Below are 144179 nucleotides of genomic sequence, written 5' to 3' on the forward strand. Positions count from 1 at the left end.
GCTCATGCTCTTATACTGAACTGGTTCAAATGAAGAAAAGTGAAAATTACTGTAAATGATATTAAAACCATAAGAATAATGAAAAATTACGCATATTAAACACGAGTAAAACTCACATTATGGCCCCTCCAGTTGGTGCTCTGAATTTATAATCATCTGTGTGAAATCGTTGGCCTTTGTTGGATAAATCCAAACTGAAGGTATAGCTCCGTGTGGAAGCTGTTTTTACTCCCAACTGCATTTCTATTGTAAAGATTTCCTGGGATAACAGCTCTGAGGATGAATTTCTCTGAGAATGCTTTGCTCACCATTGTGCTGCAAAAATATTTTCTGAATAAACTACAGTGGTAAATGTATTAGTATTTGTCCCCCACAGCTGTATTTAATATAGGGACAAAACAAAGCTATTCTGGCTCACATAGCATCCTGTTAATCCTTGTGAGTAAGATTGTGTTCACATCTCATATCTAGAGTCTAGAAGGCACAACAGTGACATGTTGCAGTGTGCACTTGGATGATTTTTGCACAAGCATTTGAATATGTGTTGTCCCCAGAAGATGAATCCATGTGATTTTTGGTTACCCCTTGACCTTTTGTTTGACAGCAGGGGCGTGCCAAGAAGGGTGACCAGGATGGCATGGGCCCCCCTTGATGTCTGATTGGCCACCCCTTGTGCCATCCTAAAGGCTGATTTAGACTTCTGCGTCGCCACTACGCAGCAGGGGCTGACGCGGACGAGCCCCACATACTTGTGCGTCAATGTGTCCGTGTCGCGCAGCAACAGTGTGGTCTCTCTGATAGCCGGTCGCCTGCTTCCGGCCCCGCTACGATCTCTGTTTACTTTTCCACAGCGATTCAGAGCGTGTTATGTTAATCTACAGCTGATACATGTTGCTGTTTATAGTACAGACATGATTACATGAAGAATAGAGAGGAGGAGATGAAATACACGGGATCCCGGAGGTGATATAAATGCGGGAAACACAATGCCGTCGAGCAGACCAATCACAGGGCTTGCGGCCCCCGTCGATTCTACGCTTAGTTACATTTTGGAGGAGGTGCACATCAGCTACGTGCGTAAGCCTCTGGAGCTACGTGGACCCCCAGCGTTGGCCACGCTGTCGATTCAAAGCAGAAGTATAAATCAGGCTTAAATTCTAAACTATGACAGAAAATTTGTTGAATTGAAATGTTGCACATTTTCTTCTGTTGGTACTTATACTGTGACAAAAAATATGTCATGATAGGCTTCACTTTGGTCCTCTGCAAGACTTTCCTCCTCTTCATCACCCTCACATCCGACATCCACAAGATCCACTGTGGTCCGGCTCTGTACTCTCTCATCCATCAACACCTATCGGCCTTATTTTCAGAACGTAGTGAAAAATGATCTGGTGATAACACAGAGGGCCTGATCTACTAAGATCCCAAATAACAAGCGCTAATTTGCGTGTGCAAATAATAATTTTGCACGTGCTATCTCTGGGCGTGTTGCGGGGGATCTACTATGACTGCTTGCCCAAATGATAAGTGCAAAAGTGGTGCGGGCCGCCCTATTTTATGAGGGTTTTGTGTGTGCTATCTGCTGTCCCCATGGAGAGTTTGAGAGAGCTGAGTGGCCTTAAGCGATAAAAGAAGTTTGAAGCCATGGAGTTGGGGGTCTTTGTGCAGGAGGGAAATAAACACATCGGTGAACTCCAGACATCTCAGCGTTAGAAACGCAATTTGGGAGGCCATCTGTGAAAAGGTGAATGCTGTGAGAAAAAACAGAAGATCTGCCGATGAAATAAACGCATCTACTGTACTCCAAAACGCAATCAGTGTTTTGATGGAGTTCAGAGAGTGATTTGATGAGGCTAAGTCTGCCACTCTTGCTCTAGCTATTCAATTGGGAAGTCAAGCCACCTCACTGACTCAGAGAGCAACTTTCGAGTGAACGTTTTAATGCCTGATATCATCATCCAGCAATTGTCCCAAAGATTCACCAGCTTAAATGGAACTGGGAACATGTTTGAGGCAATTCACCCCAACACACTGCTGCAAGTACGAGACGAGGAGTTACACCGAGCTGCCTGGCGGCTTAGTGAGCAATCATTCTCCAAGTTAAAACTAACTAAAAACCCCTTGATGAGCATGATGGGACAGAATAGACTGAGTGGACATGTCATGTTATCTATTGAGAATGACAGATCAAAGAAAATGGACATACAGTGCATCGTGGACAAGTCTGCGGAGCTCAAGGCTCGTCCAAACGATGGTGAGTAGGCCGAGTACTTCATATTGATTTTTTGTTTGTATGTGAACATGTGGGCCGCTGTGCCAATTTTACTAAACTTTATATCTGTTGATACAGTGACCTACTGTGCTCTCATTAGTTGAAAAAGTTAAAGTGGGTGTCAGAATGATGCGGTCGCTATCCGTGGTGCTGAACTGCTTTGAATTTGTGTTGTTTTATTATTTTTATTTTGTTCTCTTGGTTTGATTGACTAAATAATGTAGTAATGCTTGTAAGCCCTGCTGTTGCGAGCATGTTGTAAAGTGATGGTATGATGAGCTTTACAGTGACTGCAGCCATGTGTGCGTAACGCTGTGCCAGTTTGCACCTGCCTTTCAAACGTGCTAAATATAGACGCAAAAACAGGGCACGCTATCTGCTTCAGGTTTGAAAGATCACATTGCGTGTGCTAAATGTTTACATTTGCATCTCCTCCTCCCAGTATTTTGCGCATTCTGATGATCTACATGTATTCTTCATTTCATGAAGGCAAACACGCTAAATGGATAGCGAGTGCTATTTTGCTCATTTGAAAGACGCAATCCTTGGTGCACCCAGTTAGTACATCAGCTTTGCGCGCGCGCTATCAAGTTTGCACATGTTTTTATACACGCAAACCTTTAGTAGATCAGGCCAAGAGTGTTTTATTCTGAAAATTAACCAGATGTTTTAATTTGGTTTTGGTGCCTGACTTCCCGTCCAGTTTGATCTTCTCTGTTGAGATGATCGTGCTCCCGCATCTGGCAGCAAAGATAGAAGTCTCACGTCTCTGATCCGGAGGGCTCAGGCGTGCCAGATTAGAGAGGCAGCGAGAACACAACAGAGCAGATCCAGTGGAAGAGAACACATGGACTAGAACAGAAACCTTTCAACTCCGGTGCCGTGATGGAGTGGAGGCAGACCAGGCACGGATCTGGTGGAATTTGGTCGTAAGCCATGCAGTCATCCCCTCTGCAAATATAAAGAACAATTTCATCTCATGTCTGAAATATGAAGCACGGCACAAACATTACAACATTATACATTATAAGAATAAGTATAATAAATGCATACATTGTGTACATACTGAATAACACACAACATATCCATAGTGGTATGTTGTGCATAAAAGCCATTCCCTGCAAACCAAATTTAAAACCCAACATTATGTGCAGGATCACTCCCGTGGTTGTAATTGGCGCATGAACATGTCTATTTAAGGATAAAAGCTACCACGTATGCAGACATGCACTCACAATGGGTGTACTTAATACTTGAATAAGTCCATTTAGAATGAAAGGGCTACCATAGACGTGAGTATTAAATGATTGTGCTTTGTATGAGGATTATGGTTATGTTTATCTGCGTCTTTAGCGAGGGTATTCCTCTTTCTAATTCTCTTACACTCTTTCTTTCCTTCCTGTTTATTCCACTTGGTGATAACGCTGTCTTACGCCAACTGAAAAGCAGTGAGTAGAAGGTTGTTACGTGTGTTGTGAAAGATGCAATGACATATTTTGCAGACTGCATCCAGGACACTACACCAACTGGCTGAGTGCAATAAACCAACCACGAGAGTTACACTCACATATAATGATGTATGCATTCAGAGAGACCTATTCACTTATTCATGCTGTTCACATGTTGATCGTGGCACTCCAAATCGACCCTCAGGCCACTGAGAAATGTCCCGATGCTTCCAACGTACAGTCCACACCTGCATAAATCAGTGCCCCAGATGGGTTACCCCAGTCAAAAAAGTCTGGATATTCCCCTGACGGGCAGACCAATAATACTCCTCGACTTAAATGAATGTCCCTGCAGAGGTAACTCTACAAACATATTGCACCGATTTCCACCCATTTAATTTGAATATTCACAGCCACCAGGAGAATAATGTGGAATAAAATGACGCTGACCATTCAGCACACATGCATAAAAATCAAGTATGATCGAAATTTGCAAGAAATGTACTCACTCCAGTCATGCTTTGAAGGAAATATACCTTTTTTTTCCAACAGGTGGTCTGGCTGAATACCTGAAGGGTCCTTTGTTGTCTCACAATTTTGCGACAACTCAATGAAAAGCACCATACAATAACTGAGTGCTGCTTGTTGAGATTAAAGTCTGGAGTAAAAAAGCTTCAACTTGCAGCACCACTCAAATCAGGGTTTTAACTTCTGTGTTTGTCTTTTTTACGTTTACATTCTCCAGGCAAAGACATAGATGAACAACGTTAATTGCAATGGTCTGTCTGCAGCTCTTAAAATAACCTATCGTGAGTATATTTGTTCCGTTTAACACCTCTGTGCCGTATACATGATAAAGACTGCAGAATATAGTTGGACTCGAGTCTCTCGTTTTCTTCCGTCTTCTTCCCAGTTGGTTTAGTGGTTAATGTAATTATACTGCTCTGATTGTCTGAACATTTTGCTCATATAGCCCTGAATAATGTTCACATTTCAACTGATTTCATTTGAATACCCAATTTTCTTACTCAGGCATATAGCAAAAGAAGATTAGAATAATGTGCTTTTCATCTGATTGAAGATCTATATGAGGAATTCTATGTCCCTTTCACAATACATCACCCCTGATTGCCTCCTATGAATAACTACATTCTTCCCTTTTATCCCACCTGTGATTGATTCTATTGTTGGGAGCGATGAGAACGTCTGCGCCTTGAATACCCAACGTGAAATAAGTAGTAACCTTTGCTGGATGGGTGAGACGATGAAAACAAGGATGTGGACCGAGCATAAGAGTCATTGTTTGCAGAGCGGAGCTGGAGGAGACTGTGGTCTGAGGAAATCAATGTGTGAATTAATTATAATTGGTTTAGGGTTGCCAGGGATACAGGACTACAAAATATAGGCCAGCTGATTTTTAGGACGGATACGTGTTGTCTAAAAATTCAAACATAGCGTTGGGGAAGTGTAAGGAGGAGCACAAAAGTTTTCTCGTCCTCTCCCACCATGGATTTTTGTGGCTGCATGTTCTGCTAAAAACTGGTGAGTGTTGAAAGGGACTCTGGGAAATGTATGAAAATTACTAAGTGAAGTGGCAGTAGACGAGCAGTTTTAGTATAAATGGGTGCACAGAGAGTAAATTACACCACTTGATCACAAAAATAAATCATGGAGTGCAGTGAACATGACAGAGAGATGATGTATACTGAGGTGAGACGGTGGATTTTTCTTTAGTTGTCATCGTCCTCTCAGAGAAAGCCCTCGAGCATTCAGATAAATGCTTCACATTCAGGATTGTGCAAATTGCATGCCACAAGATGTGGCTTTAAACAAGATGAAATGGAATTAAAATGATAGGCCACCTCAGGAGTGCAGGAAGAAAAGTTTCCTTTCCAACTCTCCAGGTTTCAAGGGGGCTCTTCAAAGCTCCACATCCATCTCAGCTCCACCCCCCCACCGCTGTACAAATCTGTCAGTTTGGTAAGAAATGAAGCTGCTTTTTCTGCAGATTAACTATGCTTTGTTAATTTCATGCAGTTAGTCTTGTTGCACTTTCAAATTTAGTTTTCCTGCAATGCTCTCTGATGGGAATCATGTTTCAAGGACTGCCATCTGTTTGGCCAGACACACACAGTACACAGGAATCTATAGCAAAAGAATAAAGGGTCAATGTTAAGTGTAGAGTTTGTGAAAAAAAAACAAGGTAAATGTGGTCAATAAGACAGGACAGGTGGTGATGTTGAGACTGCGGTCAGTCAAGGGCTCACTGACAGATGTGCTTGTAGGGTTTTATTAGCCTTTGCTGGTGAGGGTCAGTCACTATTTTGGGGGGTTTTCTATCCTTTTAGTCTTTTCTGTTGTGAACATGATATCTCATCATTACTAGGAAGGAACTAACTTGTTGTCAGAGCTCCCTGTTTCAGTCTCAGCAGATGTGTGTCTAATATGAGTCTGGTCCTGCTGGAGGTTTCTGCCTGTTAAAGGAAGTTTGCCCTTGCCACTGTAACTTCCTAAATGCTGCAAAGTACTCTGCTCATGGTGGATTAAGATGAGAACAGACTGAGTCCTGTCTGTAAGATGGAGCTGGATCTTATCCTGTCTTGATGTTGTGGTTCCTCCCTGTGCATATTATGTGTTAGTTATAAGTTACCCTATGTCCTCCTCGTGTTATTAGTCATACATGTCATGTGTTTGAGTATAGTCTTTTGTGTTTCCTGTTATTTTGTAGTTCTTGATCCCTGTGTTTCAGGTTCCATTTTAAATCTATTTTTCTGTCACACTGGGGAACATGAGTACACTGCTGCATATTTATTTATCTGCCTACTGCACTTTGACTTTTGGATGGATGAACGTGTTTGAATGCTAAACAATTTTATTATGTATTATATTTGTATTACTATATTTGGGCAGAAGAAAAAAGATTTAACTACAAAAGAATAAAAGGTACAAACATAACATACTAAAATTTCAGACAAACTGAATCCAAAAGAAAACACAGGGAACAGAAAGAAACACTGAGAACGGGGAAACAGAGAAGCAAAATACACACAGGGTAACGAGCAACTGGTGTGGACACAGGACACAGGTGAAACTAATGAGGGTAATCAAAAAGGAGGAAAACAGACAAGAGCAGGAAGTAAAACTAAACTAGAAACATAGGGATAAAGAACTCCAAATAAAATAGGAAACTCATTAGACAACTACAACATAAGACATGGATCACTAATAACATAAGAAAGACATATGATAACTTATAACTAACACAAAATACACACAGGGAGGAACTACGGCATGAAACACAAGGTAAACAACAAGCAATGGACATAATTCAGCCCAAAGCCTTCCTCAGCGTACATGAGTGATACATCTCATTCCCACTTCTGATCAGACTACACTAAAGGTGAAACAAATGTGAGACTCACTGTCAAAACTAATCTGTTAACATGAAAATCACACCTGTTCTGAAATGTACTGAACCAACACACAGAGGGTTCCCAAAGGATATGATGGATAAGTTGGAAGGGTGCTAGGGTGGTTTAGGAAACTGTATACGTAGTAGTAGTAAATGAGAAAGGGGAAGGAGGCTCGGAACATGTAGGCAAGGTTTTTTTCCCTCTTTCCTTCTTAAAGAGGTTAGGAGTTAAAGTCCATTGTCAGAGCCAAAACTCTGCAACAGAAGGTTACGTATGCAGAGGAGGAAGAATAAAGAAGACGTCGACTACCTGCATGTCCTGCTGCTGGGAGTAGGGTCCCTTGTCAATCATATGCCCTGCAAAGAAACCGAGAGAGAGAGAGAGAGAGGGGGGGGGGGGGGGGGGGGAGAGAGAGAGAGAGAGAGAGAGAGAGAGAGAGAGAGAGATGTCCCAAACAATTACAACTCCCTGTGAACTCCACATCTGTCTCTGTATCCCTGCTGCTGCTCTTACAACATCACATCCACAAAAAGTGAACCCATGCAAAGTCTTTGGAAGAGTAAAGACGATTAGCTGGAAGGTGACAAAAACAAGCTTAACTTCATAACAGTTGTAAAAAAAAGTTGATTTATACTTAATGGGCAGGAAAAGCTAAACCACAGCTCAGACTTGTTATGTAATGTAAACTCTAATTTACTGCTGACATTCTTTATTGCTCTCTCTCAGCTGAAGAGTCTTTGAAGAGCAGTTTGGCTTCTGCACACAAGCTGCTCTTGGATGTGCGCCTGGTGGAGGCAACCTGAACAGAATATATAGCATGCTGTATAAATCTGCTCTGAGACGGAGGAGACAGCTGCATGTGTGTGTCCCCAGCACCCAGCACAATGAGCTGCAGCTTCTGCTCTTTGCCTTCAAATCATGGCTCTTATTCTACAGCTCCTCTGCCATTGACTCACACCAATGAATGGCTTTATGTCATTAAAACAAGCATTCTACTGAATCTCCAAAGTCTGCTTTAGAGATGATGATACAAACATGTAGAGTGATGTTTTCCAGCTCCTCCTGAGGGATCCCAAGATGTGCTCAGGCTGGGTGCTGTGGTATGTACTTTGTGGAGCTGGAAAAACTTAAAGCTGGGGTTGGCAGTCTTGTAAAACTAGCATGAATTTGAATGTAGCATTTCCTCATGACTCCGTCTAACCCCTCCCCACCTCCCTCAAAGCTTCTCCAAAACAACGCCCCCCCGCTCACATGCACGAGCGCTTGCGACCATATGATGGTGACTGATTCAAAACCGGTCCTCACCAAAACATTATCATAGTGAAAGTTAAAAACACAAATAAATATGGCTGCTGTTAGTACTTACAACTGTCATTCTAGCATTATCCAGTTGTACTGGTGACACGAGATCAGGAGAAAAGTTATAACACATATAATACTGTAACAGCTCTCCTATTTGTTAAACGTGTTCAGTGTAGATGCTCTTAATTCCTACAGTGTTGACAGTTAGTGAAGGCACCAGGAGAGGTGTAGGGTGTGCGAGCGGGAGAGAGGAGAGACAGGAGGAGAAGTTCTTCATTCATTCAAACATTGATTGTTGCTTTGTTGGTTGTCGTGATCACGGCTGACAGTGACCGCCATCAGGACATAAAGATCATTTTAACCAGTATAACAAAAAGTGTATCTAAATCTGATTACCAACCCCAGCTTTAACCAAACACACTGGGTGCTAAAGGGTAAAAATACATTGATAATCAATCAATCAATCAATCAATCAATCAATCAATCAATCAATCAATCAATCAATCAATCAATCAATCAATCAATCAATCAATCAATCAATCAATCAATCTTTACACAGCACCAAATCACAAACAATGTTATTCAAAGACTCTTTAAAAAAGAGCAGGTCTTGACCGTACTCTATGTTCTATTATTAACAGGGACCCAACATCAAGACAGGATAAGATCCAGTCCCATCAGTGGCAAGGACAAACTTCCTTTAACAGGCAGAAACCTCCAGCAGGACCAGACTCATGTAAGACGGCCATCTACTGAGACCGTGTTGGGGTTAGAGAGAGACAGAGAGAGAGAGAGAGAGAGAGAGAGAGAGAGAGAGAGAGAGAGAGAGAGAGAGATGGACTTAGATAATATTAACACATCTGCAAAAATGATTTTAGAGTCCTTTAAAAGAAAACAGAGCACCATCATAGTCCCATGTATTTTGAAAAGCAGTTAGATCTTCCATTTTTACATAATATCTGTTCTCTAACAATACTCAAGCTCTGACAAGGTTCTTAAAAACTATCAAACAATCACACCTCCGCCCATTTTCCATTCTGTCTTTAAATTGCCAACTTTGCTTGTCCTAAGAGGAAATTCAGAAGTTGACCTGTTTTCTTCTTTTTCTTACTGTAAGAGAAACCAAAAATAAACACCTCTTCTGTGAAATTTTCCCCAAAAAGAGTTAACAGAGTGCTAAGTGTTACAAACAATAACCTTAATCTTTGACATTGTAGAAAACAATGAAAGATGGTCTCTCTCACACAGCAAAAAGGACAACCATCTGGGACAGCAGAATTCAACACATACAAAAGCATTGACAGCCACAACACCATGTTAAATACACCACTGTAAATCTCCTGTACGAGAGGGAAAGAGAAAGATAGATGATGTGAGACGGATAGTAGTAGTAGCAGCTGGAGTCTTGGACGTCTATGGCAGAGATCCAGAGGAACTTACAGGGGAGCTCAGTGTCTCCAGAAAGGTCTATGGTTAGTAACTTCAATGGGACAGGAATAGACAGATACGGGACTCTCAGAACATGCATTACTTGGGTTAGTTAGTAAGGATCCCTGATAGAGAATGAACAGACTGGGCGCCAGTTTGCAAACCAAGTGCCAGCTCTACTAACTAAGCCAGAGGCTAAAGTCCTCGTCACATTTGTTGTAGGATCAGTTCACATCCTGTTTCTCTCTCAAGCTTCCCTTTCAATGTACAGTGATATAATTGAACTTGAACTAAGACAGGGACTAATAGATTACAAGCATGTTGCAAGCTGCTGAGAGAGATAAATAATGAGTCCCTAACAGAACAGGAAGTCATGTTAAAGGATTTGACATATATCCACCAAGGTCCCAACTGACCTGTGAAATTACCACAGATGTGATTCTCCATTAGTGTGTGAGAGCATGGCCACGTATGGCGGCGGCAGAGTAATTACGAGCAGAGTACATGTGTCACTTCTCTCCTGACTCCTCCGACTGACAGAATCACAAATCTGGACGAGCGCTTGGATACGAGTCAGACCGGCAGCAAGCATCTCCCCAAAGAACCAAACTGCACTTTCACTTGTAATCATTTTGTGTGTCTCTTCTGTAATTTTCCCATTGTGCAGTGTTTCAAATAAATTAATTTAATTACTTTTTAAGCCTTCTTTTTAATTAAGTCTCTCTTGATTGAAAATCCCTATTACACACCTAATTGAGTTTTGGCTGTTCACCCTGGTAATGAAAAGTCTCAGAGTAATAAATGTTTATCACTAACTGCAGGGCAGCAATTTTCATTCCTGTTCAACCTAACAAGAGTGGGGTTCAGGAAATGTACGTGTATTTTATAAAAGATGGTCGTTGTTGTTTCCTCTGACCTGAAGCTGCATCTCTCAGTGATTAGATACCTACAAGATATTTGAAGTTCTACAATGAATGAGGAAATACTGGAAGGTATAATATTGAAAATGATCATCAAAACTTTCATTTGTTCTCAATGAGTTATTGAGAAACTGATCAATAGGGACTGATTTCTCGTTTCTCCAAAGAACACTACTGCTCTTATTTCTAAACTTGGTACAGAAGAGCATAAGGGTTTTGGGTGAGGAAAAAAACATGAGAGCAGGAAGATTATTTTTCTGTAGCACATCAAGAAAAAAGTTGAAATGTCGAGAAAAAAGTTAAAGTCTCAGGAGAATGTCAAAACGTAATTTCAAGAATAAAAGTCAGTGCTTCACAAGTGGTGCTGTCACGTATCTGCATAAAATTCTTTCCAGGTCAGAGATACTAATGTGTACAGATTTTTAATAGTAATGTGTTCATTACTGTTTTTAACAGATGGCTCTTGAAATACCTTCATACTCTATATTTGATATGCATGTGATGGGAAAGAGAAGACAAGATGTCTGAAGTCGAACATTTCATTTAAGCTTTAAAATGAATGGAGGTAAAACATTGATAAAGTTTCCGGATGTTCACATGAAGCTTTCAGTAAACACAATGATATGAGTAATGTTTGAATTCGTACACAATAATAATAATCCAAACGTTTTATTTATATTTCTGGGCATTTTCGCCTTTAATGGGTTGGGGAAGTGGAGAGTGGGGGAGGACATGCAGTAAATAGTCGAGGCAGGAATCAAACCTACAAAGAGGGCCATGACCTCTGTATATGGGGCGCGATTTTCCCCACTAGGCTTATGGCGCCCCAATAATCCAAACATTTAAACATAATGTTACAAATCAATCAAATGTTTATACTGTTCTTTTTAACTCTTGTAAGGGGACTTTGAAAGGCGCCTTTAAATAAAATGCATTAATGGAGCGCCGCCTGCAAGCTAGTTCAGGCAGACAACTCGAGCCGCGCTCATCATACTGACACGTCACCACCTCTCCATCAGCTGATCTCAACATCCTCATTCGGCGGTCTATTTAAACGGCAAGTCTCCCTGTCTCTGCCTCTGCTTGCAGTGCTCCTGCTGTTCTGCTCAGTGCTGTTTGAAGTTCGTCCCCACCTCCTTCCCGGCTTCCACCTGCGGGCTCCGAGGGGGGAAGTCCTATCTCATTGCTCCTAATGTCTGCATTAAATAATCTACGAGGAGTAATGAAGTTCGGAGCCCACACGCCAAACACAATACTGTATGCTGCAATAAACTTATTAAGTAAACGTGAGTTGTCTGACTGAATTATTATTATTGTTGTTGTTTTGGTTATAATAATAATAACAATAATAAGAATAATAAGAATAAGAAATAGCCACGGTAAGATATACAATTGAGGTGTAATGATCACAGATCACTCACAGTCTGTGCACAGAGGGATTCACTGCATGCAGGTACGTTTAGCAGACAGACGAGGGGCTTCCACAGCTCAGCCAGCTGCTCAGTTTACAAAAATGCGCTACATTTAAAGACCAGAGAGATTAATAAAGGCAACTTTTGTTTTACATTTTTATGAATGATCAGTGTTAGTCCACTCTATTTAATAATTGACATGTAGCATCCACATCCTTAGCTTCTTTAAAATTGTCTCTATAGATAGGCTTATCGGAATCCTTAAATCATGGCTATTCTTCTGTCTTCTGATGTCCTTTTTGTTAACGTTTTATTTGACCTGAAAACAGTTTTATGTAGAAGTGTGACGTCGCCACTTTGCAACTCTTGACTTTATTCTTAACATTAAAGTTCCCCTTTTTTTTCTCACAGTCGATAAGGAAAAGAGATAAAGGCCTTCTCAAATTATTTTTCCCCACCCCTGGCCCTAATCCTCTCCTGTGCCTGTGACTAATACTTTTATCAAAACAAAAACATTTTAATCATGTTTTTCAGATTTGAAAGGTAAAAGTAAAGGTGAAGGGATGAAAGTGTTTTCTTTTTCATGTGGAGCTCGATTCAGTTACATTATTTTTATCCTCAGGTTTTGTCCTCGGCTTGCATCCATCTTTTCATTTCATGCTGTCTGATGTTCGCATTACACATCATCAAAAGAAGTGGATGCAATTTGCAGGGTCATAACGTGATGGGGGTGATTGTGGAGCTGAATGTGCTTGAAATGGAATTCAAATGATGGTGGGTCGCTCCCTCTTTGTAAAATTGACTCGACACAGTGTATTACACATACACCCCCAGAGTATCTCAGTAATAGTGAAGATTACCTGCCATTCACTTCTGATTGTTTCTGCATCTGTTCGGAGTCAAAGTTTCAATCAGACATCTTTTCAAACAGCACTCACAGTAAAGAGCAGACAGAGAATGAAATATTCGATTTAATCAAAACATGAGCCAGCCCGTCACCTCGGACTAATTTCTCCTCAGAGCGGCACCACAAGCAAAAAGCATGCCTGTCGCCATTTCTGAAAGATTGAATCTATTGTCAGGGACAGGCCAACGTTGAACGAGTCACTGATCATCAAACCATCATGTTGACAGTCACATTTATGGAGTTAGAAGAGGAACGATGCTCAGTGGTTCAAACAGGAAGATGAGGTCCTTAACCTGAACTTAACCCCCATCCAACACATCTTTGTATCTAAACAACTGAATAGTTTGATTGCCAATAATTCAAAAAATGATATCACTACCACCGCTGTAGGGTAATAGAAGGTCTCAATGTCTTCTGTTTACATCCCACACATCCGGTGGTTGTATACAGCCAGAGCTTCATGGAATGCCCTCTTAAGGTATCCTCTAATAACAAGCGTAATACTGCATAGTCAAGAATATTTACAGTTACGCTGATGACGCAGCAACACACATATGCATACGTAATGCTACGCTGCAAGTATATCTCCTGCCTAAGGATGAAACTGCTGCAAAGACTAGGCAGTGAGGAGGATAAGGGTTGCATATAACAATGGCATGAGTGAACTTGAGGAAGGGAGAACCACATTTTAAAAAGGACAGCAGCAACATAATTAGCTATGAGGCTGTGTTGTAATGGAGTTGGGTTGATATGACCAGGTGATGAGAGCAGGAAAATGTGAGTGAGAATGTGTGGAGGAGTGAATGCAGCTTAGTGTGAGAAATGAAGAATGAATCAGCATGCAGGATGTAGTCCTCCTGAGTGAACTTTCTCCAGAGTGTCATTCGTCAATCCTAAGTTTTCTGAAAAAGCTGCTGGGTCAGTGGCTCAGTGCTTGAAAATAAAACATGACGATAAAGACATCCTTCTACAGAGATATTTTGGATGCTGTCTACTGGCAAATTGCTTCAATGTGTAGTTGCAATCAGGATACATAGTTTCGAAGTGTGGCATCGTTGTAACACACATACATTTTAAACTCAAACTATGATCTCTGTGAAACATTACCCAGAGGCTCCAGTGCTTAAACAAAAAAAGAAAATGGTGCAAATGTAATACTTTGCCTCCAAACGTTTCTTGGAAGCTGTATTTTGAGCTTGTAATGGAACAGTGCATGCTTATTATCAGAGCAAACATGATCATGTTGTCTTGTCAGGCTAAATCCAATAATCTAGAGGTCCCTGGATGTCATAATTCAATTCTTGCCTCTATTTTCGTAGTTCTTTTACAGCCCTCCACATCACTTCCCTCTCACAGTGATGACATCATGAGGAAGGGCTAATCAAGTCAGAGCTCAGATTTCCACAACTTTCCCATCGAGCACAGTCTCAAATAAATTAATTGAATTACTTTTTAAGCCTTCTTTTAATTAAGTCTCTCCTGATTGAAAACCTCTATTATGCACCTAATTGAGTTTTGACTGTTCACCCCGCTGATGAAAGGTCTCTGTGTTATGAATGTTTATCACTGACTGCGAGGCAGCAATGTTCATTCATGTCCTGCTCAACAGGACTGAGTTTTTAAAAACCTTGTTTCAGTCTACACTTCAAATACTGCTCTCTGGAAAACCAGGTGTGTGCAGCAAGAGTTGTTTTACAGATATGTTGCTTCTTTTATTTTCACTTCATACAAAAAAAGGCATTTTAATGCGACAGTCACAAAAAGCATTTCGAATTAATGCATTTAATGTTTTAAATGGTTCATATTTTGTACAAAGTTGCATGTATGTTCATAAATCAAAACTGTTTCCCTCCATGTTCAGAAAATAAGTGTTGTTTGAAGTCAAATCTGTAGCTTGGAAAAGACAAAAGCCAGATCAGCCTCCTCATGGCCTCCTTAGTTTGTTTGTTTGACCTTGATGACATTAGACAGCCAATACAATCTGCAGACTCATACTTGAAGTATTGGATTTGCCACTCAGGTTGATGACTCACTCTATCAATAAGAAAAAGTGAAAGTGGCAAATGATCTTCGAGCCACAGCAGCTGCTGTCCTTTGTGGGGAAATGTTGGCTCGCTGTGCTGGTTTCATCCCCAGACTGAGCCCAGATGATGAGTTTGTTTGACCTGAGCTTTATCACATTTCCAATAAGATGTCTGCTCTCGTATGCAGGTGCTGAGTCACAGACCCAAGCAGACAATTATACAGTGCTTGAGAGGGCACGTTATCAGGGTAGCATGAATGATAAATCAGAAAATATTATCATCTTTGTTACATTATCAAGTAGATGAATTAGCCGGGGATGACATTTATCTTTAGCTGAGACGACCTGTAATTCAGTTTCAGTTTAATGTGCACATCTTTATCTTTCTCTGGTTTAGTTTGGATTATCTTTTAAACACCTTCGCCAACGAAGTGAAATAAAAAGTCAGGTTTTTCCAAAGACAACCTTCAAAGCTACAAACAAATATCTCTGACCGTGACTCTGTTATCCTGAAACTCGCTGACTAACCTTTCATGAGATGAATATGAATTCTTCTGCAGTAATGTGTGAGCCTTAACAAGACAAGAGAATATTTGGTGTGGTGAAAGAACTTCAAAGAGGTGAAGACTTAGAAAAGCTTTTACTTTGAAGGAAGTCCAGTGCTTTTTGTTGTGCAAAAGACCTCAGAATCCTACGGAAGAGGATAAGGGCCACTTAAAGAAATAAAGAAAATTGAATTTTCGAGAAAGAAAATTTGAAATTTGGGAGTTTATGAAGCCGTAAATCTATGAGAAATCAAATTTTACAAGAAAAAACTCAAAATTCCAAGTTTTTAAAGAGGTACAATTTAAATAAGTGAATGCAGTTATCCAATAAGAAATTCACCTCAGGGAGAATATGTTGTTTACATGTTTATGTTGTTCATGTGATGTTAGGCTGTACCCTTGGATATATCCTTGCATCTGCCTGCTGAGGTGAATCTCTTGTTGAATAAGTACAATCACCTCATCCAGATCAGTGTGCTGCTTTCTTCTGAACAGCCCCAATGTACAGCAATGTCTTTTCAAAGTCCGGATGCTTTAATAAAAAGTGATGATTCTGGGCTAAAATCAGTTGTATCTCCTTATTGCTGAGTCCAAGTAGGAAGTTCAATTTGGTAAGGCTGTCAAATGGGTCCATGATGCAGTGAAATGGGCAAAGGGCAGCTTGTTAACGATTTAAAAATTCAAAGTTTTCTTGTAAATGTATCACTTTATAAACTCGAAAAATTCAAGTTTGATTCCTCAAAGATTTACGTCTTTAAAAACTGAAAATTTTGAAGTTTTTTCTTGAAAATCTACGACTTTTTAATCTCGGATATTTTGAGGTTTTTTTTAAGTGTCCAACTTTATAGACTCGAAAATTTTGAGTTTGATTTCTCAAATATTTACAAATGTATAAAGTTTCGGAAAAAAATTTGAGTTTTCTTTCAATTTTTGAAATTTCTCCGGTGGCCCTAATCCTCTTCTGTAGAATCCAGAGATAGTTTTGCCCAGACATTTTTAAGTATGACTAATATACAATGAAATCCACACTGGATATTGTCTGACCACTGCACAATAAAATGTCATATATTGGAGCACATCTGATCTTTGCAGTGATACCATCTGAATCTGGAGTGAAGATATTCTTCCTATATGACTGATGCTGTCATTCCTGATGTCAGCTCTGTATTTTCATGCTTCAATCGCGTTTAACATAGTCTTATTCCATCTTACTCTATTTACTTATGGTATCAAGAAGCTTTTTTATGATACGTATAGTATATGAGTTGTTGAAGATGACGTTGGAGAGTGTTTGCATTGAAAACATTAATTTTAATGTGGTCTGTCAGTCAGTCAGCAGTCTTCACTTCTGAAGGGTCCATTAAATGCAAACATGTTAATACACTGTCTCATATACATCTTCTGCAGCTGCTGCTTAACTTTAGGGGAAGACTATATTCTCCATGCTGATGAATGTCATTGTTAGATTCAGCTCTCCTCACACGCTCACTCGTATTTTCCCGTGGTCATCAGCTGTTCAAATCACCTCATCACTTCACCACTGCAGCACATCCTCATTGTTTACCTATAATGTTTTTATATGGCTATCTTCCTCCAGTTCATTCATGCCATTGTAAGGTGCAAACCTTCACCCCCTCATTGTTGCCTAGGCAACAAAACATCCACAATAACCTGACAAACGCAGAATGTGTGTTATTACGAGCAATTCCGCTCCTATTTTTTGGCTTATAATGCCTTGAAATGAGTAAAAATAATCTATCAATGTGGTAAGAGAAATTCATTTCAAGACATTATTCTCATTTCAAGGGATCTGAACATTACATGTTCCTGATTTGTCACTCATCATGAGCATTTCAGGCCTTATTTCTGTCCTGTAATGGCTTGAAATAAGACATTTATCCAGACTTGTCAGCTGAATGTGGCTTATATTAAGTCTGATAAGACATTTCTCACTGGAAACAAGTTTTGAAATTTCACACTGCAGTCTTCATAGTTTCTCGAGCTTCATCATTGCATCAGCCACAGTCCACGGTATCATCCATATCTCCATCTTTTTCCAGGTCTTCACAGTTTGATCAGCTTCAGAAGATACCATTGTGTAACACCTCCACTGTCAATGTCTGAACTCCATAGGGAGGACTGAGTTTGCTGCTGCTCAGGGAGACACCCTTAGATCACTCTATAACCCTGAAGAGTTCAAGTGCCAAAGAGAGTCCGACATCAAACCAGATGTAGAGCATCCTCAGTATTTTGTTTTGATTCCCTTTCTTGCAGATTTCAAGACTGATTTCAAGCCACTTTCTAAAATTGTAGCTGATGTGATTGATCATATTGTCTTTGTGATTGATTTTATATATATATATACGTACATGTTTTTTAATGTGTCTGTGACCTTGACATCATTACAAATGAGATACGTTTTATTCGGAGTGTTTCTATGAGTCATTTTTATTTTGATCAGACCATATTTTCAAATTCTGATCTGAATTGGTCGTGTAAACCCACCTGATGTTGGTTGCTGTTAAAGAGCTCGACAGCGGGACTTCCACCAGATCCAATTCCGCTCCATCTCCAATCCGGCTCCATGCTCTCTCGTCTGTCAACACCCACCGGCTGGGTTTTCGGAATGCAGCATGGAGCAGGACCGCCAGACAGCTGGAGTCATGTGACCAAGGTTTCCCACAGTAACTACGACCGTCCAGTAAATCTCAAGTCTGCTCTAGTCTAAGGAATAGATCATGGATATCTAACGTTTTTGATCTTTTAGCTACTTGCTAGAAATTAATTTCAGTTTGAGATATTAAAAATACAACATCCTCTTTGTATTTTGCTCAGACCTTTAATAAATCTGAAGTTGTGTAAACAGTTTGTAACCTATAAACTGTAATATAACTTTATTTGCATCGTTCACTTAAAAAGAAAAAAACTTTTGTATTGTATACTTTATTAGTCAGTAGAAAAATAAATATTTGTACTTTCAATATGTACAAGTGATGTTCCATTGATAAAAGGCATATTCTTGCTGTAAGCCTGCACACTGTGCAGGAGTACTTGTTGAAAGTTCTCAGGCATTTTCTTTAGTTTCCACAGAGTTATAACTTTGCAAAAATTCCACATATGCTACCCTACGCTGTTTTGGTACCTTTTTGCACAAAGGCGCTGGTATTTCTATTGATGGAAATGTTAAGGCAACTATTAAAAAGGGAAAGGTAAGAAATAAGCAAAGAATTGACATTCTATTTGATCCAGGAGAGTCTGTGTTTGACAGGTTGAAGCTTTCAATGAAAGACATCTTCACAAAGTTTCCTCTCTGCGACACGTTTTATGTCCAAACTTCAGTCCTTCAGAGCATTTTGGGGGGGTTGTTGTAGGATGATCAGGTTTTACCGAGACTCTCCCATCCTATGGAAGGTCAGAAACAAACAATGAATAAAACTGCTCCTTTTTTGCCTTAATCAAATAAGCTTTAGTTCAGCATGTTTGTCTTTTACCTCCTTCCTCATCAGAAGCTTGTTCTGTATGACTGTAATCTAGATATTGTTGCGTGTGGTCTGACCATCTCTTCAGCTCTCGGTTGGTGCACCAGATCTTTGCCTTTCCAACGGGAATGATGCTGAAGCAGCACATTATTCACATTTAGTTCCACTCTTATCTGGACAAAAGTGACACACAGGCAGACTCATCAGACATGTAACAGAACATTTTATATTTTAAAGTCTGAAAAGCCACAAGACCTCTTTGAGAATAATTGTACCACCTAGAACAGGCAAGCTGGTAGTTCATGAAAGCCTTGGTTACCTCTCAGTGGCTTCAGTTGGTGCCTCGGTTGAAGTGCTCCAGCACGGTGGCGTTTGTTTTCTCAAACAGCCACTGCTGGGTGGGGGAGGACGGGTCACAGGAGTTCATGAAGACTCGCCGCCCGCTCGGGCTGCAGTCAATACAGCTGTTACTGACCGGGTGATACAGACTCTTATCCTGGAGGAGAGAGAGAGGGAGACAAGAGCCTTATGAAAAGGAGCTCACGACACACTGGAACAAGCAGCACGGAAAAGGCTCTGACTGCTGGCAGGAGTGAGAGGGTGGAGCAGGGCAGCGAGGGGGGAAGGGGCTTTGAAGGTTGGAGGAAGGACTTTGAACTGGATGTGGGAGCGGGAGTTTGTGAGTCATTGATATCCATCTAAAATAAATAACGTTGTCCTTCTAGTCAGCTTTCTACCTTGAGTCAGAACCACAACTTGGTCTGGTTGAAAAAGAAAAAGAAAATAAATATGTTTGATAAGAGGAAGGGATACATGGGCTCATCTTTGGCATCGTTATCCAAAGAGTTGTGGATTTTTAATTCTATTTAGTAGGATTAAAATGTCACACTGAAACATTTCACATTACACTGAAATTTAAGATTTTCTATTGGATATTTCATCATCTTGAATACGTAATATCATTATAAGACTCAGAGAAGGAACAAGGCTGAAACCATTCTTGATGGTTGCGGTCTTCAGGCAGCACAGCATTTAAAACAGACATGGGCTCAAAATGGACTGAGGCGAAGTGGAAGAGCGTCATTTTTCCCTCTGTGCCAACATTCTTGGAATAGGGGTTGTATAAGCATATTTAATGAGATTGTCTGAAAGAAAAGTTAACACTAGAATAAGTTGAAAGACACAAGAATCACATACTGCTTCAAAGATGGTCAACACCATGCCACAATTTTTCATTAATCCACTATAATTATTCTTAGCCAACTGAACACTTCATAGCAGCGTCATTGGTTGGCCAAGAAAAGAACACAGCAGTTTCGTACCTTTCTGTAGCGCCACAGCTGGTTCCCCTTCATCCCGTGACAGTCGTACAGGGTGACCGGGCTGCTGTGGGAGACAGCATCGAAGCAGACCTTCCTCGTGTGCATGGGGTCACCCACCCGGATGTCCTCCCTCCAACCAAACGTTAACACCTGCAGGAAGACATCAGGGACTGTAACACACCAGACAGTTTCAAACATCTATTGTTTTCTTTGAGGGATCTATCTGATAGATATTTGTTTAACCCTTTAAACTTGACTCATTCAGATCATTGTGATCACCCCTGAGTTTTTTTAAAGCACAATAAAATAAAGAGGCTCACATGACTGATAAGTCTAGAGGGGTTATTGTAAGATATTATTGCTCACCTTGTTTTCAAGACTTAACTTGTTTTCAAATGAACAAAGCTGCCAACATTGCTGCATCTACAGCGTAAATGCTCCTAAACAGATATACAGTCCTATGCTTCACAGTGCTTCCTCTCCTGGTATCCTATCTGCATTCAGATGTTATGGTCCTTTAACACATGCAGTGCAGCGCTCCATGATCTGTACATTTTCAAAGAGCACACTGAAACCTCATGAGACACTATACAAGAGAAAGTGCGATGAAAGACCCTCACCTGTCCATGACTCCAGCCCACCTCGCCTCGCGACTTCACACAGCTCTCCATGCGGATTGGACTCCCAGACACAAAGTGTTTGATCTCCATGCACATCCCGCTACCCACGTTTTGTATCTACAAAACACACACATGCACAGAGAATCACTAAAGCTGAGAGCTCTTCAAGTTTAAGCTGTAATACGCTTAAGTTTCAGCCTACAGCCTTTTTCAGTCAGTTTAAATTCTTCAATGTGTATTATTTGAAACTCACAAATATCACCTCTATGTGGTCTTTGCTTGTGAGGATATTTATTAAAGATCAAAATAAACTATTAAACCACAAGAAGTGTCATCAGGTTTTGTTTTATTCAAGGCTTTCATGAACCCCAGTCCCTTCTTGAACCATCTTGTTTTGCAGATCATGTGTCGTGGCGCCGATATATGACTTTTCTTGATATATTGCATCACATCTCGTTTTTGTTAGATTACAACCTTCTTGTTCTAGCATGCGTTAAACTTACTATAGATGTGTGTAAGTGACACATCCTCCAGTGCCAGTTTTAACAGTTTTATTACAACTGGATACAAAGCTGTTTCTAAGAGGACTTTCAGTTTTGGTTTGGCCTCTGGGTGTGAACCCCGGATTAACTGATGATCACTGCACCGTTCAGGAGGAGAAGGCAGCGACTCGTGTTATTGCAAACCTGTTTCATCACTGTCTGTTGTTTTCACTGGGAACTTTGCAATCTGTTTCTCCAGACTGACGCACTTCCACTTGTCCACATGAAACTTACCTTCACTGAATCAATCATCATTACAGTGATCACCTTTTGTAACTACAGACCCCTACACAGCACTCTCCTTGTGTGCAGCACTAAATGCAAATCTGCTACATCTTAACCAAACACAAAATCTGATTCTATACCTGTTCCAGGTTTAGACATTTATAACATAATGCATCACCAGACCTGTTTACATTAAACCATCTTTATATGTCAACAAACTGAGATTGATTGAAAGTAAAATGAATTTCTGTGCTCCATTTCTCGAAGAATTCACGTTTTTTTATCAATCTCATGATTTTAGTTATCTATAAGGTTGCTTTGAAATGCCCTTGAGGACGAATTTGACATGAATCTGAAAGATGTTTCAGGCATTCTTTGTTTTTTCTTGCAGGAGACAGGATAAGACATGAAATGACCTTCAGGTAAAGGCATCGCCTGCAGCAACCACGACTCAACATGCAGAGCATTATAGTACTTACTAAACCAGGTTAAGTACCAGTGTGTCCCCAATTCTCTTCTCAATGAATAAACTGTAATGCATAACTTATACTTGCAAACATGCAGACTCCAGCTTTAATGAATGGATCTGGTTCATAGATTTCTAAAATTATATGACATGAATGTGAATGCATTAATGATGAGCTTATAATTATTATAATTGAGGATACACTAAATTTAACCGGTTTGGATGTTATCAGGAGGAGAGTTGATGAAGGAGCCTCAGGACATTTAAAAGTTTTTGCGGGAAGAAGAAGAAACAGCTGACAAGTCAAACAAAGATGAAAACAGTGTTTGCTTTGCTGAGAGGCAACCTTCCTTTTCCACTGATTTCCATCTCCCTTTGGTATTGTAATCCCTCTCGGCTTTGTTTGTCTTTCTGTATCTGACACTTGAAGTGTGTAAAGGACCTTCATCAGCCATGATCAAACTTACTTTTGCATGTTAAGTTCAGAGTAAGAATGTCAGTTCTGACATGTGGCTGGAGTTCATTACCTTATTCATTATGAACTGTCAATCAGCTCTGCATAAGAGCACATAAAGCCCATGTCTGCAGTTATTACACGTGCTATGAAAATAAACATTCTCTATCATATTCAAGAAGTAGTTATGCATCTTTTTAATCCATCCCAGCACTCTTTGTGACTCTGCACAAGAAAAGTTGAGTGTTGGCAAGCATGCATGCACAGAAACATTCTCAATTCTATGTTTGTGTTAAATCTTCTTCTTCCCAGTTCTATGATTTCAACATCTGTCTTTGCCCCGGTCAAATCCGGTCCTTACCTCTCCCCAGGCTGCAGCAGGAGGCTCCACCGGTGGGTAGTGTTTGGGCAGATCCCAGGCCACCTCACTCATGAACCACTTGAAATTTTTACAGTTTAGGTGGCTCCTCAGCTCCTTCTGGGCTGTCATGTCTCCGGCTGACAGGTGGCGGTACTCGGGCCGACGCTGGTAGACGAATTCAGCATACTCGTCCATCCACACCTCCGCTACTCGCTTTAGGTTCTGAAATCAAATGGAGAAGAAAGTCAAGGGACTAAATTAATTCATTGAACATTGAAGGTTTCTTTGGAAGAATGACAAGCTTAATTCCATTACTATAAATCTTTGGCTAGTCTGCTCTCATTAACCTTACTTGTTCTCAGGGTTTTGTTTGACAGTGGCATCTTTTTCTTCAGCCGACAGCAAAATCTGGCTACTTCTCTTGCAGTTGTTAAAAACTTCACCATGTAAAAACGATTGAATTCAAGCTTGACTAATCTGCTGGTCTCCACGAATGCAGAGAAAAAGCAGAACTTTGAAAAGGCCTAACAGTGATAATAAAACAGCAGTGTCATATCTGTGTAAGGAACAGGTAGCCTTTGTAAATGCTTTCTGTTATCATAGCAGAGAAAGGTTAACTCAGGACCTTCAGTATTCCAATCGTGTCCCATTTAAAGACTGGTTGGTCTGAATAAAAAAGTCAAAACAAAGGCCAGCACCCTCGCGTTGCATACTGAGCCAAACCGAGCCGAGTTCCAGGCTTCGGCATAGGCATACATAATGCATGGTGCTCAGCTACAACCCAGATGATGTAGCCCTTTTAGAGAATTTTTCATTCTGTGCGGGTACTTTGAAGAATACAAGGAACAAAAAAAGTTAAGCTCATTCTTCACAGTAACACCTGCAAAGGCTATGAAACATAGATAGAGGATAGACTGGATGCTGCTGCCTCTCATCAGGTGGTCTTTTGTTTGTGGAGGCTGAGCAGACTTTAAAGTGCTCTCATGGGTTCAAAGCAGAAAGAAGAGGGTACTTAGTAGAGGATGGAGGGAACGAAAATGCTGCCATCTGTTATATTGCACTGCTTAAAGAGCGGCTCCTTCTTGGCTGATGTTTGTATGAACATGTTAGTGTGCAGGGTATGGCTTGGCATGTGTGTACTGTTTAAAACTCCCATTCCCTCTATCATTTAGCCAAATACAGCAGCTTGGTAAAAGACTTCTATCTTTAAAATATGATGGTCAAGCAGCCATTGTAGATACCTTCAAACCCTTCTCTGGCTCATTGTTTTTATGTGCAGATAAAGTCGGTTAAGAATGTTTGAAAACCAGAACTTCATGCCTGTGTAAAAACCATAGACTGTACAAATTATGGACGTAGTATCTGTGACGTCACCCATCTGTTTCTGAAGCGCTGTTTTGAAGCCAATCATCGGAAGGAACCCGCGTACAGTGTGTGCTGATCGAAAAATGAGCTATCCAGACTACACTTGTTTTTTGTCCCAGCTTGGTAAAAAACAGTTTTTTTTTCTTTGAGGAAGCAACATTTTTGCATGCATTTAAAAGTACCTTTCCAAAACTGGGATTATTTCTGCACCGGCCCATACAGAGCTGAGTTTTGTTTGTTTGAGTAATAATAATTGATACACAGATGTTTAAGTGGTAGGCCTACGGGCATCACCTGGAAATATGGGCCCCATGAAAATATATTACATCCCAACAGCTCAACCCAACCGAACACATCTGTTAAAACACCACTATGATGCTAATGACCCATTAAAGGCTTTTTATCATTTTAACTTAAACTTCAATAATCAATGAATTACATACAATTAATATGAATTAATATATTTTGTTTTTGAGGCACGGTGGGCCCAGTTTTAAAGCTAGTGTAACATCCACAATATAGGAATTTACAGATTGTAAAACATTGGGTGATACTAAATATGTGGCTAACTCATTTATAAGGATGTTAAATAGGGCTCATAGTCATAATAGTATTTATAATAACAACAACAACAACAACAGCACCAATAATAATACATATACAAATAATTAATAATACATATAATTAATATTCTAATAACTATAAATAAAATACTACTACTACATTCTTTTGGATCTCCAGTGCTGTTATCAGAGGCTATTATCCTCATCACAGGGGTCGCTGGTTCAACTCCCGGCTGTGACCATTCGCTACATGTCTTCCCTCACACTGTACTCCCCATGTTTTCTGTCTCTCTTCGGCTGTCCTATCAATAGAAGGAAAAAATGCCCAATATACTGTGTATATATATATATATATATATATACATATACATATATATATATATATATATATATATATATATACATATATATACATATATATACATATACACACACACACACACACACACATATATATATATATATATATATATATATATTATTTTTTTAATGCAAAATCAAAATAAATGAAATATTGTCCTTCAGCTTGTGTTCTCTCTTTCTCCTTTCTCTCTGTCTTTTTTATTTGATTTCCTGGTTTTGTGTTCTTGATAGGACATAGAGCTGCATCATTACAGACTTTGCCCTCTTTACTGTGGTCTGATCAGACAGGTTGCTCAAGCGGGGTGGAATAAACCATTTTGTGCATATACCGGGTGAGATGGTCCTCAGAGAGAGAGAGACCCCATACCCTGAAATGTTGTTAAATTATCTAGCGCATTTCATTTCACCACAAATCTGCCACTTGCCTTAATTGAGACCTGAAATCACTAACATTTAAAAAGATCAGTGTGGGTTATTGTTTGCTACTGAAGATCCATTGTGCTTAGATTATGCATGCTCTGAATCTTATAGAGTGATTCTACCAGTGAATAATCTCATCCATTGCAACATTGTGGCTAAGATGTCACAGAAGAGGTTTTATTTGACACTAAACTTCTGCATGACACTGCTGTACACAGAAACTCCTGACTCATCTACTGTATTGTGCGTTCTGTCATGAACCATGCAGACTTGTGGTTTGAAGGATTACCTTTGCCAAGCTGATCCCACCTGGGACCTTGTAGGGGACGTACTTCCTGTAGATGTGTCCGACCCTGGAACAAGGGATGTCCTCCATCCTGCCACCACACATCCACACCTGCAGGGACACAGACAGAGAGGAGAAATCTCTTTCATCACACAAACCTTTGTCCAACTTTATGCTCAAAGAGAAAGTTGTGGAAAGGTAAAGGAAGGTGAAGGAAGAAGAGGAGCGGGCTCGAGGAGATGAGTCATAGACTTGTGGTGAAGAAGAAAGTGGCATGAAGTACAGTGATTCTAACAGGCTTATAAATCCCCAGAGACAAGGTGCAGAGGAGTGAATTCACTGACAGAGGCTATAAAGATGAAATGGCAGGATGGTGGAGGAAGAACAGAGGTGACCAGACTTCCCCTGAGCAGCGAGGTTAGGTTCAAGAAGCACTGAGCCACCGGGCAATGTCACAGTATCTTCAGATTATGTAACACTTGATTTACAATGAAGAAAGAACGGCAAAGACAACCACATAATCTGTAAAACCTTCCAAGTGAAACTAGGCATTCTGTTTCTTTACAATATCTAAGCATGCAATGAGCTTTTAATATGTTTTAAGCACCTTAATGAACTTGTATCAAGTACAAAAACACTCCTTTTAAAGCATTTCTATACTGTCACTGCTCCTTTCCCTTGTCTATCTCATACACCAGCAGCAGTCCCTCATTTAAATCCTCAAACTATAATGAGGACAAAAGCTATGATTCACATTCTTGGCTTTGGTGTTGAAAATAAACCTTGAGAAAGGAAGGGAAGCCATAAAGAGGATGAGGAAGAAAGAAGGACTTAGAGACAGCGGGCGAGATGGAAAATGGGTTTTGTTTTGAAGACAATGGCAGAATGAAAAGTGGGGGAAAGAAAAGCTGGATTTAGACATGAAAACAAACAAGTATGGGAAGAAAGAGGTTCAGGGCTCCAAAACTGTTCCCTTTATTATGGAAATAAGATTTTGCTGTTTGAAGGTTAGACGCAGGAGGAAACTGCTTAGAGTTCAAGAGCATGGGCAGGAATGTGAAATATACATCTACGTATGATTTTATGACTCAAACATGAAAGGTAACAGGCCTGTGAAGTGGTCCAGCTCCTGTCCTCCAACCCCAACATGACTTTAAGTTGAATTTAGCTGAGTTCCAAGTATAACAATGGTGGTACCTGCTGTTTACCGACAGTATGTTGCAGAGTTAACAACTACAGAAGTCCAAGTGATACCGCTTCAAATCAAGAGCCCATCTGCTGTGCATGTCAGTAATTTGTAATTTCAAAATGGGTCCTGTGCTCCACCATAGAGGCCTGAGGCTACTATTTGAAACATTCCCGACAATATGCATCCTTTTCTTTCCCCAACAGCTTCGTCAGTTCTGCAGATGACACTCCCCTCATTGCTGGCAGATTGCACTAACAGGTGGGAGATTGACCATTTGGTGAACTGCTGCAGCAATAACAGCATTGAATAAATAAGAGAAAAGGAAGAGGAAAACTTTCCTGTGGTCTGATATATCAAAATTTTCACTTTCTTCTTGAAGATTATGGACGCTGCGTTCTCTGGGACCATCCAGCTTGTTATCAGTTCAGAGAGGTATGGGGATCTTAAGACTCCATGGCAAGGGTAGCTTACACATATGTGAAGGCTCCATTAATGCTGAACAATATATACAGATTTAAGAGCAACATTTCATGCCATCCAGACAATGCCTTTTTCAGGAAGACCTTACATATTTCAACACGACAATGCCAAACCACATTCTGCACATATTACAACAGCATGAGTCTAGGTGCTGAACTGGCCTGCCTGCAGTCCCGAATTGTTATCCATTAAAAACCTCCCAGGCATAACCAACTATTAGACTCTGAGTCGATATAACTCCTACATAACTCCTACTGCAGTCTCTCTGGACACTTGCAGATGAAGTTCCCACACCAGCAAACCAACTCAGATCTCACAAGTGAACAAAACGTACCAACAACAGAATTCACTCCATCTGCATGAATAAAACATGCTGCTGCAAGACAAAGTTCTGCACTGACTAAAAGTGCAACCAAAACCTTAGTTTGTCTCTATTGGTGTCCATGGGTTAATAAATGATAAACGCATAATGTTAAATTCATGTTCAGTTGCTCCTGTGCTTGGTTCCACCAAATGAATAATAACAGCCCAACCAAAGCCTGGCAGCTGCACATGTAGGAACAGAGTTTTAATGGTTCATGTTTGGTACTGGTAGTGCCAATTATATAAATGTATGCAACACAGTGACCATGGAATCATTGACGTATTGATTTTTTTTCAGACCAAAAGTTGCTTTTCTTTGTTTAGCATAGACTGTCTGATGATGGTATCATAACTCAGAGGGATGGTACATCTTCATGTCTGAAAACCTTGTATTATCTGAATTCTACAGTTGTTAATAGAAAAATCATGTGGTTAAAATTGTAGGGTATGCTTTAAGAAAACTTCTCCTCTGCCAAATGTGTGGCAGTCAGGCAACTTTTACACTAAATGACACTAGTTTTTCTGACTCCATCCACAGAGGATGGATTATTTTTGCCTCCAGAGCAGCCCTGTGTCTGAGAAATGTTTGCATAACAGAAAGTCCAATCTGCTAGAGTGATATTAAAAGGATCCACCATCACTTTTATGGCTTGCACTATCCTTTCACTCGGCATGTGAGGTCAGATTGCCTCTGTGCTGTGTGAGTTTGCATACTGAGATTATTTCACTATAAGAGCTGGAATTGCTCAAAGTTCCCACACTGGTGCGACCAGGACAGAGCTTTTGATTAACTCTACCAGTGAAAGCAATGCGAGCAAAGCCTGGCTGTCTGTGGGAGAAGCAGTTTGGTTGTAAGGATTAGTATGAGAGCCTGTTAATCTTCTCACCTCAGGAGATTGGCTGTCTCCGCTGTATCAGCTAATGGGGATCTTAATAAAAAGAAATCCAAATTGAATATCTGAGGGCAATAAGTAGACCTAGGAGGCACAGCTAGGCATATGCTGATAGCAGAATTTAATAGCATGATAATCTCGACCAAAATAACAACTTTGGGATGGGACATTATCTCAGTAATTGCTAAAATAAAAGGAAAAGCTGCAAAAAGAAAGAGTTTTTTTTTCCCACTAGTCTCATGGGGTCCTGGCCGGTGTTAGTCTGGGCCACTTTCCTACCCTCAGCTTTTGCTCAGAGCCTTCAGAGAAATCAAGTGCAGGGTTATCTTACAGTTGGATATTTTAGAGTTAATGCAGAAGTACTGTCCACATGGGACCGGTTTGGACTAGTGGTCAAGTCGTGTGCACCATACACGGAGGACATAATCCTCAAGCGGGAGGCCACTTGAGGTTCCAACCTGTGGGCCCTTTCCTGAATGTCACTCCCCACTCTCTCTGCTTGTTTCCTGCTCTATCCAGTGTCCTATCTTTGCTGAATAAAGACATAAAGCCCAAAAATATAACTTAAAATAGAGAAATAAATACAGTCCTCCATCACAGTGCACCCTCCTCCCTCTAAAAAATTGGTGAAGTGGCCCTCCCTTCATACCCGGCAGCTTCACCACTGGCTTTATTTCGTATACAAGTCAATCCTGGGCAAAACACCTCCCTACCTGTCCTCTCTTCTTCACGTCACCCAAGCCTCATATCGCACTAGGTCCAGTGAATACATCAAGCTCATCATCTCCGGTACTTTTACCATTTTCGGCCGTAATTCCTTTCGTTCTGCAGCAGCTAACGACTGGAATAACTTACAAAACACCCTCAAACTCTCAACTTTGACTCCACTCACAACCTTCAAACTTAAGCTTCAACAGATTGTAGTCAACTGTTGCTCTTGCTGATCACTTCGGATGTTACTTACATGCACTTTTATACACACATACTTTTTTACATCTTACGCACATTGCTTGTTACTTGTCCACTTTTGTTCTATTCATGTTTATATGTCTGTGTGTGTATGTGTTCCTGTTGGCGCCTCTTGGTCAGGTCATGTTTGTAAATGAGAACTGGTTCTCAAACATTTTTACCTGGTAAAATAAAGGTATAATAAACACAGACTCACAAACTGCTCACATCAAAATATGCCTGTATGTGTCATCTGTGCAACAAGTTGTAAACCTGAGCAGTGGTGCAGTGAGTACACAACTTTGTTACTTGAGCCATATCTTGGTTAAATACTCCGATATAAGTGAAAGTTAAACAGCCAATCATTACTTGAGTTAAAGCATACGAGTCCCTGCTTTTTAAAATACTTCAATGTTTAAACTACATTTTAAGAACTCTCAAATATTGTGTTTTCACAATGCGTGAGTGCTCTCAAGAATACATGAGTGTGAGGCGCAGTTGGCCTAGTGGTTTAAGTGTGTGCCCCATGTACACTATTTACCTTAGCCCTGCGTGGGATGGAGTGGGATGGGAATATGAATCTCATAAATATGTCTATACAACTGTCTGCTGTTAATAAACCATCCACACAAACACCAGTCAATGATGATCTGGGTTTGTGAATCAGTTTGTCCTTGGATGTTCTTCTTTCTCCAGCTGTGTAATGGCTTTTGGTGGGTAGACAGAACTTGGTCACAGCAATGAAATGGACATCTGTCATTGGCTCTAGAATTGAGAGTGGACCTAAATCAACATACAAAGAGTAGTCAAAGTGGAGTTAATTACATTTGAAGGTAAACACTTCAAAAAGAGCAGGATTCTCAGAGAGAGAAAAAAGACCAAGTCCTCCCGGTAAACAAAGATTTAATTTGTAACATGACAACATTTAGCTCTAAGGCCTCGTCCCTTGTATGTGGATATTTTCAATAACATAGTTTTTCTCTGCACTTTGGCCTTACATTCACATGTAAATGGAGTTTTAGGTCTTCCGGTTTTGTTGTCTGCACAGCAAAAACAGAAGTTTTAGAAACACTGACGTACTTGCACATAAACCAAGCCGGTTGGCTACCGGATTGCTTACGTCTCCTCTGTACCGTTGGGTTTAATTGCATATTAGAAGGAGACTTCGCTTTTCTTTAACATTATACTTTGGCACAGGGGAAGTAATTCCATCACACTCAATAGTTTTTAAGCATCAATGCTCTAATTTTCCCAGAGGTCAAAACATCATCATGAATTTATTTTTGACCTTGATGCAATGACAAAGATTTTAATGGCGGCTTATTTCACTTTCTGTCTTCCCTGTCATTTAATGCTTTTTACCTTGAAGGAGATCTCATACTGTTCTCCTCCCCAGATCTCCAGACCTGTGTCGTATCCTCCCAGCTCCCAGAACCACTTCCTGTCCACGGCAAACAGTCCGCCTGCCATCACCGGTGACCTGCAACACATAGAATACAACAGAGACTCAAACAACATCACTGAAACGTCATAGCAGCACCACATTCTGCTTTTAATCAGTCGAGTTCATCACCCAGAGAGAAACTGAAGACACTAAGACAGACGACAGATGCCTCTGCTTGTTAAGTCTTGTTTATACTTCTGTGTCAAATCCTAGCCTATGCCATAGGTCTGTGTGGCTCTTTTTGATGCAGAAGCATACACATGTTGCCTGATGTGCACTTCCTCAAAAGCGGAACTACACATCAAAAGGTCATGAGCCGCAAACCCTGTGATTCGCCTGCATTTACAGCACTTCCAGAATCGCTGTACATTTCATCCCCTCCGACATCTCTCTATTCTCCCATGTAATAATTGCTGTATGATAAATGGCATCACGTGTCAGCTCTAAATTAACATAATACTCTTGGATCGCTGTGAAAAAGGAGCAAATGTAGCAAGACAGGAAACAGATGACGTAGTGCTGCTGAGCTACGCAGGACACATCAAGGCACAAGTATGCAGTGCTCATGTCTTTACTCTTGGTTATCTGCTTTACCCAAATGCAATTTCAATGCAAACTCAAGCTACACCTTGGTGACTGTACTCTTTGATGTGCCTGTTTTTGTTCAAACAACTCTTCAAAAAAAGTTCAGAGACATAATAATGGCAAATACTCCCTGATGTTAATTATTCTGTCCGTTGTCTTTGACTTAGTGTCTCCACTCTGTTACAGCTGCCCGGATAGCTCCTCTGGTAACAGCATATTATGTGATATACTGGTGGAGAGACATTTGTTTCAAACATGGATCATTGGCCAAGTTGTGGATTGTGCCGCAGGGCTTGTCTGAAAGGTTTTTACATATATAAGCTCTTTACTGTAACTCTGTGACTTGGATTGCCTCCACTGTAACTTTTCAGAGCCTACGGGAAAAAAAACATGAAAAGTGTCAGAACAAGAGCAAGAAAACAGTCTACAGAGATGCAGACAGTAAGTCAGGGTTCATGCATTTACTGTGGCACTATTTCTCAGCACATAATGAAGATGCTCTGAACAGTGCAGAACCAATTAACCCACTACAGAGCAGTGTGTCTTCTGTCTGCTGTGACAAGCTCTGTGCTGCTGAGCACACGGCTTGTTAGTTGCTCTATCACTGCTGCACTTGATTTAAGCTGCAGCACACCTGGGGCAGAGAAATTGGGGCAGCAGGTGCAGACACACACAAATATATATTTGATTTCTTTTCAGGAGCGCATCTCTCACCGCCACATGCCTTCCTTTAACCCGATAAATGCAACGCTAATCTCAGCAATCAATCGAAACGCTGTCGGATATTCTCATCTTTTTCAGCCTTCTTCAGAGCGCTCACACCACAATACACACGAGCAGGTTGTCATAGCTACAAGCTTTTTCATCATGGAGAAGTCTGAGGCAGGCAGCCAGCAGGTAGTCTGCTCTCGCCAAAGTCATCCCTGAGGAGGATCAATTAAAGGCAAACAGGGCAGCTCCGGTACAGTCAGCAGTGAGAAACACTCGGGGGCTTCCCACGCCTCCTGAGCTGTGAGCACAGATACGAGTCCCGTGGTGAGTTTAGCCAGCTTTCTGCAGTTTTTCCTCTGTACAGGTGAAAAGGTTGGAATAGATCTAGCTGTGTCTACAAAAACCTCTGTGCTTCTCTCTCAAACTCTTTCTTGTTTTATATCTTTAGGGTCTGATTCTGCGCCCTTAAGCATTTGTCACATTTCAGTCAAAGCGATATCTCAGAAATACGTGGAAGAAATAACTTCGAATGTGGCAAACATTTCCACTTTGACTCACGGATGAACTGTTCAGATTCAGGTAATCACAGGTCAAAGGTGACGCTCAATGTGACACTGGGAAAATATGGCGTTGATTTTGATAAACATGCTCAAACATATTTTAGGACATTTTTAATTCACTAGATAGTGTAGTGGACTTTCCGTTGTCTCATATATTTATGTTACAATGTTTAACACTTATAACTTTCCAGTCTAAGTGTCAGGGGCAGAGTAAGTTCATCTGTGTCTTCAGACGCCACTGGGTGATAGGCAAGACAGGGTCACTGTAACAGGGTTACTGTAGTTATTAAGGTTCTTCTCCCTGCTCCTGTCTTTATTTGTATGTTGTGACAGACTTAGTGTCTCAGGGCTGGAACACCGTTCTTCCCAATTGTTTTGTTACTTATTGTCCAAATATGGGTATCTAACTTTAGTGTCATCCTTGGGATGAATACCACGCCTGAAGGATTGTCTGACAGAATTGACTTGTCATTGCACTGAACTCTCCTGCCTGTGTATTGTTGTGTTATTTCTCCTCGATCGAGTTCTACATAAACTATATCAACTTAAGCCATCAGAGTCTCCAGAGTCTTCTGTGTCCAGTGTCCAGTTTATTGACTAATGCCACCACAGATATGAGAGATGAAGAGAGAAGGAAGACGGATGTGAAGGGTGACATGCAGCAAGGAGTCCTAGCTGGGAGTTGAACCAACGATCGCTGTGATGGAGACTAAAACCTCTTGTAACCCAGGTAAAATGGGTCCTTCAGGAATAGTGTTTTGTTGTCCCATTGGTCAAAACATCCCCTTACTCTGTGCCCCTGCTGTCATATATTTGGATCAAACTGCCTGTCCATCATAACACAGCAACCAATAGCACCCATGCTTTCCTGCATCTATCCCGCCCACTTCACATTGTGCAGCATTAATGCACCAGTTCTTCATTACATGCTGATGAATATCATCTGTGAGAGCACATTGGCACAACGCTACTGAACACTACTCAACATTGATTCCCAATATTGCTACCAATAGTAAAGGGAACTTTGGACTTTTGTATTGGACTTTGACTCATCCTGACCGCAGACCTGGTGAGTTAATCTCGTGCCAGCAGGAAAAACAAATACTAATGCAAATTAGCCTCAAAGTTGTTTTGGGATGTCTGCTATACTTGAATTTTGTGTTTGTGTTCATTAACTTTCCACCAAGCTCCCTAGCCAAACCTCTAGTCCATTAAGCCAGTCTTATAACATGTATTTTGTATATATCCTTATTAATATTCATTAATAAGTGTTACACTCTGCATATAGTGCCCTAACCACTGTGCTGATAAAAAGTAACTTGGTGTCAACATTTTAAAACCACTATGTCGCTGATAAACTCTCCACTGGCCACATTCCTGTCCCAGCTTTGTAAACACACTGTCCCAAAAATAACTTGAGGAAACACTCTGGGAATCTGGAACAAATGACCCTACAGACTGAAGGATACCTCATGGGACATTAGAGGTCAAGGGTCAGAAAGCAGATACAATATGACCTCATGTTGGGCCTGTTATAATGATCTCTCATACACACCATATAATCAACCAGAGGATAACCGCTGCTGTCAATGATTATGGTGTGAGCTCTCCTGTTTGATGAAGGTCATACATCACCATATGCCATGCCCATGCACTGTTACAGTAACAGTCTGTGGGAAAAACTGTTCCATGTAAACTGCTGTGTGACTGGTTTGTGGAGGCATACATATTATTACATTAAAACTATTCTGAGCGATGAAGTCTTAATATATGTGCAACATGATGTGTCTCAATAACCGCTGCAGCAGTGTAATATGTGATATATTATATATCCTTGAAAAAGTGGGATGAATATAACTTTCTTTCCAATTATTAACATATTCAATATCTGCTTATAACAGCTCTAATTATAGATTATTTATCATCAGTGAAAGAACATGAAAAGATGGTTTGTTGCACGATAATGTGAGTGCATCACGTTCCATTTCCTGTCTGTTACCTGCTACAAAGCTCATATCAATACGTAATCAGAAAGGCTATAGTTATTTTAAATATGTAATATTAACACACTGCTGTACGTCTGAGTGCTTAAATACAGCAACTGAGCAGGGGAGTGAGCCTCGTTACCACCCAGAGGTAATGAAGCAGTGCAGTAAATGCAGCTAACATCTTTTTAAATTCAACTTTTATGATGTGTTAATTAAGAAAGATCATAATAGAGCTGCACAAAACAACCCACTGTGCATCACTGTTACCATCAGATATTATATCACAGTCTGCTGTGGATGGATGAAATCAGATTTCACTTTGTGATCCAGATTAAGCACACACTGCATGCACCTTTGTCCTCATGTGGGACATTTTATCTGTTGTCTGCTGAGTAGTAAATGTCCTCTGTTGCTGAAAACGTTCCCCATGAGTACAGATGGGACATGTTTGAACATGACTCTGGTCTTCATGCAGAAATGACGTGAGCTTTACAAAGTTCAGATCCAGTGTTTGCAATGATTTGGTGCATCCGCGTTGTGATGGAGAAGGTGAATCCGTCTGCTGTTACTCACTCAAAGGGTTCGCTGGGGTCGTCTCTCTGCAGCTCTGGAGGGATGGGTATCCGTTTGTAGTACATCTCCCAGTCGAACGCTCCTCTCATGGCGTCTCCCACCTGTGTGTCGTAGCCAAAGTTGTCGTGGTCAATCACATCGATCATCGGACACACGATGGTCTTCCTGTTCTGGGCGATCCGGTCTGGGAGACACAACAAGAGTCATTTCACTGATTTACATGAAGAAATACATCAAACAATACCCGACTGACTGAAAGGAGAGGTCTAGATTTATCTAAGGTTCTTTCTCTCATCAGGTTTCTTACTTTAATGGACAAATAGTCGATCAAGAAGGTTACAAGTCTCAAACGATTATTACACTAATGCTCCAAAAACTTAGTAGTGCATTAAAAATAAAGATGGGTTAAAAAAATAAGCAATTTCCAAAGCTGTGCATTAACTCCCAAACATGAAGGTTAAGTGGCTCCTAACGTTTGTTTTGAAAATGGCTCCATGATGGATCAGCACCCTGCTGGGACACAGAGCTGAACGTGGGTCTTTAATGGAACAAGAGCGATCAAGTAACTTACTGTGTTGGTAAGCAAGTCGTTCAGGCAGAAGAGACAGTGAAGTGCCTCACAGCAGGGTGTGTGCTCTCTTAACCTTATCTTTATTTTTTATTTATAGTGAGGAAACTTGTCTTAATATGAAAAAGATTTTATAAAAATAATTTTTGAAAAAAGGAGTAGTGGATAAACAGTTTGTCTTTTGTCTCTTAGAAAAATGTCTGTGCAGTAGGCTCTGTTGCATAGAGAGAGAGCCTTTGAAACTCAGTTTTTTGAAGGTGGCTCTTAGACATGTTTGGACTTTATGGAAGGTGCTTGTCACAGTATTTGAGTCAGGGGACACTCCCACCTTTACATTGATGTGGTTGTTTTTGAAAGATTATAAGATCCTAACAACAGCACAAAGGCTATGTCCTGTAACTTTAAGGTCAGGGTTGTGGGATAGACTCAATAAACTCTTCTGCACCAAAATTCTGACTCTCCAAGAGATTTCTGTGAGTATCTGTTGGACTTCAACATTTTTTAAATGCGGTATTTTGATTAAGTGTTGTTGATAGAATCCTGACTCATCTTCTTGCCCTGACCCCAGACTTTTAAGACCCAACAACTCAAAACACATTTCAACCAGTTGTCATCCTTAGAAAGGATGTTATGTTGCAGCAACTTGCAGAAGACAGTTAAACAAATAGCTTCAAGGCTTCACTGTGAGGAGAGGGAATCATTTTTCTCTTTAAAAGTTGGAACTGTTCTTGAAAATAAGAGCTATTGAAGTTAAGATTCTGTAAAAGTTAGAACGCTTTTTGTACAAACAGGACTTTTTTGAAGGGATTATTTTTCAGAAAGTTACAAAGATTACAGAAAAAGAACAAATACCAAGTTTTAGGACTGAGCTGTAACTGGTTCAAGGAAATGTTGTCAGGGACCTTGTCTTTGTGTGTGAGTGAGTGAATGTTTCTTTTCTTGAAAATCAGTGCCAAAACAGTGTGTGTGTGTGTGTGTGTGTGTGTGTGTGTGTGTGTGTGTGTGTGTGTGTGTGTGTGTGTGTGTGTGCGTGTGCGTGTGCGTGTAGGTGTGTGTGGGCGTGCATATGTGCGTGTATGTGTCTGTGTGTGTGTGTGTGTGTGTGTGTGTGTGTGTGTGTGTGTGTGTGTGTGCATGTGCATGTGCATATGTGTGTTTGCATATGTGTGCGTGTGCATATGTGTGTGTGCATATGTGTGTGTGCATATGTGTGCGTGTGCATATGTGTGTGTGCATATGTGTGTGTGTAGTATGTGTCTGGGCTGTTCCTCACCCAGCAGTGGAGGCAGCCAGTTGACGTTGGCCTCACAGTGAGAGTCCAGGAAGGTGATGACTTCTCCTTTGGCGGCTCCAGCTCCCAGCAGGCGAGTCCTGATCAGACCCTCCCTCTTCTTGGTCCTCAGGATACGAACCTTCGGCATCCGCGTCATGTACTCCTCCAGCGCCACTTTTAGGTGCTCTGCAGAGAGGGTGTGAGATCATCAGTCACATGATAATTTTTGACATGAGGTTATTTTGTTAAGTGGTGTATTTAGCTGTGTCTTGGCGTTTCATCTCAGATTAAATTAAGTTCATGTCTTGATTTCCCATGGTGCCCTTTGAGCACCACAGAAAACAGGAGCATGGAGGTTTAAGACTCTACAAAAGACAACATTTGATTTTGTGAACTGTTCCTGATCCTGCCTGTTTTATGTCTTTGGAGTCTGTTAAGGATGCCGTTGGTCTGTAAACAATGTTTTTTTGTTTGTATGATTGTTTAAAATCAATGTATCGTGGAAGCTGCAACCTGGACAATTTGCCTCCAAAAACTGGAGGTAGGACGAGTCAAAAATTAGTTTTTTTCTTTCATTAAATCCATAATTATACTTTTAGAGACTTTTACTTTTAATGTTACTAACGGATTGTGCAGGATGTGCTTGCATACTACAAATTTTAACGGCATGTTGCAAATGTAATGCATTTTATTTTCAGTATTCTGCAAAACTAATTATTGATACATCAGAAAGTTAGCTCTGCATGGTAGCAGTTTGCACATTCATCATCAGGAATGGAAATAGGAAACGTGTGTGTTGATCCAGAATCACGAAAAACAAGGGGCTTACAGACTGGAGTCCTTGGAGACACAAAGTTTAAATTACTTTCAGAAACAAGCATGATAACAGAACTACTTAATTCTCCTCCAAACATTTTTAATAAAGCATTTAATATCATCTTAAAAATCCTAAGTCAGTTTAACTCAAGTTTTAATGCTTTTAAAAGTTCATGTATCCTTGTTTGTGGACGACATTATACTTTATGTTTGGCACCGCACCACACCCAGGGTTCTAGTTCAGTTTGCAAAGTTTGCAGGTAATAAAATCAATTTATGTAGAAGTGAAAAGTTCATTGCAGCAGCAGAATTTAGTTTATGTTAGGTGTCTTGCCTCCGACCTGATCACTCTTTGCATTTTATTTGAGGAGGGATGAGATAATATCCTAAAACCCCTATGGTTGGAGCCTGCAGGTGGATGCTGTGGAGGTGACGTGGCTGAAAAATTGAGTGCAGCACTTGTGCAGGGCAGCGGTGGCAATGCCAGGGCAGAGGAAGGGACAGGAAATCTTGCAGCATGAATAGACTGCCAAATTGGGAGCAGCTCGAGTTTCCTGGCTGAACTTACTCACAGGCGTCCCTCCATGTTATTATTTTAGTAAAGTCACACTTAATCTGCAAGCTGTGTAAAGCTGAATAGTGTAAAAGTACAGAATGATGAGGTTATGAAAGATTTAAATGCCTGTTGAAGCATGCATTAGATGACTGAAAAGTGTATCCCTGCCCCCCGATGGTTGGATAAAGGTTACAAGAACTTTGGATGTGTTAAGTTCAGCACAGAGATTTACATTGCAGTGGTTGCTGCAGTGCTCAGTGATGTACTGGCACCCTTTGCAGGATGTACCTTGCCTCTTGCCCAGTGCAATCTGGCATTTTGGATATTCTCCAGCCCACTGTCACTCTGCACACGATAAGCTGTGTTAAAAAATGGATGGATGGGTACTGCAGAGGGAGTGAAGGACAGAATCAGGATGGGAAACTTGTTCAACATGCAAACTTTCACTGGGCTCTCCATTCCAAGAAAGTCCTTCACACACAGAGAGAAGAAAATAACTTTTCCTCAGTGTCATGTAGGTGTGGTAGACTCTTTTAAATGCAAATGCAGATGGATACACTAAATCAGAAGAATGAGACTGACAAACAGCTGGGGATTGGAGCTTTGTCAATACATGGCACAAAACAAAACGAATGACATTGCATTAGTAAATGATGTAAACAGCCTGAAACACAGGCTGTCCTTCATCCAGCTGATCATCTATCCTCCTGCTACGTTAGCGCCTCAAAGTATTTTATTCTTGCAGGAAAAAAAAGCTCTTACAAAGTTATTCTATAAATGTTTCTGGTGGATGGGTGTTTAATTTGGAGGACAATCATGGGCCCTTATGACTTCCACTGCAATCAAATCACATCCATCAGTGCAATCAAGTCAAAGAGCTCTCTGTGCACAGTTTCTCTTCCATTAGTCATAGAGGAGTATTGGTTTAATGGTCTTTAATGGAGAAAAGGCTTTCACTGTAGATGAGATTTCCATTTAATGTTTTAATGCTCTTTATATGTGGATTTAAGAGCTATTATTCTTCATAAAATGTCCTTCATCTCTTTGACTCATGGTTAGGATGACAGTAAAGCTTGTTTAGAGAAAGGTATTTTGTGGAGGATTTGATTCGATCTTTGTGAAGGAGACAAAGTTCTCTTTCGATGAATAAAACAGTGAAAGCTTGTTTTCTCAACAGATGTAAATGTTATATGATTTTTTTTAGGCACATTTCAGTTTGGAAGGTAAAATTTGGGTCTGAAATCAATGCTCCTGTGACAACAGTGCAATCCACCATGTCTCAATTAAGGCGAAGGTAAGAGCCTCTCCTCATCGATTTTTGGAGGCCATGTGAAAATTGGATTTTATACACTTAGATCTCGTTCTTTGGGATAAGAGCACAAGCCCTCCAAGTGCTCAGTGCTTTGAATTGAAATCATTTCTGCAGCAGTCAAAACATGAAATGTAACTTTGACAGCTTCTTTACAAAAAGCCACAATACTGCCTGTCGACAGGCAGTCGAGAGAGAGCCTGCTAGAAGTTGAAATGTCGACCTTTTAACTTCATCCGTTGGAAACTTTCTTTGCTTTTATGACAACTGTAGATAGAAGTGAGCTGGAACTGACAGCGAGTGAGATAAACAGAAAGAGAAAATATGCTGAGAGGCTACAGTTTGAATGAAGGTGCAGTCGACCTGTGGCAAAGGAAAAATTATTGCTTTTTCATGTTATTATTAGAGAGGAACACTCACAGAGAACATCTGAACAGTAATAAAAGAGACAGGTCTTTGAGTTTCCACCTTTCAAACCAGCCGAGTTATCTCACACCTCTAAGCTCTGTTTCACCTTTCAGTCTTCACCAATAAGCAACGTAAAAGTCTGTTTACTGCTTTGAGGTCGCCATGTGGAATGCTTTTTTAAAATGTCTGAACTTTGTGTTTAAAAGCACACTTTACACTCTCTGTAACATGTTCCCTCATTGAACTCTGCATGTAGTCCTAAATTTAGAAAGATAAACACCTTCATCTGAATGCCTTTCTGTTACTTTCTTTTTTACGGCATGAAAAAAAGTTGTTCAGTGAATTATGTTGTTGATTTGTCATGAAAACTTTCTATCTATGTAGTTTTTTCAAAACCTATTGACACTTTGCTCATGCTGCTTCAGCTGAGATTCAGGTGTGTGTCAATCGCAGCATCCAATTGTTTGATTACGCACACATTTTTTCTGTTGAAACACTTTAAGTGGGTTATAAAAGCAGGCTTACACAGTCAGTTATATCACATTTGTGGGTAAAAATGTTATAATTTCATTTAGAAGACGCTCTGTCTGAAGCAATGTACATCTGAGAGAGAGCACTACATGAGCAAATATCCAGAAATGAGAGATCAACAAGAGGAAGTGTCACAAACTGCAGTCCAGTCAGACACAGGTGCAGACATATGTGCAGACACAGGTGCAGACACAGGTGCAGACACAGGTGCAGACACATGTGCAGAGACAGGTGCAGACACAAGTGCTAGAGCTCTGTGTGTGTGTGTATGGGAGCATTTTTTTTATCATCACCATCATAGCATCAGAAACAACATGCCAACAATGCCATTGTCAAAAACATCACTTTATGGAACCAAACGACTGATTTTTAATGGACTCCCATGTCTGTAAATTAAGATGATGATGCATGAGACTGCATTCCATGCAGGATGTATCATTAATTGCTGAGGAAGTCACTATGACTTTACTTAATGACTTTGCCTTTAATACATCATTAGTTAAGGAAGCTTCATCTACACTTTCTTCATATTTTAATTGGTATGGGCCGCGTTAGCTGGACATAAAAGTTTGTTTTTTATGACCAGCATGTGGTCAGCCTCTCTGCTTGGATTTAAAAACTTCATATTTCTATGAATATCCAGACATAATTATCAATATCGTAGAACATAAGCTTTTTATTAAAGAGGGTAGGGATTTTAATTGCATCCATATATTAAGTTACTGGTGCTTTCATATTAAAAACAGCTTAAAACTTATTATTTTAGTCCAATTGTTCATCTTAAAGCATATTAGAATTAATAATGGTGCAATTGAAATGACTGTATTCTTTTAATTAGTTTTTAAAAACAGATAATGTTCTATAATGTAAAATAAAGTGAGTATTTATAAAAATTTGACGTTTTTCAATTTCAGTCGATGTATGGTCATAAAATAAACGTGTATGTCCAGCTAATATTGTCCAAACCAACTCCTGTATGAATTAAGAGTCCTTAACTGATGATGTATTCAAGACCAACTCGTCAGTGACTTTATCATTAATGAGCAATAGGAATTAATGATACATTAATTCCTGCATGAAATAATCATGATTCATGCATTACTTAAGCATTGGTTAAGTATTAAGTGTTAATGGAAATGTTTTCTTCACATTATGTTAATTTCACTAGTCTAGAAACTGGCAAAGAGGCCTGGCAAACACACAAATACATCTGTCAAATGAGCCACGCCCCTAACTATACCTGAGCATGCAAAACTCTTAGCCTTAAGCCTTGTTTCCACTGAGGTATGTGACTTTTGTTCATAAATACATGGTTGATACTTCTAGGAACTACATTTCTTCACAAGTAGAAACCAGAGAATCTACCTGTAGGTGTCCATTTGGTCTAATAGTTGATAAATCTGACTACATTACACATAAAAATGATAAAGAAAATCTAACTGTACATAATACATGCAGAATATCTTTACTCAGATTCAAGTTGTATTAAAACTTGATAAAAAGTTATTTCTAATCATGCAAACTCAAAATAAAAAATTGAATTGAAGGAAATGGGCTGTTAGCTAGTTAGAAGCCTGTAAGCAAGGCTAGCATACTGTCATGAAGGCTGTTCAAAATCTACTAAAAAAAAGTTCAATGTATTTACCGTTCTTACAGCCCATTATAGACCATAGTTTTAAGAGCCATAATGTGATAATTAAAGTTCATTGAAAATATAGTTTAAAATTCATGCTTTGTGCATTTTTTAACCTTGTATGGTGTAAACTTGATGCGAGCGGATGCTGGTCAGCTTTCCCCCTTCAATAAAGCACTGTAGGGAGAAACAGAACGCAAACTAGGCTACAGTTTTCAGCAGACGGAGTCAGTCCTTAAACCTAATTTTGCCAATTTTGAATGATTCCGACCCTAAGTACTCATCTTGGTTTAAGTGTTCGCTCTACTTGTGATCTTTTTCAGCACTTCACTATGCCACCAGAAAACTGATTTGTTTTTGCACTATTTGCGGACACAACACGTGTCAGGACTGACCCCGTCTACTGAAAACTGTAGCCTATCTTGTGTGCTGCTTCTCCCTGCAGTTTCTCATTAAAGGGGCGGAGCTGAGTGGCATCCGTTGTGAATAGTACAATTATTAGTGACATAAATCTCATACAACCTTACTTCAAAAACACTGAAATATCCCTTTAACAAGTGACATCACATGGCACTTGCAGTGAATGGGGATTGAGATAGAGAGCTGTGCCAGGTGTGGGTGTATATAGTTTTGACACTGTAATTACATCCTTTTTCATTAAAGGATTTAAAACTGGATTACATCTCCTGTCATTTGGTTGGAACTTAAATTACCATGCCTACAGTTCTTTTTTGGCTTTGACATCCAGAGGGAACGCCACTACAATAATAGTATGGAGGGAAGGAGTCTTAGGAATTAAAATTTGCATTTTAATTTTGGTATTAATCAGCCCTTCTTGGATTATGGAGTCAGCCTCTAGTGGATACTTGAGGAACTGCAGTTTTATGCACTTCTTATTGGTTCATTTCTCATCCCAGGACACAATATAGGGTTTTTGTTCTTTACAGATTTTACAGACAGACTGCTCGCACTACAAAGAGAACTGATCAAAGCATTATTTAACCCTGGTACTGAGGGCAAACATGTGATTCTGAGCTGAGATACATACAAAGCTTTCTCTTTGTAATCAGTGTCCGCCATGCTGCATGAGAATACAGGCTTAGTAATAGACTCAGACACACAGCCTTAATACTGCGATCAGTTCTGCAAATAACCAGCTTTCACCTCAGCCTAATCCCTTCCTGTGTGGTGTTTGTGTTGCTGTTCAAAGTCATCACCCACTGTTTTTCTCTCCTACAATCTCCCTCTGTATCACCCCATCAAAAACAAATCTCCTATCTAATCCATCCATCCTTCCATCGTTCATTCTCAGATTTATGTGACACTCCTTTTACATTTTCTCACTGTAGTGAAGGTCAGCCTTCTTTATTTTCTGATGCTGTGTTTATTGTGTTGCACAGCAGCTGACCTACATGTTGTAAAGTCTGACATTGCAAGAAGGGCAGAAGGGCTCCGTAAGGTTGGATCAAACTGTGAGGAAAAGGCGAGCCGTCCTCCTCCTGCTCCTCTAATAAATCAACCCATTAAAAAGTGACCGTTACAAGCCTGACTCCAGCTCTTTATAAACGCTCGACCTGAGCGAAGCGACGCTTACATCATCCTGCTAATGACAGGAAGCAGGGCAAAATTAATCAAGCAACATTCGCCCCGTGTGTGAAGAGAGCTTGTATGGGAAGAGGTTGGTGGAGAAAGATCAGGGTATTTAATTATGATTGGATAATTTTCACTGAATAAATTGGAATACGGCTCACACTGTTTACCGAAAGCAAGGAGGCAATTAATCACGCTAATGAGAGGGGGCTGATGTCTGCAAACACATTAGTCTTTATTAGAATGTGAGGCAGAGGAGATTGGAGGGCTGAGGAATCAGAGATGTCAGGGTCATTTCACAGCCGAAAGTGGAGGCATGAATCTCATCACACACAAATATGGTGACAAAAGTCCGGACTATTTATTCTGACCATGCCTCTTTGTTTGTCTACCTCCCTGCAGCCCGTCATTCATTCATGTCTCCTGTGGATGGTGCAGCAGCACGGCTCTCTTTCATCTGCTCATACGGGGCCAAACTCAAACATGAATTAGCGGTTAGCAGATGAAAGGTGCGGCGGTTGGCCCCAGGCTCTTGTCAAAGTGTCTGCATGCATTTAAAATGTCATTGATGAAATGGTTATGTGTTTTTAGCTTATGCTTGTTTCACTTTGATGTCCAGTGACCTGAAACCACACCAGCTGATTATTTAAAGGAGTAGTTTGTTAATTCAGCCGTTTCGTGACTTCACAGCAACCTCAACTAGAAAATAGACCAATTAGCATATTAGTTTCACTTGAATGGACTTGAAATATTTATTTCCTTATGCTAGTAAGAAAAGAAAATTGCCAGTGTGTTAACATTTTCCTCGGGAAATGGAAACATTAGCTTCCAATAAAGCCTCAGAGTTTCAAAACAGTCTTGTGTGCCTAATAGCTTTCAGTGAAAATGCAATTTCAGGGCACTGTTCTCTACTTTCACATAATTCAGATGCATCCAGCCTTTTTAATCAATTACACTGCAACAATACAAAAACACATTATTACCCCCCATCCCATTAGATACAGCCGGAGCCCTAGGATTCAAAATTGTACAATCTTGGCTCCACTCTAGAATTGATCGTGCACACGTTGAGTTAGCAGCAATAATATGCAACCTCAAATTACAATTTAAAAATCATTTTGTTCAGAAACATTTCTTATCGTTTGAATCTGAAACCTGGCTCAATAAATATCTTCTGGTAAACATAGTGGCCGAGTGTTTTGGGGATTTAAGAGTGAGAATGAGATGAACAGCTCACAAATCTTTGGGTCAGAAAGTCCAAGGTCCTGCACATTCTACACAAACTCTCAATACAAAATTTGGCATAAAAGCACCCTAAGAAGGCACCTCAAAGCAAAAGTCTGATCATTTTTTTCTGTGGGGAGACTAGAAGGCTTCTTCACACAATCTTTATATTTTGAAGTGTCCAGGATTTTAGTTATTTGGTAAAAGAAGCAACTTGCATAGCTCTTTTGAGCTTAAGGTGAATTTTGGTTGGAAAAAAGGGTTGTAATGAAATACATTGGCTGCAGGGAAGCTCTTAATTATTAAAAAACAACAAATAAATGAAAATATGTGTTCTTGTGTGATCTCCCTCTCCCTTCACATCCATCTCTGTGTCCCACTCTCTGCTCAGCTGGTGTCTGCTTTAATCATCGGTTGTTTTTAAAGAGATAATTTCTTGGTAAGTCCACCTCCCAACACCCCTAAGGAGACCCTGATATAAAAACAGAGTCATAATTCACTAAGGTAAATGATTTTACTTTTCAAATAACACCAGTTTAGGAGAATCCAGTACAAACTCTCCTCCCTATGCCTTATTGGATTTAACAGGACTGCTTGGTGGAAATCTAGCTATACACACAGGTCATTTAAGGGCCAGACCATGATCAATGAGGTCCTTATTCAAGTGAGGAGAGTCCCAAAAATAACCTATAACAAGTACTATACAAAACTTAGTGCATGGATACGAAAATTCTGTTTTCATGAAATACACTTAAGATTTGGAAGAATTGAGTATCAAAGTATGACAGTATTTGAACTGATAATCAGGATATCATCTCTCATGTCCAGGTATTTTTCTGCATCTATTGAAAAATGCTGTGCACACTCACAAACACACCTATTCCAGCCATCCATACCATCAGCATCATCCTGCTGTTTTTCCTTAATTTAATTAACATTGAGTCACAGCTGTTCCAACATGACACACTGCGCTCTGTTTTCAGGGTGGTGGATTAATCCCAAGATGCTCTGGCAGACCACCAAACACAGGGGCTGCCTGTTTATTCCCTCTGCAAAATATCCCACTGCCCTTGTGAAATCCATTAAGAAATCAATTTTCTTCAAGTTCAGACTTGAATTTTTGCTGCTATCATTAAAAATAATCACCTCCAGGGAGTAGCTGAGCATGTTCTGGCAATTTACTGTGTAGCCAGCCATCACTCTTTATTCCAGCTAAATGAAAGACGCTGCACAAGAAGTGACTGCTGCTAAATCCATCTGCTTCAAGTGTTAATCCAACTTTACACCTGGCTACAAAATGACACGTGTTTCCTGCAGGTTACAAGTTAATGCTTCTAGCAGAATGACATCATCTGCTGAAAGAAACAACTGCAATCCTGAGGCAAGCACATCTGACCCCCTTCAGTTCTTGTCTTCCAGAGCTGGTTCTGTTCAGGAATACAACAAACCAAAATATGTCATGAATACGAAATTTAAATCCAATGTGTCTGATGATAAAAATGCATGTTTCTGATGATAAATATAGAACTGAAAAAGCTGCGACAAACCCTTAGTGACACATTACTCTTAAGAGATAATTGAGCGCATTTTGTCTCTTTAGAATCTAAGATAAAGACAACACTCTTGATTCTACAGATTTGGAAAACGCAGGCCCAGCTACTAAATAGTGAAAGAACATATGACATATTTATCTATTATTATGTAAGTATAATCCACAGTTTATAAAGTTAATACATTCTGTTGTATAGAAAATGCTGCTAGCTCAGAACTATTCTAAGATCAATAATTATTCTGTTTAAAGATATTCTGCTGCATACGTTCATGTGTTTTTGATTAAGCGCAGTTTTACATTTATGATGCCGAGAGACTTAGATAGCATTCAATTTACTCTGGGGACAGAGTGGGCAGAGTCTACTTGCAAATACATAATTTATGTGGTGTCTGACAAGGCTAACCAGTCTTCATCGGGAGAAATGTGCAGCAAATGTGCTGCTAATGCAAAAACAATGCAAATACAGAAATGCACAAACAAAGAAAACATGACGACAGAAGTGCTCCAAGCCCGCGGGGGAGCTCAGTGCAACAGTTTATAACATTTAACTATCGAAGAAGAGAAAGAGGAAGACAAGGCAGTGAACTTTTTTATCAGACCACAAAACAACCGACACCTTGAGAGCAGAGTTTCTACTGCATAGGCTACTGGGCACGAACACAACTTTATAACATACAAAAACCCACACAACTTTTAAAGAGAAGCTGTTTCTGACAGACTGCGAGCTATGCTAAAGTTACCTCTTACTGTATAACTGTGGCTGAAGTTAGCCATGACTCTACCAGCTGTCAGGCTCTAAATACAGTGTGTAGAGTACAGTGTATGTTAGCTACGTACAAGCTCAATTCCCTCTGCTGCTACTGTACTATAAACGTAACTTACTAGTGATGGGAAGTTCGGCTCTTTTCGGAGAGCCCGCTCTTTTGACTTGGCTCCAAAAGAAGAGCCGGCTCTTTCGACTCCCAAACAGCTCTTAATTTAGGGTCTTTTGTAGCTGTATATTTTACCTTAACTTTGCAAAATAACTAATCTAATAGTTTGTGTGTTGAAAACCCTTTATGTAAATTGTTTTTATGAGGAGCCTTATAATTGCAAATTTTGTGCATTTATTCTGTTACAAAACCATTCTTACTTTTGTTTAGTATTTTAATCAAACTTTTTTTATTGCACAAATTAACAAAAAAACTGCAAACATATCCACAGAACAAAACCAGAACCAAACTCAAGCAAACAGAACCAGAACCAAACTCAAGCAAACATTATTAATGTCCTCAGTGCGGATTGGCATTGAGAAAAATCAGATGCCTCAGCTTGGATGGGCTGATCTGATTTCTCCTCTCAGTTAGTATTTGCCCTGTCTTCGAGAAGACTCTCTCGGAGGGAACAGATTTAGCCATGATACACAGCCTCCCCTCCATCACCTTCACCAGACGAGGAAAGACTGAGGCCTGCCATGAGCAGAGCTGGGGCTGAGCACTGTGAGAGCTAAGCAGTGAAAGTAAAAAACTGGGAGCCGTCTCTCTCTCTCTCGATGCGAACCGGCTCTTCTGATTCACTATAAAGCATCGGTTCTCAGAGCCGCAGCTTTTGATCATGACACATCACTATTACTGACTCTTATACAATGCTACTCCAGCATTTCTTCAAGTTAAAGAAAAGCTTGACATGGGAACACTGTAGTTCACATTACTAATAAACTGTTCCACTGACCAACCTTTAAAGCTAGGGTTGGTGGTCACGGAAAACTAGCATGAGTTTGAATGTAGCATTTCCTGAGGACTCCGTCTAACCCCTCTCCCCCTCCCCGTAGGAGCTCCTCCAAAAACAACGCCCCCACTCACATGCGTGAGCGCCGCTGATTTGCGACCATATTTGCACTACGTCAACTCATGTCTCACTCAGTGGTAAGAAAACACCAAAACATTATCATAGTGAAAGTTAAAAACACAAACAAACATGAAATGAAAGGAGGCGGGCACAACAGCAGGATTTGATTGGTTTCATAATTTGGCTCCTGATGGCAGGGATTGGTTGGTGTTTTCCCAGGTTTACTCTGGCTGTAGATAGAATCTTTTTTTCATTCCTTTTTAAGAACACATTATGTATTGATTGCCTTCGGGACATTAAGATCATTTTAACCAGTATAACAAAAAGTGTATCTAAATCTGACTATCAACCCCAGCTTTAAGGTCTGGAGCATTTCAATAGTCATGTCTTAATTTGCAGCATTTTTTCTTTTCTATCTTTTTATTTGCATCCATATTTAAAGCGCATTAGCTGTTTATGCATTTGTTCGACTTGTTGCAGGACATTCTTTTCATCTGCAGCCTGGTTCAGTTTTTTTTGTTTGGGATTTTTGCAATGTGTTTATGAATTTGCACATTTTCTGAATATGCAGTCAGTTCTCTGTTGCAAATCAGCCAGCCTTGTCACACACTGCATTTCTTTGTCGTAGAATTTCTATTGAAGTTGGTCATACCAAGACATTAACCTGTGACATATATTCAGCAAAACTGACTTTATTGAACGTCATTCAATTCTTCTTCAAAGCATGGTCAAACAGCTGAGATAGAAGTGAGCTGGTAAGACAGTCCGTCAATAGTGTTGAAAGAAACATGAAATCGGGACGAGATTCAAAGAAATGTTAATGGAGGTGGTAGCATCTGGTAATCTGTCTTCCATAAAATGAGTCAACATTTACCTGACCCTGCGAGATAATGATACCTTTTCACCAGCTGCTCCCTCAATTCAAGACAAGAAAGAGACAAAGAAAAGAATGCTGTGCTACTAGATCTCAGCAAATGTTATGCTTTTTGCAGGATAACGTATACATAATTTACATCAACAGGCAATGACAACACCTGTACAATCTGGCAACATGGGAAAAAGGTTGGAAAAAACTTTGAACAAAATAGATACAAATATTGTTCATGTTTCAAAAAGATATCAAACAGGGAAACTGCCTCAATGTCAAATCAGGAAAAATAAAGAAAAGCATGAGAAGAGACAATTAACTATTTTAAGGGTAGCTCCTGAGATGTGCTGTTCGATATAATTAAAATATGTCTTGTTTTATGCTTAAATGAACCCCTAGTGTATGGTTTTGCTGTTCCTGTTAGTTTCAGCTGTGTGTCAAAGGAGAAGCACTGCAGCACCCTTCATTCCCTGCACCGTGCCCACACAGGGAGGTTGTAGTCAGTCCTGCGTATGTTAAACTCTGTTAAGCTTCAGGCCCTGTGGGGGCAGACAGTCACAATGTGTTCTATAAAGGTTTCCTCTGAGCTCCTCTGATGCGAGATGAACAATGTGTTGTGCCACCTACCTGGAAAGCTTCCAAAGTCACAAGTGTGCCAAAAACACAAGATGGACCTCAATATTTCTCTCTCTATCCCTACGTGGAGCAGGAAGCAAATCCTTAATTACGATTCAGTGTTGTTCCTTCATCGAATAGCTATTATAATGTTTTGCTACCTTTTTGTGAGGATATCGTGGGAGAAGAAAAATAAAAATCCTGCTATATACTAATGTTTGATTCTTGTCCTTGTACCCCTTACCTACTTTTTATGCAACCAAAATTTTTAAGTGCCTTTCAATGAGACTCCAGGTTATATTTTCGAGGTTATTACTCAACACAGAGGCCATTAAGTACATCACCAAAGCTATAGTTGATGATCTTTACTTTGTCCTTACATGGTAAATGTGCCTCTTCCTCAGAAAGATGTTTGAATCGATCAGCTCTTGCTGATGGCTCAACAACTCTAAATGGCAACACTTAATTAGCTCCTTTTGTCCTCTGTCTTCCGTCTCCCTCTCAACCTCCTCCTCATATCGCTCTCTCACTCGTCTCTCCGTCACACTTCACTGAGCTCCATTACCTCATTATCTCCCTTCACCCTCAACCACACACACACACACACACACACACACACACACACACACACACACACACACACACACACACACACACACACACACACACACACACACACACACACACACACACACACACACAGGCTGACATGAATGAATAAACATGCTGAACTTGCTCAGTCTCTCGTGCATTGCTTCCTCTCTCTCTCCCAGCGTCCTCGCCTCCATCACTATCACTTCTATCTCCTCATCAGCACCACTTCCTCTCTCTACATCTCCATTATGCAGATGGTTAGGCTGCTGGTGTTGATAAGACTGCTCTGAGTTGATCTGCATTGCTGACAGCAGCTCTCTCAAGCCGCCAAACCGCCTAATGTATTAATGAAACTGTGTTAAATTAACACAATCTTTAAAGCAGCGATAAGGGACTCAAAGTGTTTACAGCATGTTAGTTTTCATCCAGGTCCCTCACTGTTTCCAGACTTTTTACCTGCTAATGGGAATGACCTCAGGACAGGGATGTTAGTCAGGAAGTCTGCCAGTCTATTCATTAACTCTTCACGACGGCTGACCAGATTGCTGAGTGTCCACGGTTCAATCAGCTTCTCTTAATGAGGCGACTCTCTACCTTGTAACCAGCACTGTCGTAAGTGGAACCAGTGCCATGCATCATGGCCCCCATGATGAATGTCCAGCCCATATCAGCTGACAGCTCAGCTGATTACCTTCTACACATTCAACAGGCAAATGTCAAAATGGGTGTTCTTTATTAACTGCTTCAGCCTCGCTACGCTTCCTGCTCCCCCCACAGACTGGTTTCAGAATCAGAATCAAAAATACTTTATTTTTGAAACCTGCCTCCATCCCAGCTCCTCCTTTCTATGCTGTGTCTGATTTAACCAGTGTCAAACCTTGCAACAGGTGTCTGCTCTGCTCTGTAATCTGGAGGCCTTTGCTGCTGCTCTCCCTGCCTTGGCTTTTCATGTACACACATGAAAGAGAGGGAAGGTGTGCTCTCCCCGCCTCAGGCTTTGGCATTCCACATATGCACGTAGAAAGGCAGGGAACTCTCAGAATAGAGTCTTAACACCAAGTAAAACTTATTGAATCCAAAAAATATCTATCTTTGGCCTTGCACAGATGCCGTCATCTTGCACCACCATTTTTCTACAGCAGCACAGAACGGACAAAAAAGTTACATACTGGTCTCTAAATTTAGTAAGTAGCTTCTGGAAATACACCAGTTAAAAGATGAAGAAGAAGTGAGCGGTTGTTGTGCATGAAATCATTTGTATTTATAGAAGTTTTTGATGGTAAAAACTTGACAAATGGAGGATCTCACTCATCATGCACAACAGGAGCTTTTTTTCTTCCCCGGCCATCAAGGGGGAGGGACACAGAACAAGACATACAGCCATAACACACGGCCACGGTCACTTAACCAACAAGAGAAATGAGCAAGGGAGCGTTACAGTCTGGAATATGACCTGTACATATCATTAAATATTCCCATTTCTGCCCACTGTACCTTTACTAAATAAGCATTTATACCAAATCCCCTCTTACTTCATCAAGTTGCATTCTTCTCAAAAGATACAAAGTTAATGTGCAATGACCATATGACTCAAAGTCACATGGTTACTTGTGTGATCTTGTTTTCTCATTAACCTTGTATGAAGACGCAAAACCAAAAACAATCAGACAACCAGTTATACACATAATTTTTAGTAAGCCAAAGCATAAAAGCAGCGCTCCAAAAAGTAAGGAGAAGAGTTAACAGCATGGATGTTCAGCTCAAAATGATAAAATCAGATTAAGAAGCAAAACAGCAGGACAGACTCAGCGGATTGACTGCTGTCAATAGTGAACAGCAGAGGCAGAAATTTGGACTTGTCCACTGACTTAATGAAAGGTTTTTGGGTTGGATCATGTTTAATCTGAACAGACAAATACACTAAATGTGACCTTGACAACAAGTGCCAGAAACATAGACTACATATTAAAAAGAAAGTGAAAAGAAAGTAAAAAGAAAATAATGACCTGAAAAGACAATGCTTTAAAAGATGGGCATCAGCATCCCAGTAAACAATGCTGCTATTTGTGTATGAAATGAAAAATTTGGGGGCTTTATTTATTTTCAATGTTTAGGTTTTAAATAGCAAACAAGAGCAGGTGCAAGAATATCTGTGGATTCAATACACAAGTGGCGAGGGTTGGCAGCACTGTGCACTTTGCAGCTGCAAAGAACGACATATTTCTGTACAATTAGTCATTCTCCTGTGGTCAGCTGTGAAGTGACCCGGTTTCAGGCGTGCTGTCTGAACACCAAACCTCTTCTGTATCTGAGTGGAGATACTTTGAAAGTCACTAAACATAAGAGCAACGTGCAAGTCGCTACATATTTCAAAAGAAGTATTGCAGCCATTTGTTCTGCTGACCCCATCAGGGAGCCGAAAGCAGGAGAATAATTGGATGATCAATCAGCCAATGGCAGGTTTCCATCACAGAGGAGCTGATAGTGCAGACTGCCACCGTGGTACCACAGAGTAAATACAAGCTGTGCTACTGGCTGTGATTACATGAACAAGAATCAATGTTATTGACAAATGCAGCTGAAGTATTTACGTAAGGGTTGTACAGAATGCGGGGATAAAGTGTCTGTTTACAGACTCAGCAGTAGGTAAACTGTAGATGAGGGTTTTTTTCCTCTAAATCTAACAATCCATCACCGTCAAAGGACCCGGACGGCCAGTTTTCCACAGTTATTAGTTTAACTGCTTCCTGCTGAGGCAACTGATTGAGCAATGTGCGTCATTGTGGCAGTGATATAGGACCTACTCAGAAAAAATAAGTGTAAATCAGTGGGCTTTTAAGGAAGGATACCAATGGTATATGAATAAGGCAAGTAAAGTCTTTCATTTTTACTTTGTAGTGAGAAAGAAGGTGGGGAAATAAATAAATAAAAGAAATCATATTGACACAGAACACAGTTTAGCTCCAGCTACAAGGGAGGCGAAACCAATTTATCACCCTCCATTGCCTTTTATAGCACAGACGGGGCCTTTACGTCATTTTCATCTGCTGGAACACAACAGAAAAGGCTTAGGAGCCTCTGTTTGGTAGGATTTGCTGCCAATATTGTAAATAAACCAGAACCAAGTGTGTATAAGGACCCACACAAAAATCAAGTCTTCAAAAGACAACAATGAAAATAGATAAAATGTGAGGCGCAAGCAGAGAGAATAAGAAAACAAGCAATTATCGACAACTACATGAGATCAATCATCCCACTCCCATAGTGGGTAAGGTTACATCTACGACAGCACTATGGCATCCATGAAGAAAGACGATTATGCGCAGTGGACACACAATGGTTACTGATTCTGTCTTGGAATTATCAGCTTAATCTTTCACTCCTCGAGGTAATGGAAAGAATAGAGTGGTGAGTTGTAGTCTTTTTTCAGGAAAGCTTTACACACCACCAAGACTAGTAATTCTACTCTCAAGAAGCACTTAACCAAACAATACAACTTAGCTGCCGGAGAGCCTGGCGCTGCAAACACTGATGACGCGCTGCAGCTCACATTAGCTCTGCAGACCAAGGAAGAGTCACTCCATCCAAACAGCAAGACTTGATTTGAAATTAGCGCCAGATCCATAATCAAGAAGGATCAAACAGACTGATTGTAAGGTGTGTTGTTAAAGACATGCTTCACATGTCAACTGTTGAGTCTTCTGCTGTCTGAGAACTGATGAGCAAGATACAGCTGAGACTGGAAGCAGGCGACATTAACAAGAGAAAAAAAAGAAGAAACTTACTTAATGTGACAAATTACTTTTAAAATGCAGTGACTCAGGAAGTAATTCAGTTACTTTTTGATAGTGACTAATTAAAGTAACTAATGATACATTTTAGGAACTTGCCAAACACTGCTTGAAACAGCATTGTAATTAATCGTGAGCTAACATGAACCAGTTTGACTCAATATTGAATGCATTAATGCAGGACTTTAGTCTAGGGTTTGCCCAGGTGGGACAAAAATCAAGATTATGTAATAATCTTAACCAACACTATGATTTCTCTCTTTAACCACATGTTATAAAAACAAAGACAAACTTTCAAGGGTCCCTTAAAATTTTGTGCACTTTTACAAGACACCAAAAGGGATGAAGACATTACACAACAATATTCAGAGGATCAGAACTTTATACACATGTATTAAACTACCTCTGCTGCACTCATATTTCATAAGTGATTATCATTTGGAGCTTACTGAGCATACTAGAGGAGTGGTTGCCATCCATTGTAATCGTCTCAACAACTAGCATCCACCAAGAGGGATCCAACCAAAAGTGTCAGAGTATTTTAAGGCTGCTTTAAGAGTGTTAGTGGGGGCAGAGGTGAGAACACGAGCACGAGTCCCTGCAGCGACTCAACCCACTCTGGTGGATATTGGAGAGTCACATTTAGGAGCTTTGTAGATCTGATCCTAGAAAAGCAGATACGATGGAAGACACATGCACACAATCTCACACACATCGCACCCTCTGCTCCACTTTCTCTGCCCTGGTGTGGACGGGTAGAAGGCAGCTTTTCTGTTCTTTTCTGTTCGTTGTGTGACAAGTTACAGCTGCTCTCCCTGCCCCGTCTGGCCATAAATCCGTGAAATGACTTGGGCCTCGCCAGCAGAATTAATCTCTCACGCTCATCCACCAGTGCTGAGCTGCCAGACAGACATGCTACCATTTACCCAGTGTGGGCGGAAGCTGTGGGATTCACTCTATTTTCACGATCACATTAGTGGAGTAAGGGAACGTTGAGGCTACGCTATTTCACAATATAGTGCAGTAAATACATTTGCTGATGATGTGATGGTATTTGCATCAAGGCTAGGGGAAGCGTTACTAAGAATAAAAAAGAAGAAGAGTGGTAAAAGTAAAAGAAAGCCAGTTGCTGTGCATGACTGCTTGAGGTTACCTTAGTTTATTAGAGGCATTTCTGTGTCCACAGGGAGTGCCAGAATCAACACAGGAAGTTCTTCACATGAGCTTCAAGGTTAAACTATCAGAATGAAATGGCATGACATGCATAAACACACCTTGGTTTGCATCAGCGTGAGTAGGATACAGTTTGAATCAGGATATGGTGTTTACTTGCACAAAGAGAAACCTGGTTATTTACATCCCTGTAGACCTGATAAACCACTTTCTGATTACTGCATCTTATTTGAACAGGCGCCTATAAAACTACTGTAATTTTGAAATCTGAGAAAACTAAGACCACTGTGGCGTATTGCAGGCTTAGCACTATTAATGCCAACATTGTGTTGCAGACATGGCATATCCATGTAATTTACCAGCCACGAGAGAAGAGACCAACAGCAAATAATGAACCCGCCTTCAACTGTGACTGATGTCAGCCTGTCATTGCCACCGTGTTGGATGAGGAAGTGATGGGTGAAGACATGCAACCATGGGGTCGTCTGATTCTGAGTGGAGAGCAAACTTTCAGATGAACAGGGAATCATTCGACTGAACCCACTCTGGTGGATATTAGAGAGCCACGTCTGTGTGACTGAGATTAACAATCCATGTTCGTTGCTCCTCAAGTAAGATGCCCTTGTTGCCACTGCCATGTTGTCAACACTTGGCTGATACAGCGCTTGTGCAGGTAGTCAGCAGCTGTCTGACACTATGCGTTTACATGCCCAGTATCCTGATTTATTTCTGAGTCCTCCTGTTAGAAAAATTGGGCTCCTCAAAAAATAGGATAATGGCTTATTGCAGTTTGTGAAATTAGTGTAGAATGTCTACATGCACAAACACAAAACCGGCTACCTAAAAACACAAACAAAACCAGGATACTTCAGTCCACATAAACTTTGATACATCTGGTCCCCCATCTGCATTACTTTGCTCGGGTTGTGCCAATCAATAAAGATTGATAGAAATATATCTTCTTCCATAGTGTTGTTTATTTGCTAATAAAGATTTAAATACTGATGATTCAACACTCCCTACATATGTAAAACAATGTCTATTATTGCCGAATCAAGAGACCCTTAGAAGCAATAATAAGGTACTATAAAGTCCTGCACAAAGTTTCCTTTTAGGTAAAGTATTTGACCATCTAATGTAATTTTTGAATTGTTTTTTGCCACTACTTGGCAGGAAATTGTGAGATAATGATGTACATATCCAGCAGACATTAGCAAAGTTATAAAGCCAATGGCAAACTACATATCTGACTTTAAAGGTAACCTGAAGCTTGGTATTTCCAAGTTTACAAAGTGGATAGAAATTTGGGTAAATGAAAAAGTCTTCTTTTTTAACAGTCCACTGATAGAAACAGGGGCGGTGTAAATCAATGCAAACATCCGTTTCTTTGCAGCAAATATGAAGTCAAAGATTTTTCAAATGGAGAAATATGCTGGTCTTTTTCTATGGCACTGGTGGTTTCTTCAGGAGGGTATGAGGGTTTAGATAAAGACATTTCATAATCTCTCAAGGCCAGTGTAGAGGTGAAAAAAAAAAGAGAAAAGACCGACTCAAAATGAGGAGATATAAAAGAGCTGTTGTCAGCTCTGATAGCAACACTTGCTCACTGTCTGTGGCTCAGTGTCACGCTTGAGCTGCTGGCTGTAAATCAGAGCTGCCTGCTGGTCAGATGTGGCTGCAGAGTGAGGGGGAGAGAGCAATAAGAAGCAGGGAAACAGAGAAAACAGACTGAATGATGGAGGTCCCTCTCCTGTGATGTGGTGAACTTGCCTTAACTGAACCATTTAAATAAAGAAAACATGAAGAAAGTCAAGTTTTTAAAATTATTTGTTGTTTGTTTCTCACTTATTTTTCTACTGTCTGATTGTCCTCAGTAGTATCAGAGTTGTGTTACAGAGAACATGCGGGGGAGAGAATCAGAGAGAGGGATAAAAAGAGAAGCAGAAACTGAATGGTGGAGGTCACTAAGTCCTGACATGGTGAACTGACCTTGACTGAAACCTGCAATTAAAGAAGAGGTGTAGAAAAAAGAAAGAGTGTTTGGCAGAAAAAATGTGGGTTGAAATGTTTACTTTAACAAGACTAAAGGGGCATGTCATGTAGGAGGGAGAAGACAGCCGCTGTAGTGCAAAATCTCTAATCTGCCCAGGGCTGGAAATTAAGGGAATAAAAAGAAATGAAGACGCGGACGCTTGATCTCACGCTGTTATTTGACAGTAGGGGGTTATCTCGTGAAGACCTTCTCTTTAGTGGAAACAGTTGAAGAAAAAGGCAAGAAAATCACCATTTCACATCTGATTATGGCAAATGAGCAAAATGAGAAAATCTGAAGACCTCATCTCACTAACGAGAGGCTGTTTGGAGAATCTAGTCACAGTCAAGGATGGGGAACGCTATCGGAAAGAAAGATAGAGTGAAGAAGACAAACGGAACTTGACTGCTTGTTTTTTCTTTGTCAGTGATATAAAAGAAACATGGACAATGATTACTGTACTGTAATGTCAGCATGCTTTAGTAATACTGTGTTGATTGGTTCATAGAAGAAGGCTGTAGTGGTTGTTTATGTTGTTTGCTAAACAGCATAAAACAGAGGGTATGCAAAGAAGCAGCAGCAGCTGAAGAAGACGGTAACCAGCTAGCCAGCTTGCCTTATCGTGTGTGGCCTCTGCTGCAGCTCAAATCATGTTGTAAGCAGCGTTGCCACAGTTACCTTGAAAAAGTAAGCTGATTACTGATTACTGAAAAAAAGTAACTTTAAAAAGTAACTCCGTTACTTTACTGACTACTTGACTTTAAAAGTAATTAAATTAGATTACTAGTTACTTTATTAGTTACTTTTGGCTGCTGCTGAAAGTAACTAAAAAAGTCAACTCTCCCCCACTTACTGGTTTTGCACCGAAGTCCAGCTTTTGTTGTTTGGTGGGTGGGGGACCTCCTGCAGAAGTCGAGGGTGTAGTGGAATTTTCATAGTCTTATATATATATATGTATGTAAGAATGTTTATCTATTGTATTCTTTCAGTCTAAATGTCATATTTAGAGTAACTTGTTTCCTATGTCGTCTGTGATGGGCGAGCTAGTGTCAGGGTAGTAGTCAAGGTCTCTCCCCCTGCTCCCGTCTTTATCTATGTGCTATGGCCGACTTACTGTCTCCAGAACTAGAGCACAGGTCTTCTTCTTACTTGTTGTGTTCCTATAGTCCAAACATGGTTATCTAACTTTAGTGTCGTCTTCAGAGGGAATAAATACCATGCCAAGGGTTTTGTCTGGCAGAACTGACTTAGCATTGCACTGCACTCTCCTGCCTGTGTACTGTTATGTTATTTCTCCTTGGTCAAGTTCTACATAAACTATTTCAACGTAAGCCGTCCGAGTCTCCTGAGTCTTCTGTGTCCAGTGTCCAGTTTGTTGCTGAATTCCATCACAAATTGGCGTCACGAATAAGGATCTTAACGACAAAGACTGGTAAGTGCAAACTTTTATTTGCTTTACCATGTCTGAGTCTGACAAGATTTAAAAGAAACTGTAATTGGGATTTTAGATAGTACTTTGTTACCAGCAGCACAGAGTATACAACAAACCTTAATATTGTCTTTAGCTGACATGAACTCAAAATAGTGACTATATTTCCAGATAGAAAATGTGTATCTCTCTCCTCCCTCCATAGTTGTTTACGTTTCAGGAGCCACGTATGGTGGTACATGTGAGTTCGTTCTTGACCGGCCGCATGCTGAAAACGTGACTTGTCGCATACGTGATGTCACTCCCCAAGACGAAAGAAGAAAGCAAAAAAATGTATTTCTACGATCGAAAATGACAAAAATAATAGTAATGCAAGTTGACTGGATAAGTAACTTTAATCTGATTACTGGTTTGGAAATATTAACGCGTTAGATGACTCGTTACTGAAAAAAGTGGTCAGATTAGAATAACGCGTTACTAAGTAACGAGTTACCGCCATCACTGGTCGTAAGAGATGACGCATTGAAGCGAGATAAATATTCCCACGCCGGAAAAGTGTCCTCACCAGTTTTTTGTTGTTTTTGATTGCATAAAAAAGACCGGGAGTTTGTGGGCAACGTGCGACGCAGAATCACTCGCAGAGTAAGACAGTATATTTCTGTCTCAAAGCTGGTGACGCAGATAAAACACAACTTTGAACATCATTAGAAAAGGGTAATTGTATATAAGGAAGTCAGTTCCGTTTATTCGCACAGTTTATGAAGTAACGTGCAACTCCACCCTCCTCTTACCGTTCCTTAATTTGACTTGTAAAGTTGTTTTCCCTAAGTTTTCTATAAATACCTCGATAATACCGTTACCTGATTTTTTTCTGTGCTATAATTCAGATATTTTTGAATTCTCCCAGCATGGATGAAAGGTTTTTAGACTTTAAATTATTATTACTATTATTTCAGTGAGACACATATTGAATAAAAAACGTGCATTCAGCAGTAAGAATGGAGAACAAGATGAAAATTAGCTAGCTTATATGATTCTGACAAATGTAAACACAAATATAAAATTCTTTTTTCCAGCTTTCTTTATTTTACTGTATGGATAAAGCTGATTTAATAATATTTGATCGGTTGAGTTGAAAACAGGGAATGTACTAGGAAGATAAAAGTAAATGCAAGTCACTAAGTAAGCTTCTTCCGCAGTGCTATCACCCTGTAAAAACAGGTCTCAGTAACCTCATTAAGGCACATTCTGTGGAGTTTGGTCCGTGAGTCTGTTTGAATTATTGCAGGGAGTTACAGTACAACAGAAACAGCCACAGGATACAGACTATTGCTGCTGTTTGTGACCAGCACACCTCCAACATGTCAAGGAGGTAGCAGATTAATCCGGCTATGCTGTGCAGCAGAGTAACACACACTGTGCCTGCACAGGTCTGCTGTTTGTAGCTCTGCGAGACAAACACACACGCACACCATGGACAAAGACCTGTACCTTAGCTCCCACTGTGTTTCAGGAAGAAGATGAAAAGAAAGAGAGTCACAGGTGTGAATACCAGGATGAATGGCTCCATGAATGAAAGGACAAGAGGGTACTCTCACAGATAGCAGCTGGGGCTCTTGTTGCTATGGTACCTCTCCATCATGGCCTCTCAGTGTCACCCGACTAATAGTATTTGTGGTCTGCAGCTTACTGAGAAATAGAGGCAGAGAGCTCTATGTCAGAGAATGAAGGGAGAGTCGTTTGGAGGCATTCGTCTGACAACAGTTTTAAGTAGATTTTATTTTTGCATTGTAACTTAGATATACAACTTATAAACAAAAGGAAAATTAAGGCGTGTCTGTCACTCTCTTCTCATGCACACATAGCTGATTCAAGTTTTACTCTTGCAAGAGTTACTCGTTATCGTTTTCAGTCTCTAAGTCTGTGCCTGGATTTGGATCTGAAAATGTCAAGCATCGTTAAGTTTGCTTTCAGGGGTTTCTGCTAGAAAGTTTTGTCTTTGTCTAACAAAATATTATATCCACTTAACTCAATATATATACTGTGAGAACAGCCATTAAGGGAAAAGAGATGGAATGAAAGACGCTCCATACTCCCTTCTACAAGCTCATGTAGCATCAAAATGATTATGAAGTTGGTATTTGATGGTTCAAAGATAAATATGTTAAACGTTACTCAATTCAGGCTGCCTGTCTGTGACGTCATCGCCACACGCCAGCAGACAACAAAACATAGCATGGCGGATGGCAGAGGAGAAGTCGGCAAGCAAGAAATGATCTATCCACACACACTGGACCGTAATGATTTGGCTTTTGCAAAGATGGAGATGTTCTACATAAAGTCGCTCGCTGTTTGTAGGATATGTAAAGGTCAAGTAAAGTACCATGGCAACACGACAAATCTTTCCAACCACCTAAGGCGCCATGGGATTTCACACAACGCTGCCGGCCAAGCACCTCTTGCAGCGTTCCCACTGGAGCAGCAGTGCAAGGCAACATCAGCTCTGCAGAAGCCTCAGGCCTTGTTTGTTTATATCCATAATTCATGTATATCTGATTCCATTACAAGAAACAACAGGAATCTAGGACTGTTCAGTAGCAAGGTATTCATTTCACAGTCACACTGGTTGAATTTTTGGCTAAAAAGTTACTGAATTGATTTCAAGTCACTGAATCGTTTCAGATTGTATCGTTTTAAATGAACCAATATCGTCCTTTAATCGTACCGGCAACCACGAATTGTGAATCGAATCGAATCATTGTTAAAAAGCATCGTTACACCCCGACAACATACCATTGAACACACTCCACAAACATGAGTCCACAATCACCATGAGAAACCAACTTCAGAAACTGGACTTGCTTTAGAAATAAAAAGTATTCGTATCACTGGGGTACAAACATTTTCCCGGTCAAGGTCTCCAAAGAAGACAACACACCGCTCAAGTCTAACAGCTGAGCTTAAAGACAGAAAGGTTATAATGGCAAACAAGATACTGGACATGCAGAGCAGAAGCATGAGGGATGAGATAATGATCAATGGGATGTTACGGGTGATGCTTGTGCTACATCATTCACTTAAATCCTCTCCTTCTCAAAGTAAAAATATCAGTTTATTTATGTCTCCAGCTCTCTTCCTCCTTGTTTCCTTCTCTGTCAAACTGACACTTCATAAATATAACAGTTATGAAACTGGCAGAAATCCGTCACAGCTAGAGACCTAATAACTTAACTCCCTGTGAATCATTCAGTGACACTGCTTCACATCACTGTCAGTCAGCCGGTTGATCTAATAATCCACTGGATGTTTGACTTCTAGTAAGCTGCGTCATAGATTATAAAAGTGTGGTTCTCCTTCTAAATTTCCTCAATGAATTACATCACCACACGTCTCTGGTTATCAGCTTCAAGCTTCACAGCAGTAAAGAGGTGATAACATAAACTAACGTTCTTACGGGTTCATTTAACGACCACTTCAATAAAACTGGAGGTCATTTCTGTGATTACAACACGTGTAAGGGGACTTACCTCAAGGCTATCTTTACAGTGTTCCTCATCATGACTTGTTCTCCCTCAGGGTGAGTCCTGGAGGCAGCCTCGTGCATAATGAAGAGGTAAAAATATAACAGGGCTTAAGTATGACTGTAGGCTCTGTGAGGAGAGAGGGGGGTAACTCAGCGTCAGCAGAACTGACTGAAAGTGTTTCTTACTGAGTGAGCATCCGGTGTGCTTGTGTGTGCTTGTGTGTGCTTGTGTGTGCTTGTGTGTGCTTGTGTGTGCTTGTGTGTGCTTGTGTGTGCTTGTGTGTGCTTGTGTGAGCGCTTATGGAGAAGTGCCTTCGTCAAGGTGGGCTGGGATGTTAATGACTTACGCAGATTGATTGTGTTTTGTGACTTGAATGCAAATTAGATCACTAGCGGCTTAATCGTGTTCATCTTTTATTTGAACTACAAACAACAGGACCACAAGGTTGTGTGGAGTGTGCATTAATATGTGTGTACATAACATACTCTCATCCATATAACACTTCATGTATCCCTAAAGTTAAAGGTGCACATGCACGGTTTCAGTGTTCAGAAAGCAGTAACTGTACACAGCGCTGGCTTATCCTTTCAAAATTACATTTCCTGAGAAATATTTTGCATTTCATGATGGCCAAATTCCACCGTGTCCGGTCTGTCTCCGATCTGTGCCGGCCCCATAGTTGATAGGTGTCTATTCTAGTCAATGTGTTAACTTCCACTGGATCCGCCACGTTGCGATCCTGCTGCGTATCTGATCCTGCAGGTCGGAGCCCTCTGGATCAGATACACAAGACTTCTATTTTTGCCAGATGCTGGAGCACAATGCATCAATTTCAACAGAGCAGATGGAACGGGACAGGAAGTCAGCATTAAAACAAAATTAAAACATCCGGTTAATTTTCAGAATCAAACACTGTGTTATCACCAGATCCTATTTCACTTAATTACAACAACAAATGTAATGATGAACGGAGCCGGGCCTGGAGTCAGCAGGTCAGAGGTTTTCAGAACACGATAAAGACAACATGGATGAGGAGAGGAGGAGGAGAATAGTTGATTTATTAATTACTGCGGGAAAACCTCGGTCTCAGGTCTAGAAGTCTGATGTGACTTTTGGAGATGCAAGTAAGGAAGACCTTCATCACCTGTCCTCTTCAAAACACAGATTCTTCATACAACACCTAACCAAACATCTCCAAGATATAAAAACACAACTCTAAAGTTATTTAAATCACTAAACTCTAGGTTGAAGTTGATGCCCTCTGATCAAGCTTGGCTATTTGGTAGTAAGAGGAACTCGACTATTTTACAGCGCGTCTTAACAGCATGCAACATGAGCGAACTTCAGTGACGAGATCAGCTAGATTACATTTATTTTAATTCCTGTCACTCGTGCAGACACCGCTGAGGAGTGGTTAAATCATGGCATTCAGATGAGGATTACCCGTAGGTATCAGGGTGAGGGGGAGTGGGACACACTTGAGGACTCGGAAGGGTTTTTGAAAGTTATCTCAAAGGATAACCACTCATATTGCAAGCAATCGAAAGGGAGGAAAGGGAGATGGAAAAAGACATAGAGCTAAAAAAAACAAACAGGCTCCTTCAACCAAAACAAAGCTTGGGTAAGGCCAACTAAAACACCGCTGCAGAGCAAAGCAGACTCTCAGGTATACTCAGGAAGAACTCCTTTGGGAAACAAAAACAGGCTTTAAGAGTTAACTGAAAAGGCTTTGGTGAAAATAACTCTCTGAAAGTGAGACAAAGAGTCAGCACAGAGCTCTGAAACTCACAGGTATATGAGTGTCCCTCACAGTCGGCGCCCTCATCTCACTACAAACACATAAATTAAGTGTCAGCTGGCTGGAGGGAGGTCACCAAGGCACAGAGAAAGTCCGGCATTAAATAATTATTGATGTTGTGACTTAATTTGTACAAAGGTTGGAAAGAAGTTAGACAAGACTCTTCCATCATGGATGTTTTCAGCTCTTCTCCTGCACACAGCTGACAGACATGTGGTTTGCCTACATGATGTAACAGAAGACGATATTTGTAGGGTGCAGTGTGGACAGATGCTTGCATAGCTACATGATGCAATGCGATATCTGGCGCTTGCATTCTGTTAGGCAACATTCAAAAAATACAGAAATTGTCAAAAAGTTAGGACTCAAATTCAAATTTTAGGATCCCTGCTGAGAAGTGGTTCATGGGTAGAGGGAAAAGTGTCAGTGTAACAAGTTCTGGATCCTCCTTCGGGAATGTGTCCACCCCGTCTCTCTTATTCATCTTTGCAGAGGACATAAAAGGCAGTCTGCCAGGAGGAGTGAGCAGATGAAGCTAATGACTTCAGGAGGATTTATGGCAGCATTGAGGTGGCTGGTGAGGCTGAGACAGGTCAGACGTTCAACAACACAATAACAGTTTAATCAGCCTTACATGAAATGGCTTCTCAGCTCGATGAATTAATGTATAAATGAGAAATTAATCACTGCTCTGTAAGTTTCAAACATGATTTAATAATGACTCAACACTTCTTTCCTCTCCCTCACTCGCCCCCTCATCTTTTATGCAGCGGTTCAATGCTGGGTATTGATTTGTGGTATGCTGCTCAGAATCTGTCCTGGATTATTCTCTCTGACATTGTATCACCAGCGTCTCAACCAGAGACCAGGACTTATTGAAGTTCACTTTGTCTGTGTGTCTCTTAAGCCTTAATTAGAGGCAGACTCATGTCTTATCAAAGGACAGTGACAGTGAGAGGCAGTGTTAGAGCAGACGGCCTGCAGAGGTTAAATCCCTCCCTGGAGCTCTGTAATGTTCTCTCATCCATCCTGACCACACAGGGCCCGGACCAAGCTCAGGCTGCAGGCTGTTTCCACACCACACTGTTGTTCTTCACGTCTCGTTCACAAGGATTAAGATGGTTTCAGAGACGGATATTAAAGGGAAAGAAGCTGTTTTATAATTTCTGAGTGGATCATTGAAAATGTAGATGTTTGTCAACGTTGTAAACCCTTTCACACTCAGTCATCACTTCAGTGGACAGCTACTCAGAATCCAAATGCAGGGTGTTGAAGAAACGTCTTCAGTAGACATTAATAAGTCATCCTATTGTTTGCTACCTACTGGCCTACCGTCGTAGGTGTACCAGGAATTTCTTAAAATCAAGATGGCTGAAAGAAAATCAGAAATTCCAATCAGCTCAGGAATACTTTGCAATTATTTCCATTCTTCAAAGCCCCGGAAGGCAAACTTTTCTGTTCTTGTTGTTGTTGGGTAACCTTGTAAATAAGAAGAATGATGCTCCTTTTTTCTTTCCCAAAAGCAACATTTTTTGCAAGTTATTTCATCAGTTTCATTTAATTTCTCTCAAAGAGAAGGGCTCAAGTCCAAATTCAAACTCATGCTCCCCCTTGATATTTGCTCTTCCATAAAATGTCTGCTGCCGCGCTTATCTGGCAGCTTCCACTTAAAATCTGTTCAGATGATTTGATCTTTTTAAGCATATTTTTTCATGTTAAAGATGTGAAAGCTTCATTACGCAAAGTCAAAAAACCTACAAAACTCTAATGCAAGAACCCAAACTCTCAAACTGAAAATGTGTCGTTAGAGGACATACTGTAGATGTCAAATATTTTCTTATGCATTAAAAGAAGACAATGTCCACTCTGGTGGAAACATTTGTTGATTTCTCAAGATTGTGAAAACAAAAAGAAATAAAATATTAAAATAAAACACAAAGCAAGGTCTCTGCATGTCCGTAGAAAAAAAAAACTAACATAAAAACAAAAAGTTTTTTCCATGCATGAAAGGGTTAAAAGTGCAAAATGATTGCTTGTGTGATTTATTTTGTGATGTTTTGATGGAACTCCTTTGAGCTGTCTGAGGTTATGAGTTTTCTGATATCATGCATATATACAGTGAGATATTTACGTCATTAAGTGATCATTAAGATGTCAAGGGTTCTTCTCTTCATCACTCTCCACTGGAGATGCGCCTGAGAAGAACCACCATGGAAACACAGGAGGGTTATTTACCGTGCTCCTTACCGCATCCTATATTTTTAATATTGCCAAGTTTTTAAATCTCGACAGAAATAGAGCTGTTGTAATATAAATGATGACCTCGTTGTGACCTACAGTGACTACAATGTCTTCAGATATGAGAGGGAGTCAGTCTGAAAGCATCCTCAGAAACCAGAGCAGAAAGAAACACACTATGATTTGAAATATTGCTCCTAAAGTGATGGTAGTATAGCCCTTATAACCTTAAATTTAGAAGGCATAAGCACCTCCCTGGGGCAGAATAAAGAGATAATAAGGCCCAGATAAAGCAGATCCATCAGAGCAGAGCAGGAGACTGAGACGGTGCTGATACTGAGATAAACGCAGCTAAACACACAGCTAGATCTCTAAACATAGCACCAAGTGAAGTTGCAGACTGCAGCGATTTCACATTTTCAAATTAAATCTCATGATTACAAACCACAGTTTGTTCCTAACATTACAATTTGTTTTGAAATAACAAGAGTTTAGCTGCTCTTTAGTTTTAAATAGCAGACGATTATCTGTGTACTTTCACCATTTCTCTTCCCGCCTCGCTCGGCAGCAGCGGTGGGAGGGTTGGGTCTCTGAGCTCTGATGGGTGTTAACCTCTAAATGAGTCTGAGGCAGCGGAACATCTCATTACCGCCGAGACGAGAGGTAAACACATCCTTCAACGAGGGACCGTGACAGAGAGCACTAATTAACAAGGAATTAAACACTTTCTTAAGAGGGCCGGTGAAGGGAGAGTGAGAGAGGAAATTACATGCAGACAGGTACACACACACACATACACACTCACACTTACACAAAGCTATTCAACAATGGAGCATTGTTGCTGCAAAGAGCGGTACACTAAGAAGTGAAAAGGACTTTGTTTCAGTTGATTATAATTTCATCACACAATGAGCCGCTCACAGTCAATCATCTTCTGCACTCCTGCTGCAGATGATTGTGTTTTTTCCTGTACTTTTGTAAACACGTGACGTGTCGGTGTGCTTACATACATGATTCTAAAAAAAGCTCATATCTGGAGTTATACCTCATGATTAAAAATATAAAGATAAATGTGTAAATGGATCCACAAATGTGCATTCGGATCTGCAAATATGCAGAGCAATTTGTAAACGTACACAAAGTTTTTTCCCTGAGTGCGGAAAATACACACTTCATCAATTACAACTGAGGAGAGCCTCTCTATTGGCTGTCTGTTGACACCCCCGACTTTTGCGTTCTGCGTTGCAAGATCGACAAATGTGTAACACAATCCACAAATGCAAGTAGCGAGTGTTTGTTCGCCCTGAGCTCAGGCTTACAGGTTCACCATGTCCTGCTTCAGTCACCCCAGCCTCACTGGTTACTTGTTGGAGATATTTCATCAAACCAGCAAACCACAAAGTCCATAAATCCTCGACAGCTCTTGAGGAAGTATATCTGTGACATGAGTCTTTGAGTGTCGATATAAAGCTGATACCTCGTAAACACAGCGTGCACAAGGTCAGTTGGCTTTGTAAGACTGAGTGTGATGCAACACTGTGGCTTCTGGCTGGCTGGCTGACTCAGGTCTGCTAAACTTAGAGTCACTTTCAACTGTTTGTTTTTGTGCCAAATGTAAAGAATAAAGTCAACAAACTACATCATAAACACACACACACACACACACACACACACACACACACACACACACACACACACACACATTACACAAGTAAGACCTTAGTAGTCTCATAACACAAAACAGTTTGTACATGTTTGAGGAAGTTCTGTGATTGGCTGTACCCCACCTCTCGATTAATGAGCTGCAGCACCCACCATCTCCCATGACTCTACGATGCACGGATTAACAGATGGACGTCTGAGGATGTGTGTGAATGAGGACAGGTGTGTTTGATTTAATGCAAAGTGTGTGTCCTCTGTACCTTTGTCGCTGAAGTCGTCGACCAGGATGATCTCTGCGATGAGCTGTGGAGGAGTGCGGTTGAGCACGCTGTGAACCGTCCTCAGCAGAGACGACCAGCCCTCGTTGTGGAACGGGATGATGATGCTGGTGTTCGGAAGCTTTTCTGCATACAGCTTCTGTTTGCAGCTACAAGCAGGAAAAATAAACAAAGAAATCTAATTATATGGAGGATTTTTCCAACACTGTCCTGCTTTTCCTCAAACAACCTTATTGGGTAAAGGAAAAAAGCATCTCAAACCTGCCTTCTACCATGCTGCTAATGTGAAGAGCTGCTTAACGCTATTTAAGTCCTATCAATGATTATTATTATCATTAAACTGCTTTTCACTGTTTCACAACAGTGATGATAAAGATCTATTTTATTTTGTTCTAAAGATCTCAGGTTGCTGAAGTGATGTGTTTCAGGCTGGAAGGCAGCGGTGCCACTCAGCTGAATGAAATCTACATGCCGTCTTGACACCACTTCACTTTCCTGTTCAGACCACATCACCTGACTCCTTATAATTACTACAGCCAGCAGGAGTTGCTGCCTTGTTGTACATATTGATCAAACCACCTTTCAAATTGATAAAAAAATGGCCACTTGTAATTAGCCTGACAAGAAAGTAAACAACGGTTGGAGTACCTATATCCCAATATTAATCTTTTTTTGAGCTGTTCTATAAACATATCACTGAGTTATCTGCGTAACAGTGTAATTTAATGAATAATGCACACTAGTGGTAGAACATACTATGGAAAAAGAGTGTCACGTTATAATTAAGCCTGCTTGCATTAATGCATTAATGCATTAATTGTGATGTGATTAAGGTCTGAAAATGAACATATTTATCTTTTCTAACTGCCTGCTTTTTTGTTTTAACGCTTGCGGCACTCCATAGTTAAGCTGAAGCTTCTGCTGCTTCTGTGATTGAACATAACACCACTGCTCTCCTGAGCGTCACATTTCACTGGAATAAACTCCCAAATGGCTCAGTTGACTCAGTAAAAGTAATCTGCACTTTGTGTCAAACATAATTATAACGCCACCATAGTACTTCTGACTTGGGATGGGCATTTCAAGCCAAAATACTATTTGATAATCACTTCCATTTATTCAGCGATTATTCGTAATCGAGCTTTCTGACTGCAGGTTTGAAACGTCAAGTTAAGACAACAGTGACTAACCAAATATGTGTTGCGCTGCAGGTGCAGACAGTAAAAGTAAACACTCCATGACACACCTGTCCTGACAACGGTCTGTTTGTGTGGCAGTCCCGTTAACCAGCACCGCTAGTAGCAGGGACTGGCAGGGTCAGTCTCCACCTTCATGCCGGTGTTTCTGTGACGCAGCAGCATGGCGAGTATGTTTACATTTTACTGCCATGTTCAGTCTCGGCAATTTTCTCCATTTCTGAATCTCACAGCACTACAAACCTATTTCCATTGACTGTCGCTAATGTCTTTTTCCTTCTTTTGCTATATAATGTAGTTTGCATTCTTCTCCTCCTGTTAGCTACTTAATGTGGTTAGCAAACAGCTTTAAGACGCTCTATAGCCACTGTGTGATGGGAATACCGTATTATAACCGTGCACCGGTGAAAAGGATGAAGCATTTCACTTTTAAAATGAGATAACATTCACATTAACTCTTCGATTCTTAATAAGTGAGCAAATATTCAAGCATTCGAAAATCATGTCCCATCCCTACTTCTGACTGGTTTCAACTGTATCACAAAAAACAGCTGAGCACTATTAAACTAAATCTGTGGCTGAGATCCAACAGACATCCTCAGAGTGGCATGTTCAGACCAGTCATGCCCTACAAACACGTGGAACAATAGTTCCATGCATACAGGACTTGTAAGGAACAGAGACGGCAACCAAACTGGAACTCCTGGAAAGTGCAAATGCCGTCACATTAACCAGGGATCCCTGGAAGTCAGTGAATATTTTGTGCATGCACATCTGCGTATTTCTTAACGTAACAGTGTTCTCCTTTAAAGAAAATAAACTCTCTGAAGCAGTCTCCAAACCTCTAAATCATGTTTTCAGACCACACTGGTAGTTGTGCAGCTTTTATATGACTAATAATTTCAAATGCAAGAACATTCATTTGATTTCCAAGTCAACACACTGGTTAGAATTGCTTTACATTGATAATATATATAATTTTGTTAGTTTATAGACTGATTTCGTCAGTTTTCCAGGGAGAATAATCTTTATTTGGACTGAGAGATACTGCAGCTGTTAATAATTCATCCCTCAGCCACTGAATGCAACTCAGTGCATCAGGCTCCACAGTGATGCCTCTGAAGTGTGTCTCCGGAATCCCAGGCAGATGCAACTTTATTATTTGCAGCATATGCAGCTGTTATCAGCCGCCAACATGTTCTCTGATGACAGGTTACAGAGATCACCTTGTACATGATCATCACAGCAAGCTGCTGGACCCTTGCAGAGCAGCTAATCACGGGCAGAGAATAATGTTCCCATGCTGGCGGGGAGATGGAGAAAGTGTGTAGTGAGGTGTGTCAGTCGATCAATGTCTGTGTTGAACATCAGCCTGCGTGTTGCACATTCAAATATGAATGCTGGGAGACAGGCAGGCAGAGTAATCGACAGGCAGCCGGCTGGTTGCTCTTAACAAACCCTATCCAATCCCACAGGGGATGCAGGTGTTCAAATGTGTGTGTTTTTGGGTACCTGTGGTGTGTGTGTGCTTCAATTAAATCTTGCCAGTGTGCAGAAATCGAATGTGTCAGTTGTATGTCTGGGGCTGGCTTCCTCGAAGGCACAGACGACACACCAATCACCATCTGCTGCCTACAGGGCATCTGGGTGAAAGAAGAGCGGAGAGAGAGCAGCCACTGGTCGACCTGGAGAGCAGGTGCGTCGGCCTATTTGGTCACAGGAGAGTAACAGGAGAGTGGCAGCCACAGGGCTACATTTATTCTTAATACCACCCACTCATTCAACACATTTACCTGCTGATAATTCAATTACAGGCTTTCAGATATGAAGCTGCACTCGTGCTTTTGAGTTGGCCTTGAAACATGTTTGATGTTAACTTGAGACTGTTCCCTTTTACTAACCACCCCTGACATGAGAAGAAATCTAGCACAGCAAATAGCAGAAACATGTATGGTCAATATTTAATATTAATTAATACACAGAGAGTGTCCACAATTTCTTTGATGTTTAATGATTTGTAACTTCTTTGTATTAAGACATGATTAAAGTGCATGCAAGTATGTCTGAGTGATATATGTTATACATTTCTTTCTGCATAAAATCTCTGATTTTGACAGAATATTTAAGTTTGCGTTAGACTGTTTAGATAATTGTTGATATCTTTTTTTGGGGTATGCTTTAAGATTACATTTGAGAGAAGTGTAATTCAGTCAGAAAACTAACTTCTGAAATGGTTTGAAATGTTCTAGAGATAGACCTATTATAGACCAGGCCAGTTATCGGCGCTGATATTCAGCATTTTGACGCATATCGGCAAATAAGAGATCTATTTAAAACTGGGTTATTTTGGCTTATTTCTCCCTGCAGTTTCTCGTCACAGGGGACGAGCTGAGCAGCATCTGTTGTGGCCCCTACAACTACTATTGATTAAAAACTCATACAACCCCACTCAAAAAAACTGAAATATCCCTTTAAAAACCAAGATAAGTGAAAGATAAACATTTCAGTTATTATTTTAGGGAGCTATTTATTTGTTTAAGTTTTCATTTAACTTCCTAAGACATGCTGCTGAGCCTGAGAGCTCCCTGCACTTTTTGTTAGAATTAAAAAAAAAAGATGTCTATTGTCTAAGATAAAAAAAACCTTTAACATGTTGCAAATCTGAAAAGCTGACATATGCTTAAAGGCATTTAAACAATGTTAAGTGTTGGAGTTTGGATTCAAAATTTTGACGACAATATTTTCCCTTTTACTGCAAATGAATATCGGCTCTAAATATCGGTTATTGGCCTCCTTGACTACTAATAATCCGTATCGGCCCTGAAAAATCATATCGGTCTATCTCTAAAATGTTCATTGCTTTAGCAGCAGAACAACAGGGGCTGAAAGTCTGAGCGAAGTACTGGCGCACGGCAGCAATGGCAATGATGGTGCAGAGGGAGGGATCAGGAATTTTGCAGCTTAAATAGGGAGGACACATTTGTCAGTTGTTTGTGAAGATTGATGCACTTCAGTAGGAATCATTGAAGCTGGAGCTGCCTGCCTGAGCTTGCAGATATCTCTGCTGGAAAGTTTCTTTCTTTTTGTTGTTGAAAAAAAACAAGATTGTAATTCATGCATTTGCCAAGTCACAGATTTCCAAACTGCAAGATTTCCTCCATTATCTGCTCTTTCTTGCAGCAGTGCACATCAGTTAGACTCACCTGATCAACAGTTTAGAGAAAGATCTCAGTCTGACAAGTTAGACTTAAAAGTTAGAAGTTCAGTGTCCTCTCAGTTGTTACTAAATATCTCAATACAAAATAACAGGAAAGGTGTTTTTGACACTGTAAAGTGCACAAGTCGACATGCACAAACGTGTTAAATGAGCCATTTGTGAAAACGCCAGACAGGGTGAGCTCTAGCCTCCTGAGGCTGAGTGCAACAGCTGGGCTTAAACTAAGCCAGTCTTATGTCTTCCATCAAGCACTCCACCAGCTCGAACTTGCATCACGTGCACAAGCCTGACTGAGACCGATCGTAGGTGCGACCCTGTGCCAAGTATCACACTTCTATCTTCTTTTCTCTCCTTTGAAATGGTCTGCAGAAAGTAAATTTACACAAACCAAAGAAACAATACAGGTAGCAAAATCTGGAAACTCACAAAGCTGTATGTCTAAAACATCCCTGTGACGGAGCGGCACCGTCACTGAATGGAGCGCAGTGTGCGCAGAGACACACTGGCACACAAGCCGACACACACACACAGACACACAGACACACACACACACACACACACACACACACACACAGACACAGACACAGACACAGAGAGACACACAGACACACAGACACAGACACAGACACACAGACACACACACACTCGCACACGCGCGCACACACACACACACACACACACACACACACACACACACACACACACCAAACCTTCCCTCCCGTCAGTTTCCCTCTTCTCACCCACTCCAGCAGTCCGCTGTCCCTCTCCGTTACGTAGCGTCGCCGGGGGTGCACACCTGAAGGCCTATTGTTTTATTACGCATACACTCAGCACTCAAACACCACAGCACACATTGCATCACCTACCGCCTAGGTGCGGGGAATCCGCGCAAACGGAGCGTCCCGTTTCCGCGTATTAAGCAGGGTCTATGGGGGGCGAAAAGTGCCACATGGGTGTGGAAATAATTTGTTTGTTGGTGTATTTTACCCCCTGAAAAAGTGGTTAAGGGTAAGGTAAAGTACTGCCAAAGGTTGTGATAAATATATAGTTGTTGGGGTTTGTATTATTGTTTGTTTTACGGTTGTATTAATTGTTAGAAAGTAATGTTTGTAGAAATCATTTGATAATTAGTGACGCCCAGTGGGAGGAGTCAATAATACATAAGAAGGCTGTGTTGAGTTCCCTCGGTGCAGTTTGTCTTTCGCCTGGTAAGAGAAGGAGGTGGCTTCTTGAGCAGTGTCTGTCCACTGACCCTGTTTTTGATTGTTTCTTTTGTAAATAGTCTTTTGAGTTTTTGTTCTTTGTAAATATATTGCACTGAGGCCGGCACCAATAAATAATCACTTCAATTTTCCGACCACGCCTATGAGTTTTTCGAAACGTGAGTGAATGAGAAGAGAACCTCGCTACAATCCTCAACAACAAACAGAAGCTATCTACAAGGAAACGAAGTCCAAACTATAGCTGTCAGGAAGCAACATAATCACTGATATTTGGAGAGAACTAATCCACTTTCACCAGACTGTGCACCACTTACAACTTAGAGCTAACTTCCATTAACAATCCTGTGAACAAGATGTACTGCTTTGTCACAGTAACTTTTCAGTATTATAATCATGAATAGCCCAACAACCAGTCACAGACAAATTCCGCCAGATCTGTGTCCGCTCCGTCTCCGATCCGTCACTGCACAGGATCTGATAGGTTTCTAATCTAGTCAATGTGTTAACTCTGACAGGATCTGCTCCGTTGCATTCCAGCTGCGTCTCTGATCCGGCAGGTCTGAACGCAACGGATCAGATACACAAGACTTCTATTTTTGCCGGATGACGCTGCACGACGCATCAATAAGCACAGAATTTCAGAATAAAACACTCTGTGTTATCACCAGATCGTATTTCACTTAACTACAACAACAAACCGTCATGATGAGCGGAGCCAGGCCTGGAGTCAACAGGTCAGAGGTTTTCAGAGGACCATAAAAACAACATGGATAACGAGAGATGGAGGATAATCGTTAATTCAGTGATTACCGCAAGAGAACCTCAGTCACTCCTACTCCTGTGGTCCTAACCTGTTCTCATCACCAATAGCTTGGCAGCACACCCTCAATGTTAGCCTATCATTTTGCTGCTTTCCATTTTAAGTATGGCTCTCAGGTTCCTTCACTTAATTCATTCATTTTGTTGCATGCCACCCTCCACCTCTCCATCGCTGCCCAGATTTTGCAGCTTCATCAGCCTCAGGCGTGTCTTTATATCATTAACTTGTCTCTCCTGATTGAACTGGTGCATAGGAATAACTTACAAGTTACACCTAAACATGCACCTGGCCCCTGAGACCTTGCAGAGGGTAAGCAGGGTCATATCTTGAGTGGTCCTCCATGAACTCAAAGACTGGCTAAACTGATTGTTATCCTGACTGGTGACTGGGGAAACAGAATTGCCTCAATTTCTCCCAAAACTCTCCTAAAAGCAGGATTCTAATTCACACCTGCACACAGCCTTTGAACTAAATCACAGGCTTTTATTTATTTACTCCTTAGTACCTGCCATAGCAAGACGTGTAAGGTCAAGGAAGGCCTGCTTTATAAACTTTGATAAAATAATCCGTCAGTTTGAGGATGCAGGCAGAAGGGAAATACTCAAAGCAGCTATTCACATGAAAGAGGAGAGAAGGTCAAGTGTCAGAGAAAAGGTCTCGTCAAGCAGCAGAAAAGCTGTGATTAAAGGCCTTTCACAATCCATTCTTGGATTGAAAGGGTGTCCATAGGTCACTGCAGTCTTGACAACTTCTGGAGAATTTCTGAAACTTTTTGTCATTTTTTTCCTTCTGCAGCAGCCGCGAGCAAGAAACAAATACAGCGACTAAATAACCTCTCAGTGACCTGCTGTTCCCACAATAGATGAAAGTTATAGCCACTTCAGCATGGAGATACCTGCTCACCTCTTTGTTGATGCATGATATCAAACACATATTCATATTCCTATTAAAGGCATTCAAAAGATTCAAGACAGTGTTGAAGAAAAGTTTAGCTGCTTCTACATTTCAAAATGTTTCCTCATCTTGTTTTTGGGTTTTCACTCGACTCTTTAAGACAACTGAGCCCAGAGTTTGTGGCAGAAGACAAAAAACTGCATCATGAGTGAACACGTCTGAGAAGTGAACTCTTCTTCTTTGAAATGTTGGCTGCTTGGATTTGAAAATTTCTAAGCAGCTGAGTGAATATGAATTACATCGACTGAATTTTAATTTAAAGGAAGACTTTCACCAGCAAGCCAATGCAGTCAGTGCTAACTGCACATCCCACATTATTGTCTGACCTGGAGGCAAACACTCACACACACTCATACTGGACTCACTTTGCATGGCGGATGTCAGGGATGGAGCGGTTGAGGGAGATTCTGTCGCTGACATAAATGTTGAAGCCGTTTTCACGGTAGGCCTGGTCGACCCGGTCGGTTTCTTTGAGAGGAAACGGCTTCCCCTGCTCACCATTACCTGTAACAAACACACACATGAACAGGTCAGAGAAAAACACAAACCCCTGAGTGCCGATGACGTTCTGCATCCCATACTCATTTTATATTTCTGTCAATTTCCACTTTACTCCCCTACATTTCCTAATTACAACATTCTGCTCTATTCCGATACAACCTGCTTCATTCAGCAACCTGAGGTGAGGTGAGGAGTTACCAACTCCACTTCTCATAAAGCCTACACAGAGACATCGGCTGCAGCAACTGAGACTTTTCTTCATGATAAACTCCTGATGAATTTTTCTGCAAAAAATATTTAACAATGAAATACAATATAGAAAATTAAAGATCTAAGATATGGTTTGACAACTATATCTTTTTAGCCATCTAATCCCCCAAGAACAGACAAAATCAGACCTATCAGCGCTTTCCTTTCTTAAAACAAAACTTTAAGTCTGACTCCAACAACTGGAAGCAGGAGTTAAAAAATGAACACTGCATAAATGTAATACTGGATAGTCGGTGGTGGTACTGGATGCATAATGGAGACAAAGACAGTGATGGCTAAGGCACCTGCCTCTCTGGTGACCATGATGACAAAGACAAACGGTATCACCATGATGTGCCTTGTATGACATCAAAAACAGAAGACATTTTTCACGTCAAGTGACTCCATTTTTAAGGTGGTGTACTGTTACAGTCCACGTTCATCAAAGAGAAGAGTTTCATTTTGCAGCACGGCTCTGTTCTGGGAGCTCCCTATCCTTCCATGCGCATGCGTGGAATGCCAGAGTCAATGCGGGGAGAGCAGCAGCAAACAACCCCGGGGCAGAGAACAGAGCAGGCACCTGTGACAATACATAAGACTCTTCAAGGAGCTGAGGTTTGCGGAGGAAGCAGAAAGCGTAGGCTGGCTGCTGTTTCTTATATCCAAGGCTGCATTTTCTTCAAAATCAGATATTTACCAATTACTTTCACTCAGCTGGCGTATTGATTAATCAACCAATCATTCCCATGCAAGCATGAAGCAATTCATTCACACCTCCAGTTAATAACTTTGGACACATATTGCACTGAGGTGAAATAAATGACATGTACACACAAACGTGAATCTAATTACTCTCTAACAACCTTTCGCCACATCAACATTGTCAAATCTCAGCTCATTTCAGGAGTGCATCAAATTACAGCTTGCTGCATGTTTCATTAGCCTCTCATCAATGCACTGCACACAAACACACAGAGAAGCATGCATGGAGGCTGATCTATAGTCGGAGGGAGCGCCAAATTAAAGCGCCCTGCCTTGTTCCATTAGGCAGAAATGATCTGTTTATACTCCTGAAGGTAATAACTGTGGAAAATAACTCCTCACTTTAATGGCTCATTTCAGAGATAAACTCTGATGCTTAGCACTCTGCTTTTTTTGCATTAAAAAAAATAAAATAGGCAAATAGATCACTTAAATTAGGTTTTCTGGTCTGAGCCAATCCTGGCATTAAAAAGAGGAGAGACTGATATTCTTTGAGATTGATTATTTTCAGGTAATTGACTGGCATCTGTGTTTCTTCAGGGAAATCAAACATGTTCTTAACAGCTGAACTCTCTCTTTATTGATACAATACAACATTTTAACTAACTTACATTTTTGGTATCACTTTAGATGATGAAGACTGCATTTCCCATGAGCACCCAGTGTTGTGTAGAAGTGGCTTTTGCCAAAGTTTGCATTTGTTGTGGAAACAAATTAATGAACACAGATCTTCTTTTTAATCCTACTTTTCTTTGTTCAAGACGACTTTTATCAGGATGCAGAGAGATGACGTCATGTGTTGATCTGTAGCTACGTCAGATTATTAACTGAAACGTAACTGAACTTTGTAAAGTCTGATTTATTATCATTAGTTAGCTTACAGAAGATGAGCAGATGTGCCAGTTTCATGTTACCCGTCACAGCTAAAGAAAAAATGTATTCCCTGCATCAGAAACAGGGTCATCAATGCATCAAGATGCTGAAAGAAATTGCTCCGGAAAAGTCTTTTTAGTTATTGGCTCAGTGCAGACTTTTGGCATGACAGCTGTCTCATGAAACTGATTTTGATGTTTGAGCTCTCACATGAAGCTTCACCAGGAAGTGTCCGTCTCTTTCATGAGTGAAATGATAAAGGAATTTCCCCCTCTGTGGTTTTTTTGGAGTATAGCTCTCTCCATGGTGTTCAAACTCATACTAATGATATCTAACATTTTCAGCAGGTTTGGGCATGAAATCTGTGTTTCTGCTGAGAAAGTGACACAAGTACACTCATGAAAATGCTCAATTTCTAAGTGTTGGGTAAGTGGACACTCTTGAGCCCGTCACAATCCACAAAAGAAACAGGCTAACTTCAGAGATGAGACAAATTTAACTAAATTGGAGAAGGTGGAAGCTGGCAGAAAACAGCTCTAATTATCCTTTAACCTTTTCCATCTTTGCAGAGAAGATAAAGTCCGTGAGAGGTTTGAATCAGAACTGTAATAAATTTAAAACACATCCTGAAAGCAGTGGGGACAAAGTTAACACTGCAAAACCTAGCATGTATATACACATCGTTTCTAATCAAATGATTTCATTACATTTAGTATGAGCCACATTTAGCTGACGGATTATATAAACCATTTTTCAAAATGTTAAAAGACATAAATTAGGCCGGAAATGTCTGTTTTTGATCAAAAATGAAAGACAGTACAGCATTTCCTGGAAACAAGTCAGACATAACCAGCCTGTCAGGCTTTATTTTTGCTTTGAACATCTTGAAATAAAATATGTTTCTGGACTTGTCTGGTGAATGAGGCTTATGTTACATGAAATTAGATATTTTGACAAGAAATCCGTCAAACAAACTTGCTAAAATTTGAGTTTTTGCAGTGTAAGCCAGTGTTGCTAAAAGGCTCCAGACTTTAATTCAGCTGCAGATTTTTTTTTAATTCTGCTCTTAATGACACGTCATCGTAAGGGTCTGTTATGGTTGTTCCTTTCCAAAATGCACCTTTAGAGATAAAGCTAGTACCTCTTGTTTTCTTCCTTATGTGCAATAACTCCTTCTTTTGGGCTCGTCTGATTAAACAAGACGCTTAGAGAGAGACCCCTATCATGAAGAAACTGGACTGGACATTGACCTGAACTACCTGCAGAGCCTGAAAAAGCCCTCTCATCTTACAACGCTTAAGTCTTTGGAGGTAAATTGGTCAATCCCAAGAATAACATGATATTTGATAAATGATCTTAAAATATTGGCTATATCTTTAGCTTTGCAGATTCCATCACTCTAATCTGTTAAATGCATACAATTGCTCATCAATAGAGATCCCCTAAAATGTGTTTCTCTGGTGTTAAGAATAGATACATACTGAGCCAAACTGAGCCTAAAGAGAAGTGGTATCACATCAGATAATTAAAGTCTATGAGATAAAATAACTTCAGAGGTAAGATGAAAACTGAAAACAAAGACTAGGAATGAAATAGGTAAAGAATGGATTATAACAGTTGTTAATAATTGATGCTTATTTTCCTTTGAACTCTGTTAATGAGCACAGAAACAGAGCTGCAACCTTTGTTTTGTCCACTAAATCTCCTGTGTGATCCCTCATCCAACTCATTTAGCGTTTAAGCACCACCTAATACCACATAAAAGCCTGCTCAATCTCTTACATTTGTAATAAAAAAGCCAAAGGTATTTTTCTCTCCCAAGGCCAGCGGCTGAATCGATACTTATTGTAGAAGATTAACTGTGTTTAATTATGAAGCAAAAACTTAACTCACAGCATTGATTTACACCGCTTTGAGAGAGGAATTCACTTGGAAGGAATTGGAAGAAGAAAAGAGGGAGTGCTGCAGTGTGTGTTTGTGTGTGTGCTGAAAACAGAGCAGATGCTCTCAGCAAACTTGCCCAAACAAATCTGCAGCCTCAGCAAACAGCATTGACCCACCTGATCGCGCAGCATCTCTCCTCATTGCCTCGTAGTCGTGCCAGTCTATCCGCCTCACTCCATCCAGACCCAGCTGAGCGACTCGCCTCACCTGGTTCAACCCCTGAGGAAGCAAAAAAAATCAACCATTGAGACTTCCTTCATGACTGTCAGCTAATGGAAATATAACAACCAGAAAAAGAACATCTGACAACACTGTTCATGAAAACTTGATGAATTTCAGTATAAATGTTTTGACAATGGAGCTTTTCTCCTGCTTTCATCAGCTTGGGTGAGCAGTTTCCCTTGAATTACAAACAAGGAAGAGACCTTGTGGTATTAAACAATCAAACCTGGACTGGTAAGAGACCACATAATCTTATTTTAAGTTTCATTGCTGTAGATAAGAACCCTTCTGAACGATAGAGCTCATTTTTTGACAATCCCACATACTTAAAGAGAAAAACAGATTTTTATCTTCTTGGTTTTCCTCCAGGCTGTCACCGAGAATCTGCATGACAGCTGGGAGTTTACACAAAGGAGAAGAAAATCTGCTTTTTATTGGTAGGACGCTGGAAAATGTCACTATCACTTAACACATACACGTTTAAACACACACAGAAATGAAAAACCCTCATCACCATAAGCTATTCCATTCTCCTCAGCATTAAAATGCAAAAGCAGTCATTTATGAAATCCTCTCAGCTTTAGAAATGACTTTCAGCAACTGGAGATGTTATGGGATCACAGCACATCGGTAAAGTAATTAGCTCCAAGGGAGGATACAATTAGTGAAATAATGTTAACACAAACGACACGTCTGATTGCGTGGAGCACTATTAACCAGGCTGTTATGTTAGCACACACCATAATGCAGTGAGACAGAACACTGTGGCAGGCGATGGGAGCGTAAAGTGTCTGCAGCAGCTGTTCTTGATTCGTGTTTGCTTCAGTTTGCCAAACATTACAGAGACAAAAGTGCCAAACTATAAATATGAAGTAGACACTTCATATTTAATTCCACTGTTGTAATTTCAGGCTGTTAAATGTAGTGAGTATGCAGCAAATCAACATACCCTGTCAGTTTTCTGCATCCACAAACAGCTCAAGATGTTGCTGCATACGAGTGATTAGCATTACAAAGTGAAACAGATCTTTCCTGGTCCAGTCTCACAAACATTTACAGTAAATCTTTGATGGATTTTTGCAGCTGTGCATCTTAAGAGTTAGGATATGATCAGGGTTTTAATATAGACCCCGTTACATTAAAATTGTTGATCATGATTCCTGGAGGCTCCAATGTTTGCTACATTGCACATCGCATCCCACAGTATCGGACAGAACAGAGACTGGTTGCACCTATTAAATCAACTTGTAGGTTTTTTTTGTACAGCAACTTATTGTGACCAATAATTCAAGTAAAGGAGGAATTATCTACAGATCAAAGTATGTTTTTTTTTTTGGTTTACATCTACAGTGCTGTCATGTACTCTCTCTTATGTCTTTCTGGTCCCTCCTCCCTCTGCCGGCTGTGCACCTGAGTGCTATTAGCGCTGCAACCTTAGGGCACTGAGGTAGGGGAGGTGATAAAGAATGTGGCAGAGCTGGCTGGTCTCTCTCTTACACCCTGAGCAGCACACGCTTAAGGAGGGTTTGGTTTGCTTTCCCTTTACCTCTTTATGTTTTCCCAAACATGTTTAGTTTTTGTTTATGCTTTTTTTTTTTTGGCTGGAGTCTTCTGGTAGTTTAGTCATCAGGTTCATTTTCCCCTGCAGATTTTTATTTCCAGTTAGTTTAGGGTTAGGTACTGGGAGCGATTGTGCAGCTGGCCTGGCACTTTTCCATCTTTCGTTCATTTTATCTGGGGTCTCAAGTCCCTTTTGTTTTCCCTTGTTGGTTTTCTTGTTTCTTTAATTTGGGAGGGTCTCTTTCTTAAAATAAAGGTTGGGGTTTAATTTTCAGTTCTGTGTGGCATCCTTTTTTTTATATGTTGTGGTCTCCACTTTTTGAGCCTTACATCATTGTTGCTTGGAAGACCATAACAGATGTGATGCTGATTTCTTCAAAACTCACACACAAGTGCTGTACAGTAGGTAACCCATGATGTGAAATGAAGTACCCTGCATACTAGATTTAACCACACCTGATTTTTTTAGTCCAAACCAAAACAAAACCTTGACATCTTATTTGTGAATAACACACTTCATGAGTTGTACATCACAGAAATCTTTCATATACCAGGGGCTTCTGGGCCTGTATGCACGTCCAGCCATTAGCGATGAAAACAGGCTGTTCGTACTAATGGTGAAAAAAAAATGGATTAGCGGTATGCATGAGCCAGGTTAACGCCCCAACAAACCATTACATTTATTGGAGGTAGACCCCAACATTACAGGTGCTAACGACAGGATTACCACACCTGTTAGGCTGTTTAAAGGATGGCGGACATCATGCTTATGCGTTACCGTTTAAGACAAAATATGTGAAGACATTATTTTATTTTTTAGGTCTTCTACTGTGCGCACAGAAACACCACATGCATTTACCCGGTTCAAGATCTGAAGCCAAACTTTCCCTTTCTCCTTTTTTGTTATCTTTGATGATTGACTTGCTTATAATAGCCGTTTGTTCATTCTATATTCTTGTAATAAAATGTCAATTTCTTCTTCTGCTGAAAAAATTGTCTTTTCTTGATCTTCTCTCAGTCACACCGATACTGCTCGCCATGTTTATTGTTGTTTATGCGTAGTAGTCATGTGCAATTCGAAATTGTTGGATAGGGGTAATCCAGGAGGTTCCCTGGATATATGACATTTTGCACCAGCCTCCCTTTCATAGCGCAATTAGTCAACTGGCCAGTTATTTGCAGTCTTGCATGCGGCTAACGCTACGGCCAAATGGGCCGTTCCATAACGGTACGTGAAGACTAATGGTCCTGTTTGTGTAATGGCTGGACGTGCATACGGGCCCTGGTCAATAGAGGGTGCTTGGGTGTCACCCCCCCTACTCTCCACAAGGAGAATGGCCATTACTGTGACCCCTAGGATAGGATTTTAAAACATTAGTGTGAAGTACTTCAAAAATTTTCCCAAAAGATTGATATATATTTTGTATCCTGTGAGTAAAATGAATACGATGCAGTAAAAACTGTAAGTTAAAAGTGTTCTACGTGTCTAATACGAGTAGTCAAGTGTTTCCTTTCCAGGGTGCAACATTTTGTGCCCTCAGGTCTCCATTGACTCTCATTATATACATTGCACATAAACATTTGCTCATCTTTGATATGAGAGATAGGACTACTTGGGTTGCAATTAATTGTGCCCAAATTGCATCATACACCATCACCACCAGCCTGCAGGTGGCAGCAAAATGACTACATCCCATTTACTTGGTCATGAACAGCGAGGCATGCAGCATCATAATAAATCCTGGTCCATCAACCCAGATTGAGTTGTTGAACTTGAGGAAGAAGTTAGAGGTTGGAGTCATGGAGAGAGCAATTAAGAAAATGTGGAAAGAAAAATGTGTGAAGATCCTGGAAATAATGTTGTTGGAGAGGAAACCTTTGCAGGAATAGGTCAGAGTTAAAGAGCTTGAGATCTATGGCAGAGGTGAAAATCAGACTCTCACTCCCCTACCTACATTTTCAAACATCAGGATCAGACCGGGCATGGATACAGACAGGTACGACCGATTTAATGCATTTCTCAGAAAGAGCTAAAACACATGAACAAACAAGGGTCCACATGGACAATGCTACTTTTGTACAGCTTAGCTAATACAAATAAATGCATCAGTCACATCTGCCATAGACTCATGTCAGCATGCAGTTTTATAAAAACTACAAAATGAATTACACCATGAAGCCAAATCTATACAAACTAACCATTCAAAATAACCTGACATGCTCTTATCTACAGCTGAGCTTGAGGCAGGAAGTGGTAGTACAGAGTGGACGTTCAGAGACTTGCTGGTTTTGAAACTCAGTAGCAGCCACAGGAAACACAGAGCTACAGAACCAGAGCCATTTATATGCAGTTACTTTGGAAATGTTCATTGGCTTCAGTTTATTTTTAAATGTATTCATATTAACTGTCTGCCCTGTCTAAATAGGTTCCTGGTTCAATATTCATCTTCATATTCCCTCAGACATACGCAACATCCCTTTTTCATTGTCCCCAGAATCCATAAAGAAATTGGTTGCAGGTCATTCAAATTCAAAGCCCCATCCAATTGGAATAATCTACCCCCTTCTCTTAAATCCATCACCTCCATCCACTGCTTTAAATCAAATTTGTTTTATCATTTGAAAACAAGCTGTTCCTGTTTCTGACATGTGTTAATGTGCTTTCTTGATGCCTTTTTCTTTTGTTGATGCTGTCTATTTTCAAGGTTTTGTTTAATGGCAGGGTGCTGGGTGGGTCCAGGAGTGTGTAAGGGTGAGAGAGAGCTGTCTGTCTTTGTGTATTTGTGTTTGTTGTGATTTACTGTTTAGTTTGTATTAATTTGCATAGTGTTTTGTTGGGACCCCCTTGAAAACGAGATGCTGCATTAGCATCCCATTGTTAAGGACCAACTTTCTGAGAATGCAGGAGGAGCAGTTATTCCTGTACATGTTGTCTGTAATGCAGTCAATTATGAAGTTTTTGCAAGAAAAGGTCATTGCAACAGATATAACGGAAAAAGAGAGAACCATGGAGATTCATCCTGACCTGTTTTGGGACAGCAAGAGAAAACTGTTAGGTAGCTTTCAGTCTAAAGGCTAAAAACAAAAGTTTTAATTATTATCAGTTGTTGTTAAATCCGGTCTCTGTAAATTATCTAACATGCTTCTCTCCTGATTTCGCCTCCCCTCACTGTGTCACATGAGGACCTGACAGGAGGCGAGAGTGTGTCCGCGTGTTTTCAGCTAAAATGAAGCGACTGTGCCAGCAGATGTAGAGGACCTTGCAGGGAACAAACAGCCAGGGGAATATAACTCCCAGAAAAGCTGTCGTAACCGCTTAGCACTAACATGCACGGAATGAGAGTGGACACCACATTAGCCCAGCATTCTGGTGGAACACCCATTTCCTCCCCCCCATAAAGGCACATTCATTCCCATTTATTTCGTTTCACTTCAATTGATTTGATTTCAAGTTCCCTTTGAGTGAACCGTCATTCTTCATCATACCCTAGCACAGAAACCTTTGCTTTTGAGGTTACACTTTTCATCTGCATCTAAATTAAACTCAGAGTATCAACAGACAAGCTTTTAATTCAGCTTTACGACATGTACTCTGGGTCTTACTATAGATTAAGCCCTGATGCTTGGTTCTTCTGTTTTCCTCCTCCTTGAGATAATTCTGTATACAGCTAAGCAGTTTTGTAATAGAAATAAGACCAGAGGAGCAAGTCTTTATGGGAGAACAGGAAGGTTATCTGCTGTTGTTACACTTTAGTTGCAGTCCAACCATTTATCTAGCTTTCAGCAACAGTAGGCAGCTTATTCTCTTATTTTTTTGGCTAAGGGGGTAGCGGAGACTAGACAGGGCTTAGGGAAAAAAAAACTGAACTTTTATTTCCCGGTTGGATGCAAGAATAAACGTCCAACCACACATCTACATGCATGTTTAGCAGAAAGAGTGTGATGTCAGTCCTGCAGCTCTACCAGCCAGGTCGCTTCTGTGCATGCCTTGGCAGCACCAGAACATGTCAGAGCCCACGGAGGCGGTCTTGTGACGTTATCTGTTCTGTATACAGTCAACAGCAGGGTCGGATTTTTGTTCTTCTCCTCTTCTGTTTCTGTGTTTGTGTCTCTGCAGGTTGCTAGTGGACTGGGCTTTGCTGCACCTTGGACTTCCTGACCAGTCTCCCATGTGACCTACACTCTCTCTGTTTCATCCACTCAACAGCTCTCTGTGTGGCAAAGGGGTATCATTAGGTTGCCTTCAGCCCTCTGTGAAGTTATTTCTAGAACATGCAACACGCTCCACACATCTTATGCTCATCCAGCAGGTGATGCACAGATTGACTGATAAACACACCTTTTCCTTTAAGTATAATTTTGGTTAAAGGCCCATTTTTGTTAGAAATGTTTAAATGAACCATGTATTTCCCTTTCTTTTTGCCATGTCTCGTGAGTCTGTGACACCCCTTACAATATCAGTAACATTAAGACATAGGACCAGAATGGAGGACTTCTGTGGTAAGAACTTAACCTTAGTACATGTAGATTAGTATATATCTCATCATGTGGGAGACCCGGTATCCCTTCAGTTATGACTCAACCAATTCCATTATGTTTTCCCCAAATCTACCCATAGCAGAGTTCATGCCTGAGGCTAATGGATCGACAATTTCATATTAAATATGTGCTCAAAAATAAGAAAAAGGAAGCTTGAGGGTACCTCGAAACTGACCTATATACATACTATTCAGTACAATAACATAATCTGAAGGTTGCCTTGAAACAAACGTGAAAGGTGACCTTGAAACTACATAACAATTGGTTAGAAAGAGAGAAAACAGATACTAAAGGATGCCTTGAAACAAACACAAAAAAGGACCTTGAAGCAGATAAAGAGGCAATGTGGACAACATGTGATCATAAGATGGTTACCTTTACTAACAGCAACACGTCTGTAGCCAAAGTTTAGAGAGCAAAGGCTAATCAAGGGCTCAAGATGAGCGTTAACTTAATCAGATGACTTCCAAACATCACTTCTTTGGTCTCAGAAATACCTTTCAGCTAACCTCACCATCACTTATCTCCTGCCTCATAGTGACTCACCTGCAGCCCCCTCACTAAAATAAACCCCTAGTGATGCCTGACCTTCTAACGCCTACTCAACACTTTAAAGAGGTCCAATTCAACCAGCAACATGTGTGGAAGGATTTAAAATAACAAAAGAATCAACACTGCTGTGGGTCTATAGTGTGTGCTTTCATCCACATCACCTCCCACCTCATAAAAGCTCAGGTAAGTGGTCTCAATATTGTTGAAAAAGTTGAATGAAGCAGTAAACGCAGCTGTCATTAGTCTGCTTTCAGTGTTGCTTTCTCTGCCTCCCCACAGTGTGCTCTGCTGCAACCTTCCTAATGGCCATTATCACTGGGACGAGGCTTCACGCTGCCACAAACAAATTTCTGCTCCGGGCACTTTTCTACTCCATCAATATTCAAGGTGCAGCGTAAACCAGCTAATAGAGAGCAACAGGAGCTTTGGCACATGCCATGTAGCCTGTGTTTTATCTGCTGCTAATTTGTCAATCATTTATTACAAAGTATGGAGTCAGATAAGAGACAGGCCTCAATGGAAGCTCATACTTTATATGGAAAAGACATTTAACTTGCAGTGTATAGATAGAGTGACAGGAAAGTGGCTAATTTCACCTGCATGAGCGATCACTAATTAACTTTCATGTCGCCTTTAAATGGTCCATTTGTCTAATGTTTGCAGCAACAAAGGACCTGTCCCTTGGTGGAGATAAACATCATGAGTCCCACTCACTGTCTTTTTGTTTTTTTTTCTGTGTCTTTTCGGTGTGTGTGTTGAAATGAAAGTGAAACATGGTCAGAAGGCACAAAAAAAGCTGTTTACAGTTTCAGCACCATGGACAGAGACAGAGGGAAAAGGCTCCGATATCCAAATGCAGTTGACCATTGGCAAAAACTATCCTCCAAATAGCACCGGTCCAAAAATAGTTTAGCAACTGTTGCTCAGCTGGGGGGTTCTGTCACAGTGGGTTTCTCTGGATGCTGTAAACTGTGGCTCTACTACATCCAGTACTGGGAATCTAATGAGTTTCAGGGGAGACTTTTTGTCACACTTTCATGCCACTGTAGTGCATTTTGCCAGTTTCTTGGCATTTTACATGTTTCTGAATCCTTGTTTGAAGAAACTAATGAGCCTCCCTGGTTGCTGAAATACTTTTTTTCCCAAATTACTTAATTTTAATATCAAATCTAAAAAATAATAAAAACTGTTGCTTCAACAGAATTATTTTGTATGGCTATGGTAGAGGTGTGAAGTCATGAGTCATTCTGATATCATGCACAGACACAATGATGACCTGATGTTGCATATTGGGTCCGACTCACAGTTTTTCAACCTCATTATACTATATACTGTATTGACTCAAACATAAGACCAGTGGTGTACTCAGGGGGGGTGCCATCATGTGTGAAAGAGACACGCTAAAGTGCTCTCTTGGATTCCACTGTAGTGATAAAACATTTAAAATTGCCTACTCTGGTGCCCCTAATATATATAAAACATAGAAAATGTGCCGTCTTGATGCCAATTAAAATATATAAGATGCAAAAAAGGGCCCTCTACATGCCCCTCAAATGTATAAAATGTAAAAAAAAAAAAAAGTGCCATATGGAAACCCATGTAGTTCATTATGTTGTGTTATATAAATTATGTAGTATGATAAATTATATATATATAGTGTTTTCCTTTTTCATAATTCAATTTCTAGCACAAACGATCTCATAAATATTCACCATGATGCAGGAATTAAGTGTTAACTGCTCTAAATGTTCTCTGGTACCCCTTTACCACCAACGCGAACCGGGTTCTGGTTCCGGGCTGGTGCTCCTGCTGGTTCGGAGCTGGTTCAACTCGCAAACCAACACGACACCAGTTTGTTTTTCCACTGACTCGAGCCCTTGGAAGAGACACATCATGACTTCAGATTTACGTGACCACTTTTCCCAGCAGTGCTAGCGGGAACTTTCCCTCACAACAACAACGATGGCAGACACCGTAGCATCAGCGTAGCATGCTTGCTGGTGTTGCTCCTGGCTTTTCAAAATCAGATGAGGGCCTGGAGAGAACTGACCTAACTGTATCAACAGTTCTGTGCAACTCTGCGTTCTCTGTGGACGGTGACTTCATACGAGAAGAAAGGTAATGGTTTTTATTCTCTATAAGTCTGAACGTAAACTGTTGTTAGCCTCTCTGGTAGCCCGCTAGCCCAATTTAACTTGTTGTTTAGCATAGACTAAACTGGTGTCTATTAAACAAATCAGTAATCAGTATTTGAATTTATGTATTTATAGATAGTCTTCACGATGATGGCGAGGCAGAGGCTCTGGGCACATCCAAGATCACGTTCCTTGAAGCAAGTTTGTCAATGTTCCTAGTTTTGTCATGTTCCCGTTTTGTCAATGTTCCTGTTTTGATTAAAATACAATGAATCACACACAGTCCTCTTGTTTCATTTGTTAAAAAAAACTTCTATACACATGTACAAGCTTTATACTGCATTGCTGTTAACTGTGATACTAATGTTGGGCTGCCTAGTAATATTTTAAACCATTGAAAAATTCATCTTTCATTCATTATATTTATTCTCATTTCTATACGAATCAACCACAAACAGCGACCGGTATAGTCTAATTCTATTATTAACAGTCTTATTAAAAGCTTAATGTTGACATACTCCAACAGAAGGGACAGGTGAAATTTTTCTTTCTCAAAACTGCACAGCCTGACAAACCTATTACCCATTTCTCTATTGATTAAAAAAGAACACTTCAGACAGATCTCTTTTTTGATTTTTATTGAAAAGGTGAAAAAAATACATACATAAATCACGTTGGTCTTCCCTGGGCTTCCATCACTGCAACCATTCGACTCATTAGCCCAAGGAAGGTCTGAGACTCACCCTCCACCCTCTCCATCTGTAGCAGCAGCGAAGCACGCATCTCCTCACTCTGCTGCATCATTCTCTCCTCCCGCTGCATCTGTCTCTCCCCTCCCTCATCCGCCCGATGATGAGGGTGAGCTGCAGCTCAATGGTGGCTGCAGCGTCACGTCCACCTCAGCATCCTCGATTGTAGACAACTCTGTAAACAACAAAATGAGAACACAATGAACAAAACTATTCTATTACACTTTATACAATGAACGTAGCATGCTAGTGCCAGCTATTGTTATTGTTAGCACCATGCTAGCCAGTTAGCTTACGAGCTGCCGGTGAGCTAACTTTACCCAAACATAACTACAGGGTTTAACCTAACATCGATCATATACAGTGAGTAGAACATATATCTTTAAACAAGACAAACAACAACACAACTTACCATTATCGGTAGAGCTCTGGATGTTGAGCGATTTATGGACCATCGACTCCAGGATCGCTATGGAGTTATAGGCCCCGGTGAGTTGGCATGACGGTCTTCTCCTTCTTTTACTCCACTACATTTCTATCAATGCTCTAGTTACTCACTATTTTTGCTTTGAAGTCAGCTCATGAATTTTCTTCTCTTTTCTAAAATCTGATCCCTAAGACAGTAAACTGTGTTTGTGTAGTTCTGTTTGTCTCAGTGGTTTAGTCGTACATTTCAAGCTAGGTTGTCTGTGCTTGGAGTAACTTGTAACTGCTGTTTTTATTCCATGGTATAGTTTTTAGAGATCTAAGTAATGGTTTCTAGTTAAACATAATTTAACTGAATGTACTCCTATGTAGACTTGACTGAACTTATTCATTGTGAAAATAATTTTTTTTAATAAGTACTTTGAATACTTAAGTATTTTTAAAAGCAAGTACCCCAGTACTTTAACTCAAGTAATAATTTGACAGAGCAACTTTCACTTGTATTTGAGTAATATTTGCCCTGGAGGATCTATACTTTGACTTAAGTAACGAAGACGTGTGCTTTGTCCACTACTGCCGACAAGTAATTACTAAACCCTGAACATAATAAGTTCCCATTTTTTCCTGATGTATTTAAGGACAACCTGTTTTTTATTCAGGTCATAACGGTTCTTATTTTGGACCAGGTCTTATTCTAAAGGTAATATATCGTCTGGTGTTCCTCATGCCGATCCACAGACACTCTGATCGAACTTTCAGTGATTGGCTGTGTTTCCTGATGGACAGATTAATGCGCTTATGTTAGCTCAGTTGCTGTACAATCTGCAAACAACCAGTTAAACTTTTTGAATATTTAAGCTCCACATTACTGTGTTTTTCATCTCTTCTCCCTTTTGTACAGCATTGTAAGCATTTTAACCTTCTTTTGTTCTATATCTCACATCGTACTCCTGACAACCCTACCAAGCATGTAATGCCGTCACCCCATGCTTCCTGAAAATGTCCTGCACATTGCTCCTGACCAGGCCTGAAAAGGTCTTTACAATGAAAACACAATGAACAGAAATGCCATGCTAACCTCTGAGACGTCACCTTTTCTACAAAGAGTTACCTCACCATGCTTTTTGGCAGTGGCTTTATTCTTCTGAGGCAGTTACGGCACCAGGGAGAACAATTTTTCTTCAGAAATAAGTGACAGCAAAATCAGTACAAAATGCCAGCGACCCCTGAGGTCTCACTTGTACATTCACATTTGAAAACTTTGCAAAGAAGACGTGAAACACAAGAGGTTGAAATGTCAGGCTTTAGTGATAGCTGTCAGGTTCTTTGTGGTATATTAGTTTAAAGCACTCTGAAGAAATCTACGCATGTTTTAATTTGTTACTGCTGTGGGAAGCATTCCCAAGACTGAAAGCAAACCACCAAACCATCAGCATTAAATCACAAGTCAGAACAACCATATTTTAAATTGTAAAACAGCAGATGCACATTATCAGTGGGTGTTTACAGGAATTAAACTAGAGCTAGCTCTCTGCAGAGAACTGAAAATGCAAGCTTTGTTTTCCTCAGAGCTGTTTGATTTCACACAAAGTTTTCTTGTTTAAGTCAAGGAAGACATTTATCATACCAGAGAAGTTCATGCCCAGTAGGAAGGCATTCAAAATGTTTCAATCCACTACAAAGTTATATTAATGTATATATACGTTATATCTTCCTCTTTCTCATTGCACTTTTTTTTTTGGCATTTTCCATTTGTTCAAAAACAAAGATGTAACAAAAATATTTTTCTTATGCACTAAATACAAATTATAATGCCATACTTTTATTCAACCTTAACGTCTTATGGTGATATTTCTCTAAAGGCATCCTGGTATGATCATATTTAACCATGGGGATTGGAGTAAGCTACATTCTGGAAGTATCCAACCAGAGAAACACAGAAGCCAATCTATAATAGATGAGGAAACATCTATTAAAGAGCAAAGAGCACAGTAGAGGAGATGCTTGTCCAGTCAGCTTTAGCTGGTGGAATAGATAAACAGGTAGGCAGGTAGACCAGCGGGTGGAATATCAAAACAAACAAAATAACTGAACCAAGCCACAACCTCCGGCCTAAACATATGAGTCCAATGCAGAGGTGCTAAAACTGCAGTTCATCGAGGATCCGCTTGAGGCTGGCTCCGGAAGTACCGGAAGTCACATACACACCAATTCAAAAAAGGCGATCTTTACAGCAGAAATAAACATGTTTACAGCCTGGTTAAAAAGACAAGTGTAGTCTGGACAGCTCATATCTTGATCAGCACACAATGTACGGGGGGTGAATTTTTTTCTAACGTTGTACTTCCGAAGATATTTAGATTACGAGTCTTCCAATGAGAGGCACAGCTAACTTGATCGACAGGCGGGAACACTGTAGCTGTTGGCTAGGAGTCTCAAAGCCCGCCTCGTTAAGTTATACTTGCTCGACAGCAGAAATATGGCTGCCACCGACTATTGGCCTCAAAACAGCGCTTCAGAAACAGATGGGTAACGTCACGGATCCTACGACCATATTCTACATAGTCTATGGACTAAACAGACTCTTTAAACTTGTTTCTTTGTTTTCTTTTTGTTGCATTGGAAAGAGAGTTTCAACGGATATAAAATGGATCCCAAATTGAATTTCCCATCCAACCTTTAAATCAATGAAATCATGACTTAAGGAAGAACATGACTTTCTCTCAATCTTCAAATCAAGCAATGACAGAATGTTGCTTGTACATGCTTTTTACCGATGTTGCACAAAAATCACAAAAATTTGACAATGCTGTGGGCAAATGACATCATTAGACAGAGCCCATAAAAAGAGGTGCACTTAACTGTTGAAGTATAAGAGATTTTTATGGCTGGTTTATGGAGTTTGCTATGGTGTGCATTTAGGTGGATAAAAGCAAAGCACTAAGTTTTGAAAATCTGCTAAAGGGGAAACTGATGTTGGAGGACATGTTGCATGAAAATAAATTGAAATGCAGATTAACAAAGTAAAAACTAAAACATAACTCATAACTAGCTATTTTGATCCCTCTAATAGCAGCTCATGGCTTAAAATGTGTTGCACTGCCAAAGATTGCATAACTTTCTTATCTCTATCAGCCACTTTTGAACAAAAGCTTCCTGTTGTGTTTTGTTTTTGTCTCGGCTGTTTCCAGATCTGTTGTCGCTGAACAAAGATGAGGAATGAACAAGAGGATTTCTATTTCACTGCCTTTGTTTGGTGTGGAGGGGAGGCTGGTATTAGCAGCAGAGCTCTAAGTCTGGAAAGAACAGAGCTGCCCACTCACTCTCCGAGGAGGACGACTGAGACCACCTTGGGTCAATACCTCCCTTTTCTGTTTCCTCTCCTTCTACAGACTGAGAAGGGGAAGCTTTTCCGTTCTTTTTTTCCCATCCTGTTCTGTCAGATCAGACAAATCCACCTCAAAACCCCCAGAGACACAATTACCTGTCTTTTCCGTTTCACCTCACCCCTCTGCTCTTCCTCCTCCACCTTCAGCCACTTCACAGACAAGTCAATCTGTGCCGGAGGCTCACAAATCCCTCGCTGCCTCTTCGAAGAACAAGAAACTTCGGCTTGGACTTACTGACCGACTCCTGCTTCAGTTCAATCGGAGGGAGGCTGGCTGGAGAGAGGGTGAGGAAGTGTCATGACTGACCATTTGAAAGTCAGAGCAGTGGCTGGAAATGTTTCATTGCTGCCTTAAATATGTATCAATATGTATATATTTTTTGACAGAGGAATTCCACAAACATAACAGACTCAGTCTTGACTAGAAATCCAAAGCAACATTTTTCACCTCATCTAATAACTATTTTAACTGCCAGTTTTTTGCCAGCTAGCAAGGGTGGAGACATTTAATTGTTTAGTTGACTCAAGGTGGACATTCCTACTCTTGACTGTCTAGACTTATGAACCCCTTCCTTGTAATACAGAAAGAGAGCAGCATTATAATTTCACTGGAGTCAAAATATACATCAAAAAGCACAACATGTGTCTGTTTCAGTTTAAAGGAAGCTACTCTGAAAGCTTTGCAGGCCAGCCAGGACTTCACATTGAGATGAGTTAAATAACAGCAAAGCTACTCAATGGAGAGATGTGGGGTTTTTTTAGCAAAAAAATGTCTCTCTGTGTTAGACCTGTGATAGGTTGGCGACCTATTAGGGGGGGGCCCTGCCTTCCGCCCAAAGTCAGCTAGGATAGGCTCCAGCCCCCGACCCCTAACGGGATAAGCGGTCAAGATAATGGATGGACTCTAGAAAAAGAAGTTCAAGCTATTTAACATTTAAACATTAACATGTTTAACAGGTGTGTATGTGAGTGTGTGTTGTTTGAGAGAGACAGGAATTTTTTTTGTATGTGAAAATGTAATGACAATAATGGCATTCTATGATCACATATGTCTAGTAACAAAATAGATGCTGTCAGAAAAAGTGCCACCTTGTTTCAGTCAAATATACAAAGAAAAACACATTGATACAAAAAGTACACAGGATTTCAGCTTAAGTTTAATACACTATCCATCAGTCAGACACCTGCACACCGAACACAGAATCCAGGAGTAAGTATACCACTGAAAAAGATTACTCAATGTGCAAGGTTACTTTTTAACAATGGAATAACTCCTACAAACATGTATCTAGAATATGCTAAATGCATACTCTGGAATGTATTAAGGGTCTTTTGTTTGTCAGTGGGGCTTTAATTGCAGCTTTAATTAGGATGTAAAATTGTTTTGGTTATTTTTAAATTTCACGGCCAGAAATGGCCAGGAATGTAGTTAAACTACAGACAAGCTTCTGCAACACAAAGTTATTGCTGCAGGGAAGCAGCAAAAAACAGCAGCAAAAACTGTTCATGGCAGAGCAGCTCTTTGATGGTACAGATGCTAATCGCTCTGGGTGTCTGTTCTCCATCCTGTCTGAGACAGACATGTGCTTGAGGCAGAAGTCCTCCAGGCAGAGGCTCCTCCAGCGAAGCACTCCACAACCCCCCCTCCCCCAGAGAGGAGCCCAGTGAGGCCACTGCACACCCATTATCCTCCAAAAAGAGTCATTACCCAGAGTCCCGCTGAGAGGGAGAGAGTGGGCAGAGGACCAGAGAGAGGCCAGCACTCAGGGAGTCCTCTGCCCCCTACGGGCTCAGATTCCTGCTGAGATATGGATGGATTGTAATGCGAGCAATGCTCTTACAAATGTGATGCAGCGCTTTGACTACCTGCTGCTTCCATGAAATGTCTAGAGATGATGTGAATGACAAGATAAGTCCAGATTAAAGTTTCTTCTCCCTTTTGATTTGAATTATTAAATCAAGTGAAGATCAGTCACTTTCCCCCCTAACCTCACAGAGAGCCCTGCACCATGAGGAGGTCAGAGTGTAGCTGCTCTTTCAAAGACAGCGTGCACTTTGTGTTTTACTTTTTTAACGCAGATGGAGCACTTACAGATAACACTTTAACCTGCCTCAAAACCACACATGGAGTAGTGATTTAGCTAACCTCACCTCCTCTGGTAGAGTTTCACAGCTGTCAGGCTCTCTGCAGTGACAAAGCGGCCTTTCGGGACTGAGATGAGGTTTCTACCTGAGGAATGTAAGCAGCAGCTGAGCTTATAGGGCACAAGTAAATCTGTGATGTAGGTGGAGAAAGTCCAGGTAGTGCTTTCAAAGAGTTTGAAATCAATCCTAACAGGTAGAGGGATGTGAGGATTGGGCTGATATGCTCTTGTCTCTAGGTGTCTGTTAATAGTCTGGTTGCTGAGTTTGGATGAGCTGGAGGTGAAAGATGGATCTATGACTGAGAGCAGAGAACAGGGGATTGAAGGAATTAAAACATGATGAAATGAACACATGGAGTTTTTCATTGCTGCACATGGACTCTATACATTTACAACAGTTGGTCATTATAAAATTTAAAGCCTAATGGTACAATTATCAGCTTTTAGCGTCAGGTTTTGTAGGAAACAAGGATGGAAAGTACCAAGGTACAGACATTTAAAGATTTACTGAGCAAAAGATCCAAAGGCAAAAAAAGGTCAAACAAAAACTCACGTAACTGTCCACGAAATAAAAATCCAACAAGGTCCTCGGGCGTGCGATATGACGATCTTAGATCGTGAAGGATTAGAATGTGACGACGATCTTCCAAAGCACAGAGATTGTAGAACCGTCTGTAGTGCATATTCTATCCCTCATTGTGTCGTGACTGTGCCTTAAGTCTGTGTGCCCATGCACAGCCACATCCAAAGTTTTTTTCTCTCTGCTGAATCCCATCATTTGTTAGTCCGCTTCATGTAAGCACTACAGACACACAGATGAACCAATCAGAGCGAGCTGAAGGCAGTGTCTTGGCTTGTTTATTCCCCCCTCCCCTTTTGCCCCAACTACGTGAGAGAAAGCATGGCTGCTAATGAAAGTGAAAGTGAGGAGTTGGTCCCTAAAAGAAACTCTACCTCGTTAATATGGAACTGGTTTGGATTTTCCCAAAGAACTGTTGTTTGCAAAGTTCGCAACGAGAAGGTCCGCACCTCGGATGGAAACACAACTAACCTTATTTAATCACCTGAAGAGACAGCACCCAAAACAGTAAGCAGAAAGTTAAAAGGCGAGGAGACCGGTGTCGTGCCGCCATCCATGGGAAAAACAAACAACTTTTGACACAGGCATTTGATAAGGGCAATCTGTATGAGAAAACAAGTAAGCGCTGGAAAGATGTAACTGAAACAGTAATGTTTTATCTTGCAATGGACATGATCCCCCAGCAAGTGTGCACCTTACTTTAATGTTGTGTTTTTCATTTTGAGTTAATAAAAGAAAATGACTATGACTAACTTGAAATTATACATGTCAATATTTTTGTTTGATGTTAATTGTACTTGGCACAAGTTTTCTAAGTTGCTTAACTAAATTAAAAAAGTGTTCGAACAGTATCCTGTCTAAAATGACCTTTTATCCTTTTATCCGTTTAAGGCTATGATTTTAAATAGGTTATTTGGTTTGTTTTACTGATAAATGACTTGTAAAATAGTCTGAATAATTTAAATGAAAGAATCGTGATAAAATCGTGATCGTGTTTTTGCCCCAAAAAAATCATGATATGATTTATTTTTCATATCGCACGCCCCTACAAGGTCCTACTAAAAACACAAGCAAATACTCAAATACTTGAGGAACACTGGAGGCACAGAAGGTAAAGGAGATAGATCAAAGGTCTGATCGGACAGTATAGACAAACTGAAGGTGTTATGATCCATATTGCAGTGTCTTTGATTCTGTCTGGAACCTGTAATCTGTAAAGGATCAATGAAACTTCTGGACTGGATCTGTTCTTCTTGCTTCTGGTAAGATCCTTAAAGTTCAGTTTTTCAGTGCACTGTACCTCAATGATAGCTAAGACAACTGCATGCACCAACACTGTACTTTGTCTCATCACTGTGCCTTTGTCCCTTTTGTATAAGCCCAAAGCCAAGTTCCAAAATATATATTTTGCTCTCATGGAGACAACACAAGCTGGATGGGAACAAAACCCTGCAGCCAGGTCACAAAAATGACAGAAAGATTGAAACGAGAGGAGTGAAGGCTGTTAAAACTGCAGGTTGATTCTCATGGCTTGGAATGAGATGCTCCACAACCCCTCACAAACACAGGAGCAATGTTAAGCCTTCTCACATTAGGCCATATGGTTCACTCCGTCTGTAACACTCAGGCTTTTCAGCTCGCAGGCTTTAAATCTGCTCGGATCACTTCATACATATACGCATTGTAAACAAACAAACAACAATAGCAAAAAGATCAAAACTCCTCTAGAGCTATGCACAAAGAATTCACAGTCAGCTATGTACATACATAAATAAAATATCTCCCTTTTGCACAATAAGTAGGATAAGCAGCGTCAACACACCTCAAGCTAAAGCAAACCTGCTATCAGCTACTAACAGCCCACTGCAGAGCCTCAAACAGCTGAAATGTTATTTCTATAACTTGTTGAAAACATTAAAAATCTGAGTTTATACTTGTGTTTCTGCCACTGAACTTTTTTTTGCAAGAGGCAGGATAGGCTGGATAAAGTATTTTAACGCTGCACCAAGTTCAGTTTAATGTGACTGAAATTTACTGTCACAATGTCAGAAAACAAAAGGAGGAGGACCCAAAGTGAAGACTGAAATAAAAGGTAATTCACAGCAGAGTGGGCACTGCTGGGATCACAGCCCACACTGGATCCTGTCCAAATTCATCTGGGCTCTTCAAATAAGCTTCTTATTATCATGCCAGAGGGAGACGAAGGCTGGGGAATAAAAGCCCTAAAATACCGTACGGTGGCCATTGAGAGCTGAGCCATGGTTCTGCACATTTAAAGAGCAGCCTGACAGCTGGAGGCGGGGCTGACAGACAGACAGACAGACAGACAGACAGACAGACAGACAGACAGACAGACAGACAGACAGACAGACAGACAGACAGACAGACAGACAGATGCTGCTGCCAGTTTCTCTTCACAAACCAGCAGTTAGACATGCAATTTCCTTAAAGTTCAATTTGAGGTAAGCTGAGTCCAAGTTCTTTAAAATCCATTAACTAAAAAGGGATAAAACTTCCTGGTCAAATATTGGGACTGCAATCACATAATTCAATCTTAATCAGCAGCTTTTATTTGTTGCACCGTTGCATTTCAGTCAAATTTGTTTGAGTTTAGCGTCGAAGCTCCGACCTGATCATTCCTTGCAGTTTCATTTTCACATGCAGAAATTCAGAAAAGAGGAGATAACATCTTAAACCTGCATGTACGAGTCTGCAGGTGGAAACTGTTGAGGTGGTGGGGTATGAAAGTTTGAGAGTTGCCATGCAGGGCAGCGGTGGCTATGACAAGGCAGAAATCCTGCAGCTTACATAGAGGGCCAAATTTGGAGGATAACTAGTCAGGTGAAGGTGAGAATGCGTAGGTCAGCTGTGGAAACAGGGCCTGCCTGAAATAGCATTAGCAGTATGTCTGTTTAAGGACTGCTTAATTTGCTCACATCTAAGACTTTTTTCACCTAACACACTTATTTCTGTCATTATCTTTTATCAATATTTTGTATCAACCCTTTGATGCAACTTTTATTTTATATTTGTCTGCTTTATCTGCTGTTTTATCATTTTTCCTCTTCCACAAACTGAAATGAAAAACTGCAGCATGATGACGAGGTTGAATCTGCTCTGATGTAATCTCACCTAGAGATTACATCAGAGCAGATTGAAGAGTGAAGATGTCTGTTCAGTTTATCAGATTGTGAGCATGCTGGGTCCAAAGTGGCTCACATTGACCTCCAATATTTATTATTTTGATGCTCTACTTTTGATCACAATCTGTGAAAGTCAACAGTGTGATCTCAGTAACGTTTGTCATCATTTTTTTAATTTGCTCAACACTAGTGTATTCTGGCTTCTTTCAGTTTGTCAAGGTCTGTATTTCATACCTTCCTACCGTCTAAGTGTTTTATTTTGTTAAGCTCGTACATTGACCAGAATAGGAGAGGGACATGAGGTGGAATAAAGTCTCTCACAGCTGCTCTGATTACATTTGTAGGTGCATGTAAACACCATAGCCGATTACATCAGATGCCATGTCAACATCTGAATCAACATTTTTAATTAGAACGATTTCAATCAGAGTGAAGAAATATTGTCTGTGTAAACGTGTCAGGCTGTTTGTAGAGCCACAAATAAAACTCTCAGTCACATGACGGGCAGAAGCAGAGTCCGCCCTCAGTCTGTGTGAATGTCCCTTTGTCAGCAGAACTCAGGCTACACCTGACTGACTCATCCTGTTGCTTCAGAGCTCCACTTTATTCAACGTAAGGAATCTTTAGGACAGATGTGGCCCTCCAATACCCCACCATACTGCACATCTCCTGCAGGCTCACTCGGCTCTGCATCAGCCCGGACTCTGCTGAAGAGGAGAGACAGGTCGCTCCTTCCCATTACTGTAGCAATCAATGCTCAATTTATTTGCTCCTCATGGTAAGGAGGAGAAAATGGATCAGTTCAACAGAAAGATTGTCATTGTGCTGCTGAAAGGCAATTAGCCAAACCGGTTCATGAATATGAAGTTATGCTGCCTCTGTGGAGATTTGATTTTTTAAATAAGATGGCGCAAAACCAGCTTTGAAAATAATCAAACATTTACAATATAGTACTCAAATTAGTGCTCAACTGATAAACCACACTGTGCTGCGAGACGACATCTGTCACCTGTGCTTGTTTACATCCAGGTAGTAGAGCATTATGGAAGTATCCATTAATTGTAAAAAAATACATTTATGGCAACTTTTCAGTCCTAGACCTTCATCAGGCAAAGAGTTTGTGAGTAAGGTCAGCTATTTTGATCGTTGTCCATTTGTGACTTCACTGTCTTTGATTTGTATTCATTGATTAGCAGTTTGTTTTTTTGATCAGTAACTCTTAGGGAGGATAGTGAGTTCTGTTATTTTCTATTTCATGTATTCACTCACACCTGGTGCTATGATTTTGATTAGTTGCTGGCTTGCAGCCACATCCTTCTAAAGATGATCTGACCTCACTCATTGACTGTTTTCCTGATGAGACTCTAGGACCGAAACATTGCCAGTATACAGTATGTCAATGTAGCAAGTTAGATAGTGTGCAGGAGTTTACATTTTAGGGTACAAAAATTGGTCGAGGCAGAGAGCAATCTAACATGAGTCTGGTTCTGCTGGAGGTTTCTGCCTGTTAAAAGGAAGTTTGTCCTTGCCACTGTAACTTGCTAAATGCTGTAAAGTGCTCTGCTCATGGTGGATTAAGATGAGATCAGAGTCCTGTCTGTAAGATGGGACTGGATCTTATTCTGTCTTGATGTTTGGTCTTTGTTAATAATAGAACATTGAGTACCTTCTAGGCCTGATCTGTTTCTAAAAGCGTGTTGTGGTAACGTTAGTTGTGATTTGGTGCTATCCAAATTAAGATTGATTGATTGATTAATTGATAGTAACATGCACACTGCACACACAGAGACTGAGAGTCTGTGGACACAGGATAGTTGTGGATTAAGAAGTGCATTAAACTTCAGGAGTGTTAAAGAAGTTTCAGAAGATGTCTGGATACTTTTTGGTATTTGTTTGGAGTTACTGGATGTTCCTGTCAGAATACATCGTACCTGCTGTGAAACTAAACAGACTGTCTTTGAAGTCCCTCCAAAAAGAGCGAGAAAACATTGTAAAATACAAAATCCTTGAAATTAAAGAGCTTGAAGGCAAAAGCAACAAAACACTAAGATTGAAAAAGGGATTAGGATAAATCTGGATGAGGAATCGTTTCCTCTGAGTGAATAAATCTTGAACAATATGTAGGACTAGCCTGTTGTTCATTTATATTCTTTTTATCTGCTACATCAGTCAGTGAGTTCCTGTTTGAATGAGACTCCAGCTCATTGTGTTTGTCTTAAATCCGCTCTGATCTTATTCAGAGGGTTTAAGCACTGTGTCACTGACAAGTGAAGCAGACAGAAAGCAACAAGGGGGAGAAAATATTGGCTACAAATGTGTCTAACAAGACTTATGTGGGAAAAGGCTGAATGGGATAAGAGTATTGATTTTTATCTAGTTCAGTGAAGCCATAACAGCCCACGGGGAGCATTCAAACACAGACCACAGACACACATTTTGTTTCCTCCTCTCCTCATTTGTCATTTGTTCATTTGTCCTTCGCCATTAAAAGTTTGAAATGCCAGCCAGAAGCCCTTTTCCAGTGGTGTATTAAAGTTCGGTGTTACATAAGGTAAAATGTGAGAGGACTGCATTGGGATAAACTGGCTTCCTCAGCAATGTGTTTACTTACTTTCAACCCAATCATGCTTTGAGAGCCTTCACTAACATGACTTTTAAAGGTTTGTGTATTAAAGTCCCATGAAAGTTAAACTGCTTCTCTTCTTATCTTTTCAAAATGATGAAAAACATGGACGTAGTCTGACTCGTCAGTTTCTAAAGTTTTGAAGCCCAGCGATCGGAAACGCTGACTCAACCCAACTTTCTGTCAACCCTGCAAGAGGTGAAGAGGCAGAGTTTTGTTGGTCCTTTATTTTCCTGGCTGACAGCTACAATGTGCCCTCCTGTCACCACCTTCATACTGTATATTCAAAGTAGGGATGAATGGAGGAGTGATCAAAAGATTCAACCCCTGAATCATGTGTGTGAACAGAGAAATGGGATATTCAGAGCCAGCCTCTAGTGGACACTCTAGGAACTGCAGTTTGGAGCACTTTTACATCAGCTGCATTTGCTTTGTTACAACTGCAAATTACATTCTGTTAGATTAATGTGTTATAGATCAATTCAAAAGAGTCTGTACTGGGACGCTGGTGGCCTAGCGGTCTAAGCGCCCCACATACAGAGGCTACAGTCCTCGTCGCAGGGTCGCCGGTTCGATTCCCGGCCGGTCGTCCATTTCCTGCATGTCTTCCCCTGCTCTCTGCTCCCCACATTTCCTGTCTCTCTTCAGCTGTCCTATAAAAAATAAAGGCAAAAAGCCCCAAAAATATAACTTAAAAAAAAAAAAAAAAAAGAGTCTGTACTTTCAGAGGTATGACAACTTTGAAATTATTTACAGGAACGTTTTCAAAGTTTGGACAAATTTGCCATGAAACCTGATGCACACCCAACAACATTCATCTAATCCTCTTCATGTTGGCTTGTGCTTCCAATATGTTTCAGCTTTTTTAACTTTCCCAGTTTCTCTATAAAGCAGTGAAAAGCATGAATACATGCATTTGGATTTCAATTTGAACACTGGAAAATGTTTAAAAGTCCAAGGTGGATTACTGCTTGGGCAAAGCTATGTATGTGGCTGAAAAGTAGGGCTTCTGATATTAGCCTCTTCATCGTCATACCCATTATGAGTATGAATATGCACAATAAACTTCCTTGATTGCAAATAATTAGAATATCATTTAATCTAAATGGGCTGGCCGTCACACTCAGCTTCAAAATATTTGACCAATCGAAAATAGCCATGGAGGAACTCAATCAGATAAAAGAGGTAGTTCAAGGAGGTAGAAGATGCTATCTTCAGACCTACAGTGGATAAAGGACTGATGCTTACCTTACTGGCGTTCTGAGAGGGGAGCTACGCTTTGTACAGCTGTGGACAGGCTTCGGAGCAAAGCGTGTTAAAGAATCCCCACAAGAGACAAATCAATATGATATCACTCCCCTTCAGTCAGTCCTTTCATTTGCCCCACATTCCTCCACTGTACTGGATTTCACAGCAAAAGTGACTGTGAGCGACAACAAGTTCCAAAACAAGCGACTCTTTGACATGTGAAGGAGAGGAGTTGAGGGTCAATCGACATTTGTTCCCTGCAAACAGTCTCCACTTGTGTTGTTTTATCACATCACAAGTTAGACCAGTATCACAACTTCAAGTGCAGTTCAGAACGAGGGGCATACTTTACACGATACCAAGAAGATCCAGCAGAGAAAATCAATGAACAGAGGCAAATGGAAGTACTCTGAAATTATCCAGAGGTGACATCATTTCAACTTCCTTCTTGGTCAACAACTTTGAAAGTACTTGGGAGTCTTGAACTCAATTTGAACAGAATTGATTTAAATGTTATCTCTCTCTCTCTGGATATTTAGCACTAAAATATGTTCTAGACAGAAATGATGGTAGAGTTTATTCTATTATCAGCATTTATGTTGTTGAAATCCTGGCGGGTTTTGAAGCAATCTATGCAAAATGTTCTCCAGGGTTGATATCAAATGAAATTTGTTCCACAAACAGCACAGAGCACCAGAGGGCAAATTAGTTTACAACAGCACTGCAGCTTGTCTTCAAACAGAGCATAACAAAAGGCAGGGGATGTCAAACACATGCATGGTCTGAGATAAGTGAATGAGGACTCTAACACTGGAAATAATCAATAAAAATGTACTGAAAGACTAAAAAATACATTAAATTCAGTTTAAGGGCAGGAGTAAGAATCTGCATTTCCTTACAAAAGCAAAGCAACGAATTTGGAAATAATCAATAAAAATGTACTGAAAGACTAAAAAATACATTAAATTCAGTTTAAGGGCAGGAGTAAGAATCTGCATTTCCTTACAAACGCATAGCAACAAATTTGCAACAATTCAAACAAGCCTGAGTTAGAGAGGACAACAGAAACTAGTCCGGAAAAGACCTGCATGCTGCTGTTCAGTTATGTAGCCAGTGAGTCACTAAGGAGACACTGTGATCAATTCCAATCACTGCCTCTCATCTTCTGCTCTCGTCTGCTCTGCTGAGACAGTGAGAGGGAAACTGGGAAATCAATGGAAGCGTCAATAAGAGAACCCTCATGGTGGGGAGTCTTTGTCTGATCCTGCGGCTGGTTGTCATGTTAGTGACGGTTCATCACAGTTGGATGAATGAAGACACCACATGCTATAAAACCTGCTTTTAAAAGCACTGTTTTTAACGAAAACTGGTGAATCTACATTTAATCTCTTCAAAGAAACTGAAGACTCGCAGCTCTTTATCACTTTGAGATCAGTTAAAGCGGAAAAGCGGATGTTTCACGCTTTGATTGTGGATCTGATTTAACACTCGTGGTGGCTTTTCATCTCAAACGAACAGTAAAAACTATCTTCTTATAACATATGATGTGAACAAATGATCCTTTAAATGTGATAACTGTGACTGAACACATTTTAATGCCATAAACCGCTCAGGTATTGCTTTTGTCTTTGCCTGTAACTGGCTTTAAATTCAATTTTTTTTGTTTTATGCATTATACTGCTTTTACAGATCTATTTGAAACTGCCTTTGCAGCTATGAATTATAGGTTTGACACTGCTTTGTTCTCTTAATAGTAAAGATTTCCTCTGTCTGATCTTTTTACAGTATCAATTGACTGACTAGAGATACTGTACAAATCGTTCAGGCTCCACATCACAGTGACAATGATGCAAAGTGTTTGAGTATTGGCTTAAAGCGATCCAGTTATTCATTACAAAAGTCACAATTCATAGGTTTCAATTTTAAAGACATCAAAGTTGTAGCTTTCTTAATGCAATGACTTGCTGTTTTACTCCATTAGCTATTAGTCTTCTTATTGGGTAGGGTAAATAGGCAGTTTGAAGGCATCAATAGATTTCATTGGTCGATTATATTTAATGTACACATCAATCAACAGTGCAAATAACTAGCCTGCTAGTTGTCTCTGAAGGCTACAGCTACACAACGATCAATTAAGTGCTTTTGCATCATTTTGAAAAATAAAAAAAACTATGTTTTTCACATGGAAAAATCTGAAATGCTACATCGAACAGCAACAAATCACCCTGAAATTTAAATAGCAGAAGACTAGAACGCAAACTCCTAACTTCACGCCTCTCTTGGCCGCCGAGCTGAGGATCTCACATCTACTGCTGCAGCTCCTTCCAGATTTACACCAGAAGCTGTCTCAACCAATAAAATGTTGAAATGTTTTGACTAACATGACATTTCCACACCCTAAATTCCCTGCTCTGATCTGCTGAAGTCTCTGCGCTGTCCATGGTGCTGAACCAAGCAGACCGGAGAGCTCTCAGGCGCTCTCCATGGTCCTGACTCTGCAGCCGGTGTTCTTTTCCCGTCTTATCTGATCTCTGTTCCCGTCATGCCTGGACTCCTCTGAGTACCTGTGCTCTCCCTCCAAGATTGTCGGTTCCCGGGTGAGGCTCACTGCCTCCCTCAACCAAAGGACCCCAGTTTGACTAATACACGAGGTTGTTGTAACACAGCTGTCCTTACCTGCATAGACAGTATGCCGCCCGGACCATCCACCGAACTGGGTGAGTTGTCAAACACTCGGTCCCGGTACAGAGACCACAGCCCGACGTTAGGGAGGAAAAGAAGAGCAGCTATGAGCAGCCCGGCGAACTGCAGCAGCCTCTTCTCTTTCCGCCTCATCTCTCCGGAGGAAGCGTGAGAAGCAGCGGCGGTGGAAACTAACGAGTCCCGGATCCCTGCTCTCCTCTGCAGAGACAACTTTCACTCTGACTGAGGAGACTGCTCTACAGCTCGTTCAAATACCCAAGCAGACGCAGCGTCCGGTCGTGACTTTCAGAATAAAATGTCTTTTTTTCTTTATTGCAATCAGAGTCCAAATACAAAAAAAGAAAAACACAGAGACGAAGATAGACATCACCATTGGAAGATTTGTTAACTGACCCAGAATGAATATGGTTATCTACAGTTCCTTTTTTTTTTTTTTTATTCTATATTGAGGAAGAGCAATTACTTTACAGTCAGTATTTATTCTACAGCATACTCTAACACGTATAGTAGGAAAAACATACTTGATAGTTCTACTGCAATTAGCTCAATTAATTTTTTTAAGGAAACTTAAGACATACAACAGAACATGGGAATATTCCATTTTTAAAAAAGGTATAAATGGAAGAGATTGCAAAAATCAAATAAAGAGCAAGCCAAAAATGAAAAAGAAATGAACCTCTTCACGCCTTCCCTACATTCAGTCAGACGAAATCTGGCCTTACAGGTTTAACATTCTGTTCATTTGGACCAGATTCTGTAAAATATTTCCTTTTGAACCTTTAGTGAGAATGAAAGACTTTCCAGAATATAAATTTGATATACTATTTCAATCCAGTCATCAATAGTAGGGGGATCAGGTTTCAATCATTTCCTTGTGACAGCTTTTTTGCTGGCTGTCAAAAGAATTTGTGCTAATTTCTTATCACTTATATTCCATCCATCGCAGAACACATCACCCATAGTTTATCTTCAGTCCTTAAGACAGTAGATTCAAGATTCATGATTAAATGAATATTGTGTCATAAAATTGCATAGGTTTAGACATGTGGTGATTTATTGATGTCACTTAAAAATGTAGGTTCAATGATTTAAAACCAAATCATTTCATGAAAATGTCTCCTCAAATCAGATAGGTCTTCTGTTGTCAGCTATTTTCCTCAGGTTGAAGCAAAACATTGATATCCGAGTTAAATTTGTGAAAACAGAAACAAATACTGTTCAGTTATTTTATAAAAGCAACATTCCTTCATATGCAGCCAACAACAGCAACCTTTTATTGCAAACATCCATAGATAAAAAAAATGAAAAGAATAATCTGAAAAATATATAAATGCCGCTATTAGCAATTATTAAAAATTATTTAGATCAATTTGAAATCAAATGTGAGCCTGGAGTGCAGAAAAGGTCACATTTATGCAAACCTGCATTAGATGGCACACTTCTACCAAAGACTGCTAAAACACAGACAGCAGCTTTAGTGACTACTGAAGCTGAAGCTGAGGCATAGTTGCTCATCCAGTGGCAAAACAATCCGCAGAAATGATACTTTATGCACACTCTGAGCACCATGTGTGATTAACATGTGGAGGATCAATTAAATGTCTACCTTACAAGCAAGAAAACACATGGTTGGTTGAGAATACATGGTTGTGTTTTTGGTACAAATTAATGTTATATTTTCAGGGATCTTATATAAATACTTTTATTCCTTTCTAATTTCTCTTTTTGTTCCAGATTTTCCACATCCAATTCTTTTTTTTTTTTTTCATGGTTTAATATAATATTTGATTCTTTTGTTTTGAAGGGTAAGTCAAGCGTCCTGTGGTTTTTCTAATTATCTTCAGGAAGCTTGATGTAGGTTATTATTTAAAGACTCAGAGAAAGACAATATCCGGTGGATCACATGTTGAATAACTCTGAACTTAATGTTGGTTTAAAGTCTTATTTGTCACTTTTTACCAGCTGTGTTAGTAAAAGTCTTTCATGTGGCACTGTATGCTCAGATAGCCTGTTAGTTTAACAAAGGGTCACAGCAAGAAGGGAACAATGAAGGGGAGTAAATAGTCAGGTTTAAGATTAATGCATTGTTGAGTAGCACTACGACAACTGGCAACACATGACTTGTGAGTCCATTCAATCCTAGAGTAGCAGCTTCATACACTGTGACAGTGAAAGGAATGGGAAGAGCACTTCAAGTCTTTTGGCTTGCAGTACTTCCTGGGAGATTTTTTAATCGGATCATCTCAACAGATCACTAATGGATTAATCATCTCTTTATGTCTGGCACGGTTTACCTTCAGAATTATCACAGCTGTTTCCAAAGCACTATGTCATCTACACCAGCGAGTTCGCATTTGAGTTACATTTCTGGAGACCTTGTGGAGATCTCCAGCACACTGTGACATCACTCCTGGGTGTGGCTACAGGTGTACAGAGCACACTTCTGAAAACACCCGAAAGAGGTCAGACAAGCTGTAAACTTTGATCAGGAGAGGGCAGTAAAATGCTGCTTTCCAGCTGACTTCTTTGTGTCATTACACTGCTGCTTCCAAGCATGTGCCACTGCCCTCACCCAAATCTCTTCCTTTCTTCTGCTCTGAAAGAAGATGACAGTCTTTCTCAGATAATTGCTCATCTTTTGTGTTAGGGGAATTTGGTTAAATTTCCCTCCACCCTCTCCCTCTCCCTCTCCCTCTCTCCTTTCTCTGGTGCCTTGTTTCTCAAGGCTGCACTTGCAGACATAGACAGTGAATATGAATACTGCAATTGTAAGTACATCGTCAGTGTGCTCCTCACTTCTTACTCAATTAACACCACAGCTGCTTAACTGTGGACTCTGTATGAGATCTTTCACTAAATATCATTCCAGATAAAGTCAGTGTAAAAGGCAGAGCAGGTGACATCAGGTTCAGATTCTTATATGTACTTGTGTCTGCACTTTTTGTAGTGCCTTTAGGCAGAATACTGGATTCTTGTCCATGCAGGGGCATATAATGTTCTCATTGTACAGTGCATCTATTCCTCCCCACAGTCAGGTAAGTGGGCAAACATAGATCCCTATAAAGATAATGGAATGCTGTGTATTACAATTTACATGAATGAATATTAGATTATTGTAGATCTTATGGAGAAGCTGCAGTCAGTTTATCATATTTTTGTCGTGTTACGTTGTGTGTTGTGAGAGTCTTTAGTTGTTTTTAAATGTGGATCCTTATATAAGTATATCATCTTGCTTTTTATGTGGTACTTATTTGCACATGCATGTCAAATATTCTATTTTCTAGATACTATTTCCATTCAAGGTTCTATTCTATTCATCCATTCAGTTCCATTCCATTCCATACTATTCTGTTGTGTTTGATTCCATTCTGATGTATTCCCTGTCACGATGGGAAAAACGGAGGGATCACCCATATGTAGAAAAAATGAAGATTTTAATCATAAAAGAACAAAAGGTACAGACTTACCTACAAGGTCCAAGAACTAAATCTAAAAGTAAACACTGGGAAAAAGAAACACGGTGACCACAAGTAAGACTGACAATGATCCAACACAAGACAGGGGAAACAGGAACTAAGTACACAGAGTAATCAACACAGGTGGAACACAGGACACAGGTGAAACTAGTCAGGTTAATCAAAATGGAGGGAAACACACACGGGCAGGAAGTAAAACTAAACTGGAAACACAGGGATCAAGAACTACAATATAAAACAGGAAACACAAGACTAGACCAAAACACAAGGAAATACACAAAAAAATACAACCTGAGACATGGATCACTAAACACAGGGAAGACAAAAGGATAACTAATACAGAACACAGACAGGGAGGAAACAAGGCTTGAAACACAGCGAAGAAACCAAACTAAACATCAACTCATGACATTCCATTCACTCATACTCTGTTCTATTTTGTTCCATAACTGTTCTTTTCCATTCTATTCTATAAAGTTCTGTTCTGTTCTGTTCTGTTTCATTCTGTTCTGATGCATTTTACCCCATTCAGTCTTTTCTGTTATATTCCCATAATTTTCATTCTACACCTTCACATTTTGTTACATTACGTTACATTATGCCACTATGTGTTAAGTTGCATATGTTGTACATTTCATCTCACTCTGTTCTGTACATACTATTCTATCATAGAAGATAGTAGGCTTGTTTTCATTCCAGGTCATTCTGTTTAAATCTGTTCTGTTTCTGTTGTATTGTATTGTATTGTATTGTATTGTATTGTATTGTATTGTATTGTATTGTATTGTATTGTATTATTTTAAGTTCTGTTCCACTTTATTTCAATATGTTCTATTTCCTCCCCTGCTGTTCTGTTCCAGCTCTTCTGTCCTATAGGTTGTTTGCACATGACGTCATTTCCGTTGCGTGGCAGTGGCGCAAAATGCAGATGGGGGTCAGAAAGTGATTTGCAGCAGTCTGCGCAGACCGACGCAGACACATAAACACAAGAAAAATGCCTACGGTTTGCGTTTTTTATGGTTTCCCTAACCGATCAAACAGAGAGAAGTCGGCAAGTCTTTATTGTGTCCTAAAGGGCGGGCTTCTCAAGGGGGAAAATGCAAAAAACTCTCTGAAAAATGAGGAAACAGTGGATAGCAAACCTTCGTTTATGTTCCGGAGGAGCAGAGCCGGATTATGCCCGTGTGTGTGGTGACCACTTTGTCCAGGGTAAGTTAAAGTAATGTATGTTTGCTGTATATATGTCTATGTTTAAGTAAACTCCAATTGACTGGACCGTTTAGAGCAGTTAACCTGCAATAAGTAAACAAACGTTAGTGTTACTTGATAGCATTGTGGTGAGGAGGACAATTCATATGGAAATCAATTTAAAAATACTCACCCTGGAGAAAACCTAACGACAGTCGTTGTTGAGCACCTTTATACCCAGGTTGTGGGTCAACCACTCAAGAAAATTGTGAGCCTGGAGGCTTTTGAACGTCTTCATCTGCTCGGTGGTGTAAAATGAAGTCTAGAGGACGAGGTAGTTCATGATGTCAACGGCTAATGAAGCTTGGGTCAGTTAAAAAATCAGAAGTCCTCATGAGAGGAGGATCTCTTCCGACACAATCCAGATTTTTTTTCGGTATTGCTGTCTTATTACGGTGTCGAGACCAGCACAGTAAGGGCTTTCCTCGGTTGCGTACATTCTGAAAATTTACTTTCTGACCCCCATTTGTATTCCACACGTCACTGGCATGACGTTATTGCAAACAACCTATTCCCATAATTTCCATTCTATGCCTTCACATTTTGTTACATTGCATGGCCTTTTGTGCACTTCATGCGTTGCCTTGCATTGCATTGCGTTGCGATATGTTATTTTGGTTTTGGTTTTGTTGCATGATGGTCTCCTTTTTTTCATTGCAATCTATTCTGTTCATTCCATTCAATCATATAATTAGATTCCATTTTATTCTATACTGTTCTGTTTTATTCTATTCTATTCTATTCTGTTCCAATCCTTTTTATTGTATTTGTTTCCATTCCAGTTCATTCTGTGTGATCCGTTCTGTTCTATTTGTTGTGTTTTTGAATAAACTTCATAAAATTACTCATATCTGCTCTCATATGCCTCTCATACAGATGCACAACTGCATTAAATGTCAAGTCTTCATTGAACTCTAACTTTTACTCATATGTTCAGAAGATGTCAGATGATGAACTGCATTTACAAAGTAGACACATTTATCATGTTTTATAAAAGCATGGATTTTTTACTTGTAACATAAAGTTGACCTTGTAAGATATCTTCAAAGCTCCCCGTTCTTGTGTCTCATAAAGATAAATATAGTCTGCTTAACTCATTTTAACCCAATGCTGTAATATAATATAGTGTGGGATAAAAAGACAATGGGTCAAAGAAAGGAAGCTTCAGGCCAACATTAAGTTTTAATCAGAGAGTTTTAAGATCCTTTTTTGGCCTTTTGCTTGCATTGATGACAGAATGGAAACACAGGAAGAGAGATAGGATGACATGCAGGAAAAAGCTGTGAGCTGAAGCCCATGCTAGAAAGGAGGAACATGCACTAAAGGGTGCATCTGAATAAGATGAAAGGCCACAACAAAGCATCATATCTGACACTCTACATTAACATGTTGGTATTGTAGTCATACCTCTAAGGAGCCTTGATGGGATCTTTCTGTTTATTCGACCTGTGGGAGCAGGTTTCATGTGGCAGTTCATCAGGACAGAATGATGCTTCAGTAATTGCTTATCAGGGAAGTCACAGCCCTGCCCTCTCAGAATGAGCTTTGATAATGGCTTTCAGCACACAGAAGTGAATCAGTGGTCTGCCATCAGAGGATATTAATACTGACATGTCAACTGCTTTGATGCGCTCTGAATTACCTTACATTTTTTTCCCAACCTCTTTTGAATCCTTATTGAGCCTGTGACACGAGCAGCAGCACTTATAAAGCGTAAATCCCCACCACATTCAGAGGTTGCAGGGTTCATCCATAATTCATGCAGGGAGACGCTGAACAGATTGAATTGTCACAACTCAGGCTGTTATAGATGGAGAGAACGAGAGAGGAATGAGCTTCTCGCTTTCTCTAAGAGTCCAGAGCGGGAATAAAAAGAGCAGGATTAGCATGGAGAGACTCCAACGCATCCTGGGTTCAAGTCCAATCTGTTTTACAATGTGACTAATCTGCGCTCATTCTTAGACCAGATCAGGAAGATGCTCGTCTGCTTACGAACCAGGGGTTTTTTTCACAGCATGTGTCAGAGGTTACAGGGAGGAGGCAAATCAGCTGCCATTCCACACAATAATGAGTCATGGGGCACTTAGAGGTTAAAAGAAGAGGTCAGCACTTTTATTCATACAGAAGTGGAAGCTGCTTTAAATTACATCAAATTATAATTCTGCCAATTGGAAAGTTGGATGCATGAATTCTCACCTTTGAACTGAGAGAGCAAAAAGGCTGTAGGCACGGCTTTGTAAGTGCTCCTGCTTGTAGAGCTTAAGGCACGGCAACATAAAAAAAGAGTCACCAACTAAACTGTACTGCACAGAAACAGAAACAGAGGAGTTAAAAGAAGCTGTTAGCTTGGTGATACTTAATGTTAGCTTTCAGTCACTTTCTTGCAGTCATGACTTTGTTGATCAGGAGTTGGTTCCTTCACCATCATCGTGTGTACCACCATCAGTCATGTTCGCTGGGACTTGATGCCTTTATGACTAACGTGGCTGAATACTTATCAAAACTATACATACACCTTTCTGATGAGTCAACAAAAGCTGAAGAAGTAGACGCTTTGAAACTGTAAATTTCATGGTAGAGCTGTTGAATTGGATTGCATAAGATTGCACACTGTTTCACAAATGTCCACATTACGTGGCATGTTGCCATTGTGCAGGCGCAATTAAAGAGAAGCCCTGACATTGGAGGATCAACTTGTAGCCCTGCTTTCATGGTACAACACTGTAAACGAACTTGTACTTATATAGAGCTTTTCTAGGCTTTCTGACCACTCGAAGCTCTTTTACACTACTATGTCACATTCACCCAGTCACTCACTGATGGCAGAGGCTGCTATAGTAAGGAACCATCAGTATTAGCTAATCTCATTCATACACATTCACACAACCCTGAACAACAGCAGGAACAATTTGGGGCTCAGGGTCTTGCCCAAGGACACTTCATGTGACTGTGACATGAGGCATGTGACTGCAGGATACTGAATCGAACTACCAACCTTCTGATTGATAGACAACCGACTCTACCCACTGAGCCACAGCCACCCCACTGTGCAGGCAGCTGATCAAAATTTCTGACATGATAAATATTCATTCAACTAGTCGGGGGCAGCTGATTCCGACCCAAAATCCTGAATCTGCCTCAATTCATCCAGTGTATGACCCGCTTTTGGTAGCTAATGTGTTGTTCTACCCTTAAATATGTCACAGTGTCCCCCTGAGTTTTCATTATGCATGGTCTTTTATGTCAAGTTTGAGATTATAATTGAATCTCTCCACAGCATCCTCCAAGACCGTCCACCTCTGAGGATAACACTGACACAGGTCGATGACTTTAAATACCTTAATTCATAGATTAGTTTGTCAGAGCAGGAAATTATAATGAGGGAGGCTCTAGAAAGGCTCCCAACATTATGGCCAGTGTGTGGAAGTCTAACCTCCCCTACCATGCAGGGCTCGACCTCTTCTCTGCAACCATTAAGTCCATTCTTCTGCATGAGTGTGAATGCTGGACGCTGAAGCCCACCCTGCAGAAGATGGATGCTACACTGGATGCTCCCAGCCAATACATTGGAGCTGTGGAAGCCAATACACAGGCAATCGACCACAAAGGTGACCGTCATTAACCTATGTGGATATACTCAAGAGAGATGCAGGTGCAGAAAGCACTGGCGAAGATCAGGATGGCTGCAGCGTTGCTCGAGGGCTTGTCTGATGGCGACCAAATGAAAGGACATATCATTTTTTATATTATATTATTGTTTGCTATTTGTGACTCCCAACATTGATAATCCAGCTAAAAGAGGACACAACAGCATCTCTGTTCCCAAGACATCTAAAGAAAATGTGTGCCATGTAAATATGGCAGACTGCTGGAGTTTAGAAAATAGTCTCTCAATTGCCCAATTCTTCAAATGTTCTGCTTTTTTTTTTGGCCATACATGACATAAAATTACAGCATGTTTTTATTTTTTGTATTACAAGAAAAGGGACAAATGTGCATGATCTTATATGCCTGATGTACAAAGTAGTTTGGGGGCTCATTGCTGCTTTGTTTTTTATCATGTTCTGTCATTGAGTTTGCCTTGTGTGCTCCATGGTCTGTCTAAAAGCGGTTATTTAATCCCTTTTTTGCATCCAAAAAGTAGATTTTGACTGCTTACACGATACGAACTGGCTGGTAAACACAGCTTTCCTGTGCAGCGTTAAATTATGAAAACAGCCCATTAACCTGTGCCATGTAGACACTATTTCCACTTTTCTACTGAATGTTACAATGCAGGGTTATTAATGGAGCTGGACTGTGATTAGCTGAACATTACTGCTGGCACTGTTTTCATGGAGGCAAAACAGATAAATGTGTGCAATTATCTCTGCAACAGCAGCTTTAGCCAAAGCACCATTTCACCTTCCTGTAAATGAGAAACTGAAATCCTCCCTTTGGAAAATTAAAGAAGCTCCTTTCTCCCCTGCAGCATGAAAAGACCATAAAATGCAAGATCTGTGGGGGTTTGCTACGGGGGTTGATCGATCCCAATGACTCAAAAACTGCTCCAGTGATTAGTCATCTCTTCCTGACTCACAGTGCACATTGCAAACCCTTTCCTATTGTCAGCTCAGCAGAGTGAATCCATGATAACAGAGTGTGTGAACAAGTGTATGAATGTGTGATTGTCCACTTGTAGTGCAAAGACTGTCAGCTGTCAGGGGACTTGAAAATAAGGCTGTCTGCATGAATGCATTAATCAGGATTGGACCCTGAATGTGATAAGGGGTAAAGCTAAGGGATGGATGGAGATTATGGTCAGAAGTTCACACATTACATTTTCTTAATCTCATGCCTAAGTTGTCCTTTTAGGCACACCGTATAGTTAAGCTCCTGATGCCTCTGTGATAGAAAGCAACAACACCAAATTCTGTCAAATTGGATTGATATATCGCAAAAGTACTAACACCTACGAGCAGAGCATACAGGCAATAAGCGGACTGACGGCAGTCAGCAACTGCATCACACAAACCAGCAGAGCTCTCCTGCAGCTCAGACCCAAGGGATGTCCTCAAGTTAGCATATTGAGACCAGTTTTCAAAATGCATTCCTGCATATTTCTGTATGTGTATCAGTTGTATTATAAAGAAATTGACTTAAACATATTTTACAGAACAACTATTCTGACAATGTCTCCTCCCTCTAAGTCGTGGTTTCAGATCACACTGGTGTAATAGTAAAGTACATTTCCTTACATTATTTCATTCCCAAATCAAGACACTGGTAAGAAGATCAATACATTGTAAATATGGGCTTATAAAAAAAAAATAAAGGAATTTTAAACATGAAAAAAATGCCGGTAATCGCAATTAACTATTTGAATTCTTTGATTAATCAGGATTTTTGAAAAGGCAGTCCTTTGACCATTTACAAGAAATCTCAGATAGAGGTCCTTTTCAACAACAGACAGATGTAAAAAATTCCAAAATGAGTTCAAAGTGAAGAGAATAAATATAATAAAAGATAACTTTTATTAAATTATTAATTAAATTATTAGGTCAGTAAATTCTTCTTTGTTTATTTAAACCTTATTTTCCTACAGGTTATCTCATTAAGACACAGTGTCTCATTTTCAAGAGAGACACGTCTTAAATGAATACAAACATATCAACACTGAGTGACACTCAGAACACAAAGGACCAGTTGTGGACTAACAAACATTAAATTACTGACAGACCAGTTTTATAATACAAAACAAAATACCAGAAACAGATGTGTACAAGTGATGAATGAATGAAATAATGCAAACATGTGAAGAATAAAGACCTTTGAGGATGTGGCACGAGCACTGGTGCAAAAATAAAGGCAGTGCAAGAAGTAACTCGCCTATAAAAAATGCACAAGTAACAATTTTAAGGTTTATTTAATGAAAGGTGTTATGTGTATGATTTTGTCATCTGCTACCTCAGCCTCCTCTTCAAAGCATGCAGAAGAAGCTACAAAATAAAAGCTCTCATTAAGAACCATTGTTTGGTCTGCCTGTTCTAAACTTCTGTAGAACCGTGATGATGCAACACGGCAACCTCTGAGGACAGCCACTACCTCTGTGGATATAAAGGCTCAGTGTGAGGTGAGTAAAATAACACTACTCATATTCTTCTTACTGTTACATGTAAATGATTAAACCACATCCTGCTGAATAACTACATTGAATGCAAATGCTTCCGCTGATCTTACAAACAGGACTTTCATTTATTTAAAAGTAAAAACAGCTCTGTGTTTCCTTCTCATTTGTGAAGATTTGCTGCTTTCTTCGTCTTTTGCCATAATAAAGACATTTTCTTTGGGTTTTAGACTGCTGATTGGACAGTGTGAAACCTTACTATGGCCAAAGCAAATTGCACTTACTGAGAAGTCAAGGAATAATTTGGTAGAAATTCTCAAAGTTGAATATTATGTGTATTTTATACATGTGAAAATAGCTTGCATAGCTTCATATAAAAGTGAATGTATACCCACTAACAACCTCTGAGTCAGCAGGATGTGCTGCAGGTTAATATTTATCTGAAGCCTGGGATTTGTGTTTATCTTTCAGCACACACTGTTAAGTTTTAATGAAAGTCTGTGGCTCTCCTCAGATGCTGTAATTCTGTTGGTGGTAAGCACATTCAAGACCAGGAACATTTGTATTTAATCACAAATGTAGCCTGTATCACTGGAAAAACATCTCATTAGGAAACTCTCATGCTGCCTCGGCTTTCTTTCTGTTAATAATAAAAAGACTGCAGGAACACTCTATTCATCTATACGTGTGAAAGTGTCCTTTTTTAATACCATGAAAGGTCAAGAAGAGATAACTCTCCAGAGAAAATACAGTCCCACACGAGGAGACGGAGAAAGATTATGAGGCATGACTCATCTGCTGGGATTCAGAGTGGACCTAAAGCACGTTGTTGTTCTCAGCAGATGCTTTCTATTGATCGCTTATCTTTTCTGGTTGAATCTGTTGCAGAGGAATTGATCACAGGGACGAGCACAAGATAATTTAAACCAAAAGACAAACCATGAAACAATAAAATGTTTTAAACAGTCTACCTGAATTGACTAGTAACGGGGAAAAAAACACTTGACTTTCAATCGATAGAGGCAGGCAAGGAAAAGGAGTTGAGGCAGGCTACTGCTACTGCACTCCCACCTGTCAAGCCGTGCCTCTTATTCTGAAAATTCATGTCTAACTCTTCGACTTGATGATCTCAAAAAAAGTGCATATAGAAAAATGTGGCCTCGTGCCCAGAATCCAGATACACCTAAATATTTCAAGGTGTAATAACTCATACATGATGGGACCCATACTGGATATCGCCCAACGACAGCTTGGTATAATGTCATATCTGGAGCATATCTGATCTCCAGGGAATCCAGATATAGAGGAACACTTTGAGCTGAATATGGAGTTCAGATATTTTTTTGATATGACTGATGCTGTATTTCGAATGCACGCAAGTCCTATTTCTGGTGTCAGCTCATAATGTTATGCTTCTGTGACAAAGAGTGAGGATATGTCACAGATCTGGAGCTACTCCACAGAGGCATTGATTTAACGATATGACATGAGGGCATATCTGGATATTTTATTCATTGTATATGTTTTTTTTTTTTTTTAACCTTTATTTAACCAGATAAGTCCCATTGAGATCAAGACCTCATTTTCAAGGGCGACCTGGCCAAGAGGTCAGCAGCACACGTCAGAATAAATGGCGCAACTCAACAACATGGAACATATATGCAGACAGTATGTAGAAGCAAACAATAATAATTTAAAAGTGCAACTTATTTTCAAGTAAAGTGCAGTTTGTGATTACAAAACAGCATTTAAAAACACAGGCACTGTTCTGGGGTCTGTCTTTCATTTAAGATAGACTTAAAGGTGTCCAGAGAGATGAGATCCGACAGATTCAAGTCCTTCTGGAGTTTATTCCAAGCAGTAGGAGCAGCAAAACTGAACGCTCTCTTACCAAACTCTGTCCGAACACGGGGAACACACATCCGCAAAGTGTCGCAGGAGCGCAAGGCATAGTGACTTCCTGATCTCTGAAGATAAACACACATGTAACATTGATTTATCTTGACACACTGTTTCACAATTTGGTATTTATTTCTGATCAGTATTTGTCCTAATATCAAGCATATCAATGAATCTCCATATATGCTCTTGATTATTCAAGAGTCAAAAATAGAAAATAAAAACTCACTAGATTCTTGTGGTTTATGGCACAGTGTGAGTTAGAATAAGGAATTAAGCTAAATACCAAAAAACGTTGCTTGAATCACGCTGTGAACTTGTTTAATTTTGCTGCAAAGTTTGGCATTTCGATATGGGACCTAATGGGGTTTCTTTGGCTTTTGAAGTCAACCTTGTGGACACTTCAGGAACTGCAGTTTTCTGCACTTCCCTTATTTTTCCACACTGTCATTAGCCGCTTGTGCGTGACATCACATGCTGCCATCTGGAGATGTAAAACAGCCGCTAAAGAGTTGAAGATAGATTCAATATATACCAAATATACAAAGCTTAAGATAAAATTAGATAAGATAGGATAATCCTTTATTCCTCTGACAACGGGGAAATGTAAAGTGTGCAGGAACCTAATGGACAAAGAAGAAAACTAAAAGTGTAATATCATTTCTTAGTTTTGTAAATACTCGATATAGCCTTGATTTTATTTCAGTCCACCAAAATGTTTTTGACACTTTTTGCAGGCGTAAACTACATTATGTCATGGTATAACTGAATCTATCCAATCACATTTGACTCTTCAGCTCATTCATGGATTAATTTTTTGACTTCCAGCTTGATTATATCATAAAACACTTCCTCACTCAGTTACATTGTGTGTGCCTGCCAAATCTAACATCTTCCATACAAGGATCCTTCTGTGTTGACAATAATGGAGTCTGTTCTCTTTGTGTATAAATTAATTAGGCGTCATCAGTATTCCCTCAGACTCATCGTGTAACTGGCAGAGAAAGAAAGATTAGGCTGTAACATTCCCTGAGCTGTTCCTGGACTTGTGCCCTCTGTAAATCTGTCTCCTCTGCTCCAGCACTTCTCTCCGCATCCCTTACTTTACATCCACCCTCTCTTTATGCCTTTTATTTACCCCGACAGCTTTGGCTTTACTTTCTCGAGAAATACCACAGGCTCTGCCAGGTTGTCATATACAACACCAATCTTTCCCAAAGTAACTTCTGTTGCTGCCAACAAGCTCCCAGTTGTGGGATAACATATAGGCCCCTTATACCCACTTTCCTGTCTGCCGTGCCCATTTTCAGAGATCTGTTGCCTCTTATTAGTTCTTTGTTGCTCTCAAATGTGTCAATGATGGCCCAAAGCAGGATGCACTGTGCTTTTCTTGCACTGATGTGAAAAAGCAAACTTCCGTTTTTTTGGCAGACTGGTTGTTAGCGAGAATGAGTGTTGCAGGAGGCACCTTTTGCCCCGCTTTGTGTTCTCTATTATGTTCACTAAAGTCCCAGACAGACTCTCTGATGTACTGGTTCACAAGATGGCAGCACGAAACTTCCACTAAATCATGCAAGTCTTCCTCCTCCTGAGTTTTGTCCTTAGGATGCATGATGGAAGTCATACTTAAGTGGAGATTGGGCTCTTTTCCTCCATATTAACAATAACTCAATATTTTATAAGAAAATGTCTGTGTAGGTTTCTGCTGATATTCATTTACTTACTAACTTGCTTACATTACTTTGTTCCCTGGCTACTTGCTTTCTGGATTGCCTAATTGCTCTGTTGCCAACTTATATAGATATTCACTTACTTGCTAGTTTACACACTCCCTTCCCTACTGGCCTGGCCTAGCTACTTACTTACTTACTTACTTACTTGCTTACTTGCTAGCTTAATTACTTACTTGCTAACTTACTTGCTACCTTAATTACTTACTTGCTAACTTACTTGCTACCTTACTTACTTCCTAACTTACTTGCTACCTTACTTACTTCCTTACTTGCTAACTTACTAGTTTGCTTGCTATCTTACTTACTTGCAAAATTGCTTGCTTGCTTACTTGCAAAATTGCTTTCTTGCTTACTTGCAACATTACTTACTTGCAAACTTGCTTGCTTACTTACATGCTTGATACGTACGTGCTACCTTACCTACTTGCAAACTTGCTTGCTTGCTTACTTGCTTACTTGCAACCTTACCTACTTGCAAACTTGCTTGCTTGCTAACTTGCAACCTTACTTATTTCTTGCAAACTTGCTTGCTTGCTTACTTGCAACCTTACTTACTTGCTAACTTACTTATTTTACTTGCAACCTTACTTACTTGTAACCTTACTTGCTTACTTTTTAACTTCCTTGATATTTTACCTGCTTACTTACTTGCCAACTTACTTGCTTGCTTAATTGATAACTTACTTGCTAAATCACTTGTTTACTTGCTACCTTACTTACTTGCAAACTTGCTTGGTTGCTTTCTTGCAACCTTACTTGCTTACTCTCTACCTTACATACTTAATTGCTTACTTGCTACCTGACTGACTTCCTTGCTTACTTGCTAACTTGCTTGCTTACTTGCTGCCTTACTTACTTGCTTGCTTGCCAATCCCCTTACTTAGATCTGTATGTTCTTGCTTGCTCTCACTCCTTTTTTGCAGAGAAGAATTATATTGAAAAGTAGAATATAATTATCCAAAGCCTGGTACACTTTAAGTTGACATAGGTAAAACAAATAAACACACAAATAATTAAATGCAACACATTTTACAAAGAAGCATTTTACAAAGACAGAACAAGGCCATACTCTATCATGCCTAATCTTAACCCACCATGAGCACAGCACTTCGCAGCAATTTAGTTTTATCTTGCCTCCATTAGAGAGAAGATAAAATTATCTGCATCCTAAAATGTAGTTTCTCGGTCTTTTTGCAACAGTTTTCACTGATTATTCTCTGAGTACGGATCCACCTCCAGCCATCCATCTTCATTTTAAAAACTTCCAAACACAAAAAAAAAAAAAAAGCTTCCTGCTAAATAATTCCCCCATCTCTGATCTGCCTGTCTGTTGGTCTTTGTCTCTCAGCCACTGTTTGTTCCTCCCTCCTCTGTCTGTCTCCTCCTGGTGCTTCATCAACCAGTCTGAGTGCTGATCATGCCCAGCCAGCCAAATATATTCATTTCCCTGCAATCCAAATACGTTCATAAAGCCTCCCGCTCTTCCATAAACAAAGCCAGCCGATCCATTTTCCTCTCATTTTCTGATGTATTTTCTCCCCACTGCTGCCTTAATGCCTTCATCAGCCTCTGAACAAACATCAGCTGTAATGACTTCTTCAGATTGTGCAGCCTATGAATCTTCTTGAGGACAGAGATGGAAAGATGAAAGGATGAAAAATTACTTCAAATTGAGGTTCGATGAATGCTGCTGCCAACATGCACATTTGTAGGTTCCCCCCCCCCCCCCCCCCCCCCCCCTGCAAGATATCCTTGAATTTTACTCTGGATCCTAGACAGCAGTGCAAACTTCTAATGGCCAACATTTTTACACCCCCTAGCAGAGTTAATAGCTCTAAATAGCTCTATCAATTGGAGCAAACATGATGCAGTGCACTTACTGAATTAAATGGAGAAAACAAAAAGTGCAATTTGCCTTCTTACATGGCAGACATTTTCCTATGGCATTCCCTAAGAGTGGGCAGGTTAGACACCATGTGTTGCAACTGTTTTAGGTTGTGAGTCTTTGTTCATATAGGTCTTAGGTCTTGTATTTCAGTGGCTAATAAAAGTATGCCGTTATGTTATGTTAGGTTTCCATTTCCTTTTCAGCTCAAGCTCAATAGACTTTATTCCCACAGCGGTTCTATCAATCAGTCAATCTTTATTATATAGCACCAAATCACAACAAATTTTAACTGAAGACTCTTTCCAAACAGAGCAGGTCCAGACTGTTTGGTGTACTTTATTATATCATTAACAAAGACCCAACATCAAGACAGGATAAGATCCAGTCCCATTTTACAGACAGGACTCAGTCTGATCTCATCTTAATCCACCATGAGCAGAGCACTTTGCAGCATTTAGCAAGTTACAGTGGCAAGGACAAACTTCCTTTAATAGGCAGAAACCTGGAGCAGGACCAGACTCATGTTAGACACACATCTGCTGAGACTGTGTGATGTCAAGCTCTGAACAACAAAACGCATTTGTCAGCCCATTCGCTAACATCAGAACAAAGCTAACATGCAGCCACTTCCTATTCGACCACTTCATTTGAAAACCACAGACATGTCGTCTCCTGGAATTCCACTATCCATTGTCTTTGTGACTGCTTATCATTAAGGAAGCAGTGGAATGACCACAGTTTGTCAAGTTATCAAGGGTTATATGACTCACAACCTTACAACCCAAACAGAAATTAAGCATGATAACAACATTTGAGCTTTGTACCCTGAAAGTAATTTTCCAGATTTAAGCCTTTCGATGAACTATATAATGACAGAGTAAATGAAGCACCTGCACATCAGACTTAAAGCTGATTGATCCGTTCCTTCAGAGCAAACTTTTTGTTTTTTCTGTTCCCTAAAATCAGCGGCACAATGCTCAGTTTATCTACTGCTACAGGCCCGTGTACACCTCTTTGCTCCTGCAAAATCCAAAGCCTGACAGGTCTGCCACGCAAGCTTTAGTGAACAGTCAGTTACTTGTCATTCAGGACGTCACAGAGACTGAAGGTGAACTTGAAATTATCATATTTATCATATATCCATAAGTAGCCTTGGATGAGCATGTCAGCTAAAATGCAAAAATGATTTTAAATCTGTCTTTATTTTCTCTTGAAACGAGGCGGTGAATATGACTCGAACCCTCAGATATACTTGAGTGTTTCCTTTATCAGAAATATATAAATACTGGTTTGGAGGTTGGATAGCCAAGAGGAAGAGGGAGGAAACACGACTGCTGAGTTATACAGTCTGACTGAAGAGACAGAGCAGACTGAGATAATAAAAGAATAGGAGTAAGATCTCACTGCAGCTACACTTCAGTGAATTCTGGCTTCATCCCTACTTTAAGTGTCTTGTCTTTAATCAAATAGACATACCAGATATTTAAGAAGTCAAAGAGAATTGAGTGTGTTCAGTATGAGTTCCTATCCATAATTCATTACAGTCAAATAATGCAGGACCTCATCCAGCAGTCAGGATGTCTGCAGGGCCCAAAGCTGGGACGGCAGCTACAGCAGCTTCTCCCAAATGACAGAAGTAAAACAACTTTAGAGAAGCTGTGAAACAAGATCGACGTGTACACTGAATAAATGTGCTTCACTGAGCTCGTAAGAATAAAGCTGAAGGCATTTCTGAACATTGAGAGGAAAATAGGAGAGAGACAATCTGCACTGGGTTATACCTAAGTTCAAATAAATCCTGGTTTAAATGTAATGTACACAGTGCTTACATTGTCAGGGTTGGATAGTTCCATCTTAAGCATGAGTTGAATCTTAAATCCTACACCTAACTCTGAGTAGGTGTAAACTACTCTGTACAACACCCAATGTAGTGACGAATCGTTTCAAAAGATGCAGTAGTTTGAGGAATACTGATGTTGACATTTCTGTCCTCATTCAGCTGTCCTTCTTCTTTTTAGAGCTTTGACATTAACTAAACTTTAAACATAAATGAGGCAAATATCACAACTTTGAACATTGTTTCTATCATCTCTACCTCTTCTGGTTTAAGTGACTTTGTAGAGATCAGTAGCTTAGAGATGCTCTCATCAGTTCTGGATTGCAGGACAGGATGTTGCTCCACTTTTCCCTCTCAGATGGTTGGGTTCCAGTAGCGCTTCAGGCTACTCTCACATCTGTGTCTACTAACTGTCATTATTTCCCCTCTCTGAAGACCAGCCTGAGACCACACTAATGTTTTTACCAGTGTCAACAGGCAGAGAGGGAATGTGCCAGGTTACTTTTGATTTGATGTGACGTGAATGATCAGGTTACCCCTGGCGCTGCCTTTACTGTTGGGAATAAATCACCATTGTTATGGGGTTATGACCAATCAGAATCAAGCATTTAACACAGCTGGGAAATGACTAATATTAAAGCCGCTGTTAGTAGGAATGGTGTAAAAGATGTTACTTTTTTTCTGCTGGGTTTGGAGAAAAGGTCATAATGCCCATTGGTACTCATCAGTAAGAGGAGTAATTTGAGAGTATTACAAAATCTCTGTGTTTTCTAATGCCTTTGTATCAAGCAATGTTATTATTCCCCTCGTTCCCGTTATCACAGACCAATAATAGCTAATCTCCAATCCTCTGATCCCCTGATTGGTTAAGGGGTGGACCATACTATCATGAACACACACGCTGATCTCGGGGAGCTAAGAGGAAATCTGGTTGGGAGGGAAAGTGTTGACATTCGAAGTCCCTCTCTCTGAACAGATGTTTACTACCAACAGCAGCTTTAAAGCCTAAAGGCTGATTTATACTTCGGCGTCGACACTATGCAGCAGGGGCTAACGCGGACATGAGCACTATATACTTCTGCATCAATGTGTCCGTGACGAGCCGCAATACTCCTCTGTTTCGGGCCCTGCTACGTTTTCTGTTTACTTTTTCACAGTGATTCCAAGCTTATTAAGTTAATTTAGAGCTGATACATGTTGCTGTTTATCATACAGCAGTGATTACATTAAGACTAGAGAGGAGACATCGGAGGACATGAAATACATGGTCCGTGATCTGCTGTAAATGTGGGAAATACATTGCCGCCAACTAGACCAATCACAGGGCTTGCAGTCTGCGTTGATAGTTACATTTTGGAGGAGGTGTGCGACAGCTACGTGCGTAGGCCTCTGTATAGGTACTGGGGCTACACTGTTGTACACTGTTGATTCGACACAGAAGTATAAACCAGGCTTAGGGCATGTGGTCACTACAAGTAACAGATGGATGCCCCGAGCTGGCTAAAAACGTTTTCTACTCTTTCATTCATGCTTAAAAAAATATTAAGCTGGTTATGATGTATCTGAACAGAATTTTAAACAGAAGTCCTGAAACCAATGCTTGACATTATGGTGGCTACATCCATGTCTCATGTACCTTCTATTGTTTGCACAGACTGAGTTATACTCCTTTGAAAAGTAAACTGATCTCTTACATCTATTAAAATCAAGAGCTGCTTGAATGGGATGAGCGAGTTTAGTTAATGTCTATATTCCCATAAATATCAGGGGTTGAAAACGTAAAATGTTTCAAGCAGGCAAATGCAGTTTAATGTTAACTTATGAACTGAACAAGTATGAACATTAACCTCAGTGACAGATCACTATAGTGCAGAGCTGTTAGTGAGTGGGTGAGGTGTTCTTAAACCTTAAAGCAGATGAATTTCACTTTTTGGGTTTTATAATAACAAGCAAAGAGACTGTCCACCTCAGTGAGTCTGCAGTCTCTAATATATTCAATATGATAAATACTTTCTGACTTCAGCTGCTCAGTACATTTTTAACATCGTCATACTTTTCAACTTTCCAGATTAATTTAAAAGAAACACCTAATGTTTAATTTTTATTAAACTTTGCAGAGTTTTTCTCTTCAGATGACACCATTTTTGACTGAAGGACTGGGACGATGGGCAACTGAGCTCTTCAAGTGACAGGCTGTTGTGCTCTTGATGTGAACTCTCACAAGGCAGATGAAACCGACAGCTCACATCCCAGCTCACACAGAGAGACAAATTAGAAAATATTTTAGGGAGTGAGATGAATGTGAGATTTAGAAATTATTCGTGCATTCAAGCTTTTTGAATAGAGATAGTAACGCGTCTGTTGGATTTCAGGTCTTTACTCACATTAGAAGTCGATTTTCTGGGTAAATTGGGCGTTTCACATGAAAACCAAATGCAGGATTACAGTTTTAGTGTGTCAGCCTCATTTTCTCAGACATTATTCTTTCACTTTAGCAACTTTTAAACCATTTCTTGTTTTTATTTCCCTCCTTCACGGATTTCCTTAAGAACTCTTTTCCTTTATGACTAAAGGTGAATGACTCTCACAGTATCTGCTGTTTGCAGCTTCTTTTGCATTTAACCGCCCCAGGCCTTTGTATGCATAAAAGCACATTACGTGCAGATATGAACTGCTCAGGCATGAGGAGATACGGTCAAAATGAATTCAAATGAATGAGGCATTTCTTTCCCTTTTTCCACCTTCTTCTCTTTGCTTCTGTTTCCCTCATGTGTTTTTTTTCTCTGTGAAAGCTGAACAAAGAAATGGTTTCCAAATGACTGACAGAGAGAGATAAATCAATGGCTGCTTTAACTGTGTATTCCTGGAGCTTTCATGTGTGATTGGAGAGAAGGCTAAAATGATAGCTGCAGCATTGTGCAAATGCAAGAATCCTTAGTGCTTCAAAAGATCTGTGAGGCTTTTTCACAATACCTTGTGTTTGAGGGATATTTTCCTCTAATGCACACTTGAATATACTGTAAACATGTGATTTTATATGACAGTAAATACCCACTCCTGTATGTGTCTCCTTGAATTTACTCTACATCTGTGCATGCATATTATCGTCTGTGACTTGCTTCAGTGTTGCAGACTGTGCAGAGATGTCTTCAGTAAACAACCCATGAACCTTTGCTCAAGAAATCTTGGATGAAATGTGTTGGATTAATGACCCTTATCAAGCCTTTCTTTCTGCATTTTTTTCAACTTTTGAGTGTTTTTTATACATCGTGCAAAAATGTCACTGTGTTATGATGCGTCAGATAGATTGTCCTTGCAGGTGCTCTGAAAGTATAAAACCTTTGAAGAGGAAATTAAATTGAGTAATAAAGTAGGCTTGTGTATACTTTTCAGTTTGTAGCATCTAGGCTTTAATTAATAACTAACTTGAACTAATAATAAAAAATACAATCATATGGGACGAGCTTTTGGTAGCACGTGACAATTTATGTTTTAATGTGTGCTATATATCTGCTCTCCTTGTATATTTTGTCTATTATGTTGTCATATTTAATTTGGGTTTTCCTCTTCTTCAAGGTATTTTTTGGATGATTTTTGGAGTGGGGCAGTAGTTTACAATTTCATCCAATGAAAGCTCTTCACAAAGTTGCTTTCATTCACTCCGTAACAGTCCTGCACACCCCACCACAGGAGAAGTGGCGGTCTGGAATCCACAGTTACATGCAGAGATGAAGAACCGCAACAAGCAAACAAGAGAGTAAGAATGGCGTCACCGGTGTGGATGTATTCACTCTTTCAGAGGATAGCATGATTGATAGCATGATGATGATAGCATGATCTAGGGATGATAAACTGAAAGAATTGGTTATAACAAAGACTGTATAAATAATGGACGTAGTATCTGTGACGTCACACATTTGTTCCTGAGTGCTGTTTTGAAGCCAATTGTTGGCGGGAGCCATATTGGAAATGCGGAACTCAACCAGTCAGTTGTGAAATAAAGAGGCAGGGTTTGAGCCTCCTAGCCAGCAGCTATGTGTTCCCGTCCAGGAGTCAAGTCAGTCATGTCCTTATTTAAGCAAAACGTGTAATCTTAATATCTACGTTAGAAAAAAATTCCCCCCGTCCGTACAGTGTGTGCCGTTAGAGAAACAAGCTACGTAGAGCCAAGCCGTTTTTTGAACCAGGCTGTAAACATGTTAATGCTGCAAAGATCGTCTTTTGTGAATTGGTGTCTAACTGGTTTTCGTTATTTCTGCTGCCAGCCTCAAGTGGATTCTCAATGACTTGCAGTTTATAACACTTCCGCATGGGCTTCATATTTTGAGACTTTGAGGTTGCCGCTTGGTTAAAACTCACTATGCTACCCAAAAGTAGCCAAAAAAGCAGTCAATTTATGTAAGAAATAACCTCCAGGGACTGTGTCCACTTTTCTGCAGCTCTGATTTTCTGCACAAAACCAGTTCAAACATAAACTGGTTGTTGTTGTTGTTGTTGTTGTTGTTGTTGTTGTTGTTGTTGTTGTTGTTGTTGTTGTTGTTGTTGTTGCTGTTGTTGTTGTTGTTGTGCACAAAGCGCTCTCAGGTAAATAGTTCAACTTTTGGGACACTGTCTTAAGTAATTTCACCTCAAAATCAACAAGGTGCTCCACTTCTGATATCAACTTCGATAATGGAGGTCAGCATTGAGGAGACTCTAACCTTCACTTGTTATATTGTAGGAACAATTTCCAGATCTAAAGCTGCTCCTAATACCACAGCATGATATCATTCTAAAAAATTACTGTAAAATACTGTTGAATAAAAGCCAAATGAAGCATACAGAGCATCTTAATACAAAGTAAACGGTCACTAGTGAGGGAAGCTGCTGGACAGCTTTTCATAACCTAGCAACGGTCATCACCAGAGAAAAGCGCTCTGAAAATAAGGTCTTGAAAAAAAGGAAATGAGGCTCTAAGGGACTGGTCCTTTAGAGTGTCCTTCCTACACACACACACACACACACACACACACACACACACACACACACACACACACACACACACACACACACACACACACAAACACACACACACATACACACACACACACTGCCCATCTATTAGACAGATCTGGCCAGACCACTCAGCAGTCAACTTATTGATAATACAGTAGATTATTTTGTCTGATTAATGAGCTGCTCTACACGGTGCGTCTCCTGTCCTCTCTCTCCACATACATTACGCAGATTAGCGATGGCGGTTTGGCCTCAAGCTGAGCTCTATCGACAGTCTGAACAAAGGAGCTTTCACTGTCAGCCCACGCTGCACCAGTGCATCTGACCGAGAGCGGGCACAAATCAAGTAATTGATAATACATTAGACTGCTGAATGATTCAGCTCCTCACCCATCCATCACACCAAGCAGGCCATGTGACAAGTCTGGATCAGGCTGCAGGAGACTGATTGTAAACACAAGCCAACACCTCAGAGGAAGTATTTATGTCAGCCTCCTCCTCACCCTCTTTACGAGGACGATGTGAATATAAAGACCGCTCTTCAGCTAATCACATGAGCCTATACTCCAAATGTAATACAGTCAAAGTCACATTGATAGAGTATGTAAACATAATGCTCTAATGTAACACCGAACTGTTGTTTTCAGCTTCTTGAAAACACTTAATTAGATTTGAGTTTTGTATTTTCTCTGCCCACTAAATGGAGCATCAAGCTGAAGCACTGTTTCAAAATAAAAGTCTTAATATGGATTGAGTTTATAAACGTCACTGTTCAACCATACGTGTCCCAGTGATAAAAAGGGAAAACTATTTCTCTATTTTGTTGAGGCCAGACAATTCAAGACTTAGTATTCAATCCAATATCAACAAAGGGCTGTCAAAGAAAGTGACTTCTGAGTGAGACATGAAAAGCGCTGCGTCGCTTTGGATGAATGTGAGGCTGCTCAGAATGACAGAGGTGACATCAGCAGTCTGCACTCAACTTCCAACAGCGGTACCCTTTTCAAAAAGCGCAAAAATAACCCTTTGATGGAGTCAGAAAAAGAGACAGAGCTGCAGGAAAATGTGAAGGCCGATTTTGAACTGACTGTGCATGAAATCAGGGCGATGTGGTCGATTTTTCAAGGATGCAAATTCAACAAGAACTGCCACCAAACAATCCAATCCAGTTTAATGTGCAGTTCATTCACGTCTGTGTTAGGTACATATGTTGTGCCAGCTTTCTGACAATTTGCATGCACACTAAAGCTCATGTTTGCTCTGTATGGCCTGTATTGATGTTCCAGGGGCTTGTTTGTCTCCATGTACATTTCATACAGCTTGTGTGTATCCGTCACACGGTGTGTAATCTGGCGAGAGCCTGCAGGTGTGCAGGTGCTGCTGCAGACTGCACGCTCTCTGTTTGAATGTGTATGTTTTCCTGGTGTGTGTGAGTCTGTAACCTGGCCAGGGATCTGTGCTGTGATAAAGGGCCAGATGCCACCTCAGCTTTCTGCCATATGAAGTCAGACCAAGGCTGCTCCTGGACCGAGAGATTACAGAATAATTGACTGATAACTGTGAGCCAGAGAGGCCCGAGAGCGCAGAGGCGAATCGCAACCTACAGCCACTAAAGAGGGAACGTGGAGGGATAATTGACAGACAGCAGTTGAGTCAGTGTTGCATCAGATGAACTGCATTGTGGGTATATAACTAAGCATTGATATGGAGGATGTAAATATCAAGCATACCTCCAGAGTCCTGAAATTATGCATATGTCGAACAGTCAAAGCAACATGGTATAATTAATTAGGATAGCATTATACATCTGCTGTGTAATTACTGTATTTTTAATTATATAGCAAAATTTAGATAGCCTGCCATGAAGACGACTTAAATCAGTGTTTATGGGTCTCATTCTGATACGTGGTTTAAGTTGTAAATGGATGACGTGTGAACAAAAATGAAACCAGCAGCATAAATACAACAAGCAAAACATGAAGGAGTTGTTTGATGTTGCAGAGAGTAACTGGGTGATGCAACAGCTAATGTTTGTTGGGTAAGCTTGCACTTAAAACAGCATGGTATGACCCAATCGTCTTCAACTTTGTGTCTTAGTAGAGCATCACAAGACCACTGAATCAAAGACAACACATTTTAGGTTAGGGAAGTTAATCATTTTTCAAGGCATGGTGGTAAAATATTCCTTCTCTTCTTCTTAGGGCTGTCAGCTTTAGCACAATGGCGTGACGCGATTAAGGTCCAAAATTAACTCGTTGATTATTTAATCACGTACTTTTTATTTTCCTTTAGTTAAGCCCCAGCTGCATCTCCCTACTCTCACTGCTGCCGAGATGGAAAATAACGGCACCACTGTGCACTTTAAAATCTCCCAGACGGCTCAGTTGACAAGTCAAAAGTAATATGCACTTCGTGTCGAATGGAATTATAATATCACAGAAGTATTTTGAGTCTGAGCTACCACTTACAAGCTAGGCTTACAGGTCCAGCTACACAGACTGTCTGCAGGCAACCACATCACAAAAGCCAGCAGAGCGCTATTTTGGAGTGTGTGAAAGTCCACAGGCTTATGGATGAAGCTATATCAAAGAAGTGAACTGAAGCGCCAACATTGTGGAAGACTTGGTCAAGGGAAATCCTCAGGTTGGCACATTGAGACCAGTCTCAACTAAACTCAACTCATTTTTATTTATGTTGTACATTTGATTTGAGAGACAGAAAACAACAGCAACAGATAAAATGATACAAGGCTAAAACAAGATAGAGGAAAGTGATATGAAATACTTAGAAATAAAATAATTACAATCAAATAAATAAAATAAAATAAAATCAGAGAAATCTCAGAAAGATAAAATAAAAATATTACAATAAAATAAATAAATACAATAAAATAAAAATAAATTTAAAATTAAATTAAAATTATGCTAAAATAATGGTCATAATGGTAATAATTCTGTCCAGGGCTAAAAGGAAATTACTTAAAGTTAAAAGCCAGATTAAAAAGGTAAGCCTTAAAGTTTACTTTTAAAAACTCTGTTTTGATGTCCAGAGATAGAGTTCCTGTCACAATTATCACATGCCTCAACTGCTCAGCCTCTCAGCCCCAGTACATTTCCACTCCCCTTCCGTTTCCCTTCCTTTACCTTAACCACACTCTCCTCATTATGCCAACACAAGTCACCTGTTCCTCATTATCTGCTGCCAGTATTTAAGCCCCAGTCTCAGCTCACTCAGTGACAGATTGTTCACAAGCTCCAGCTCTCTCCTTCGGATTGATCTTCCGGTTTCGACCGTGCCCGTCCCCGACCTCCCTTCCTTGTTTCTGCCCTGGTAACTACCTCAGCCTTCCGTCCCCGACCCAAGAGATTTGCCTTCTCCTCGTCTGGTTCCAGCCGGTTCCTCAACACAGCGGCTCGGCGTGCTTTCGCAACCTACCCGCCTGGGAAGCTGCACCGCATTCCTGCTGTGGAAATCCAGCGAATCAAATACTTTGTACCACCTGGCAAGTATTGCCACCTGTCTGTCCAGATTTACCAGCTCTTCAGAGACTCAACCACTTAGCTGTGTCTTGGATTGGTTCACAGCTGTTACCTGCTGTTCCCCCCAGGCTCCAGTCTGCTGCTTTTGGGTTCACCCCAAGCGGCAACCTCTGGTCTAAAAATATGAGTCCAATGCGGAAGTGCTTAAAACTGCAGTTCATCGAGGATCCGCTTGAGGCTGGCTCTGGAATTACCGTAAACCACATACACACCAATTCAAAAAAGTCGATCTTTACAGCAGAAATAAACATGTTTACAGCCTGGTACAAAAAACGAATGTACTCTGGATAGCTCATTGCTCGATCGGCACACACTGTACAAAGGGTGAATTTTTTCATAATGTGGTACTCTCAAAGATATTGAGATTAAAAGTCTTCCAATAAGAGGCACAGCTGACTTGATTGACAGGTGGGAACACTGTAGCTGTTGGCTAGGAGGTTCAAAGCCCGCCTCTTTACGTCACTATCGCTCGACAACAGCAATATGACTGCCGCCGCTGTTTGATGTTGGGTCTTTGTTAATAATAGAACATAGAGTACGGTCTAGACCTGCTCTGTTTGGAAAGGGTCTTCAGATAACATTTGTTGTGATTTGGCGTTATACAAATAAAGGTGCTTTTTTTTCCTTTGGATTTCTACTTTGTATATTTCGAGTGCCCTTATTATAACGGTGTGTTTTAAGGTATTGGATCCAGAGTTGAGACAGAGACAAACGGCAGAAGTTACAGTCTTATTAAGAGAAACTGAGCTTGCTGAAGTCAAAAAGAAAATTCAAAACCCTGGCTGGAAAGGCTGGTCTGGTACTAAACGTAGTGTGAGCTTACTGCTGAAGGCTGAGGCTGCACATGAAGAAAAAACACAGGAGATCAGGCACACAGGAAAAATCAGAAACAATGCAACCTTTTTTCAAAATACTTGATTCATGAGTAATGGTCACCGGTGACAAAGGATCAAAGGATGGGGCAGATCTGGTGGCAGGAGAACCAGGTATAGAGAGGCACTAATGGTCAGATGACTGACAGGTGTTTCTCCTTGCAGCAGCAACAGTGAGTTACACCTACACCACACACACACACACACACACACACATACACAAAGGAGGGGACAAGGTCAAGGAGGAGGGGTGAAACAACCAAACAAGGGAAAACCAAACAACCAAACTCTGCTTTTTCCCAATAGATATAAGATGACAGGTCATTAGTGCCCTTACAGAGTGATGAAGATGCGTGTTGCCATAGATACTGATCACTGCTATAACTACATGCTCTTATAGGCCCTTGAATGTCCCTGTAGTATTTATTTTCCATGGTGGTGATGCATGTATGATGAGCAGCCAAACACAGTGGTACTATCTCTATCGTTGGTTAGCTGATTGGATATCTCCATTGTGAGTTGTACATTAGGTCAGAATGCACAAGGATACGGATGATGTACCAAGAGATTCATCATAAAGGTTGATATGCAAGACGAGGGTCATTTTTTGCTGCTAATTCTGTTTTATTTATTATTCTTTCAATGATTAATCTCGAATGAGTTCTCTGTGTTCTTTTTCCTTGCCGTTATTTTAAGGTTTTGAACATTGTATTTATAAAAAGAAGTCCTAGACATGACGATGCACAAGCAGCATTACTGGCTTTGGAATAAACCAAGCAGAGGTCAGTCTATTTTTGTTGGGTCAGTGTCAAACACTTGTGTTCTTTCGTGGAAAAGCTGAGCATCCTTCACTCAATGTCCAGGGCTCACAGGTAAGTTCTGATAGTTTTAAATCTGACTGTATTTTTCTAAATATTTTGTGGTCTGAATCAGACAACCAAAAGGTTTTGTATTATTGCTTCTGTTGGCTGGTCAAATACAGCTGAAGTGAATGCAACTAAACAGTTCAAGGCAAGGGCTTAGCCTCATTAAAGAGAGCCCAATAAAAGTGCCACTTGTGCTACAGTCTGTCAAGCTCACATAGAAGAGAAATACACCTTTCTACTGAAAATTCAAGTTTCAAAGGTTTTTATTGTCAATTTTCACTGTATATACGAGACATACAGGAAAAACGAGATGCTGTTTCTCTCTTCCAGCTTTTAAATATCTAAAATTTAAATTCAAAATACAATAAAATATAATAAAATACAGTTTTATAAAAACAGCCTATGTAGACAGTGCAGGTAGTGCAGTGACAGTTTAAAAAGGAACAATGAAAATGAAAATAGTGCAAATGATATTAAGGTGCAGACAGTATTCGAGATAAGTAAATGATTAAGTAAACGGTTTATGTGCAAAAAGCAGCTGAGGTAGAGTCCTTGTATGTAGTGTGTGTGTGTGTGTGTGTGTGTGTGTGTGTGTGTGTGCGTGCGTGCGTGCGTGCGTGCGTGCGTGCGTGCGTGTGTGTGTGTATGAGTGTGAGTGTGTGTGTATGAGTGTGAGTGTGTGTGTGTGTGTGTGTTACAGTCCAGGGGGCAGAGGGGGGAGGTAGTGAGTGGAGTTCAGCATCCTGACAGCCTGATGGAAAAAGTTATTCAACAGTCTGGTGGAGTGGGCCCGGAGGCTCCGGTACCTTTTCCCTGAAGGCAGGAGACTGAAGAGGGAGTGGTAGGATGCTGATGGCTCTGCTGGTGAGGCGGGTGTGGAAAATGTCTGTGAGGGGGGGCAGAGGAGCACCGATGATCTTGCTGGCTGTGTTCACTATGCGCTGCAGAGTCTTTTGGCAGGAGGCAGTGCAGCCACCAAACCACACAGCGACGCAACCAGTGAGGACGCTCTTGATAGTACCTCTGTAAAAGGAGAACATGATGGGGGGTGGGACTGGGTGCTTTCTTCAGTTTGCGGAGGAAGTAGAGCAGTTTTTGAGCCTTCTTGGCCAGCGATGCAGTGTTGTTAGTCCAGGAGAGGTCATCAGAGATGTGCAGTCCCAGGAACTTGGTACTGCTCACCCTCTCCACAGCAGCGCCGTTGATGGTCAGTGGGAGGTGCTGCTGTCGGCCTCTCCTGAAGTCCAAGACAATCTCTTTGGTTTTCCCCATGTTGAGGAAGAGGTTGTTGTCGCTCACCACTGGACCAGTTGGCTCATCTCTTTTCTGTAGTTGGCCTCATCATTGTTGGTGATGAGGCCCACCACTGTAGTGTCGTCCGCGAATTTGATGATGTGGTTGGTGCTGTGGGTGGGCACACAGTCGTGGGTCAGCAGGGTAAAGAGCAGCGGGCTGAGCACACATCCTTGAGGGGCCCCTGTGCTCAGTGAGATGGTTTTGGAGGAGTTGCTGCTGACTCTCACAGTTTGTGGCCTCCCTGTGAGAAAGTCCAGCACCCAGTTGCACAGGGAGGTGTTGAGTCCCAAGTGGCCGAGTTTCTGGATCAGCTGTTGGAAGATGATTGTGTTAAATGCTGAACTAAAATCTAGGAACAGCATTCTCACGTAGGAGTTCTTAGAGTCAAGGTGGGTGAGGGCTGGATGAAGAGCAGCGGAAATGGCGTCCTCTATGGACCTGTTTGACCTGTATGCAAACTGAAACGGGTCATGGGAGGGAGGATGGATTTAATGTTCATGTGCATGACCAGCTGCTCGAAGCACTTCATGATGATGGAGGTTAGTGCTACGGGCCGATAGTCATTGTGGCTGGATGGGTGGGGTTCTTTGGGACCGGAATTATGGTAGCAGCTTTGAAGCACGTGGGAACCACAGCTTGGCTCAGGGAGGTATTAAAGATGTCGGTGAGGACATCCGTGAGCTCCTTGGCACAGTCCCTCAGAACGTGGCCAGGTATGTTGTCTGGTCCAGCTGCCTTGCGTGGGTTAATCCTGGAGAGGGTCTTCCTCACGCTGGCTGGAGCCAGGTACACAACCTGCTCACCAGGGGGAGGTGTGGCTTTCTGTGTCGTTGTGTTGTTGTGTGTATCAAAGCGGCCAAAGAAGTTGTTGAGGCTGTTTAGCAGTGCGGGGTCGCTTTCACAGGTCTGTGGTGATGGTTTGTAGTCTGTAAGGGCTTGGATTCCGCGCCAGAGAGGCCGTGTATCCCTGGTGTCGCTGAAGTAGCCAGATATTTTCTTGCTATACTGTCTTTTCACTTCTCTGATGCCACAGGATAGGTTAGCTCTGGCTGTTGCTAGCTTCTGTGTCAAAACAATCCTTGAGAGCACAGGAAGCTCCCTCGGGCCACACACGTACCTCCTTTTTCACTGATCTGATGGTTCTCACTCTGGGTCTGTATGCAGGTCTCAGCAAGATGGTGATGTGATCTGAGAGTCCCAAGTGGGGGAGGGGGGAGGCCTTGTATGCTCCCCTGCAGGTTGTGTATACCAGATCAAGTATGTTGTCTCTTCTCGTGGGAAAGTCCACATGCTGCTGAAGTTTTGACATAACAACCTTGAGTTCTGCGTGGTTAAAATCTCCAGCTATGATGAGGAATCCGTCCGGGTGCGCTGTCTGTTGCTCGCTGATGGCTTGGTAGAGTTCATTTAGTGCTTCTCTCCTGTTGCTGGTGTTAGCGGTTGGGATGATGTAAACAGAGACGAGCAGGATCGATGTAAACTCCCTTGGTAAATAGAAGGGTAAGCACTTGATGATAATAAACTCCACAAGCTGCGAGCAATGTTTGTACACAACAGTAGTATTCCAGCACCAAGTGTCACTGGTGTAAACACAGATTCCCCCCCGCGAGTCTTACCTCCTTCCGTAATGACTCGGTCGGCGCGATAGCATGTTAGCCCAGCTAGTTGGATAGCAGAGTCCGGGATGTCATTCAGCCATGATTCAATAAAAATGAAAGCACAGCAGTCACTCGCATCACGCTGCGCAGATATCAGGAGCTGTATGGGGTCCAACTTATCGTCCAGCGAGCATACATTCGCCACAATGAGGGATGGTAGAGCTGGTCTGTGTGGGCTAGCGGCTAACCTAGCACGGATGCCTCCGCGCTTGCCCCGCTTCTGTTTCCTCTCCTGCCGCTTCCGGCTCCTCCTTTCTGGGCGTGATACAGCAGGCGAGTCCGGAGATGTTGGAGCGCGGCGGAGAAGTCTCAGGCCTCGAAGTTCCTTTGTGACTTCCTGGTTCAGAATTTGGCGTTCTGCCAAATTCCTACGGTCCAGAAGACACTGACGACTGTACTTTTTAAACGTCGTCGACTGTGAACTGCACTTGCACGTCCGTGAGCATGAATCACACGAACACATCCTTAAACATACATTAGTACACACAAAGCTTGGAGAGAGAGGGGCCGCTGCGTCTGTACGTGCCGCCATCTTGGATAAGAATGGAAACTACTTGTATTTAAAGGGGCATGTAAGAATGTCTATGAATGGCATCATTTAGTACTGAAGGGCACTTCTCACAGCATCCTATGCCATCAGTGTTTGAATGTGTTGTAAATGGGTGATGAGACGAGTTGTGTCTAAAGGCTTTGAACGGTCACAAAGACTGTTAAAGTGCTGTGTGAGTAGAGTACTTTTTTATTAATATTTTTGGGCAATTTATCTTTTAATGGACAGGGCAGCTAATGAGAGACCGAAATGTGGGGAGCAGAGAGAGGGGGGGACATTCAGCAAATGGTCAAGGCTTGAATCCAACCTGTGACCTCTGCGATGAGGGATGCAGGCTCCGCATATGGGGTGAGCGCCCAGACTGCTAGGCCAACGGCGCCCGAGAGTCCATTTTATAGGAAAGAGTTGATCTAAATAAATGTCTAGTTCTGTGCAGTATAACACAAAGGGTGGATGCTCTATGCTTGCCTTGCTATGTTTTGTGATACAAGCCAAAACAAGGACACAAAAAAAATCTGACCCACTGAAGCAGTAGTAGACCAACATCTCCTGTATCCAGCTAAGTGAAATGATTCCTTCTTTCATATAAGAGCAGTGGCTTTAAAGGTATGATAAAAAGTCTAACACATTCTCCTTACCAAAACATACAGATATACTTTAGCCATCTTCCAGCTCAAACCCTGAGAATGTGGAAGCAAATACACCTCTGCATTCTTACTGTAGCCCACCTGTTGAGAAAATGTAGCTTCTACAAGGAGATTTAAATACGCTCTTGTGGTGACATCCACAACAACACCCGGAGTGATTTGTATTAAATGCATAACAAAAACCACTCCTGCTCCAACTCATCAAGCTATTCCACTTGCTCCAACTTTACTGGTTTTGCTTCAGGGTTACAGAGTCAAGTCATGCACAAAGGGCAAGAAGGCAGGTAGGACATTCAAATATTAACATACCACTCAGAGACATGCTATTGCAACTTTGGCTGCAATACTTCAACAATTGTCTTTTCCTGGTCAGGGTCGGATGGTGACTCATACTTGTGGTGTTTCTGGAGCACTCGCCATTTTGTTTTTGTGTTTTTCCACCTCTGCGTCTGTCTTTCTTGGATAACAATCTCAGCCTGTTAGTGACAAAACATGAACTGGAGAGGGTGTGTTGAGTTTGGCCCGTTTGCCCTTGAACTGTGAGTTGCAGTCCTTTCAGCCTGTTTCACAGCTACCAGCTGAAAAGATAAATCTACAAGAGTAGGGCTGCACGATTTGGTGAAATTGTGCAATTGCAATTATAGTGGACAATATTGTGATTTAGGATTGCCGTTCAATAAATGGTATTATGCGTCTACTTGCTCGGTTATAGATTCAAGATTCACTTTATTGTCATTTCCTTTTGTATTTTCATACTCAGTGAAACGAAATACCGTTTTTCAACCAGCTTGACAGTGCAAAAATAATACAGAGGAACAAGCAGAGGCTGTATTTTTAAAAAACACAAATATCAAGTAAATACATTTGAACCTTGAAAACACAAAAACAAAGCCTGTACGGTTCTTGTAGGAGCAGTTTGTTATGGAGTCTGTGATTTCTTCATGTCTCTGTGAGGTCTTGGCTTGACACTTGCAAAGGCATCTGGAACTGTGCTCTGTTGTGGTTTTATTTGGCTTTGACCACCTTAAGCTGTCTCACTGTTTTCCTCTTTACTTGCATGCATCCATTATCTCTTTTTGACACAAATTGGTCGTATTGCCACATGACTCTGCAAGTTTTGCACAGCCCTTCTTTCTGTTCAATGTCGCTGTACCTACATTTTAAATAATTCCTTATAGTAGATGTTGCACATTTTTTCGCAACCATTCATTTTCTGCTTGCTCATCATGTTCCTGCTGGTTAGCATACATGTTGTCCTTGTTGCTCTGTGCGCAACACACAGCAACTGATGGGCGTAAACACAGCCTCCAAACAATCAGAGGAGAGGTTGTAACGTTTACAGACACACACATAAACACATTTATTTAAATCCCAAATTGCAGCCTTTTGTGTGTTCACATTCTCACATTGCGATTAGATTAATCATGCAGCACTGAGCAGAAGCAATTTGTAATTTGTTGTACCGTTTTGTCATTTAGATTGTATGTGGCCATATCTACACATACTTGTAGACTTAGTTCCTGCAGTTGGCAGGAATCTTACCTGGATTAAAGCCATATCCTAGCAACATAGTTTCAGTAATTAAAAAAAAAACAGTTTATAGCATACAATAAAACACATAAACTACCACAGGCAACTAATGTTTCCCAACTCTGTAGTTACCAAATCAACTTTATTGCAGCTGACAGAAACCCAGTTTTGACTTTCCAAATCCCCCCAGAGGGTAAAGTCCAAGTTCAGCAGCAGGCTCATAGTAAAAACAAGGAACTCTGGCAGGACAAAGGCGCCATCTGTCCAACAGTTTATTATTCATTCCTGTTTTTTTGTTGCAGCACTGGCTTGTAAATGCTGGAAGCCTTTGGGTTCTATTTTTCAAGTTTTATGTTTACGTTGGCCTTCAAGCTACAGATTCACAGGCAGTCAACAAGTACTTGGCTGAGTGGAAGCGATCTGGAGCCAAGCAAAAGATTTGTTTGTCTGAGACAAAAAAACGTTATTCTTGTTTTATTGTTTCATTTTGTAATATAGCAAAGGCAGCACATTAGGGCTGAAAGCATTACTTTAATTGGACCATCATAGAGAGATGTATGAGTGGGTGGGCCCGTCTATTGGTCATTGCTGTAATGGAATGGACACATCTTTTCAGAGTCGCCAGATTGCAGGATTTAAGTGGCTGCTATTTTCTGGCTGATGGTAGCTGCCGTCTAAAAAGGTTCATTTAACTGATGCTGAGCGCTCAGTTTCTTTTTTTCCTTCTGCTCCTCTCCCGTGATGGCTGGATCTATTATAACCTGCCAGCGCGTGCCCATTTCAGCCTGCTTTACACAACTAAAAACTCTACTTTCCTTCTCTCAGGGGTTCTTTCTTTTGTGATAATGTGGCCACTTAGGGGCAGGTCTTAAGGCTGATTTATACTTCTGCGTTAAATCGATGGCATAGCATACGCCTGGGGTCAGTGTAGCTCCCGTACCTATGCAGAGGCCTATGCACTGGGTATTTTGTGTGTCTAACAAAAAAGACAATTTTTTTTTAAAGCACAGGGATTAAAGCTCATCAGAAATGTAAAAACTGCTGGCATGTTAACCCTTACAACATGAGGGTTTTAGAAGGAGGTACATTAGGCTAATTTTTGGGATAGTTTTATTCATTCAAGTGCAGCAGATGAGTAAGGGGATGGAAATATGTGGGTAAACTGGAGCTGTAAATTGGAAAATGAATCTAATGGCTAGTTCAGAATGATGAGAAGGGGTCCAAGGAAGTTTTGGAAAATTTAAGAAATGTAATGAATAACTCATTGTGTCAGTTCACTATGTTTATGACTGGTCTTCATGTCTTAACAACTTTTATAATGTTCAAACCTACACAAACTGTAAGTTGGTTGTTCAAATATGGGGTCAGGAACCATCAAAGGTAAGTTTCTGCAGTGAAATAAAATACTTTAACCATTTCAAGATTTCAAGCCTCCAAATATGTTGCGAATAAAAAAATCTGAGATATGGAAATAACTTTGGTGTCACTGCTTTTAAATGTGCAGCTTGTGTTGAAGGTTTATAAGCAGACACGGCTTCTGATTGTCCAAAAAGGATCATTTGGTCTGACACTGAATATAAAGACTGTTCTTGTGGCTACCCAATGTGATTTCTTTTTACCTTAACATGTTTCTACTACAGTCTTATTACCGAACAGTCACGTGATGCTGTTGACTTGTCAGCTGATTTATAGAGGTTTGGTCGTCCTACCTGAAGCAGCAGGATGCCCACGTTTTCTTGACATGAAAATTCAACTTACAGAGGACCGAAGAATAAAAAAAGATCTCCAGGAAACCCACACTTACAGATCAATACACCACAGCCCACAAACTTTCCATAGTAAGGCTATTATACAACCAGCGATACATAAAAAGAGACGAGATGGAGTGACAGGAGGAACATGGACAAACCCAAAATGCACTCACAGAGGGATATCAGAAGGCTCTAAAGAACAATGAAAAGCACTGCATAAGCACACCTGTAAAGCCACACATCGAACTGAGACAGTTACTCGTTCATCCAAAGGACCAAAATGACCCTGGAAGAAAACGTGACATCATTTATGAAACTCCACGCCTTTCCTGCAACAAAACATACATCAGCGAAAAAGGCAGGATGTTTTCCACACAAAAAGTGAGAACTACTCAACTCTCAACTCAACTTTATCTGTATAGCACTGTATCAAAGGCTTGGACAGGGGAGTAAAGGGTTAATGATCCTCTGGCTGCATGCAGAGGCATGTAGCTTGTTAAGCATTGGTCAAGGTGCACATGTTTGGAAAGAGACTGGCAGAGCACTGAGTTTTTGTGCTCCACAGTATAGAGTTTACAGTATATGCCTGTTCCTCCTGGTCCTCCATGCAGCAGTTTTATTTGAGTCGCTGATGAATAGCAAGTGTTCTTGTTTCATGTATACGTATGTTGATGTGGGTGTATATATGTATGCATGTATGCATGTCAGTGCATTTTCATTTTACTTTGTACTCGTGCTTTATATTGTTTACTGAGTTTTTTTTCAGATTGTCAAAATAGAGAGAATGAAATACTGCTGGCCTTATGGCAGCTAAATCAAAGTACTGTCTCCTCACCCTTCCACGGATAGATACACCATCCTGAATACTGCCCAACTAAAAAGAGCTAGTGCTAACTACCCTTTACCCTAACAAGCAACTTTCATACATACAAGCATGCAGACCAAAGTGCTTCACAACAGAACAGAGAGACAGAAAACAACAGAAATGGGTAAAATAAAAAAGGCATAATCATATAAAAATACTTCAAAACAAATCAAAATCAATACAATAAAATTTATAAAATAAGTGAAGGTGGAAAGCAAAATTAAAAGTTATTTAGGTCATAAAAAGATCAGATTAATGCAATTAATAAATAGATAACTAAATAAATAAGATATATAAATGTTAAAACACTGATTATAATGATTTTAATAATAATGCAGTCTATTGTAGGCTAATATAAAATTACTCCAAGTTAAAGGCTAACAGAGAAAAGAATGTGAGAAAGAAACACATGCAATAAACCAAAAAACGGACAAAGAAAACTTAAAAACAGACATCTCAGACCTCTGTAAGGGAGACTATCACACTATGGACCAGACAGAGAGTGACAGA

General features: G+C 40.5%; 1 protein-coding gene across 4 annotated transcripts; it reads right to left on the minus strand.

Annotated features, from left to right (window-relative positions):
- Positions 1-18597: 18597 nt before the first annotated feature.
- On the minus strand, positions 18598-110455 carry LOC117813414 (polypeptide N-acetylgalactosaminyltransferase 10-like). Of its 4 annotated transcripts, none has more exons than XM_034684606.1 (14): positions 110381-110455; positions 81018-81120; positions 76938-77076; positions 69145-69311; positions 37715-37900; positions 35874-36057; positions 31375-31492; positions 26143-26250; positions 23143-23364; positions 21095-21211; positions 20475-20624; positions 19472-19648; positions 19165-19325; positions 18598-19075 (listed from the first exon to the last, which is right to left on the minus strand). In XM_034684606.1, exons 2-12 carry the CDS (start codon positions 81040-81042, stop codon positions 19484-19486), a joined length of 1581 nt encoding a protein of 526 aa, XP_034540497.1. In that variant the 5' UTR covers positions 81043-81120; positions 110381-110455; the 3' UTR covers positions 18598-19075; positions 19165-19325; positions 19472-19483. The 4 variants fall into 4 exon arrangements, with proteins under 4 accessions (XP_034540497.1, XP_034540496.1, XP_034540498.1 ...); XM_034684605.1 differs by lacking the exon at positions 110381-110455 and adding an exon at positions 106887-107060; XM_034684607.1 differs by lacking the exons at positions 76938-77076; positions 81018-81120; positions 110381-110455 and adding an exon at positions 74442-74519.
- Positions 110456-144179: the final 33724 nt, after the last annotated feature.

This window comes from Notolabrus celidotus, chromosome 5, assembly GCF_009762535.1.
Source record: "Notolabrus celidotus isolate fNotCel1 chromosome 5, fNotCel1.pri, whole genome shotgun sequence".
NCBI lineage: Eukaryota > Metazoa > Chordata > Actinopteri > Labriformes > Labridae > Notolabrus > Notolabrus celidotus.

Coding starts and splice junctions, on each gene's coding strand:
- LOC117813414 (XM_034684605.1), bottom strand. CDS start 107,045: ATGAGGCGGAAAGAGAAGAGGCTGCTGCAGTTCGCCGGGCTGCTCATA. Junction 36,058..37,714: donor CTGGCTGCCTCCACTGCTGG/GTGAGGAACAGC, acceptor TGTGTCTCCCAG/ACCGGATCGCCCAGAACAGG. Junction 19,649..20,474: donor AGCTGTGGCGCTACAGAAAG/GTACGAAACTGC, acceptor TCTCTCCTCCAG/GATAAGAGTCTGTATCACCC.